The sequence below is a fragment of the Podarcis filfolensis genome, assembly GCF_964270895.1.
Source record: "Podarcis filfolensis genome assembly, chromosome: 17".
In the NCBI taxonomy this organism is placed as follows: Eukaryota; Metazoa; Chordata; class Lepidosauria; order Squamata; family Lacertidae; genus Podarcis; species Podarcis filfolensis.
In genome coordinates, this window is record NC_139621.1 from 34,244,567 (window position 1) to 34,366,493 (window position 121,927).

The following is a 121,927-nucleotide window of genomic DNA, read 5'->3' on the forward strand; positions in this document are numbered from 1 at the left end:
ATAGATACCACTGCAGAAACGGCGTTTCCGTGCACTGTGGTTTCCGTCACGGTGTTCTGTTGCACCAGAAGCGGTTTAGTCATGCTGGCCACAGGACCCGGAAAGCTGTCTGTGGACAAACACCGGCTCCCTCAGCCTGAAAAGCGAGATGAGCGCCACAACCCCATCGTCGCATTTGACTGGACTTAACCGTCCAGGGGTCCTTTACCTTTACCTTTTACCTCAAAACTAAAATGGTGACCGAGTGCAATCAAAGCACAGGTTAGTTTTACTTCAGCCTTTTAATGGGACATATTTGGTTTTCAATATTGTATTTGCACTGCAATATCATAATTAAAATGTAAGGTAAAGGTAAAGGGACCCCTGACCATTTGGTCCAGTCGTGGCCGACTCTGGGGTTGTGGCGCTCATCTCGCTTTATTGGCCGAGGGAGCCGGCGTACATCTTCTGGGTCATGTGGCCAGCATGACTAAGCCGCTTCTGGTGAACCAGAGCAGCACACGGAAACGCCGTTTACCTTCCTGCCAGAGTGGTACCTATTTATCTACTTGCACTTTGACGTGCTTTCGAACTGCTAGGTGGGCAGGAGCAGGGACCGAGCGACGGGAGCTTACCCTGTCACAGGGATTCGAACCGCCGACCTTCTGATCGGCCAGTTCTAGGCTCTGTGGTTTAACCCACAGCGCCACCCGCGTCCCTAGTTAAAATGTATATAATCATATTTTGTATTTGTGGTATATATAAACATTGCATAATAGCCCACCCTTTCATCACACATCGAAGGCTTACATTGCCGGCACTGAAGAGCCTTGGGACATCCACACCTAAATGAGAGAAGGAGCCAAAACATTCCTAAGAGTAGAAACTATCAAGCCAGGATTTACTTACTCTGAGGTTCAAGTTTATTGAGGACAGGCTGCGCACCGCTCACTGCCGAGGAGGCAATCTTCTTTAGTCCAACTTCTGCCATATCACAGACTGCATGGATAGCTGGATGGGATCCCTTCGCAGAGTTATAAGTAGTGGAAAGGATCTCGCAGGTAATACTGACCAGGGCCAGATCAGTTAGCCTTTGTATGACACACTGGGAAGAGATACTGCATTGAGTCACCACCTTCTTAGACCCTAGAGAAGATGCTAAACTGTTGCTTTCTTGGCACTGTAAGAGTTATTGTCCAAAAGGATCCTCACAAAGGCCAGCGGGAGTGAAGGTCTCCTGTGTGCCTTGAGCACCTCTAGCTTAGGGTGGGTGAATCGTAAAGCTTAGCACTCTTCCTCTCATCAGTTCTGTGTTTTGACTGCCAGCGTAATTACTGTATTTTTCGCTCCATAGGATGCACTTTCCCCCTCTTAAAAACTAAGGGGAAAAGTCTGTGCATCTTATGGAGCGAATGCAGGGGGGAGGCAGGCAGGAAAAGCCCCCAAGAGCTGCACACAAGCTTCACGCGGCTCTTGCGGGCTTTTCCCCAGGAGGGAGAAGGGACTGACGCAGCCAGTCAGTTCCTTCTCCCTCCTCGTAGAAAAGCCCACAGGAGCCGCACGCTCCTTAAAGGATGGAGAGGTTGTGCAAGGCTAAAGAGGAAGCCAAGGCAGCGGATCATGCTCGCTGCCTTGGCTTCTTTAGCCACGCTGGAGAGGTTTAGCTCCCGGCTGGAGAGGTTGCGCGGCTATGGCAGAAGCCAAGACAGCCAGCGGGATGGATCCCGCTGGCTGTCTTGGGTTCTTTGCTCTTTGGGGCTGGGGGGGGGGAACCCGGGCTTCCCCCGCAGCCCCGAGAAGCTCTGAGAGAATATTTTTTTCCTTGATTTCTCCCTCTAAAAACTAGGTGCGTCTTGTGGTCCGGTGCGTCCTATAGAGTGAAAAATATGGTATACTAGGCAGCTTCTACTGTAGGTGGAATATTTTGCTCTGCAGAATGACCTGGGCTGGGCTCCTTTAAGAGTTCGTAACAGAGGCACGGAAGCCTCCATGTTTTTGTTTTTAAAAAGGCATTGTAGCTCTAGTCAGATTTGGAGTACAGCTGCCTGCAGTTACTGTCAAGTAAGAATACAAAACACCAGAAAATCCTTCCTTGTGTGGTGTCACTCTTTGGGGAGGAAGTAGTTAGACTAACTTTTAATGTTTGATGCATTACTGTATTTTAATATTTTGTTGGAAGCTGCCCAGGGTGGCTGGGGAAACCCAGCCAAGATGGGTGGGGTATAAATAAATAAATAATAATAATAATAATGATTATTATTATGGCTAATGAAATAAATAAATAAATAAATAAATAAATAAATAAATAAATTATTATTATTATTATTATTAACTTGCTGTTTGAGTCTAAAGCTTAAATGGTGCAGCAAGGGCCACGTTACCTGTTGTCCCTTTTCGGTGACCTCATGGCTCTCAGCTTTTCCATTTCCTTCGTTATTAGACATGGCGATGATGAAATGTCACTGCAGAAAGCTAAAGAGAAGCGTCAGCTATCATAAGAAGGTCCCATTTGCATTGCACACAGTGGAGAAAGTACTCAGAAACCTACTTGAGAACTGCAACTTAAGGTGGTCTGTTTTGCAGGGAGCATTAAGAGTCAATGCAAGCTTTCTACATAGATTCCTTCAAGCATCCCCACACTGCTCTCTCACAATCCCTCCTGAGCACAGCCTTCCCCATGATGACCCTTTTAACCACCACACAGAGTACCCAAGAGGTCAAACGAAATAAAGGTAAAGGATACTACAGGTGTGTTAGTTATCTTCTGGTGGTTCCCTCACTGCGAGAAGCCAAGTTACAGGGAACCAGGCAGAGGGCCTTCTCGGTGGTGGCGCCCTCCCTGTGGAACGCCCTCCCACCAGATGTCAAAGAGAACAACCACCACCAGACTTTTAGAAGACATCTGAAGGCAGCGCTGTTTAGGGAAGCTTTTAATGTTTGATGTATTGCAGTATTTTAATATTTTTTTGGAAGCCGCCCAGAGTGGCTGGGGAAGCCCAGCCAGGTGGGCGGGGTATAAATAATAAATAATAATTATTAATTATTATTATTATTATTATTATTATTATTATTATTATTATTATTATCTTTACTCTAAATGAAGCCAACAGGTCTACTCCTTCCCTTTCTGGCATACCCAAGGTTTCCAGCTGTTTTGGACCACAATTCCCATCATCCCTGACCACTGGTCCTGTTAGATAGGGATGATGGGAGTTGTAGTCCAACAACAGCTGGAGACCTGAGAAAAATAATGTTGCTTTTTTATTGCCTTTTCAGAACAAATGTAGCTCTTATTAATTGCTTTTTTATAAAGGTCATGAGAAGGCCAGAAGGCTATAATGGTTAGGGGATTTTTATCTGGGGATCTTCTAATATAGTCGTACCTTGGAAGTCAAACAGAATCTGCCCGACTTCCAAAATGTTCGAAAACCAAAGCACGGCTTCTGATTGGCTGCAGGAAGCCAACTGACGCTTCGCAGGTAAGATTCACCTTCTGTTGTGTGGGCAGGGCGGTCCCTCCCCCTACCTGGCCAATGCCCTGGCAACGCCTCCCCAGGCGGGATTGGGTGATTGGCTGAGGTAGGCGGAGACCTCCAGGTATCCAGCCTGGGGAGGGCAAAGCCAGCCGGAACTACGGGGAGCCACACTGGGATCCAGGGGGGGCTGCGCGCGACCACGCAAAAAGCGCCCCCCATCTGATGTGGGGAGCAGTCATTACAGATTGGAGCCAAAGCAGACACACATTTGCCCAAAGGCCATCCAGGAAGTTGATAGCAGAAGTTTGGATCTGACACTTCCTATCTCCTAGCTCAGTCACAGACAGCATTAGTTAGGAGAAATGCAATATTCCTGCACTACAAGCCTAGGACACGAAGCATTACAATCTGATTAGAGGAGGCTTTTACCCATGACATATGGGTTTCAGCACCGCCACCTTGTGATAGGAATTTTGAGTTCTTAGATATATGGTAATGTTCATAAGTTACCAACCAAGCACATACATAGATCAGCACAGGAAGACCGTACTGGAACCATTTTGATTCCTAAACTGACCAAATGTTTTCCCTGCAAGGAGGGGAGGGGGTCAGGGAGCCTTCCCATTGTCTCAGGAATTGAGTAATCAGCATTTTGATGGGTGACAGACTATCAGGAAAGGCAATCAGATAAGCTGGCAAACAGGAAAAAACGACATTCAGATTTCTGTTTTAGACTGCCTTTTTTGTGACGTATGTATGATGTTTCTGGGGGTGGTCTTGATCTACAGGGTGGCAATTCCAAAAGTCTTTATAAGGCCTTGCGCTCCATTTTTCTGGGTTCCTCCTCCTTTCCTGCGAGTGAGGGGAGCACCCTGTTGCAACAGATCAATAAAGATCAAGCTTACTAGCTGCTTTGCTTCTCAATATTCTCTGGTTGGCCTCTGTTATTCTCTCCTACCAATAGGGAACCTATGTAAGGACTCTATATAGGCTCTTGGATACCCCATAAGGGAAAAGGGCAATTTTTGTTTACAACAACCTTGAGGTAAGGCAGGCTGCAAGATGCCCTCCATTGCTTACTCCAAAGAAGTGCTGCTACCATCTGAAATTTTAATCCTTTGTCTGAACATGCAGAAGGTTCAGGCTGACAGTTTGCACTTCTGGAGAACAAGAGGCCTTAAAGAAAGCCAAAGCGTTCCAAAACCAAGGCACACTTTCCCATAGAAAGTAATGCAAAATGGATTAATCCGTTCCAGACTTTAAAAAACAACAACGCCTAAAACAGCAATTTAACATGAATTTTACTAACGAGACCATTGATCCATAAAATGAAAGCAATAAAGAATGTACTGCAGTCACACCATCAATGCATCAGTAGCTGGACTGGGTTCCACACCGTCACAAAAACAAAACGAAAAAGAGCCGCAAAAACAAACACAAAATAAATAGCAAAAGCAGACAGACCTCAGTGTAACACTCAAAATGGAAGTGTGGCACTCAAAATGGAAACATAACCCTCAAAATAGAGCACGTTCGGCTTCTGAAAAACCAGAACACTTACTTCCGGGTTTGCAGTGTTTGGGTTCCAAGTTGTTTGAGTACCAAGGCGTTTGAGAACCCAGGTATCACTGTATATTTAGCAATCAAGAGAGATTCAAAAATGGAAATCTGCTTTTGCAAAACAAAACCTAGAATTAACTAGCCAAGTCCTAAAATATGACAACTCACATTTTGAAGTAGATTACAGATGAGAGGGACCACCTGGGTTTCTGCGGTTGCTGAGTCAGCCCCCTGAATGAAGGAAAAAGAGAATTGGGCAATGGAAAACTCCCCAAGAGGAGGGGAGAAAACACAAATGGTCCTATCAGATGGCCGGGGTGGGGGCTAGGCCTTCAAGTGAGCCTTACAGATAGTTAACACCTTGCTGAGTCATGCAGAGATACAGGAACCCACCTCTGGATGTAGAATGATGTGGATTTGGTGTCTATAGCGGCATGTTTATTTGGTTAGAGGCTTACTATAACGGGTTGTCAAAGGTTTTTCCATCTAACATCACTGAGACAATATTTGGGAATACAGTGGTACCTCAGGTTACATATGCTTCAGGTTACATACACTTCAGGTTACAGACTCCGCTAACCCAGAAATAGTGCTTCAGGTTAAGAACTTTGCTTCAGGATGAGAACAGAAATTGTGCTCCAGCGGCGTGGCAACAGCAGGAGGCCCCATTAGCTAAAGTGGTGCTTCAGGTTAAGAACAGTTTCAGGTTAAGAACGGACCTCCGGAACGAATTAAGTACTTAACCTGAGGTACCACTGTAGTCTCTGCAGTGTTGCCACTGAAAGTACTACAATCAAGAGTTTGCAGCGTGTTTCTCCTTGCATAACACAGAAAGTCAGGACGCAGCCCCTGCCATGCATAAACTTGCATTCACCTGGACAGTTCATTTTCATTCATGCAAAGCCGGGGCAGAAAAGCCAACAGCCCTCCCCTCATTTGTCTCCAGGTATACTGCGACTAAATATGGGAGCTCCACCCAGCTACCATGTTACATGTTTCCACCCAGAAGGAGCAGCTACTCCTTAAGCAACACCCTCAAAGTCTAAAACAAAGTTTGTTTAAAAGGGTAATAAATGGAGCCACAATAAAGCGCATTCCAGGCAAAACAAAATTTCAAAGTCCAACAGCTTTAAGCTACCTAAAATCAGTCTCCTACTTACTTCAGCCTCTAAGGTCACTTGCAAACACAACCTTTCAAATCCACTGTGGTCTTATATACCAATGGAGAGATTGTTAAAAGGCGGGCCATCCCTGACAGAACATTTAGAAAAGCAACCAGAAACAATCTATAGTGCTCCTTGGAGAAGGCTCCTGTACCTACTTACTGAGGAGCAACACTCATTGAACTCAGAGGGATTTACTTCTGAGTAAACATACAATCATAGAGTGGAAGGGACCATGAGGGTCATCTAGCCCAACCCTCTGGGATGCCGGAATCTTTGGCCCAATGTGGGGCTCGAACCCAGGGCCTTAGAATAAGAGTCTCGTGCTCTACCGACTGAGCTATTCCCTGTATTGAATCATGTACAGTTGTACCTTGGAAGTCAAAGGGAATCTGTTCTGGAAGTCCGTTCGACATCCAAAACATCTGCAAACCAAAGCATGGCTTTTGATTGGCTGCAGGAAGCAGCCAATCAGAAGCTGCAGAAGCCATGTCGGATGTTCGGGTTCCAAAGAATGTTCGCAAACCGGAACAATCACTTCCGGGTTTGTGGTGTTTGGGAGCCAAAACGTCCGAGTACCAAGGCCAGTGATTTTTTTCTGGGGGATGCAGGGGTACATATACCCCTAAACATTTTGTGAATCTAAGTTTGGCCTCATTGAGGGGCAGTATTTCAATACAGTGGTACCTCGGGTTACATATGCTTCAGGTTACATACACTTCAGGTTACAGATTCCGCTAACCCAGAAATAGTACCTCAGGTTAAGAACTTTGCTTCAGGATGAGAACAGAAATCATGTGGCGGCGGCACAGCGGCAGCAGGAGGCCTCATTAGCTAAAGTGGTGCTTCAGGTTAAGAACAGTTTCAGGTTAAGAATGGACCTCCGGAACGAATTAAGTACTTAACCCAAGGTACCACTGTATGAGTAGGAAAATGAGAGTACCCCTAAAAAAATGTAAAGAAAAAAAGCACTGTTCAGGATCCAAGGTACGACTATACAGTGGTACCTCGGGTTACATACGCTTCAGGTTACATATGCTTCAGGTTACAGACTGCTAACCCAGAAATAGTACCTCGGGTTAAGTACTTAACCCAAGGTACCACTGTACACAATCATGCTGTAAACTAAGAAATCTTTGGCTGGTAGTTTTCCCTCTTCATGTTTTCACAGCCTACTCGGGCAGGAGTTAGGTGGAGTTACTTATTATACTTGCAGAATGGATCCTGACAGGGGAGCAATATTCACACTTCCTTTCAACCATATGGCTGATTTGTAGCACAGGAAATCATTGCCAGACATCACTGCTATTGTGTAGTTTTTGTGCAGTAACCTCAATATGCGTAAAATCAATGGATGGTTATTGAGACCTATCAAGAGTGTCAGAAAAGTGTAACAAACCTCTGAGTTCTCTGAGGTGTAACACAAAGGGTTGTGGGGCAGAAATAAAAAAACTGAGCCACCCACATCCCATCCCTTCATCTTGTACCTGCATAAAAGGTAAAGGGACCCCTGACCATTAGGTCCAGTTGTGGCCGACTCTGGGGTTGCGGCGCTCATCTCGCTTTATTGGCTGAGGGAGCCAGCGTAAAGTTTCCGGGTCATGTGGCCAGCATGACTAAGCCGCTTCTGGCAAACCAAAGCACACGGAAACGCCGTTTACCTTCCCGCCAGAGCGGTACCTACTTGCACTTCATGCTTTCAAACTGCTAGGTTGGCAGGAGCAGGGACCGAGCGATGGGAGCTCACCCTGTCGTGGGGATTCGAACCGCCGACCTTCTGATCGGCAAGCCCTAGGAGGTTCAAACTCCAAGACTGCCACAAACATATGGAAACCTTACTAGAGTGAGGGTTTCGTGCTACACGGCCTGCTCCTCTGTAATTCATGGTGACTGTAGTCAATCTTTGTGGAACCACAGCTGTGTTATATTTTGTTAAGTTTGCTTATTAAGTTTTAAAAAGTGTAATAAAGTAATTTTCTTTTAATGAAGCCACTGGGTAAGGTCATCTGGCAACTTGGCAGCAAGCACAATCAATTACACTCACTCAGTTTTTTTCACTCTGGCGGCGCAGCAGCAGCGGGAGGCCCCATTAGCTAAAGTGGTGTTTCAGGTTAAGAACAGTTTCAGCTTAAGAATGGACCTCCGGAACGAATTAAGTACTTAACCCGAGGTACCACTGTAATTTGTAAATTTCTCCCATTCCTTATTAAAGTTTCTCTCTTCCTGGTTTCTGATTTTCCCGGTCATTTTCGCCATTTCGGTGTAGTCCATCATCTTCATCAGCCATTCGTATCTGGTCGGGACTTTATCTTCTTTCCATCTCTGGGCCAGAAGTATCCGCGCTGCTGTCGTCAAGTGCATAAATAGTCGTTTCTGCTCCTTTGGTATTTACATGCGACTGCTTTTGATTCAGAATGCAGGAGCCAAACTCTTGTCTGGTGTGATATGCTTACACCAGGTTAGCAGCCAGTCTTATTTCATCTTCATTTAGGGTAAAGGTAAAGGTAAAGGGACCCCTGACCATTAGGTCCAGTTGTTGATGACTCTGGGCTTGCGGTGCTCATCTCACTTTACTGGCCAAGGGAGCCAGCGTACAGCTTCTGGGTCATGTGGCCAGCATGACTAAGCCGCTTCTGGCGAACCAGAGCAGCGTACGGAAACGCCGTTTACCTTCCCGCCAGAGCGATACCTATTTATCTACTTGCTCTTTGACGTGCTTTCGAACTGCTAGGTTGGCAGGAGCAGGGACTGAGCAACGGGAGCTCACCCCGTCACGGGGATTCGAACCGCCAACCTTCTGGTTGGCAAGCCCTAGGCTCTGTGGTTTAACCCACAGCGCCATCCGCATTTAGGGTAGACAGGTGCTAAAACAGGGTTTCCCAAACTTGGGTCTCCTGCTGTTGGGACTACAATACCCATCATCCCTGACCACTGGTCCTGCCATCTAGGGATGATGGGAGTTGTAGTCCAACAACAACTGGAGACCAAAGTTTGGGGAACACTGTGCTAAAAAGAGGATAGGGCTCATTCCCCTTTAAGAGTTGTGCAGAAGATGCCATTTCAGCAGGTGTAGCTTGTCATGCAAATTACAGTGCCGAAATTCCCTCTTGTGCACTATTAAAGGTACAGGAGCCCTGTCCTCTCTCTAGCACCCAGACAGCAGACTGATCCTCTCAGCCTGATGGAAAGGACTTGGGGAAATTTAAAATGGTTTTGTTTAAGGGGCGGCATCTCCATTGAGAATAGCTTCAGAGTGGAGAAAAGGAAATATTTCTTCCCTCAGTACGTAACGAAGATATGGAATTCAGGGATTGTGGCATGCACTGTAGTTATGGGCACTAGTTTTCATGTTGTAATTTTTAAAAAGTGGCTTGGCCCATATAAAAGGAAGAGATGGATGGAAGGAGGAAATCAAAATATATTCAGCAATTTTACTGCTACATACTGCCAACCCACCCCCTGCAGCCAACCTGCCAGCTAGATGTGTATATTTGGGAACTTTTGTCTAGCGTGCCCATCCTTTGTCAATAAATAATAAGAGAGATGTTTGTCGCCCCCCCCCCCAATTCTGGGAGATGTATGTCTACTGCTTAGCTTACTTTAGTAGGAAAACAATGTGAAACCCTGGACTCTTAGAGGGGCACCATTTATTTTTGAATCAGAATTTTGCAACATCAGAAAGTTAGGCAAAACAGCTTACAAAATTGTGAGAGTATTCTTAAAGCAGTTGAATTACTTATCTCCTGTACAAGTAGTCTATGGAAACATAACCCCCCCCCCATTTTTAAAAATACAATAACACTGCTAGGGCAGAGACAGAGAGAGGCTGGCTTAAGGACAAACAAACATCTTTTCAGGGGCAAACTTCATGCAGATGGGCAGCCAGTGCAGATGTTTTAACAATGGTTTTCTATTGTCGGCCATGTGCCCCAGTCAGCACTCTGGCTACTGCATTCGTTCTGCCCGGACGCTGAGGTCCAGCGCCGAAGGCCTTCTGGCAGTTCCCTCATTGCGAGAAGCTAAGCTACAGGGGACCAGGCAGAGGGCCTTCTTGGTTGTGGCACCCGCCCTGTGGAACGCCCTCCCATCAGATGTCAAAGAGATAAACAACTACCTGACATTCGGAAGACATCTTAAGGCAGCCCTGTTCAGGGAAGCTTTTAATGTATGACATATTAGTGTATTTTTTGTATTTGTGGAAGCTGCCCTGAGTGGCTGGGGAAACCCAGCCAGATGGGCGGGGTACAAATAAATTCTTCTCCTTCTCCTTCTCCTTCTCCTTCTCCTTCTCCTTCTCCTTCTCCTTCTCCTTCACCTACAGGAACTTCCAAACCACGTCCAAGGGCAGCCCCACAAAGAGTGCATTGTAGTAATCCAGCCCCGAGGACCCCAAAGCATCAACTACAGGGGTCAGACTACTAATATGAACGATCATTTCTGACCAGAAAGAAGGCACTCAACTTCCTTCAGTTCAGCAGTTCAATTAAGAGTCAGGGAGGTGGTGGTGTTTTTTTGTTGCTCCTGTTATTGAAGGATTGGGAGTTAGGAATGCTTACTGTTAAATCACCCAGCAATCTCTCAGTGAATCCAGATGTGCCTTCTGTCCACCCCGGCCTAACCCAACTATTTGAGAAATTCAGGTCTGAGCCAAAGACTTTGAGGGAAAAGTTGGATTTTGATAAGGGGTTTGAAGGACTAATGTTATCCTTCCAGCTCACTTGTTTGAATGAAGATTTCAGATAAATATTCAGTTCTATGCAGAGTTTTGTGCAAATGTAAAAGCAAACACTCTGAGCTGCTCACAGAACTGTAGGCATTAATCCTAACCTGAAACCATCATAATCTTAGTTCATTTTGACTCTGGAAAACCATTTTCCCAGGTTTTTTGTTTGTTTGGGCAGGACTAAAATAATATGTGTACACTGTGATGATGAATAATATCTCTCTTAAACTACATTCAACTCTGTCTAAAACTAATGTCTCTTTCCAGCTGCACAGAGTCATCTATTTCTTTTCTTTTTTTCGATGCAAGAGAATCTTGTGGTCATGGGCTAAGTGACATGTAAAACCTTCCATTATTTCTTTTTCATGCTATAGAATTAGATAAATACCCATTCGGCCGTGCATTATACTGCCCTGCAGGTAAATGGAGGGGGACTTAATTCCACCTGGGCAGCTGAGCATAATTTCTCTGGGACTGTGCCGTAAATCACCCGCCCCTATTGTTACTGGCTTAAGAGAAACCAGAGAAGCCTAAACCAGACCTTCACCATTCAAGATGAAATGTAGACAGAAAGACAAAAATATTAAGTCACCCTCTTTGTCCCATTCTATTGTTGTTGTTTAGTCGTTTAGTCATGTCCGACTCTTCGTGACCCCATGGACCAGAGCATGTCTTCCACTGCCTCCCGCAGTTTGGTCAAACTCATGCTGGGAGCTTCGAGAACACTGTCCAACCATCTCATCCTCTGTCGTCCCCTTCTCCCAACATCAGGGTCTTTTCCAGGGAGTCTTCTCTTCTCATGAGGTGGCCAAAGTATTGGAGCCTCAGCTTCAGGATCTGTCCTTCCAGTGAGCACTCAGGGCTGATTTCCTTAAGAATGGAGAGGTTTGATCTTCTTGCAGTCCATGGGACTCTCAAGAGTCTCCTCAAAATAAAAATGTAGCCAACTGCAATCCCTAATTCTGCCCTCTTCCTGTTACAACCAGCTCTTAAACCTGCCCTATAGGATGATGTATGGAAGTGAGAGCTGGACCATAAAGAAGGCTGATCGCCGAAGAATTGATGCTTTGGAATTATGGTGCTGAAGGAGACTCTTGAGAGTCCCATGGACTGCAAGAAGATCCAACCTCTCCATTCTTCAGGAAATCAGCCCTGAGTGCTCACTGGAAGGACAGATCCTGAAGCTGAGGCTCCAATACTTTGGCCACCTCATGAGAAGAGAAGACTCCCTGGAAAAGACCCTGATGTTGGGAAAGAGGAGAAGGGGAAGACAGAGGACGAGATGGCTGGACAGTATTCTCGAAGCTACCAGCATGAGTTTGACCAAACTGCGGGAGGCAGTGGAAGACAGGAGTGCCTGGCATGCTCTGGTCCATGGGGTCACGAAGAGTCGGACACGACTAAACGACTAAACAACAACAATTTTGACAAATAATTTGCTGGCGTAAATCCTCTCCCATTATCTTATATTGTTGGGTGTTTATTCATCTTGCTCACGTGGCATTGCAGTGATCTGGGTTTATGGATCCGGTCTGAAGCCTGGGCGTGGGCATGGGATATGGTCCAGTTTCACCCAATGCCTAAGCCAAACTGCTCACATCTGTAACCAATAAAATTGTGACCTATTTTATCCCATTAACCTAAACATTTGTGTCCGTGTGTTTATTATCTAAGGGAACTGTGGGGCCCGGGGCCTTGCCACGCAGTGAGTATTCTGTGACATCGACTGCTTCCTGCTTTTGTGCTGCTCTGTTGGTTTTGAGAGAGTCAAAACCACTCCCTTGATGCGAATGAATTTACCAGCTGCAGAAGTAAAGCCCATAGCCAAAACCAACAACAAAGGAACAACAACAGCAGAGAAAATACCCCTCCTACATTTTTGTGAAGCACAGAGCAGGCCACCAAGGGAAAGCGTTATTTTTAATAAAAAGCAATCTGGAAATTAAAAGCAAGGTGTTCCCTGAAATAACACAAGCAGCACAGCAACACAAGTGTACGTTAAATCAAGTCCCCCATTTTTAATTGACTGCTCATTGAGACATTAATATAAACTAGGGAAATGGGGACCCACCTCCAGTGGCGTAGCGTGGGTTGTCAGCACCCGGGGCAAGGCAAGTAATTTGCGCCCCCTAACCCGTGGATTTGCACCCCCTAACCCATGGATTTGCGCCCCCTAACCCGTGGATTTGCCCTAACCCCAGATGTTGTGCCCGGTGCGGCCGGCCCCCCCTGCACCCCCCACGCTACGCCACTGCCCACCTCCCATAATTATGGGAACTACAGTTTATCCGCAAAGGGCTACATTTCCCAGCACCCTTAAACTACAGTTCCCGTGATTTTGGGGGTCTGTGTAGGCAGTGGCATAGTGTGGGTTTTTGGCACCCATAAGTGGGTGTACGTTAGTAAGCAGGGGGTGGGGCGTGGAGGGTGAACAGAGCCCTCCAGGGCCAATGACACCGGATTCTGGGAGGGCGCAAGAGGGTGCCCCCAGGCGCCCCCATGACAGGCACCCTGTGGGGAAGCAAGCTGTACTGGGGCCGGGCTTTTCGGGCTGGAGTGGGGCCTCTGTCTCATACAGAGAGAGGAGACAGACCATGATCCAACAGTTTCAGGCTAAGAATGGACCTCCAGAACGAATTAAGTTCTTAACGACTTAATTTGTTCCGCAGGTCTGTTCTTAACCTGAAACTCTTCTTAACCTGAAGTACCACTTTAGCTAATGGGGCCTCCTGCTGCCGCTGCGCCGCCGCTGCATGATTTCTGTTCTCATCCTGAAGCAAAGTTCTTAACCTGAAGCACTATTTCTGGGTTAGCGGAGTCTGTAACCTGAAGCATATGTAACCTGACGTACCACTGTAATAACAATAGCCATTGCATTTTCCTTCTATGCTAGAAAACATACCAGTGGCTACAATGGGTGCCTTTTGCAGAGTGGGGATCTGAACCCAAACTTCCTAGTCTGGTTTAACACTCTTATGCAGTTGTAAATTTGTCTATTTCTGAAGAGCGGCTTCACTCTATTTCTGCAGGTACCACAAGTGTGTTGCTCTCCAGCACATAGCTGTCAAGTGTCCCTTATTTGAAGGGACAGTCCCTTATTCCAGCGCCATGTCCCGCTGCTGTCCCTTATTGATGGATGTCCCTTAAATGTCCCTTAAATGATGTCCCTTAAATTTCAAAGGAAGCAGCTCCTCTCCCTCCCTCCCTGCCGGCCAGGGAGGAGGAAGGATCCAACTGTGTTGCTTGGCTGTGTTGCTCACCCAATAAGAAGTCTAAGAATGACTGGGGGGGTGGAGCTTGAATGCCTTGTGTGTGGCTAGTTAATGCAAGCTGAGGGGGTTTTTGAATGCTGGACGCCATTTTGTTGCACATGCTGCTGCAAACTTTGCAGTGCAAAGCCAGGCCGGGGAGCCATCTTAAGTTGAGGCTGCATAGGCCTTGTGGTGCATGTAATTCAGATTCTATTCAGTTGAACCTCTGGTTACAAAGTTGGTTGGACAGTGTTCTCGAAGCTACCAGCATGAGTTTGACCAGAGTGCAGGAGGACAGGAAGACTGGAGTGCCTGGAACAGGTGAGGCTGCAGGTCCCTTATTTTGGCTGCTGGTCCCTTATTTTCAAGGCTGCCGGTCCCTTATTTTCAAATCTGTAAGTTGACAGCTATGCTCCAGCATTCCTCTTGACTTTTCTGGTCCACTGTAACTCTAGCTGCTTCTTTACATTAGATGATATTTCCGTGACATTTATACAAACCTTCCTGCTGGGTGTGTTCTGCTTTTTTGTTCTGTCCTATTGAAAGGAAGAAAAGAAAGGTTGTCCTGCTGGTTGTGGGGTAGCTGGGTAACCACCTTAGGAGTATAGAAACTCCAGTGGCTAATTCATACTCTATTACGCTTTAAAATCACTTTTTGCCTCTGACTCAGTCCGGTCAGCTGGTCTGTCTGTGCTATTATGTGGGCAAAATGAATTGCCGTTGGAAATAATAGAGAAGAGTCTTTGGATGAAATATTTGTTTGTTTGTTTGTTTGTTTATTAGATTTCTTATCCGCTCTTTACCATAACATCCCAGGGGTGGGTTACAACAGCAAAATACACAATTGTAAAATAAATAAAACAGTTACAACCACAAAGCACGGAAAGTGTAAAAACAATTAGAAACCGTTTCATATACAGATTCCAAAAACAATACAAGCATTTAAATTTAGATCCAATGTTGACAGGAATCCACAGGGACCTTTAATGAGGTCTAAAACAGGGAAGAAGATAAAGTCCCGACCAGAGAAGAATATTGATGGATTATGGCGAAATGGCTAAAATGACCGGAAGAATCAGAAATCAGGAAGACCTAAATTTTAATAAGGAATGGGGAAAATTTATAACTTATCTTAAAGAACATTGTAAACAGTTGAAACCATTAGTAGGGTTGGAACATCACTTGTAGTTTAATGGTGAATTTTGGATACAGTGGAGAGATAAAAGATTTGGATTATTATGAAAGATGCAGGAGGAAATGATTAATAATAGGACCCACAAAGGGGAGGAGGGAAGAGATTCCATGGAATCTTGTTTTTATGTTGCGTGTTGGATATGTGACTGTAAAATTTCAGTCTGAATACACACACAAACACACACACACACACACACACACAGTGGTACCTCGGGTTAAGTACTTAATTCGTTCCGGAGGTCCGTACTTAACTTGAAACTGTTCTTAACCCGAAGCACCACTTTAGCTAATGGGGCCTCCTGCTGCCGCCGCACCGCTGGAGCACAATTTCTGTTCTCATCCTGAAGCAAAGTTCTTAATCTGAAGCACTATTTCTGGGTTAGCGGAGTCTGTAACCTGAAGCGTATGTAACCTGAGGTACCACTGTATATATATACCAGGGACTTTCAGGCTCAGATAATGGCCCCACTGTGAAAGCCACCAAGCAACACAATCTAAATAATGACCCTTTAACAGAGAACTACACAAAAACACCCTGCCATGAGGGGAACGAAAGGGGAACCTGAGACGCAATATGAAACAAACCAACAACTCTCAGCCCACGAACGACATAGCACACAGTCAAGAAAGCCAAAATGGCGATGAGCAAGGAGAAGGCGGAAATAAATAAAACCACTACGACCTCACAAAGCGAGCGAGTACCATCCCAACCAGACCTGAAGGAACTCAAACAGAGAGTAACAGAAACTATCTAAGGCTCCCTAATGGACTCGCTGCACCAAGCTTGGAAGGACTTAAAGACTCCCTTGGAGCAACAGGTCAAGGTTGAGACTCTTACTGGCACCCTGGAGAAGAGGAAACAGATACAGTGGTACCTCGGGTTAAGAACTTAATTCGTTCTGGAGGTCCGTTCTTAACCAGAAACTGTTCTAAACCAGAGGTACCACTTTAGCTAATGGGGCCTCCAGCTGCTGCCGTGCCGCCAAAGCACGATTTCTGTTCTCATCCTGAATCAAAGTTCTTAACCTGAGGTACTATTTCTGGGTTAGTGGAGTCTGTATCCTGAAGCGTATGTAACCTGAAGCGTATGTAACCCGAGGTACCACTGTACTGACGCTGAAAATCTGTGTTGTGAAATTATAGCAATAGTTTGAACACTTCCGAAATCTATTCCACGACAAGGAGTACTTCTTTTCATACGGAAAAACGTAAAAGGCGGATCTACACGGATCCTCGTGAATTCATATGATTTTTTCATTCAAATTAAATAAAACCACCATGATACTGTAGACCATGTCTTACTCTGTAGAAAGCATCAAAAAAATCACGCATCCACTGTTTCGGGGGGGCGCAGGGGCGCAAAAACATGGTTAAAAAACACGGATCCTCATGGATCCTCATGATTTTTCCACTAGATCAGCCCAAACTCACCATCAGATCAAAGATCATGGCCATGGGCACAGCATCCACCACAAAAATCACGGATCCACGGCTTCCTGGCGAAACCGTGGCCCAAAAACGTGGTTTTGAAGCACGGATCTTCATGGATCCACACGCTTTTTGAATTGGGCCAACCCAAACTCACCGTCAAATCACACATCATTCCCAGGGGCACAGCATCCACCACAAAAATCACGGATCCACGGCTTCCTGGCCATACCGTGGCCCAAAAACGTGGTTCCGGACCACGGATCCTCATGGATCTTCATGCTTTTTGCATTGGGCCACCCCAAACACACTGTCAAATCACACATCATAGCCAGGAGCACAGCCTGCACCACAAAAATCACGGACCCACGGCTTCCTGGCCACTCCATGGCCCAAAAACGTGGTTTTCAAGCACGGATCCTCATGGATCCTCACGCTTTTTGCACTAGATCAGCCCAAAGTCACCGTCAAATCACACATGATTTGCAGGGGCACAGCATCCACCACAAAAATCACAGATCCACGGCTTCCTGGCCACTCCATGGCCCAAAAACGTGGTTTTCAAGCACGGATCCTCATGGATCCTCACGCTTTTTGCATTGGGACAATCCAAACTCACTGTCAAATCACACATCGTGTCCAGGGGCACAGCATCCACCACAAAAAACTGAGATCCACGGTTATCTGGCAACGGCATGGCCCAAAAACGTGGTTTCGAAGCATGGATCCTCATGGATCCTCATGATTTTTGCATTGGGCCAACCCAAACTCACCGTCAAATCACACATGATTTCCAGGGGCATAGCCTGCACCACAAAAATCACGGATCCACGGCTTCCTGGCCACTCCATGGCCCAAAAACGTGGTTTTCAAGCACGGATCCTCATGGATCCTCACGCTTTTTGCATTGGGCCAACCCAAACTCACCGTCAAATCACACATCATTCCCAGGGGCACAGCATCCACCACAAAAATCACGGATCCACGGCTTCCTGGCCATACCGTGGCCCAAAAACGTGGTTTTGAAGCACGGATCCTCATGGATCCTCACGCTTTTGCATTGGGCCAACACAAACTCAATATCAAATCACACATCATGGCCAGGGGCACAGCCTGCACTACAAAAAACTGAGATCCACGGCTTCCTGGCCATACCGTGGCCCAAAAACGTGGTTTTCAAGCACGGATCCTCATGGATCCTCACACTTTTTGCATTGGGCCAACCAAAACTCACTGTCAAATCACACATCATGGCCACGGGCACAGCCTGCACCACAAAAATCACGGATCCACGGCTTCCTGGCCACTCCGTGGCCCAAAAACGTGGTTTTCAAGCACGGATCCTCATGGATCCTCACGCTTTTTGCATTGGGCCAACCCAAACTCACTGTCAAATCACACATCATGGCCACGGGCACAGCCTGCACCACAAAAATCATGGATCCACAGCTTCCTGGCCACTCCGTGGCCCAAAAACGTGGTTTTCAAGCACGGATCCTCATGGATCCTCACGCTTTTTGCATTGGGCCAACCCAAACTCACTGTCAAATCACACATCATTCCCAGGGGCACAGCTTACACCACAAAAAACTCAGATCCACGGCTTCCTGGACACTCCATGGCCCAAAAACGTGGTTTTCAAGCACGGATCCTCATGGATCCTCACGCTTTTTGCATTGGGACAACCCAAACTCACTGTCAAATCACACATCATTCCCAGGGGCACAGCTTACACCACAAAAAACTCAGATCCACGGCTTCCTGGACACTCCATGGCCCAAAAACGTGGTTTTGAAGCACGGATCCTCATGGATCCTCACGCTTTTTGCATTGGGACAACCCAAACTCACTGTCAAATCACACATCATTCCCAGGGGCACAGCTTACACCACAAAAAACTCAGATCCACGGCTTCCTGGACACTCCATGGCCCAAAAACGTGGTTTTCAAGCATGGATCCTCATGGATCCTCACGCTTTTTGCATTGGGACAACCCAAACTCACTGTCAAATCACACATCATTCCCAGGGGCACAGCTTACACCACAAAAAACTCAGATCCACGGCTTCCTGGACACTCCATGGCCCAAAAACGTGGTTTTCAAGCACGGATCCTCATGGATCCTCACGCTTTTTGCATTGGGCCAACCCAAACTCACCGTCAAATCACACATCATGGCCAGGGGCACAGCATCCACCACAAAAAACTGAGATCCACGGTTATCTGGCAGTGGCATGGCCCAAAAACGTGGTTTTCAAGCACGGATCCTCATGGATCCTCACACTTTTTGCACAAGACCAGCCCAAAGTCACCATCAGATCAAACATCATGGCCATGGGCACAGCATCCACCAGAAAAATAACGGATCCACGGCTTCCTGGCCATACCGTGGCCCAAAAACGTGGTTTTGAAGCATGGATCCTCATGGATCCTCATGATTTTTGCACAAGACCAGCCCAAAGTCACCATCAGATCAAATATCATGGCCAGGGGCACAGCATCCACCACAAAAATCACGGATCCACGGCTTCCTGGCCATACCGTGGCCCAAAAACGTGGTTCCGGACCACAGATCCTCATGGATCTTCATGCTTTTTGCATCGGGCCACCCCAAACACACTGTCAAATCACACATCATAGCCAGGAGCACAGCCTGCACCACAAAAATCATGGACCCACGACTTCCTGGTAAATCCATGGCCCGAAAACGTGGTTTTGAAGCACGGATCCTCATGGATCCTCACGCTTTTTGCATAGAGCTACCCTAAACTCACTGTCATGTCACACATCATGTCCAGGGGCACAGCCTGCACCACAGAAAACTCAGATCCACGGTCATCTGGCAACGGCATGGCCCAAAAACGTGGTTTCGAAGCATGGATCCTCATGGATCCTCATGATTTTTGCACTAGATCAGCCCAAAGTCAGCATCAGATCAAACATCATGGCCAGGGGCACAACATCCACCACAAAAATCACGGATCCACGGCTTCCTGGTCAGACCACAGCCCAAAAACGTGGTTTTGAAGCATGGATCCTCATGGATCCTCACACTTTTCGTATTGGGCGAACCGAAACTCGCTGTCAAATCACACAACATGTCCAGGGGCACAGCCTGCACCACAGAAAACTCAGATCCATCGCTTCCTGGCAACACCATGGACCAAAAACGTGGTTTTGAAGCACAGATCCTCATGGATCCTCACGCTTTTTGCACTAGATCAGCCCAAACTCACCATCAAATCACACATCATGGCCAGGGGCACAGCCTGCACCACCAAAATCACGGATCCATGGCTTCCTGGCCACTCCATGGCTCAAAAACATGGTTTTGAAGCACGGATCCTCATGGATCCTCACGCTTTTTGCATTGGGGAACCCCAAATTCACCCTTTATTAACATATCTTGTACATAACCACAGATCTGACCACAAACATCATGGATCTACTGCTTCATGGCCCTGGCCAGATGCTACCCTGGATATATTGGCCAATTTTTAGGTGGGTGTGCTGGGATGGAGGAAACGTAGTCGGCTGAATCTCTATCCTTTAAAGATGGGCGTCCAATGGCTGGGCCAGAATAATTTCAGTTTGGTTTGCCAGCTCCCAGCTCTTCATGGGGCGCAATAGTCACCTGTAGCTGCCATCAGGAGTCCCTGTGTGATCCTGGATGCTTCTGTCTCTATGGAGGCATTGGTCACAAATGTAGCCAAACTTGAATTTTCGAATCTATGTCAGGTTAGGCAATCGGTACCGTACCTGTCCCTTTCCAACCTAGCCATGGTGATCCATGCAGTAGTCACCTGCATACAGTGGTACCTCGCAAGACGAATGCCTCGCAAGACGGAAAACTCGGAAGACGAAAGGGTTTTTGGTTTTTTGAGCTGCTTTGCAAGACAATTTTCCCTATGGTCTTGCTTTGCAAGACGGAAACGTCTTGCAAGTTTGTTTCCTTTTTCTTAACACCGTTAATACAGTTGCGACTTGACTTCGAGGAGCAACTCGTAGCACGCGGTGTGGTAGCCTTTTTTGAGGTTTTTGAAGACTTTGGTGATTTTTGAAGCTTTTCCAAAACTTTTCCGACACCGTGCTTCGCAAGACGAAAAAAATCGCAAGACGACAAAACTCGCGGAACAAATTAATTTCATCTTGCGAGGCACCACTCTACTAGACTACTTTAACTTGCTGTACACCTGAGCCGGGGAGTGCAGGGTATAAATGTGTGAGAGAGAGAATGAGAGAGAGAGAGAGAGAGAGAGAGAGAGAGAGAGAGAGAGAGATATGCAGGGCTACCCTTGAGACTGCTCCAGAAACTCCAAATGGTCTAAAATGCAGATGCATGAGTTCTTACTTGGACTTTGTGGAGAGCCCACATTCAGTTGGTTGTTCATCAGCTGGATTGGCTCCAGGTGGAGTATCAAATCAGGTTCAATGTTTTGGTGCTAATCTTTAAAGCCCTAAACAGTCTGTGACCTTTCTTATCTGTGGGAATTATCTTCCAATACACCCCCATGAGTGTGACGCTCATCTAACAACAACCTACTGGTGGTCCCTGGCCCAAAACATATCCAGCTGTCCTCAACCAGAGCCAGAGCCTTTTTGGTGGAACACTTTGTCTAATGAGACCAGGGCTCAGTGCAATCTATCTCAGTTCTCTCACTTGTCATGGTGAGTGGGCTTGCACATTCCTATGACCCTTGTGAGCGAAGCCGTTGGGAATCTCGTACTCCCAGCAGGGTCACCCAAGGTGGTAAGGTCAAAGAAAATTAAATATGCTCAGAGTCCTGTAGTGATTTCATGCTCTTTATTGCAGCTTGTAAAACAGTGACTGAATTTCCCCCAAAACCTCAGGCTTTTATATACATTATTTACACAATGAGTCCCGTCTGACTGGCTGATTCTGCTTCCCTCCTGGAGCCTGATTGGTCTTTTCATGCAAGCCAGTCAGTTCTTGCATTCTAGGATCCTACTTGCCTATTGTTCTAGGATCCAAGCTTAGTACATAACAGGGAAGGAGCTAGACAAAGAATGATCCAAGAAGTCCTCAACGGCAGAACAGACGGGTGATAACAAGCAGTGTGTTACAACGGCTGTGAAGGCAGATGAAGGCTGCAGCAGATAGGATCCACCAGTTCGTCGTGACTACTCATGCCATCAGAACAGAGCCCTACTGCGAAGACTGTGCGTTGGTCAGTGTGCACTGATCTACACACATAAAACAAATTCACGCACAGGCATCTTCCAAAAACCCAACCCAACCCCCCAAAACCCTCCCCCCATGGCGATCACTAAATGGCTACGGGGGCAGGAATGTGAAGCCCCTAGTCATGAACCGACACATGGGCGTTCAGTCGTTCTGACTCAAGGAATGAGGCAGTTGAGCAGCTCAGCAGCTGTATCCATGACTGAGCAGCCGCTTTTAGGATCCACTATGCTCACCCCGAAAAGGGGAAGGGGCTGGAAACAGTGCCCTAAACATAGTATGCCTCCCTTTTTCCCTGACTGGATTACCGCGCCCAGGTGGAATCTCTTTTCCCGTAGTTTGAATCCATTATTCTGCATCCTAGTCTCTAGAACAGCAGAAAACAATCTTGCTCCCTCTTCAACATGACATCCCTTCAAATATTTAAACATGGCTATCATATCACTCCTTAATCTTCTCTTCTCTAGATTAAACAAATCCAGCTCCCTAATTCTCTCCTCATAGGGCTTGGATTCCAGACCTTTTACATTTTGGTCACCCTCCTCTGGACATGTTCCAGCTTGACAATATCCTTCTTCAACTGGACACAGTATTTCAGGTGTGGTCTGACCAACCAGAATAGTGTGGTAGCATTCCTTCACTTGATCTAGACACTATACTCCTATTGATGCAGCCCAGAATTGCATTGGCGTTCTTAGCTGCCACATCACACTGTTGACTCATATTCAGCTTGTGGTGGACTAAGACTCCCAGATCCCTTTCACTGGTACTGTTGTCAAGCCAAGTGTCCCCCACCTGTGCATTTCATTTTTTCTATCCAGGTGTAGTACCTTACATTTCTCCCTATTGAACTCCATATTGTTGGTTTTGGCCCAGCTCTCTAGGCTATTCAGGTCATTTTGAATTCTGACCCTGTCCTCTGGTGTATTAGCAACTCCTCCCAGTTTGCAGTCATTTGCAAATTTGATTAGCACGCCCTCTGTTCCATCATCCAAATCATTTATAAAAATATTGAATAGCACCAGGCCCAGGACAGAACCTTGTGGAACCCCAATAGTCATTTTTTTCTAGGATGAAGGTGAGCCACTGATGAGCAATCTTTGGGTTCAGCCCGTCAACCGATTACAAATCCACCTAACAGTAGCTTTGTCTGGCCCACATTTTACTGGTTGTTTTGCAATAATATCATGGGGGACCTTTTCAAAGGCCTTACCAAAGTCAAGGTAAGCTGGTACAAGGGAAAGCAGGATTGTAATTACCGTAAAAATTACTGATCACTTTGGATCAGCAGTCTCAACCTAACCCGCTATGTGGGGAGAGCCACATGTTCCTTTGGAAGGCAAGTGGAATACAGTGTGATATACTGACAGCTGTTTTAAAAGATGTATCTGTAACTTAAAATCCAGTATCAGAAAAAAACAAAAATAGATGGTCCCTGTGTGGATAGTCATGTTTGCATGATGGGGCCACCTCCAGTGACCATGTGGCCTGATATAAGAGGGTTCTAAAATCAGTCCTGAAAGTAGACTGATTGAGAATGACACACTCATAGCTTTTGCTCTGCCATTAACAAGGTGAGCTGAAGCAAATTATTGCCTCCCTTTGGGCTTAGCAATATTTCCTACAGCATTCTTGTTGAAGGGCATTGGAGAGTTAGGTGAGGGTCACTTTTCTGTTTTTCCATCAAGCCCCCAGACAAGAATGCTACGGCATCAGCCCCAAACACTCAGTCTCATAACAAAAAATACTCAACGGAGTTAGGGCTGAGGGTAGGGGAAGTACAATCATGATCTTTCCAGTCCTCTAGAAGCTGACCCTTTTGGTCATTGTGGTCATGGAGCCAAATATCTGTTCCCAAGTTTAAAGATCTAAACAAGTAAAGAACAAGCTTGCCCTTTACATGCAAAAGCCCTGAAATTCAGCCCATTGGGCAACGGATCATGGGGCTGGGAGGAGGGAGGTAAGGACTAGCACCTTCTCTGCCCTCCACCTCCAACAGCTACACCTGAAAGATTCATGATGGGGTTCGATTTGAGAAGCTGAATGTTTATAAAGGCACTTAGCCAATTTCTGCCACAGAAATTCTGAACAGAAACACTCTGCAGGATCAGCCCCCAAAAGAAACTGCTCTATGGTCTCTGTGTTGGGAAATGGGAACAGATCTTGCTCATCACCAACCTTCCCTCCACAAATCAGTATCACTACGAGGCTGAACTGAACAGCTTGCTCCAGAGTTTTAAGAGATACGTTTCTGTGGTGTAGTGGTTAAGAGGGGTGGACTCTAATCTGGTGAGCTGGGTTCGCTTCCCTGCTCCTCCACATACAGCTGCTGGGTGACCTTGGGCCAGTCACACTTCTCTCTGAACTCTCTCAGCCCCACCTACCTCACAAGGTGTCTGTTGTGCGGGTGGAAGGGAAAGGAGATTTTTAGCCACTTTGAGACTTCTTAAACTAGAGAAAAGCAGGATATAAAAACTAACTCCATAAATAAGAATTCTATGGAAAAGGACCATCCCTGCCATGATGATGAAAACTATATGCTTGGATTTTGCTGTATTATACCAACCTGTGGAATATGACAGTTCACAGTTTCAAAATCTATTTGGCCACAGTGGATTGACAGTCTGGACACATGAAAACCTCTGGAAGATCTTTTGAATCAATGGCTATGCGAAAGCAGTGGTACCAGTCCTTGCAGTTTCCTTCACAGTAAACCAACGTTAGGTCACCACTGGGCCTCCTGCACCCTTCCTTCAAGAAACATAGTGACCAGCAGCCTTCGAACAAGGAAGGTAAAATATCTGAGCAATAGGTTAGTGTATCCTTCCATCCCTCTGGGCATGATCGAGACACAGTAATGTAACTCTCGTTCAAGATTTGTCTCTTTGGGAGGAACAGCATCAATTTCCACTTGAAAATATTTGTCTTGTCTTTCGAAATAGGTTTTCCCACAGGAACGGGGTGTCAGAGACAGAAATAATGGGAGAGGTTCATTGACTGTGAATGGAATATTTTGACAGATAACTAAAGAAGAGAAATAAACTGATTCCAATGTTGCCTTTTGCATTCTAATGAAACAAAATATCTGAAAAATGAAAGTAATTTTCCTTTGCTGGACTTGCCTTAAAGAAATGGATACAAATAGAAATTGCTTCCTCTAGAGGGAGCCTGTTAAATTGTTGCTACAGTCTACTTGAGGACTCAACAACTGTCAGATTAAGATCGTGGGACCAGACTTGTTTGACTTTGATAAAGTATGAGCAGGAAGGAAGTTTGGGTGCTTGCTTTATGCAAGACAAATGCCTTGCTGGAACAGATGCATGAAAAGATGGATTTGATGAATGAGAAAATGGACTTGGTGACTGTTGTGGTTAATAACTGTGGACAAGCAGGGAATATTGAGACAGAAACCATTCAAGGACCAACCTATGAACCTGTATTGACTGGGCAAGTGCAGAAGATAATGGAGGAGGATGTGGCCGCATCTCAAACATTACAAATGGAGAGACCCGAGTCCCTACAGAAGCATAAACCGCTGTCATTGAAGATTGAAGTTGGAGTGGGCCAGGGGGAGTCTGGAGCTGAGGAGGTTCTTAACTTTGGAGAGACTTTGAAATATGCTTTTAAATATCTTTTGGAGTACACTGATGACTGTGGAGAGTGGAACTGTGGGGAATGGGCGGCTTTGATGAAGGGAGATGGAGACAATTTTGGATTTGAATCCCCCAGAGATCTGCTCCCCAATGAGAAAGGGAAGAAATTAAGAAAGAGACCAACAATCGACAAGGAAAAGGGCAAGTATAAACAAAAAGAAGAAGATTTGCAGAAGGGGCATGGAAGAGACTTAAGAGCCTCGGACATATGACTTCCAGGTTGATGGACTAGATGGAATGGACAGTAAGGACTGACACGACCCGGGACCAGGAAGAAGAGACGCTGGATGAAGATTGGAAGAAAATTTATAAAGAAAACTTTTTATTGGGGGAATTAGCCTAAAATGAATGAATATTAGGGAAAATGTTAGAAGGAAACTATATGACTCTAGCAGAATATATCAGGAGTTATGGATAACTGAGCATTAAGTTTTAAGCCTTAAGGCGTTTTATGGTAAGACAAGGTTAAATAAATTAAGGTAATTAGAATAACAGAATATGGGGAAAGATGGAAAGGATCTGTTGAGTTAAATAATAGGTTAAATTGATAAGATAAATTATTTAACAAAAATTGAGAAAGATGGAAAGAATTTGCTGAAATAATTAACTAAACTAGAATACAAAAAGGGAGGTGTGAGGAGGTCAATGAAACAAGCAAATGGAAGTTGGAGATATGTAACCCGGGATTTGTGTTTTTTGTTTTATTTCCTTTTTTGCCGTATTGTTGTATTGGTTTTTATGTTTTTGCGTTTTTCTCTCTTTTTTTTCTCTTTTCATGTACTGTAGTTGTTCTCTATTTTCTTTTTTTTTGTAATTTTGAAATTATTAATAAATATTACTTTTTTTAAAAAAAAGGTTTCCTCACAGTACTGTATTATTTCTTTTGCAATCCAGGGTCTAATGGCAGCCATATCCTTTTGTATGAACTGTAATTGGATGTTATTGCATCAATCACAGAGTGGTTCAATCCATGTTTGGAATCTAGATAGAACATGGTCTTCCTTTTAAAAATGATTACTATCAGTATCCAGTGGACTTCTCTGTCATTTACTGGAATAATCAAAACATCTTTCTTTAGCACTCCAAATCTCAAACAGTTCTTCAGAGCTTACACTGGCAATCTTTGACATATCTGCATGAAGTGGCAAGTATGGTAAGTGGGAAAATTGTTCCATCATGACCTAGCTCTTTGGCCATTATCACCCTGGAGGCAAGAAAGGCATCTATTATGCGATCATTTATCCAGTTTGATCCTTTCAGTGTGGTTATGTCATAGTCATACACACGGATGTTGCCAACTGAACCCACAAGTCCCATGGTTTGTAGACTGAGTGTGGGGAAGGTACAGTTGTGCCATGGGGAAACTGATGTACAAATCAGTGATTTGTCCAAACACTTCTCACTTTGTGTTGAGAATATGGGGCTGCTATCAAAAGAATCAATATTGGTCACTGTTAAATCCTCTTTCCCACTTTTTGGAGTGGAGGTCATCTGAGGCTGAGTGCTTTCCAGGTGTCTCATAGTCAGTTGGTGATCTTAAGGAGTCAAACCCCTCAGCAGCCTGCACTGAGTCAGCTGCTGGAGCTACTGTTATCTTTTTCTGCAGCCTGGGGAACTTTCTTCCCGATCTACTCTTCTGTCTTTTATTTCGCTTCAACTGTGTGAGCTGCAACTGGCAAGGCTTCCCTGGTTCTGGTGGCATGCTGATAGATTTTGTGGCAGCTATAATATGGTAACAAGTCCTGGCTGATGGGTGCGCACACAATGTCCTGTACGGACTGTGCATGCATGGCAGCCCGTATGGCCGCTGTGCGTGTGGCAGCCCGTATGGTCGCCAGGAGAGCGGCTGCCCATACAGCCTGTATGACCGCCGTGAGAGGGGCTGCCTGTATGGACGCTACGCGAGCAGCAGCCTGTACAGTCACCGCGAGAGCAGCTGCCCATATGGCCCATACGGTCGCTGCGAGAGGGGCTGCCTGTACAGTTGCCGCAAGAGCGGCAGCCCACATGGACGCCGCACAAGTGGCAGCCGGTACAGCGACCGTACTGTCACTCTCCCCCCAGCATGGCACCCCGGGGCACCATCACCCCGCTGCCCCTTCATAAGTCCCTGCAGTCAATCAAATGTACTATGAACAATCTGAAGTCATGCTGGGCACAATTCACCACTAATCCTGTTCTTTTTCTAAAAACACGTGGTGGACTCCAGGAAAGCTGTCAGCAGGCACCATGATGCCCATGGGCACCACGTTGGAAACCCCCTATTTCAAAGTTTGCACTGACAAAATCTGTTGGCAAGAAAACTTGCAGTTAAACCTCCATTTATAATTACCACCCCCGCAAAGCAACCAACTTTTGTCCCAGAACCATTTGTAGCTGAATTGACGCGAGACAGGTGATTGTTTTTCATGGTTACTTTGGTGGTCTCCATCTAGTTGGTTTGATAATTTACATTCACAGGTAACATCATCACAATCTCTGCCTTGGATATTCTTGAGGTTTAGCAGCGTCAAAAATTTCCAGGTGCTGTTCTTCACAGTGGAAGCTATGAATATGAATGTCATTTTAATTCAATGTTCTTGCTAATGCAGAACCATTTCAGATAGTGTTTGTATTTCAGTCATTCCATGGACATTGGTGTGATCTTACAATATAATTTGGTGGAGTCCATTTAACAATCATGCCAATCCATGAGGATTAAAGTATTTAATATAGTGTTTGTTCCTTGGCTGTGCTCTGTGGTTTTTGTGGTTCATTCTGTGGTCATATACATCATGTGTGATTTGATAGTGATTTCAGGGTGACCAAACATAAAAAACCTAAGGATCCATGGGGATCTGTGCTTCATGAGAATCTTTTTACAGCATGGCAGTGCCCCAAAGTGATCTGGCCATGAGCAGCATAGGTGATCGGGTAATGAATATGGGGCGACCAAGAAAACTGTGGAGCCGTAAATTTTAAAAATAAATATATATATTCAATTTTATAAGGATAGGGAAGTACAGAAAGGGAAAAGGGGGAGGGGATAGATATATAGATAGATTAGAAATTTAAAAGACCTATAAAGATTATCAAATCCTACAAAGTACTACTACTACTACTACTACTAATATATTTGTACCCTGCCCATCTGGCTGGGTTTCCCCAGCCACTCTGGGTGGCTTCCCCCCCCAAAAATGAAATAAAAATACATTAAAAAGTCACACATTAAAAACGTCCCTAAACAGGGCTGCCGTCAGATGTCTTCTAAATGTCAGGTAGTTGTTTATCTCTTTGACATCTAATGGGAGGACATTCCACAGGGCAGGCGCCACTACCAAGAAGGCCCTCTGCCTGGTTCCTTGTCGCTTTGCTTCTCACAGTGAGGTAACCACCAAAAGGCCCTTGGTGCTGGACATCAGAGTCTGGGCAGAACAATGGGCGTGGAGATGCTCCAAAAGCATGAGGATCCATGAGGACGCGTGCTTCAAAACCATGTTTTTGGGCTATGGAGTTGCCAGGAAGCCGTGGATCCGAGTTTTTTGTGGTGCAGGCTGTGCCCCTGGACTTGATGTGTGATTTGACAGTGAGTTTGGCCTGGCCCAATGCGAAAAGCGTAAGGATCCATGAGGATCCGTGCTTCAAAACAACGTTTTTGGGCCACGGTATGGCCAGGAAGCCGTGGATCTCAGTTTTTTGTAGTGCAGGCTGTGCCCCTGGCCATGATGTGTGATTTGATGTTGAATTTGGGCTGATCTAGTGCAAAAAGCGTGAGGATCCATGAGGATCCGTGCTTGAAAACCACGTTTTTGGACCACGGTATGACCAGGAAGCCGTGGATCCGTGATTTTTGTGGTGCAGGCTGTGCCCCTGGCCATGATGTGTGATTTGACAGTGAGTTTTGGTTGGCCCAATGCAAAAAGTGTGAGGATCCATGAGGATCCGTGCTTCAAAACCATGTTTTTGGACCACGGTATGAACAGGAAGCCGTGGATCCGTGATTTTTGTGGTGCAGGCTGTGCCCCTGGCCATGATGTGTGATTTGACAGTGAATTTGGGCTGATCTAGTGCAAAAAGCGTGAGGATCCATGAGGATCCGTGCTTGAAAACCACGTTTTTGGGCCACGGTATGACCAGGAAGCTGTGGATCCGTGATTTTTGTGGTGCAGGCTGTGCCCGTGGCTATGATATGTGATTTGACATTGAGTTTGTGTTTGCCCAATGCAAAAGCATGAGGATCCATGAGGATCCGTGCTTCAAAACCACGTTTTTGGGCCACGGTATGGCCAGGAAGCCGTGGATCCGTGATTTTTGTGGTGGATGCTGTGCCCCTGGGAATGATGTGTGATTTGACGGTGAGTTTGGGTTGGCCCAATGCAAAAAGCGTGAGGATCCATGAGGATCCGTGCTTGAAAACCACGTTTTTGGGCCACGGAGTGGCCAGGAAGCTGTGGATCCGTGATTTTTGTGGTGCAGGCTGTGCCCCTGGCCATGATGTGTGATTTGACAGTGAGTTTGGGTTGGCCCAATGCAAAAAGCGTGAGGATCCATGAGGATCCGTGCTTGAAAACCACGTTTTTGGGCCATGGAGTGGCCAGGAAGCCGTGGATCCGTGATTTTTGTGGTGCAGGCTATGCCCCTGGAAATCATGTGTGATTTGACGGTGAGTTTGGGTTGGCCCAATGCAAAAATCATGAGGATCCATGAGGATCCATGCTTCGAAACCACGTTTTTGGGCCATGGAGTGGCCAGAAAGCCGTGGATCCGAGTTTTTTGTGTTGCATGCTGTGCTCCTGGCCATGATGTTTGATCTGATTTTGACTTTGGGCTGATATAGTGCAAAAATCATGAGGATCCATGAGGATCCGTGCTTGAAAACCACGTTTTTTGGGCCACGGAGTGGCCAGGAAGCCGTGGATCCATGATTTTTGTGGTGAATGCTGTGCCCCTGGGAATGATGTGTGATTTGACGGTGAGTTTGGGTTGGCCCAATGCAAAAAGCGTGAGGATCCATGAGGATCCGTGCTTGAAAACCACGTTTTTGGGCCACGGTATGGCCAGGAAGCCATGGACCTGTGATTTCTGTGGTGGATGCTGTGCCCCTGGCCATGATGTGTAATTTGACAGTGAATTTGGGCTGATCTAGTACAGAAATCATTAGGATTCATGAGGATCCGTGTTTTTTAACCATGTTTTTGCGCCATTGCGACACCACGAAACAGTGGATGCGTGATTTCTTTGGTTCCTCCTACAGATTAAGATGTGGTCTACAGTAGCACGGTGTTTTCATTTTGTTTCAATATAAAAATCATATGAATTCATGAGGATCCGTGCCTCGGATCCATGTTTTTGTGGTGCTGCAGGGCGGCAAAGTGTGGGATCCACGTTTTTTATAGTCCAGTTTGTAGGCGTGCCTTCTAGGTGTGATTTGACACTGCATTTGTTGGAATTATTTTTTAAAAAGTGGAGGATCCATGAGGATCCGTGTAGATCCGCCTTTTATGGAGACCCTTTTCATACCACCACAACAAAAAAAACTCATGGATAGTGTGCCCAATGTTTCTGTTGCTCTAAGGATTCTTCTCACACTTACAGGGAAACCACACACAGTGGGGCATGAACACAGTTTCTCAAAGCTCAGACTTGTAAAAATATAGGCTCAAGGCGTTGCAAAAGAGCTCAGTTGGCTTGGCAACAATATCAATGGAAGATGCCAACTTGGCCTCCAGGAATCTGAGACAGAATTTGCAAAGGAAAAGGCATGCAAAGTGAGGTTCTGGTGTACTTGAAATCAAAACTTTTAAGAGGCTGAGACAATTCACAGGATCGTTCAGAACGATTTGTGTGCCAAACATATTCTTTTGTATTTGAAAAAAAGCACTGTACAGTACTCGAAGACTGGTAGCAATGCGAGTGTGTGGTGTGCAAGCGATTAGCCGAGGGCGCAAATAGCCAGGCACCAGCAGGGCGCATACCCTAGAAAACGTCTGTTTCTACGGGATCTTTTCCAATTCTGGCAAACTGAGGTTGAGAAGAAACCGAAGATGTGAGTGATGGCGACCTTTGTCTGGCCTCCAGGGGGCTTTGTGCTCGCTTATTCCGGGAGAGCCTCGCCCTGATTTTGCCCCTGGGGCATAGAAGCGCTTTATAAATAACAAGCCCTGCCAGCGCATGTGAGAAGAAGGCAGTGTCTCGCCCCAAATATGCCCGCGCCCGCCCTTCCTCCTCCCTCTGTCCCGACCTGACCCTCCCTGCGAAAAATGGAAATGAATCGGGAGGAGCCGAGAGGAGAGTAGCGCGCCAGACCCGGGAGTGCGCGCTCCTCGGCTAGACAAGACCATCCCTCTTCTCTCCCAAACTGAGGGAGGGGGGCGGCCTGTGTGCTCCATCATCTTCCCGTTTGGAGATCTCCAAGCAGAGCCATGGAGGACTTCTGGTAAGTCCGAGCAGCCGAGCTGTGGGGCAGGGGATTTGTGCAAGCAGGATGGCGGAAGCTGGGGTGTGTGTGTGTTTGTGTGTGTGTGTGTGTGGATGCCAGCTGCCTCGGTGCCGCTTCTTGGTATAGCGGCGCTTTGCCAGGATCCTGCAAGAAAGCGTAAACATCTGACGCGCGCCAGGCGAAACTCTGGGAAGAAGGCAAGACACGTGTTGCTGCTAAACTACGTGAAGACGGTAAGGCACGTGTTGCCATAGGAGCCGACTCCGAGGGGCCGAGGTCACTTCAGCCTCTCCAGACAAATATATGAGCCCCCCCGCCCAAGTTGCTGGGCATTGCCTTTCAAATGGTGTGTGTGGCATAGGAGCCAACTCCGAGGAGCCGTGGGGGGTCTTCGCTGCCCCCATAAAAGTTGATGGGCATTGCCATTCAAAGGCTGAGTGTTCACATCATCCTGTAATCGATTATGCAGGGCGGGGTTTACCTGCCCCCCTCCCAATTTTGATTCTATTTGACACCCCTACGTGTCGCCTTCCAAACCCCGCCGCGAACAGGTTGCTGTTTAGGCGCGACCCTGCACGTGTCTTACTCAAAAGTAAGCCCCACTAAGGCCAGTGGAGTTTACTCCCAGGAAAAATGGGTAGTGCATCGCTGCCAAGCTGGTCTTGGTGGTGCTGGGGTGAAACCCGTGAGAAGGCTCCGGTTACTTGTCTGGATTTTGTTTTTATTCTTGGCTTTTTTTGAATCTCTTTGAAACTTAATCTTTGATGGAAACAGCAAAGGATGGGGCGCCACGGACAGCCTTCACCCTTTTCTCAGAGCCGGGGTGGGTTGGGGGCTAGCCAGGTTTTTTTGCCGCGGTGAAGCCTCCGGAAGGGCACCATTGAGGCTCCCAGCCTTTGTGTGTACCCAAATGCCCGTGGGTTTTTTGTTTTGGTTTTTTTGCCAAACTGGGTTTTTGACCCAGGTGGAAATGAGCCTCCGTTCTCCCCTGCTAGCTGTGTTTGCAATTGACATTGCCTTCCCCAACTGCTTTTCTTTCCCGAACGAAATCTATTTATAGAAACGTGCGCACATATATGGGGATGTATGGAAAATATATTTCTCTCTCACTCTCCTTCTGTTTAACATGGGGATATATAGGGAAGAGGTAAGGAAAAGGGAGATCTTTAGGTAAGGAACTTTTGTCATTTGGCCAGAATGGAAACATCTTAACAGCCTAATTCTGTGTAGTTACTTCTGTAATTCCACCAGTCAACGAGTGCTTTCCAAAGGAAAGGACAAGAGGCCCCTGTTCTATACCGCCAATAATTTTCAGTCTGAAGTTGAACACAGAAGAATCAAGAGGAAAGAGAGGCAGAAATAAGCAGGAGAGGAGCATGGAAACTCATGGGGCTAGGATTTTTAGCTCCTTTTTCTCAAACTTAAGGCAAGAGAAATCTGATGTCAATCCGTTTTCGATTCTGTCCAGTGAATGAAAATTACCGTATTTTTCGCTCTATAAGACGCACCAGACCACAAGACGCACCTAGTTTTTGGAGGAGGAAAACAAGAAAAGAAATATTCTGAATCTCAGAAGCCAGAACAGCAAGAGGGATCGCTGCGCAGTGAAAGCAGCTATCCCTCTTGCTGTTCTGGCTTCTGGGATAGCTGCGCAGCCTGCATTCGCTCCATAAGATGCACACATATTTCCCCTTACTTTTTAGGAGGGAAAAAGTGAGTCTTATAGAGCAAAAAATACGGTATGTTTTAAAGGTCACACTGGTAGTGGGTTGAGTCATTTATTTTGTTTTGTTCTAAGCTTCTTCTTCTTCTTCTTCTTTTTCTTCTTCTTCTTCTTCTTCTTCTTCTTCTTCTTCTTCTTCTTCTTCGGCAATCACTCGTAGCCGAGTAAGATTGTCTACCATGAACACGGTCTTCACAGTGAGTCCGTAAGTGACCTTGGAGGCCAATTCTGGATCCACACATCCTTCCACATTGGGTACATAGGTTTCTGGGCAGGAGTTGATCACGGTGAGGGTTTGCTAAGCGTGTCATCCTCTTAGCATGTTATTCCTTTCCGTCCTGAGTTCGAGCGTCTTCAAAGCCCATAACACTTTTGGTAAAGGTTGTTATCCAATTGGAGTGCTTGCAGGCCAGGGTTCCCCAGTCGTCAGTGTTTATACTACATTTTAAAATATTTACCTTGAGAAAGTCTTTAAACCTCTTTTGTTGACCACCAGCATGATGCTTTCCATTTTTAAAGTTCGTAATAGAGTAGTTGGGACGCGGGTGGCGCTGTGGGTTAAACCACAGAACCTAGGACTTGCCTATCAGAAGGTCAGCAGTTCAAATCCCCGCGACGGGGTGAGCTCCCATTGCTCGGTCCCTGCTCCTGCCAACCTAGCAGTTCAAAAGGACGTCAAAGTGCAAGTAGATAAATAGGCACTGCTCCGGCGGGAAGGTAAATGGTGTTTCCGTGTGTTGCTCTGGTTCGCCCAGAAACTAATTGGCAGTCAGTGGAGTTTGGCCAGGATCGGTGTAATATGCTCAAACCATCTTGCCCTGGTGAGCAACCTGGCCGTCAAATTCTGCACCAGCTGAAGTTTCCGAACCGTCTTCAGAGGCAAGCCTATGTATATAACATGTAATGTAACCTAGAGATTACCAGAACATAGACAACAGAAGTTAGGCTATCCCTGTCCAGATAGGGACGCAGCTGGGCCACCAGGCAAAGCTGATGGAAGGAACACTGTGTCATTGAGGGCACCTGAGCCTCAAGTGATAGCAAAGGATCTAGAACAGCCTTTCTCAACCTGTGGGTCTCCAGATGTTGTTGAACTACAACTCCCATCACCCCTAGCTAGCAAGGCCAGAGCTCAGGCATGATGGGAGTTGTAGTCCAACAACATCTGGGACCCACAGGTTGAGAACCGCTGATCTAGAAGTACCGCCAAGCTACAGACCTGCTCCTTCAGAGTGAGTGTAACTCCATGAAGAGCAGGCAAACTCCCATCCATCTAATCTAGGGAATCACTCACTAATCGTGCTTCAGTCCTATCTGGATTGTATTAAGTACAGTCATAGTTCGGGATAAATACGCTTCAGGTTGAGCGCTTTCGGGTTGTGCTCTGTGGCGACCCGGAAGTAACGGAGCACGTTACTTCCAGGCTTTGCCGCTCGCGCATGCGTGGAAGCAACAAAACGCGATCCGCGCTGTCGCATCTTACGTTCTGCTTGGGATGTGAACGGGGCTCTGGAACGGATCCTGTTCACATCCTGAGGTATCACTGTAGTGGGTGGACATAGCAAAGAACTTCAATACCTAACAGACTGAGCTTCAGTTTGTTGACTCTCATCTAGTCAAAGTTATTGAGGGAAGACAACGGTCTACCACTGCCATCACCTGCAGAAGAAGAACTGTGTGTCATCAGCATATTGCTGATTGCTGTTTAGTCGTTTAGTCGTGTCCGGCTCTTTGTGACCCCATGGACCAGAGCACGCCAGGCACTCCTGTCTTCCACTGCCTCCCGCAGTTTGGTCAAACTCATGCTGGTAGATTCGAGAACACTGTCCATGCTGATAATGTATTCCAAAACCCCACTCAGCAGTTTCATGTAGATGTTATGGGGGTTTTCAACCAGTGTGCCATGGCACCCTGGGATGCCTTGAGTGATGGTCAGGGGTGCCGCAGGCAACACTGACCTCTGTTCCTCAACCTTCTCTCCATCCATTGATGCCCTCTCGCGTCTCTGCCTCTCAAAGGCTTGCGTGGCTGTTTGTTGCAGCAGCCCTGGCCATAAGCTCCCCAGGCAAGTGGTACCTCTAGGGCTGGCCATGGGGTGCTGGTTTCCAGGAGTTGAGGTGGCTTCAGAATAAGCAAGCAAGTGGGTGAGGAAGCCCAGCCAGCCAGCCAGCGTGGTGTAGTGGTTAAGAGTGGTAGACTCGTAATCTGGGGAACCAGGTTCGCGTCTCCGCTCCTCCACATGCAGCTGCTGGGTGACCTTGGACTAGTCACACTTCTCTGAAGTCTCTCAGCCCCACTCACCTCACAGAGTGTTTGCTGTGGGGGAGAGGAGATTGTAAGCCGCTTTGAGACTCCTTCGGGTAGTGATAAAGCGGGATATCAAATCCAAACTCTTCTTCCTCCTCCAGCCCTTGCTGTTGGGAAAGGACAGACAAGAGGGAGGCCAGACAGCCAGTAAGGCAGGTGTTGTGCTGGCCTTTCTTGCGCTTGCTATGTGTAAGGCCTGCCTGGGAGTTGAGTGCTCGGTGCTGAAGGGGAGACTGTGCCTGCTGCCGCACCTGCTGCCTCCCAAGGTAAGGTGCTGGCCTCATGTTCACCTTTGGCCAGTCTCTGTTGGGCCACTAAGGCTGGTGGGGACATCCTCTCCGCAGGCCCCTGTGGGGCAGTGTGAGGAGGCGCCTCTCTTTGGCATGGGGGGGCAGCACAGAGACCAGGGATGGCAGCAGCAGCTGCCCAGAGGACTCCCAAGGAGAGGGGAGAGGAGGCTGAGGGAACACTCCACAAGGGAGGGTGTTTGAAAAAGGGCGAGAGGCTGCCAGCTCTGCTGGCAAGGGGTGACATAACTGGGCTCCTGAGCCCCACAGGGGTGCCGCAGAAAGAATGTACAGTTGGTCAAGGGAGCTGTGGACTCAAAAACATTGAAAGCCTCAGTTAAGCCTTGAGGATCCCCACACAGAAGGCTCTATGTACTCCCCAAGCACCACCTGCTGGACACACCCATCCAAGTAGTACAGTGGTACCTCAGGTTAAGTACTTAATTCGTTCCGGAGGTCTGTTCTTAACCTGAAACTGTTCTTAACCTGAAGCACCACTTTAGCTAATGGGGCCTCCTGCTGCTGCCGCACTGCCGGAGCACAATTTCTGTTCTCATCCTGAAGCAAAGTTCTTAACCTGAAGCACTATTTCTGGGTTAGCGGAGTCTGTAACCTGAAGCGCATGTGTCAGAGACTGCCTCTAGGTCCCGGCTCACAAAGGACCAACGCTAGCCGGTAGAACGGTATAAAGTCTTTATTGAAGTATAGTTTCCATTTCCAAATCTTAGCGTGCGTCTCTACGTCTATTCCCTAGATCGGCGAAGTCCCATCTGAATCTCCGCCTCCTGTACACCAGTTCAAGACCCTAGCCTTGCTCCACCTTTTGCGTCTCTCCTTTCGCCTCTGGGTCCTACCACCCCCCGGGGTTCCTTCCTTCCTGGATGCCTCGGATGCGGACCCTTCGGATTCCTCCCCCTCCCTTCGGCGGGCTTTAGGACCTGGCTCCCTTTCCGGGCTGCTCATTGCGCCTCCCTCTGTTACATTTGAACTTGGCGCGCGCGCGCTGTCTCCGACCCTCCTCTCTACCGTTTCCTCGCTCTCCGACGCAGGCGTGGCTGCTGCCGGAGAGCTGCCTGTCGCTGGTGCCTGGAACTCCTCCCCCCTGCTGCTCTCTGGTGGCGTAGCTGGTCCGGATTTCCAGCTGCTGCTCTCTGAATCCCCTCTGGTCCCTCCTTCCTGAGGTGCCCCTCTTGGCAACCCCCCAGCTCTGCCCACGGGAGCCCCTTTCTGTGAATCCTCCGATTCGCTGGAGAGACTTAGGGACCTTGGTCGGCTCTCGTCGCTAACTTCTCCCTCCGATTCCTCTCCATCCGTCCCTTCTGCTCCTGAACCCCTGACATCCATCCCCCCCTCGAAGCCCCCCCTTCCCCCCTCCCCTCCTTCCGGTGTGGGTTCTGGGTGCTCCGTCGTGGCGGGGGTGAGTGCCGGATACAGTTCTTCCCCCGTGTCGTACATCACATCGGGCAGGTCTGGCTCGTCCTCCGTGCGCTCGTCGACGTCGATCTCCTCTGCTTCCATCTCCCTGCCTTCGTGTTCAAATCCCACGTCCTCCCCCAACACGTCCATGTCCATCTCTCCCCCGTTCCCCTCTGAGGGTGATGCCTGCCAGGGACCCCCCAGCCACTTCCTGCGCCACTGCTCCTCTGGTTGAGTATCCCACCAATAGGAGCGGTCTGAGGCAGAACCCGAGGTTGAACCCTCCGGAGAGCGTATGTGTGGTGCCGTCTCCTCGTCCGAGTCGAACCCCTGGAACGTGCTGCCTGAAAGTGTGGGTGTGAAGAGCCAGTCGTCGAAATACTCGGCTGGCATGGGCCTGTGTGGGAAAATGGCATGGAACTCTTCCTTGAGAAGGGGCTCGTCCAAGGCATAGCCCGGCACCCAACTGTTGGCGCTGGCCGGGGTATCCTCTCTGGCAAGAAGGTATTCTACTCCCTCTTCCCCCCATCTCGAGTCTAAAATCTCTGTGGCTTCGTTGATGCGCTCCCCTCTTGGCGACCCCCCTTCCCTGGGTCCTTCTCTGGGCGGATCTGGTGCTGTGCCTGGCTCCTGAAATCTATGCGGTGCTTTGTAGGGCGTGAGCACCGATCTATGGAACACCGGATGCATTCTGGAACCCTCCGGAAGCGCTAACCGGAAGGCCACTGGATTGACCTGTGCCTGGACTTGGTAAGGCCCTAGCTGCTTATGCCCTAGCTTCTTCTTGGCCAACGATTTGGTCGGCACTGCTTGCGCTGCTAACCAGACCCAATCTCCCACCTGTATGTCTTCCCCTACTCTCCTGTGTCTGTCAGCCTGCAGTTTGTACGCGTGCTTGGCCAGTTCCAACTGCCTCCTAAGCTGTTCGTGGACTTCCTGCAACTCTGACGCTAAGTCTTCCGCTGCCTGCGGCTCCCCCTCCCCCACGCTCTCTAAACCTGGGAAGGTTCTGGGATGCCTCCCGTTGTTGGCGAAGAACGGCGTCACCCCCGTCGACACGTGCTTCGTATTGTTGTAAGCGAACTCTGCGAGGGGCAGGTAGTCCACCCACGTGTTAGGCTGCTGATTGGCGTAGCATCTCAGGTACTGCTGCATGATGGCGTTGACCCTCTCCGCTTGTCCGTTGGTCTGCGGGTGTCTCGCCGACGCTAGATTGATCTTGACGTTCAGGATGCCCATCAACTTTTGCCAGAAGTTCGAGATGAACTGCCGCCCCCGGTCGGATAGAATAGATCGTGGCAGACCGTGGACCTTAAACACGTGGTCTATGAACAGCCTGGCGGTCTGTTCTGCCGTGGCCACCTTCGCACACGGGATGAAGTGTGCCATCTTGGTAAACATGTCCACCACCACAAGCACTGCCGTCTTTCCCCTCGAACTGGGCAGATCCGTGACAAAGTCCAGGGCCACCCGTTCCCACGGCTCAGACGGCGTCTGCAACGGTTCCAGCAATCCCGCCGGCGGTTTGTGCACTGACTTGGCTCTTTGGCAGGTGTCGCATCTCGAGACGTAATCCGCTACTTCCCCCCGCATCTTGGGCCACCAAAAGTCTCTGGTCACTAGTTCTACAGTCTTTTCTCTGCCAAAGTGCCCGGCAGTGGGGGCGTCGTGTAGCTGCTGCAGCACCCTCGCGCGGAGGTCATTCCCCGGCACGTAGAGTGCTCCCTTGCGGATGAGCAACCCGTCTCTGATCTGGAACTCGTCGTCCTTCACCGTGCCCTTGTGCACCTCCTCCATCTTGGCTTGCGCGAAGGGGTCCTCCTGCAACGCTCGACGTACGGCGTCCAGATCCACGGTCGCCGAAGCGCAAGCCCACGCTTCCGGTGCGAAAATGTGCTTGGCTGCCGACGGTGCCTCCTCCTCGAGGTATTGCGGCTTTCTGGACAAGGCATCCGCCATGATGTTGTTGTCACCCGGGATGTACTCTATCCTGAAGTCGAAGTCCGCGAAGAACTCTGCCCATCTAATGTGCCTCTGATTCAGGAACCTCGCCGTGCGCCAGTACTCTAGATTCTTGTGGTCCGTGCGGACCTGCACTGTGTGTCTGGCTCCGATAAGGAAGTGCCGCCACGCCTTGAACGCTGCATGGATGGCTAGCAACTCCCTGTCCCAGATGGTGTAATTCTGCTCCGACTTGCTGAGCTTCCTTGAGTAGAAGGCGCACGGCCTCCAGTCCCCCTGCTGGTCTTGTTGCAACAGTACAGCTCCCACGGCTCTGTCTGAGGCGTCTGTCTCCACCCTCATTGGTCTGCTGGGATTCACATGCAGCAGCTGCTCCTCGGACGCGAAGAGACGCTTGAGTTTCTGAAAGGACTGCTCCGCTTCCTCCGTCCAGAGAAACTTCTTCTTCTTGGAGCTGAGCGTGTCGGTGATGGCCGCCGTTTGCATAGCGAACCCCTTGATGAACTTGCGATAAAAGTTGGCAAAGCCGACAAACCGCTGGACTTCCTTCCGATTGCGCGGGCTTTTCCAGTCCAATACTGAGCGAACCTTGGCGCTGTCCATGGCGAGCCCCTTGTCCGACAGTTTATAGCCCAGGAAATCCACCTCCGTCACGTCGAACTGGCACTTCTCCAGCTTGGCGTACAGCCTGTGCTCCTTTAGTCTCTGCAGAACTTCCCTGACATCCCTCTCGTGCGCCTCTCGCGACTCAGAAAATATCAGGATGTCGTCCAGGAAGCATACGCACTTCTTGTAAAGGAGTCCCGCCAACACGTGATGCATAAAGGCTTGAAAACAGTGAGAGCCATTTTGTAATCCGAAGGGCATAACTCTGTATTCGTAGGTGCCCAGTGGTGTGAACATGGCCGTCTTCCACTCGTCGCCCTCCCGCACACGAATCAGGTTGTACGCGCCTCGCAGATCCAACTTGGTGAAAACGCGTCCTTTCCTTACCGTCGCGAGCAGGTCGTCTATTTTGGGCATGGGGAAGGACGAGGGCTTGGTTTTCGAGTTCAAAATTCGAAAGTCCACTACAAGCCTCTTCTGGGGCGTGTCTCGCTTCTTCACAAAGAATACTGGGCTGCCCCCTACAGCTTTCGACTCCCGGATGAACCCGCGCTTCAAATTGTGGTCTATGAACTCCCTAAGTTCCTGCAGTTCATCCTCAGACATGGAATACAGTTTCCCTGTTGGCAGCGTCGCCCCCGGCAGGAGATCAATCTTGCAGTCATAGGGTCTGTGGGGGGGTAGCTTGTCCGCTTCCTTCTCGCAGAACACCTCCAAAAATTCAGAATACTTGAGAGGTACTGCTTGCAGCGTGCCCAAATGTAACTGTGGGTCATCCTCCTCCCCTTCTGGTCTAGGCAGAATGCAGTGTTCCGCACAGTAGGAGGAGCCAAAAGTCAGTTGGCGTTGGTACCATGCCAATGCTGGGCTGTGCCTGTGTAGCCAACTCATTCCCAGAACTACTGGCGTGTCCGACAATTGGGTGACGTTGAAGCTGATTACTTCTCGGTGATTCCCAATTTGCATCACCATAGGTGGTGTCTGCTGTACCACCTGCCCCCCTAGCAGTTCCCTGCCATCCACTGTGACAACGTTCAGGGGCAGTGTGGCTGGCAGTAGCGCTATGTTGTGTTGTTGAAGGAATTCCAGTGCGATAAAGTCCGCATTACTGCCAGAGTCAATCGTAATCGGCACTTCTAAAGTGAGACCACTGGGCAGCTGGAGCGATGCGGTGAGCTGCACCACTGGTTTGGGCGGGAGGGGATCCGTGGGCTTCAAAATCTCTGGGGACTTCTTTACTGACTCGCCTGGCTGGCCCCCAGTGCTTCTGTTTCCAGCCAGACTCCTTCGTTTCCCTGCTGTGGTTCACTTTGCTGAGTTGCTCCCATTACTGTCATTGAAGCTGCAGTGTGCTTGTGGAGCCTCTGGGGACACTCTTTCGCCATGTGCTTAGGACTTTCACAGATGTAACACTTCCTGTTCCCTCTAGGCTGCTTTGTTTTGACTGCTCCCGGTGTTAAGGCTCTGGTGGCTGATTGAGCTCTAGCACCGCCGATCTCCATTGGCTCCTCCCCCCCTGCTTGCGGAGGCGTTGATTGCGCACGCGCGACATCCCTGGGCAAGAGGGAGGGCGCTCTGGCTGGTGTGCGTCCCCAACGCCCTTCTTCTCTGTCCCATGGGCGGTCCTCCAGCCTCACCCCCACTGCGAGCGATCTGTCCACCACTTCCTGGGTGCTTTTGGGTCTCTCCCCCCGCGCTATCTCATCCTTGATTTGGGGGTTCAATCCTTCCCAATAAAGATCTCTAACGGGGGGGGAATCCTTGTCCCACCCCAAGGCATTGACCAATGCAAAAAAGCGGGAGTGATACTGCCTCACGCTGGCTTTCCCTTGTCTCAGCCCAAATATGTCCTTACGGGCAATGTCAATGTCTATTTTCGATAGAAAGCAAGAATCCATCGCTTTAATGAATGCAGCTGAACTCTGGAGCGCTGGGTCCATATCTCTCCACAGATTGCGCAGACATGCTTTCGCGTCTCCATGCAAATGAGACAAGATAAACCCCACTTTTTCCTGCTCATCTCTAAACTCTTTTTCCAGCAGTTTCAGCGCAAACTGCACGTCTGCTCGGAAATTGGGGTACTGCTGTAAATTCCCATCGAAGTGAGATACAATGCTGCCTCCTCTCCTCCCCAACCCGATCCCCTCGGATCTGGACCCCGTTTGTGCCTGCTTAGTAAGCACGTCCAACCTGGCTTGGAGATCTCGGCATGCAGCAGCCGCTTCATCCTCTCTTTTCCTGGAGGCGAGTATCTCTGCGCTGAGCTGCGTTACCGCTTCTTGCAGGGAAGCAATTTGCTCTTCAGTAGACATGTCGCTTGACTCTTGTGAGCTCCCAAGGCACCAGTCCTCTTTCCTCCCTGCTTCGCTCCCCACACGCCGCTTGAGTCAAAGAGAACTGATGAAAACTTTGTGAGATGGGACTTACTGTCAGAGACTGCCTCTAGGTCCCGGCTCACAAAGGACCAACGCTAGCCGGTAGAACGGTATAAAGTCTTTATTGAAGTATAGTTTCCATTTCCAAATCTTAGCGTGCGTCTCTACGTCTATTCCCTAGATCGGCGAAGTCCCATCTGAATCTCCGCCTCCTGTACACCAGTTCAAGACCCTAGCCTTGCTCCACCTTTTGCGTCTCTCCTTTCGCCTCTGGGTCCTACCACCCCCCGGGGTTCCTTCCTTCCTGGATGCCTCGGATGCGGACCCTTCGGATTCCTCCCCCTCCCTTCGGCGGGCTTTAGGACCTGGCTCCCTTTCCGGGCTGCTCATTGCGCCTCCCTCTGTTACATTTGAACTTGGCGCGCGCGCGCTGTCTCCGACCCTCCTCTCTACCGTTTCCTCGCTCTCCGACGCAGGCGTGGCTGCTGCCGGAGAGCTGCCTGTCGCTGGTGCCTGGAACTCCTCCCCCCTGCTGCTCTCTGGTGGCGTAGCTGGTCCGGATTTCCAGCTGCTGCTCTCTGAATCCCCTCTGGTCCCTCCTTCCTGAGGTGCCCCTCTTGGCAACCCCCCAGCTCTGCCCACGGGAGCCCCTTTCTGTGAATCCTCCGATTCGCTGGAGAGACTTAGGGACCTTGGTCGGCTCTCGTCGCTAACTTCTCCCTCCGATTCCTCTCCATCCGTCCCTTCTGCTCCTGAACCCCTGACAGCATGTAACCTGAAGCGTATGTAACCTGAGGTACCACTGTACTCGAATCGCCACAAATGTCTAGTTGCCATTTTGGGGCAAGACGGTTCTAAAGTCTTATTTTCCAAAGGATGGACCGACTGTGACTGATTCTCAGTTAAACATCTGGCTAGTTCAGATGACAACCTTGAGCCAAGTTAAGAACCTTGAGAACTTAAAGAAGAAAAGTCATTTTATTGACTAACAGTGCTGCAGACCTATAGGTTGTTTTTTTTTTAAGCAAATAGCTTATGCGGTGGGTTCCCTAGACCATTAACAACCTTAGAAAATGAGTGCCAGAGATACAGTCTGTACCTGCAGGAAGAGGCTGGCCTCACAACTGCATCAGATACTGTTGAATGTGAAATGTGGTTTCCAGGTCTTCAGACGGTTTTTTCCCCTGAGACAGGTCTGGGAGAAAGCTTTTCTGATTAAGCTTGGGGCTCCCATTGGACCACTGCACCACAAAAGACAATCTTAGCTTCAGTGAGCAAAGCCTGTCTTAAACTAATTTACCACTAGCACTCACTCCAGTAAAATTAACCCATCTCTATCACCTGAGTGCTGGAAGGGATGCTCAGAATGAGGACCCTACCTCCACATGTGGTGGTTTTGCCCTGTTTCTCTAGCTTTGATCATATTTCTAAAATACCGTATTTTTCGCTCTATAGGACGCACTTTTTCCCTTCCAAAAATTAAGGGGAAATGTGTGTGCGTCCTATGGAGTGAATGCAGGCTCCTTGGCTTCAGCGATAGCAACGCGAAGCGATCGCTTTCGCTGAAGCCGCCTGAAGCCCCCGGAGCGCAGCAGGAACTCCCGCTGTGCTCCGGGGGCTTCAGGCAGCTATCCACATGCCTTCGGAGCACAGCAGGAGTTCCCGCTGCACTCCAAAGGCTTGCGGATAGCCGTCTGAAGCCTGGAGAGTGAGAGGGGTCGGTGCACACCGATCCCTCTTGCTCTCCAGGCTTCGCTTCGCTGGAGAGGCGCTGCACAGTTTTCCCTCTCTGCGCAGCGCCCCTTCAACAAAGCAGGAGGAGAAATGGAAGGGGCTCGATTTCTCCTGCCGCTTCGCTGAAGGGGCGCTGCGCAGAGAGGGGGATAATTTTTTTTCCTGTTCTCCCCCTCTAAAACAAGGTGCGTCCTATGGTCCTGTGTGTCCTATAGAGCGAAAAATACGGTATGTAACCAGATTATCCTGTAAGCAGCTCCTTTTGCTCTTCCTTGCCCCCAAACTCCTTCTTGGAAATCTCATTAGTTTCCTCTTGGCTGCAGGCAGCGAAAGGTCCTCTGTTTTTCTTTTATTGAAAATTGGCACAAGCAAGTTTGACATCTCAGTTTCATGGAAAAATTACCGCACGATACGTGGAAAATACATCTAATAGATTTAGACATGATATGGTTTTCATTCCTAACTTTCATAACTTTTGAGAATTCACAACCTCCCACCACCCACCCTGGATTTTGGAAGGAGCTGTATTAGATAGTTGTTTTTACTTTTGGCTTGATTTTAATGCTCGTCAATTGTTTCCAGTCATGTATTTTAACAATTATACATTAGAGATCTGAAACTGTGTGTTTTGTTACAGTTCTCCATTGTGCTGCAATTTGCAAAACAGAACAAAAAGTGAGCAATAGTGGGATAAGCTCCCCTGCATATTCTTTTAAGAAAAATAGTTGAGAAAACCAGTCTGGTTCCCGCCTCTTATAAACAGTATTTCTAGCTACATCAGAATCTCATACTAATTCAAAATAAAGTCCCTTTGTGCTAAATATGTGCATTGGGTTGCTGCCCAAAGTTGCGAGTTTTTCATTTTATATTGCGTACAATGACAGTAGTGAATGCCTGATTCCTGTTCTGGATTGATAACAGTTCTTGGTGGGTTTTCTTACCGCAACACAGCGCAGTGCCAGTGAGAGATTTCCTCCCATTAACAATAGCTGGAAGAAGAAGGAAAGTCAGTTCTGACCGGGGTCATGCCAGTAGTGTAGACTTCCTCATTTGGCAGACTTCCTCCATCTGTCTCCAGTCGCCTCCTGCTACAGCAGCTACCTGACAGGAAAAGCCACCACGCAGGACCAAGTATCAGGGCTGGTTTCACCCTCCATGTTCCTGAAGTGAGCGCCAAAATAGCCCACTCAGTATGCCTGAGAATCTAGAACAGAGGTTGCGTGTCGAGGTCCGCAAGCCACCCCAAATAAACTCACACTTCACACATCAATTTTTGTTTAAGGTTTTTAGCATGATTTTGGCCACAACTTTATTTAAATACACACATGTGAGTGGTTGCTTAGGCATTGGTTATGACTATTTGTCCTTGCCCCAGGGACAGAACTGACTTCTAGATTCCAGCGGAAGCCAGTCAGGGAAAACAATATTGGGGAGAAATGAAGCTGGGGATCAGACCCTCACTTCTCACCCGCATGCTCCCCGGGGGCTTGCACGGCCCAAGTCTGATGCCAGGGACTTGGACGAAAGAATGGCAAGCCCCTGGATTCCTTTAACGGAATTCCCTTGCAGCACCACCATTGGAGGGGTAGGCACTTACTCCTCCACCAACCAATTTTAACCAATGCCTAACCGGCAACCTTACAAGTTGTGACGATTTGCTACACAGTAGGCAAAAACCAAATGGCAAAATGGCACCAGCCAATCAGCCAAATGGACAAAATTCCTACCAAGCCCCTGCCCCAAAAGCAGGTGACCCCATGACAGGCATAGCAAGGTCAAAGCAAAAGAATGCCCCCAATTCAGGGAGGGTGGGCGGGTGATCCGGTGCATGCAGCCCAAGAGGACGCCCAAGGCTACGTGTCCAGTATTTAAAACCTTTGACCCCTCCTTCAAATTGGCAACAGCAAAATCTCCCCAGAGACTCGTATTATCCAATCACTGCCTGTGGCCATCCAAACGTATCCCCCAGCAACAGTGGGGTGGCCTGCTGGCCCCCACAGCAACCCGTGCTCTCTGTTAGGGAGAACACGCTTTCCCAAACTTTTTCAGGTCCCCATCTCCTTGGTTCCAAAAACACATCCCCACTGCCCTCTATCCCATAATAAGCATTGTTCAGAACATGACCCACTAAGGAAGAGAGATAAAATTCAAAACAGCAACAATTAATTGCACGTTCATTCAAAATCCCATTAAAACTATCAGTCAAAAATGAGACTTCTGGGTTTCGGCACACACACACATAAAAGAGACTTCCAATCTCAGGGTTGTGGGTTTGAGTTCCAGCACCAGGCAAAAGATTTCTGCATTGCAGAGGGTTGGACTGGATGACCTCTGTGGTCCCTTTAAACTCTAGAATTCTATGATTCTATGAAAACCGATGAACTTGATCTGGTGATGCCAGCTTTTCAGTCACTTATTGTGCTGGTCCCAAGGGTTAACCGTGCGGCGAGGTCCGAGTCCAGTCCAAGGTCGAGGGTGCAGTATGGAGGCTGCCCGTCAAAGCTGAAGCGGGGTCCAAGGCAGGGAGTCGGGTGAGGTCAGGAACTCTGGCAGAAGAGCAGGACAGGGTGCAGGCAGGAACAGGCTAGCAACAACATTGCTCCCACGACCTGGGACTGGGTTGGCTGGCTTTTATCTGCCCCGAGGCATAGGGCGGCCCCGGTCCACAGGTGACTCGCCTCTCCTGGCCTGGAGGCGAGCACTCCTCCTGCAGGAACTTAGTTCCCTCCGCCTCTCTGCCCTGAGCCTCTGCAGCTCAGGAGAGGCTGGAGGGTTACCGGACCCAGAGGCAACCTCAGCTTCCTCTGACGGGGCTGAGAGTGGAGCACCTGCAGGCAATGGGTCCTCCATCACCTCAGGAGCCAGAGCAGACTCAGCTGGTGCCTGCACCTGAGGATCCAGCACAGGTGAGGACCCTTCAGGCTCAGGCCCCAGCCCCGGTTCAGCTGGTTCTGGAGGCGGGGACTCCTGTGCAGGCTGGGATTCCTCAGGTTCGGCCTCCGAGTCCAAATCCCAGGCCATCACACTTATACCTCCAGCACCTCACTGCCCTCCTGCCTACAAGCACCCCCCACTAGGCAATCCCACTGCCCCCCCCCCCGGGCTCAGTACTTTCCACTGGCCTAGAAGCATATGAGGCACTGCCAGATCTCTTTGAGGACATCCGTGTTGGTCCCCATAGAGACACTCCAACATGGAATAACAACACTGCAACAATGGAGTTTGTTTTATATATATATTTAATGTAGACATATATAATCCCCAGCCCTGGATTTCAAAGAGTTCTTATTTGATTTCAAACGGGCAGGACGCCAGGAGGATGAACAGCTGAGTCCACTTGTTTTTGCAGTCTGTCCTGTCTGATACAGTATTGACTGAGACACTAAGAGCCGAGAGAGTTCAAATCTGAAAATAAAGGAAGCCAAGCCAGCAGGAAGGTGCAAAAAGACACACAGGGCCACAGAGACAACCTTTTCTAAGCTAGTGTTTGCTTGTACACAGTGGGTTGGCATGAGTGGTGATTATTAGTCATCACCACCCAGGGTTAGCAAATAAGGCATAGCATCTAATTTCAACAAAGCACGTGATGAGATCTCCCACGATATCCTTGTTGACAACACGGTAAAAATGCGGGCTGGTCAATGTTACTGTTAGGTGGCTCAGAAATAAAAAAGCTTTCGTGTGTGGTGCTGTGGTCTAAACCGATCAGAAGGTTAGTGGTTTGAACCCCCGCGACGGAGGGAGCTCCCATTGCTCTGTCCCAGCTCCTGCCAACCTAGCTGTCCGAAAGTACACCAGTGCAAGTAGATAAATAGGTACCACTGCGGTGGGAAGGTAAAACGGCGTTTCCATGTGCTCTGGTTTCCGTCACGATGTTCCGTTGTGCCAGAAGTGGTTTAGTCATGCTGGCCACATGACCCGGAAAGCTGTCTGTGGACAAATGCCGGCTCCCTTGGCCCGAAAGAGAGATGAGTGCCACATCCTCATAGTTGCCGTTGACTGGACTTAACCATCCAGGGATCCTTTACCTTTTTACCTTTATTACCTTAGGTGGACCCAAAATCCCAATGAGGGAGGCCTTGCCACAAGACTCTGCCTTACAACCTCTGCTTGTTATCATTTTTGCAGGAAGTAGAGGGCAAACTTATCAGATTTGAAGATAACATAGTGGTGCGAGGGACAAGATACAATCAATCAAACACAAACACACACACACACACACTTCCGAATTTTTACAAATTAACTTCAAATTAAATAGTTACATTATTTCATATATTGACTTTCCACTCCCACCTCCACAGTTTTTTAATTCAAACTCTTTTCTACTGCACTATATATAAAATTATCGTCTATTATCAAAATCCCTCTAAGACAATTACTTTATCATTTTTCTTCTGCTGCTCCTATCTCGAATCCAGTCTGTGATTTCATTTGTAGTGCTTTTCCAAATGGTCCAAAAAAAGGTCTCCGTTCTTCTGTAAAAAGTTCATCGTTTTGATCTCTTAACATTGCTGTCAACTTTGCGTAGTCCATAACTTTTAAAAGCCATTCCTCCTTCGTTGGAATCGTCTCTTCTTTCCACTTCTGTGCATATAGAGTTCTAGAATCAGCATTGCCTTGAAAGGCTAGAGCACTAGGCCAAAATAGAACAAGGAGAGATTCAACACAGAGAAAAGCAAAGTCTTGGATTTTCACACACACACACACACACACTCAGAAGCACAAGCATAAGTCTAAGATGGGGAAAATAGGGCTTGGCAGCAGCAGATATGAAATGGTGAATTAGTGGATCACAAGCTGAACATGTGCAACAGTGTGCTCACAATGCTAATGCAGTCTTTGGCTGCTTGTCAAGCTGCATATGTACTACGGCCCCTGGGAGGCACATTTTAAGGACGACATTGATCAATGGGAGGAACATGTCTAGAGGAGATGTCAGGCTTCCGGGAAGGGCTCTTTCGGTGGCAGTAATTAAGCAGATCAAACGAAAGGAGCATTCTTACCAGTTAGTTTCTTTAATAATCACAGCGAGAGACAAAAGAATGCATATCTCTCTACAAATGGCGTTGCTCCCAGTAAAGGTTCACCCCCTCTGTCCCCATTTATCTACATCACTCCTACGTTGGGTAATCCGAACTTGTTTCTGCTGAGCTCTCTGTTCTATCACTCTCAAAGCCTGTCTTAGGTGAAGGGGGGTCAGGAATGCTGTCCAAGGACACTGAACCTGCCAGCTGTCTCTCTCCTGGTGTTTCCTCTTCTAGCTGTTCCTCTCCCAGTATTTCCCAGCTTTCCCCCTCTGGACTATGCCCCTCTGCAAATCACTGTTCTAAGTCAATACTGGCCTCCTGCCCTTGGGAAGGTTCAGGAGAAGGGGCGGTAGCGGCTCCCATCATTCCTCCTCAGTCCAGCCCCTGAGAGGAGAGGAACCAGAATGGTGAGGTGTATGAAAACATTGGGAGAACGTTCCTTACAGTGAAGCAGACTGCCTGGGGAGGTGATGAGCTCTTTGCTAGAGTTTTAAAGGCAGAGGCTGGGTCACTGTCTGTCATAGATATCGTCATCACAGATCCTGCGTTGTAGATCCTACATTAACAAAGGAGTTGCAATATGGGGCTATCTGTTTAGCCCATTTTAGTGTTGGCTAAGTTCTAAAATCTTCCTGGAAGTTTTAACTGTGTATTGACAAATGTACTTTTTTCTGACTGACGGTCGAATAAAAGGTTGATGATGATGATGAAAGGAGTTGCAATAGATGATCTCCAAGATCCCTTCCAACACTATGATTCTATGAGATGAGGAGAAGCAGCTCATCTTGGTAGAACTCATCAGGTGGGGAAGGGAGAAGCATAAGTTGCATCAGCTTCAACCGGTTCACACATTACAGCATTTTTAGGCAGCATTTGCAAGTGGCCAGATGCAAAGGAGAATAAGGCTATTGTATGCACAGGTGGATGTACAGGTAGGAAAGTAATAATTTATTTGTGTAGCTATATATACCTGCGTCAAACAGAAAGCAAAAAGGACCATTCAGAACTTTTTTTAATTACTTTTTTATTCAAAATTATTCCCCCCTTTTTCCTCCCTCCCCCCACAGAACCCCCCCCGACTTCCCTCAGTTCCAGTCTTTGATTTCTCTAAAAATGCTGTTTTCTGCATGTTACACAGTTGTATAGATCCTCAAACTATTTAAGTAATAATTATCAATAAAAGGTTTGCGAATGTTTATTCAAAACCAGCCAAGGAGTCCAGTTCTCTTTGTTGCATCTTCAAATACTTTGTAAAGGGTTCCCATTCATCTTTAAAGTCACAGTTATCCTTGTCCCGTAGCTTATATGCCAGTTTTGCCAGTTCTGCATAGACCATTCAGAACTGAGCCACAAATTTAGCTCTTGACTTCTTGGCAGTGCAGATAAATATGCAAAGGAGCATTGTTTTCATTATCAAACAACAAGAAGCATATAAACTCACCAGGTATAACAGATTTCTTCCTGCAGCTAAAGTTGGGACAAATGTTTTTCACAGGGATCTTTATAAAATGGACATTGAGTAATATAATGGTCAATATAATCTGTGACAGTTTTGCAAAATACGCAAAGACAAGACACCGTTCGAAGGGTAATTTCTTATAACGGCCATCTGAAAAGGCAGAGAGCACGACATTAAGTCTTAATTCTACAAAAGGGTTTCTACGTGGAGCTGAGGTTGTTAGATCCAGATATGAGACACAGAGAATTTCAGCAGCTGTCGTTTCATGTGACTGTGACATGACAAGTCTGTGCATAGTGGCATGTCTTCTACGTGTCTATGCAAAGTACACAAGCCCTGCCCTCGTTTGCATATAACTTCATTTATGTCCTGGCTGAATTGTCAACATTCATCATGGTCTGGAAGATGTCAGGAGCAGGCATTTCCTGGGTCACGGGCATGGGAGTCCAGGTTGGGTGCTTATGAGTCCATCTTGTAGGATGAAGAGCAGTTGCTGGCTCTCAACCCCATAGGGAGGAGCAGCAGAGATACCATCTACCACCAGGCCTGAAGATCTTGACTATGAGAAGTAGGAACCAGGCATTTCTTTCCCCTAATGCCCCCCCCCCCCCGCTGCCAGAGCACCTTTAGCAGGCCATGTGACTTTGCCTTTTCAAGAAAACTGCATACCCTCCAACATTCTGCTGAAGAAAATTGGGATGTGAGTCTTTTGGTGCTGTGTTCGCGTGGGAGTCAGCCGACACTTGCAAGAGTGCTGCAAAACACACACTTCTTCTTTGGCAATCACTTGTAGCCAAGTAAGATTGTCTTCCATGAACATAGTTTTAACAGTGAGTCTGTAAGTGACTGTGGAGGCCAATTCTGGATCCACACGTCCTTCCACAGTGGGGACGTAGGTTTCCGGGTGGGAGCTGATCACGGTGTGGATTTGCCAAACGTGCCTTCCTCTTAGCATGTTTCTCCCTTTCTTCCTGAGTTTGAGCATCTTCAAAGCCCATGACACCTTTGGTAAAGGCTGTTCTCCAATTGGAGCGCTCGCAGGCCAAGATTCCACAATTGTCGGTGTTTATACTACCTTTTTTTAGATTTGCCTTGAGAGAGACTTTAAACCTCTTTTGTTGACCACCAGCATGACGCTTTCCATTTTTAAGTTTGGAATAGAATAGTTGCTTTGGAAGACGATAATCAGGCATCCGAGCAACATGGCCAGTCCAACGAAGTTGATGTTGAAGAATCATTGCTTTGACACAGGAGGAACACACACCTGAGCAGGGGCCTGGAGGAACAGTTCCCTCTTTGCCACTGCTCAATGATCCTGCTCCTGATCAATGAGTCAGTTGGGAAAATCACCCCCTTGCAGCCAATTGAGAAACAGCTGAGCTATGGCAAAGAGAGCTCAGCAGTGCTTTTGGGAATCGCTGTTTCAGGGTGCTCCAGGGTCATTGAGGTGGTGGCTCCTGATTAAGCCAGCTTCCCTGACCCTCCTTTTTCCTAATGGGAAAGGCAAGGGAAGTATTTTAAGTTGCTCCAGGGATTTTTGGAAGGGGGCGTAGGTGGAAAGTCTCACGACCCGCTTCTGATGATTCCCGAGTGCTGCAATGTACGCTGAGCACTCTGGAAGGCAAGTGGCAATCTCTGTCAAGCGCTTCCTCCCTTGTGGTGGAGGGTGTGTGTGTGTTGCAGTTGTGTATCTGAAGGGCTGATTTGACACAACTGGGTGGGCCTGAGCCAGCCTATGGGCTGCCAGTTCCCCACCTCTGCTCCAGAGAAGTAATTCCCAACACTTGTGCCAACGCTAGCATGCTTGTTGTTGTTTAGTCATTTAGTTGTGTCCGACTCTTCATGACCCCCTGGACCAGAGCACGCCAGGCACTTCTGTCTTCCACTGCCTTCCGCAGTTTGGTCAAACTCATGCTGGTAGCTTCGAGAACACTATCCCACCATCTCATCCTCTGTCGTCCCCTTCTCCTTGTGCCCTCCATCTTTCCCAGCATCAGGGTCTTTTCCAGAGAGTCTTCTCTTCTCATGAGGTGGCCAAAGTATTGGAGCCTTAGCTTCAGGACCTGTTCTTCCAGTGAGCACTCAGGGCTGATTTCCTTCAGAATGGAGAGGTTTGATCTTCTTGCAGTCCATGGGACTCTCAAGAGTCTCCTCCAGCACCATAATTCAAAAGCATCAATTCTTCGGCGATCAGCCTTCTTTATGGTCCAGCTCTCACTTCCATACAAGGGAACTAAGTGTCTGCTGTGGGAAACAAATGCAGAAGAGACTGCCCACTGCTTTGCTTTCACCTCTGCTGTGGTCAGAATATTCTGACTCATCTTTGTGTGGTTTAAACATGTCGCTTCTGTCCTCATGCAGAGAAGCACTAGAATTCCCTATTCCTCAGAGGATGGTGCCCTCCATATTTCTGTTCGAGCTGATATGGGCATATTTAGAAGAGTGACACATGTAGGAGCATAGTGGGGCGGGGGGAGGTGGTACTCTGAAGGTGAGAAATTTTTATTCATATACATCCCCCAAATTAAACGCTTTTGATTGTAAGCATTGGCATGCTTCCAGTTTTATTTTATTTTTAAATTATTTTTAAAAAATGTATCTTGGCTATCAAACTTTGGGGGATATGGCTGTAGACATTGCCAGCATATAGAAGACCAAAGTTTTGCAAGCAGACTTAAGATGCTGAACTCTGTAGATCATCTAACATATCTGCTATTTACCATTGTGTTTCTTGTACAGGAGAACAGGTTTCCTAAATGATTCTTCTGAAGATATGGACAACTCAAATTCCTCTTGTGAGGATTCAGTAGAAACGGAGGCATTTATACATTTGTCTCTTCCTCCAGCAGTAAGTAGGCCAATTATTTTACTTTCTTGCGTTATGACTGATGAAATACAGAGCTACTCTCCTTCCTCAGATACTGAGGCTGGCATCAGACAGGAAGGAGAGTGGCTGTGTATAATACTGAAAAATGCACAAAATGGAATACTGATCTCATATATTACTCTTGGATTCTATACTGGACACTAGCGTGCACATGCAGACATAATTACTGGTTGCTTAATTTGATACCCTTGCTTAATTTGGGGAATTTGGCAGAGGCTGATCTTAAGTGCGCTTGCTGCAGAGAGCCAGAACTAAAAACATAGGGAGAGCTCTGCAGGATAAAGAGCTTACAACCCACCTACTCTCAGCTGCCGGACAGGGGCCTGTCAGGAGTGAACATGAACCACTGGTACCAAATTGGATGGGAAACAGCCTTACTAGAAAAGCTAACTGTCAGGGAACTGCCATCGGCTCAGGAGGGAGAGGGGAAAAGCCGGATGGATTACAGAGAGCCCCCAAAGATCGTGGGAAGCAGCTCCTCCTCAGCGGAGGACAGTAACCACACCTCCAGTGGAGAGGAGCTGCAGGGCTTGGAGAAGGCAAGGCCGTGCCAGGACACCTTGCCTGGGCAAAGCGGGGAGGAGAGAGGTCCTCTGTTACCCACGTCCTCCTTGCGCAGTAAGCTTCCACGCCGAGAGGGGAGGCGCAGATTGGGCGTCAAGAAACTACTCTGCTGTGGAAGGTTTAAGGACCGCCCACTCACGGATTCTGCCAGTGAATGAGCCAGCCACGGGAGAGTGGCGCTCTGGACAGATCAAGTTTATTTTGGCATCAAAAGCAAGGCTTCGCAGCCGAGCACGGGGGCATTTGCCTGCTTGCTCTCGAGCAAGCCCTTGGAACCGTAACACTAACTAACAAACTGAAAGCAACACGGGGACAAATACAGTATTGGCCTGAATATAAGCCGCACCTTTAAAATTTGGGGGGGGGGGGAGAAAAAAGTCAATACCCGAATATAAGCTGCTCACTTAAATTTCTGCAGCCACTCGCATCCGTTCCATTTTATTGTATGTCTGTTTCAGCAGCGATATCATAAAAGCCAATTTTTGTAAGGTTGAGAATTTAAGCCGCACTTTAATTTGGGGGAGGGGGGAAATGAGGCTTATACTGTAAAAGGCCAATACTGTAAAAGAGGACGCCTTCACCCCAGTCTGGCTCCCTTTTATTACACACACAGCCCAACAAGACAACAACAAGAACCCACCGGCAGCGTACGAATCAATATGGCTAACTTGACCCAACAGTCACACACTTCCAAGACATGGATGGGAAAATTCATCAGGAACATCCTGACTTGGTTTAATTAACTGACAGGTTAACTGAGCTGATAGGTTGAGCGTCCATCTTTAGGGATAATAACTCAATTGTAATTCTTTATTAGTTTCTCAAAGATCAAAGGATGCCTTCACTCCCTCATGACTGTTCTTCTGTATCGGCAGGTCTTCATCATTATAGTGCTGTCCTGTCTTGAAAAAAGAATAAAAAGATGTTGTATAGATGAAAAAATTCCTCTACATGGACACTGTGGGATTATGGCGTAAGTTGAAGAATAACTTTCCTCCTGTGGCTACAAGTGTCTTCTAAAAAGACAAATACGCCAGTACAACAAATGCCATTCCTTCATGAAAGCAGGTCGCCTTTCTGAATTGGTCTTGCAGGAGGCATAAATTCAAGTATTTACCGTATTTTTCGCTCCACAAGGCGCACTTTTTTCTTCCTAAAAAGTAAGGGGAAATGTCTGTGTGTCTTATGGAGCGAATGTGTGGTCCCTGGAGCCGATTTGCCCAGGGGCAAAAAGCAGATCATGCTTTTTTTTTTTGAAAGAGGGAAGTGGGTGTTGAAACAAAGCCGCTGATCGTTTGCTGATCGGGGAGAGATATAAGGGACGCTAGAGCTAAAGGAGGCTGCCTGGGAGGGGGGAGGTAAAGACACCGAACTTGCAAAGGGGGGAAACAGGAAGACTAAATCCAATAAGGAGAGAAATTAGAAGAAAAGGAGGAGCAAAAAACTGCTCCAGCTAAGGAAAAGACACTAAGGCAAACAAGAGGGAAGGGAGTGTTGAAAAGAAACAGCTGATCAGTGGGATCGGAAGAGAGATGAGAGATGCTAGTGGAGGCTGCCTGGGAGGGGGGAGGTAAAAGCCCATGGATCCTCAGGATTTTTACATTGGGTCACCCCAAATTCACCCCAAATTCACCATCAGATCACATAGCATGTCCATGGCTATAGCCTGCACCCAAAAAATCACGCACCCACTGTTGCCTGGGGCCGCAATGGTGCAAAAACGTGGTTACAAAGCACGGATCCACATGGATCCTCAGGATTTTTGCATTGGGCTACCCCAAACTCACCGTCAAATCACATGTCTGTGGACACAGCATACATCCACTGTTTCGTTCAGAATATTTTTTTCTTGTTTTCCTGCTCTAAAAACTAGGTGCGTCTTATGGAGCGAAAAATTCGGTACATCTGGGATAAAAAAAGAGGATAAATTACTCCTCTTGTATTGGGCAAGGAAGATCTTCCATGTTGGCACTAGATGGAGCTTTTCATAGGTCACAACCACAACATACATTTATAGCTCTCTCCAAATCAGGCAATACTTTTATGTATTAAGACCAACCAAACTGTCACAAGATGGTGAACTGAACAGTCACTGTTGTTATTTTTCTCTAAGCTGAAGTAGATGGGTGGTTGATTTCACACCTAAGTTTTATGACTCTTTGAAAGCGGGAGCTGCAGCCCATAAGGTTTCAGCTCTGTAAGGCTTCCCAGATGCTTCCCAGAATCCTAAGAATTATTTCTTTTCTTCTTCTTTCCACACCTCACAGACCCTTTGATATCCTTGCCTTCAGCAACCGATGGTCACTTGGATTTGCATTTGGAATTATTGCTGATAAAGTGATGTACCTGTTTACCTCAGACCACTTCATTTCGTTATTTCCGAGGTGGGCTAAAGGTAAAACACGTGGGAAAGAAGCAACAGGGAGGCCTGGGGATGGAACAATACCATGAGCCTCTGACGTTTTTCAGTTTATCCATACTAATCTGCTCATTGCCCTGATACTAGCCAGAACCTGAGCTTTTGGGCTCATCTGTGAGTTCAGTTTTGTATTCAGGATTCTGATCTCAGTCTTGCATTTGTTAACATAAGTGGAATAAAGAGGGAAGATCGGAAGGTGAGGTGAGGTGAGGTGTTTTTAACTTCCCTTGCATATGCCAAATTCTTCTTGCTGATGTCTTCCTTCCACCAAGATCATTTTTCTTTCCTGCTGATCTCTCTTCCAGGTTTAGAGCTCTGTTTATTGGGACTAGGGATCTTAAAAAATAATTGGGGGGGGGGAATTGGCTGTGTGGAAGAGTTAAGCACTCTCTTTCCTACCTGCTGATTTCCTTCTGCAAATGCTGCCTCAGCTCAGCTCCACTGACAATTCAAGTGGAATGTAGGGACTGGGAATGCCATATTTACCTTGTAAGGTCTAGTCTTCTCCCAAACTCAGGTCCCCAGATAATCTTGGACTCAGTTTCAGGGGCCTTGCGCCCTTTGCCAGCACCTAGTGTCAGGAACGTGGCTCAACCGAGTGGAGGGGAAGAGTCAGACTCAGAATTTGAGCCAAGTGAGAGAGAAGCCGGCTCTGCAGACAAAAGCTGGTTGACAGAGCCAGGAAGGGGGAGCTCCACCCCCTTTCACAAAGAAGTCACAGACATTAGCTCTCAAGTGGGGGGAGAGCTAGTCAGAGGGTTGCTAGGCAACCAGCAGAGAGGCAGAGGACGGAGAGTGTGTCTAGTGGAAGCGGGGAGGGGGAAGTCCAACCTCTCAGTCCCCGTTCTCAGAGACCGGACAACAGAAGGGCAAGAGGGGAAGGGCGGGAATCTGGCGTCCTTCCTGCTGTGAGAGGGGCGGAGATTCAGACTGACCAACTCCTTCAATGAGAGCAGGCTAGAAGCCGCGCTCTGGATGTGTTTTTTGTAAATAAAAGTACCACAAACTGCCAGGGAGTCATTAATTCTTATCAAGGCTTGCTTGCCTGTCTGCGATCATTACACCTGGGGCGGGTGCGGAACATGCGCAACCAGCCCTCCCTGCCGAGCGGGCGCTTATGGGTGCAGAGTGGGAAGTGCAGAGGGTGATGATCACCCCTCCATGCTTCCCTGCCCCCGTGGCCGATGGGCTTGTGTGTCAGGCGGGGGCAGGGTGCAATGGGTGATCTTCACCCTTTGTGCTTTCGAACCCCTGCCACTGTCAGGGCATGATGTGGATCTCAGTGTTTGTGTGTGCCTGGTTCTCCCCCCTGATTGTGCACCCTGGGCAACGCCTCCCTGGTACCACCTACGCTACACCACAGGTCAGTTCCCATTATCCCTACCCACTGCTCTATGCTAGTTGGGGCTGTTGGGAGTTGGATACGGCTGGATAAAAAAACGCAGAAAAAGCCCTGCTGAATAAGGTCAATCACCTGTTTAATTATCACAGCAGGGCTGGCCCACCTATGAGGAAGTCCAAGAGGCGGTGCCCCTACAGGTGCCCTGCTCACCTCACTAGCAGCAAAGAAGCAGTGGTGGTGGCAGCAGTGGTAGCTCCTGATGAAATCTCATGAGAACTGGCTGAAATTTCACCAAAGTTTCTATTAAGGTTTATTAAGGGTGGTGGTGTGGTCTAAACCACTGAGCCTAGGGCTTGCCGATCGAAAGGCTGGCGTTTTGAATCCCCGTGATGGGGTGAGCTCCCGTTGTTCGGTCCCAGTTCCTGCCAACCTAGCAGTTCGAAAGCACCTCAAAGTGCAAGTAGATAAATAGGTACCGCTCTGGTGGGAAGGTAATCGGCGTTTCCATGCGCTGCTCTGGTTCGTCAGAAGCTTTGTCATGCTGGCCACATGACCCGGGAAAACTGTCTGTGGACAAACGCCGCTCCCTCGGCCAGTAAAGCGAGATGAGCGCCGCAACCCCAGAGTCGTTTGCGACTGGACTTAACGGTCGGGGGTCCCTTACCTTTTATAGAGAAAAGTACAAAACCTAATATATTGTCCCTTTTATGTCCAAACTGAGACTTGGATTGAGATGCAATAAAAACATAAAAAGGGGTGGGGAGAGAAAGGAATACAGAAAAAGAAAGAAAGAAAGAAAGAAAGAAAGAAAGAAAGAAAGAAAGAAAGAGGTTAAAAGAGAAAGAGAGACCAATAAGCTGTGTTAAAGATTGGAAACCTCTCATAGACTTTTTGCTTGAAAAATAAAAAGAAATAATGTTATTTGGATGTGAGGATTCAAGGTCATGTTGGTTTATAGAAAGTGGCTTTGTTGTGTGTTATTGGACTGGACAAAGTGAATTTTTATATAACAGATAGATGAAGAATCGGAAGTTCTTTACTTTCTGGATCTTATTGTTCTAAATGTCATAGAAATCCCTTGAAACCTCGCCAGATATCGTTTGCTCCGTGAGAGCTCTCAAGAGCTCACCGGAACTCACTGTCTCCATATTTCAGGCATCTCAAGGCCAAGTCTGACTCCTAAGACACAATAAATGCATCAGACTCCCATTCACAGCCATCCTAAATATTCCTCCAACCTAGCAACTGTGAGAATACATCCTTGAAAGTGGGCCAACTTTTACCAGTGATTAGGGTACCCCCCCAAGTGACCGAGAGCAGCTGTGAGAAATGCTAGACCTCCATTTGGAGTAACTATGGTTTCTAAAACGATCCTATCTTTCTGCAGTTTTTGTGGTTCTAATCCATGCCGTCGAAGTGGGCATCTCTATGTACCCCTTCTTTGCCTGCCTTTCAACAAGTTACGCGATTACCGGAGCTATACTGGGATTCCTTTACACTGCAGCTTGGTGAGCAGAGCCTTATATAATAATAATAATAATAATAATAATAATAATAATAATAATAATAATTTTTTATTTATACCCTGCCCTCCCCAGCTCAGAGCGGCTTACAAGCAATAATAAAAACAAGATGAATGATTACAACTTAAAAACAAAAATAAAATACAACATTAAAATAATGGAACATTAAAATATTAAAATGTAGCCTCATCGCAGGAGGAGAAGGAAAAGAAAAAAGAAAGAGAGGGAGGGAGGGAATCAAATTGGCTCCAAGCCAAAGGCCAGGCGGAACAACTCTGTCTTACAGGCCCTGCGGAAGGAAATCAGATCCTGCAGGGCCCTGGTCTCATGAGGCAGAGCGTTCCACCAGGCCGGAGCCAGTGTTGAAAAGGCCCTGGCTCTGGTTGAAGCCAATCTAACTTCCTTAGGGCCTGGGACCTCTAGGGTGTTGCTATTTATGGACCTTGAGGCTCTCCGTGGGGCATACCAGGAGAGGCGGTCCCGTAGGTACGATATACTTGTCTGAGCGCTATTGCTGGGGGTGTTGGGGCGAGAGACAACTTGCCATTAGAGAACCTCGTGAAGGGTATTTGTGGAAGCTTGCGATGACCATTGCTAGAGAGCAAATAGATTTAAATGATCCAGGGTTCCTAATATTGTCTAGATCAGGGATAGCCATCATGGTGCACTCTAGACATTGTTGGATTCAACTCCCATCTGCTGCATCCACCATGGCTCAATGGTCAGGAATGGTAGGGTAAACAAAGCTCATCTTGCAACAACTTGTTCAGCTGGTTATAGAATCATAGGAATATAGAACTGCAGAGTTGGAAGGGACCATGCGGTCATCTAGTCCAACCCCCTTCCAATGCAGGAATCTTTTGCCCATTGTGGGGCTCGCACCCACAAGAAGAAGAAGAAGAGGAGTTTGGATTTGATATCCCGCCTTTCACTCCCCTTAAGGAGTCTCAAAGCGGCTAACATTCTCCTTTCCCTTCCTCCCCCACAACAAGCACTCTGTGGGGTGAGTGGGGCTGAGAGACTTCAAAGAAGGTCTCAGCAGCTGCAGGTGGAGGAGCAGAGACGCGAACCCGGTTCCCCAGATTACGTGACTACCGCTCTTAACCACTACACCACACTGGCTCTCAAGAGTCTGAGATCAAGAGTCTCATGCTCTGCCACCTGCTTATGACTTTACTTTTTGTATGTTAATTTTGTCAGTAACGCTGCCTCCCATTCCCCCCCCTCAACCAGTTTGTTCTGGCTGGGGAGTTTTATTCAGTCCCTAATTTTGTGACTTTCGCGTCGCTGGTGAAGACCTTCCTTGTAAAACATAGACAGTATACCGCATTTTCGCTCTATAAGACGCACTTTCCCCCCTTCAAAAATTAAGGGGAAATGTGTGTGCGTCTTATGGAGCGAATGCAGGCCCCTTGGCTTCAGCGATAGCAACGCGAAGCCTCCGAAGTGCAGAGGGAGAGCTCCCCCCGCGCTCCGAAGGCTTCGCGTTGCTTTCGCTGAAGCCGCCTGAAGCCCCGGAGCGCAGCGGGAACTCCTGCTGCGCTCTGGGGGCTTCAGGCAGCTACCCGCACGCCTTCGGAGCACAGCAGGAGTTCCCGCTGGGCTCCGAAGGCTTGCGGATAGCCGCCTGGAGAGTGAGAGGGGTCGGTGCACACTGATCCCACTTGCTCTCCAGGCTTCGCTTCGCTGGAGAGGCGCTGCACAGTTTTCCCTCTCTGCACAGCGCCCCTTCAGTGAAGCAGGAGGAGAAATGGAAGGGGCTCCATTTCTCCTGCCTCTTCGCTAAAGGGGCGGTGAACAGAGAGGGGGAGAATTCCCCCCCCCCGTTCTCCCCCTCCTATGGTCTGGTGCGTCCTATAGAGCAAAAAATACGGTACTTTCTGTATGGATGGGTGGCCCATGCAAATCCAATATGAGGACTGTGGTAGATGGGAGTTTGACTCAGAAGTTTGGCTGAACAAACAGTACATATATTTTGACTACAGACAGTATCTTAGGATCCCTGTAACTCCAGTGTTGTTTTTTTTAAAGGATGTTCATCTCGGTGGTAGACTATTTCTTGTGCCCTGACAACAACGTAAGTGCTCTCTTATCTGTCTACCTGCTGGGGCCAGAGCCTGAATGGGATAGCCTCCTCTGCTATAGCCAGCATGATGCTGTGGAACTTCCATCCCAAAATCAGCATAGCTGAAGTGTTGGTGCTGACCTTTAAAGCCCAGTATACCTGAAGGAGCATCTCCACCCCCATTGTTCAGACTGAGGTCCAGCTCCAAGGGCCTTCTGGTGGTTCCCTCACTGTGAGAAGTGATGCTCCAGAGAACCAGGCAGAGGGCCTTCTCGGTAGTGGCACCCACTCTGTGGAACACCCTCCCACCAGATGTCAAGGAAATAAACAACTATCTGACTTTTAGAAGACATCTGAAGGCAGCTCTGTTTAGGGAAGTTTTTAATGTTTGAGATTTTTTTTTTTTAATATTTTGCTGGAAGCCACCTAGAGTGGCTGGGAAAACCCAGCCAGATGAGCAGAGTATAAATAAATTACCGTATTTTTCGCTCTATAAGACACACTTTCCCCCTCCTAAAAAGTAAGGGGAAATGTGTGTGCGTCTTATGGAGTGAATGCAGGCTTCAGCAAAAGCAACGCGAAGCCTCCGGAGCGCAGGGGGCGCTCTCGCTGCGCTCCGGAGGCTTTGCGTTGCTTTCGCTGAAGCCAGAAGAGCAAGAGGGGTCGGTGCACACTGATCCCTCTTGCTCTGCAGGTTTCGCTTTGCTGGAGAGGCGCTGCGCAGCTTTCCCTCTCTGTGCAACGCCCCTTCAGCAAAGCGGGAGAAGAAATGGAAGGGGCTCCGTTTCTCCTGCCGCTTCGCTGAAGGGGCGCTGAGCAGAGAGGGAGAGAATATTTTTTTTCCTTGTTCTCCTCCTCTAAAACTAGGTGCGTCTTATGGTCGGGTGAGAAAAATACGTTATTATTAATATTATTGCCTGGATGGGGATTGGTCAGGATAAGACAGCAGTGAGACTGGGGGCTGCACAGGTGTACCAGCAGAGTCAAAACAGTTGTCCTGCTGGAGCAGCTATAGAGCCCTCACCTTGCTACTCCCTCACCCAGATCAGCTTAGTGACACTGCTGTATGGTGAGGGCATCTCTGCCCTAGCACACAGGCTGCCACAGAGCCACCTGCGATCTGCGTACATGGCCTTTCGGCCTACAGAGGAAAGCTGTGGTAGAAATCTAAGGCCTGTGAAAGAACCACCACTGTGTGTGAGAGGACAAGCGCCATGGATGATTCCTTCAGTCCAGGAATTAGATGCCTCCAAAACCTTTGGGAAGGAAGAAGAATGGAGACACGATTCAGGTCCTCAGAACCATGGACAGGGCACAAGAAAGCAGGGCCCAAACTAGAGGGCTTTCAACAGAGGACACCCTGCCCTGAAGTCACCGAGAAGGAATGGAAATGCTTATGGCCCTCAGAGTTTTCTCAGGCTTCTCTGGAGCTACCAGGGAGCTTTTGCATCCAAGCCATCTGGCTTTGCTGCTGAACTGCAGCCCTGCCTGAAAAGAATTCAGAAATCAAGGCCCATGTCTGCCCTCTTGGCAGTAGATGAAGCACAAAATCCAGTAAGCCTGGGACCGTTGATTCCTAGACTGAAGATACTTGACAAAAGACTTAGCTGTTGGTTTAGAAAGGATAAAGGTAAAGGGACCCCTGACCATTAGGTTCAGTCGTGACCGACTCTGGGGTTGCGGCGCTCATCTCGTTTTATTGGCCGAGGGAGCCGGCGTACAGCTTCCAGGTCATGTGGCCAGCATGACTAAGTCGCTTCTGGCGAACCAGAGCAGCGCACGGAAATGCCGTTTACCTTCCCGCCAGAGTGGTACCTATTTATCTACTTGCACTTTGACGTGCTTTCGAACTGCTAGGTGGGCAGGAGCAGGGACCGAGCAACGGGAGCTCACCCCATCACGGGGATTTGAACTGCTGACCTTCTGATCGGCAAGTCCTAGGCTCTGTGGTTTAACCCACAGCGCCACCCGCGTCCCTTTTTTATATAGGATACATGGCTGTGAAATAGGCAGAAGGGGGCATGGTTTAATTTGGGACTGGCTCACTGTACAGGACCTATAAGGGGCATCTGCAACAAAATGTTGCAGTGTGTTCTGCTTGTCAGGATTCCAGCCCTGCTTTCTTCTAGTACATGCCATTCCATTTCTGCTCCTCCTGACCTCATGGCTACTGAAAATACGCAGTTCGTATTGGGCCTGGTGGGTTGCCCCCTTAAAACGTCCTCCATAGCAACTTACACTTCTGCAAGCATTGTGGCTTTCCTGTGCACCCTCCTATCTTCTCCTTCTTCCTAATACCATTTTGGCAATAATAATAATAATAATAATAATAATAATAATAATAATAATAATAATTTATTATTTATACCCCACCCATCTGGCGGGGTTTCCCCAGCCACTCTGGGCGGCTTCCAACAAAGACCAAAAATACACTAAAATGTCACACATTAAAAACTACCCTGAACAGGGCTGCCTTCAGATGTCTTCTGAATGTTAGGTAGTTGTTGTTCTCTTTGACATCTGGTGGGAGGGCGTTCCACAGGGCGGGTGCCACTACTGAGAAGGCCCTCTGCCTGGTTCCCTGTAACTTGGCTTCTTGCAGCGAGGGAACCGCCAGAAGGCCCTCGGCGCTGGACCTCAGTGTCCGGGCAGAATGATGGAGGTGGAGACACTTCTTCAGGTATACTGGACCAAAGCCGTTTAGGGCTTTAAAGGTCAGCACCAACACTTTGAATTGTGCTCAGAAACGTACTCGGTTGTGCTCGGAATTGGTTGATGCCGTGAGCAGGAGATAGTTAGCGGTGTTAGTGCATGTGATGTGTGGCTGTGTCAAGGGCGAATGCTGATTGGATGCTGTCGGCGAGCGTTGAGACTATTGGTTGCTTCTGAGTCACGTGCGATAGGAAGCGTATGTCGTGCAGTCCCCCCTAAAAGCTAAACAATTATTGGCACCCCCCTGAAAAAGGTCAACAACTCTGGGCAACCTCCCCTCATTATCTTTCAGTATATTTATTTGTATGTGCGCATGCAGACAATCATTATTATCCTACTTTAAGTTTCCGCGTCGGCACTTTGTGATAAATTAGTGGGTTTTTGGGGTTGCGGTTTGGGCACTTGATTTCTAAAAGGTTCGCCACCACTGCCTTAGGGGCTAGGGCCCGGGTCTCAGGAGGTTTTAGTCTCTCACAGAAGGATTCACTAACAAGGGTAGGGTGCAGGTGAAACAAACTAAGCCCATACTCAACCCCTGTGTGTGTGTGTGTGTGTGTGTGTGTGTGTGTGTGTGTGTGTATAGATAGATAGATAGATAGATAGATAGATAGGGATGTGGGTGGCGCTGTGGGTTAAACCACAGAGCCTAGGACTTGCCGATCAGAAGGTTGGCGGTTTGAATCGCTGCGAGGGAGTGAGCTCCCGTTGTTTGGTCCCTGCTCCTGCCAACCTAGCAGTTCGAAAGCACGTCAAAGTGCAAGTAGATAAATAGGTACCACTCTGGCGGGAAGGTAAACAGTATTTCCGTGTGCTGCTCTGGTTCGCCAGAAGCGGCTTAGTCATGCTGGCCACATGACCCGGAAGCTGTCTGCGGACAAACGTCGGCTCCCTCAGCCAATAAAGCGATACACACACACACACACACACATATACACACAGGCTCCAGTATTTAGGAAATCAACCCAAATGGCAGAGTGCGTTGATCTTAGTTATGATCTTGATTCTGCCCTTCAGGACAAGACAGGCTTAATAACTTAAGCTGAGCTTTCAGGGTATATGACAGTTGGTGTAATGTTTGCCTTTGGTAATTCTGCTTTTTTTTTTTTGCCTAGTTTTTGGGTGAATATGACAACCTCATAAAAGGCTGGCCTTCCTTGCTGTGCTATCTTTTCCTTCTAGGCCAATTTGTTCGCATTTTTGTGAAAGCCATAATAGTCCGTTGTCGGCGTGACTCCGTAAATGTGAGTATTTTGTGATAATCACATTTTCCTATTGCAATTATTTTGAAAACAAAAGCATTTCTCCTGCCTTCTGAATTCTGTACATTGCTGAAAATGGCAGTTAACTGTGCCATGAAATAAGTACAGCTCTATCAATGCTTTACATTTTTCATTTGTTTATTTTGACCATTCTCTGTTTAAATTCAGCATTATTGGTACAATGGTAACTCGGGTTACATGACCCGGAAGTTGTACGCTGGCTCCCTCAGCCAATAAAGCGAGATGAGCGCCGCAACCCCAGAGTCGGTCACGACTGGACCTAATGGTCAGGGGTCCCTTTACCTTTACCTAACTCGGGTTACAGACGCTTCAGGTTACAGACGCTTTGGGTTACAAACTCCGTTAACCAGGAAGTGGTTGCTCCAGGTTAAGAACTTTGTCCCAGGATAAGAACGGAAATCACGTGCTAGCGGCAGCAGGAGGCCCCATTAGCGAAAGCACGCCTCAGGTTAAGAACAGTTTCAGGTTAAGAACGGACCTCTGGAACGAATTAAGTTCTTAACTCAAGGTACTACTGTATTATTATTGATATTTGTTAGTAGTTTTTTTGTCTATTTTACAAAGAAGGCCTCAAAAGTGACTTAACAAGATAGAACACAAGAGCTAAAAAACACAACACTAAACAAGAAAACTAAAACAATGTATAATATAAAATACCAAAAATGCTCATCCAATAACATCATAATAATACAGCTGTACCTTGGAAGTCGAATGGAATCCATTCCTGAAGTCTGTTTGACTTCCAAAACATTTGAAAACCAAAGCGCGGCTTCCGATTGGCTGCAGGAAGCTCCTGCAGCCAATCGGAAACCACGGAAGCCACGTCGGATGTCCAACTTCCAAAACAGTGTTCAAAAACCGGAATAGTCACTTCCGGGTTTTGATCGTTCAGGACCCAAAACGTTTGAGAACTAGGCTATTCGACTTCCAAGGTATGACTGTAATGACAAATCCTAGCCCCACCCCAATAGATGAGCATCATCATGGAGGCCAGCTTAGTCCCCAAAGGCCTGAGTGAATAAAAAGATCTTAGCTTAGCATCTTAAAAATGGATAATGATGGTCGCAGGCATGCTTCCTTGTAGAGAACATTCCTCAGATGGGGTGCCTTGGTCCTTGTGTCACGACCCTCTGCACCTCCCTCCAATGAAGCACACAGAGAATGGCCTCTGATGAAGATTACTGTGTTGGACCCATATGGACTGTTTTTTAGGAGCAAAACTGTAACGTTCCAAATATTTTGGGAAGACTTGTCAGTCAGCTCTTGAAATCCTGTGTCACCAACCCTACCTCTCCAGTCGTAAACCCCTCTGTGGTCTCTTAGTTCTCCACAGCCTTCCTAATTACACAGTGAACTAAAACGGCTGTTGAAAAACCACCATTTTGTAGCTATCGCTTATAAAGAGGTGGATCCATTTGTTGCTTCCTTGTTTGCAAAGTGTGGAATCCTGATGAATCCTCATTTGGCTGGCTTTTGCTTCTTTTGGGCCAGATTCTTGGGCTCTGAGCAAGAAAACACCCCAGACATATTGCAGAGCCTGCTCTGTTCCTGAACAACAAGCCGGGTGGGATGTGCCCTATGTGCTTGCCCTGTGGACATAGGATGTCCTCACATAGTTTGGTCCCCCCCCCCAAAGTAAACACAGATTAACACATCAAATAAATAGGCTTAAGCATTCCTATGTATGTATTACAAGTATGGGGACCATTGGTGAGGTGTAGGTGGGATCCCACGAGGCAAGACACAGTGATAACAGCAAGAACCTTTATTGAACTAACAGAACTGGACATCAGGGGCAAAGCAACTGCTTATACAGTGGTACCTCTGGTTACAAACTTAATTCGTTCCGGAGGTCCGTTCTTAAGCTGAAACCATTCTTAACCTGAGGTACCACTTTAGCTAATGGGGCCTCCTGCTTCCACCGCACCGCCAGCACGCGATTTCTGTTCTCAACCTGAGGTAAACTTCTTAACCCGAGGTACTACTTCTGGGTTAGTGGAGTCTGTAACCCGAAGTGTTTGTAACCCAAGGTGTTTGTAACCCGAGGTACCACTGTATACATTTCTGAAGGTCTGGGCCACTCCCACCGTGATTGGCTGTCTAAACTTACAAGCTGCGAATCGTAACTCAGAGTTTAAGGGCCAATGGCAGAGGCCCAAATCCTGAAATGTTCTGTGATTGGATATCGTGCATCGAATCAGAACACAGGGGCTCAGAATCCTTAGTCCACGCTCAAGCTCAGGCAAACAAAGACCACTGAATACATAACAATTGGTATTGCTAAATTACAATACCCATAAGCCCCAGCGAACATGGCCACTGGCTAAGGATGGTGGCTAAGGATTAGCAACCTTTGGTGGGCCAGAGCTCTGGCACACCTGCTGTATTGGATTCAGCCCAAGAATAGCACATCTGTAATTACAGAATCCCACAACTATTAAATGAAATTCTTGGAATCATACATAACTCTTTCCTTCTGCTTCCTACCCAGGAGGAGACTTCTTTTGTGGAAACGCATCAGATACTGTATGTCCAGCAATTGCTGAGGAAACCGCTACCGGAGTGAGGAATCGTTCTGTTTCTGGGTCATTTCCCCTTTTGAACTAAAGGAAAGTGTTCACGCCAGATTTGATGATAATCCCCATCTGAGCAAACTCTCTCTCCAGCTGGGAGGAGTGATCAAACTCCTTCAAAAATTAAGAAGTTGAGTGAAGGAGTTGCCATGGCTTTTCAATAACGGGCCAGTTCCACATGCTCTGAAGAAGCAATGCAGGAAAAGTTGGGTAGAAACAAACTCAAACCTATTGTTTCCCCACGCCCCTCTCACTGTCACTCATTCTCAGATTTATGTTTGCTGACTTATGGCTACCCTTATATCTGCCACCTACCTATACAGGAGACACTCAGCACCAGTAAGGCCCAGATCACACACACTGAAAAAACATATGGAAGAGAGTCTTCCTCTGGGTGTTTGAACTTTTGCCAAGTGTCAGGGACTGGACAGAGGAGGAATGGTGGAGACCGCCTCCCCACCCTGACCCTTCCAGGGAGGAGGGAGAGGAAGACAGTTCAGAATTATAACAGGGGTTTGAGGGAAGTCACGGCTCAGAGGCAGATGAGGGGAAAAGTTGGGAAATACAGTGGTACCTTGGGTTACATATGCTTCAGGTTACATAGGCTTCAGGTTACAGACTCCGCTAACCCAGAAATAGTACCTCGGGTTAAGAACTTTGCTTCAGGATGAGAACAGAAATCGTGTGATGGAGGCACGGCAGCAGTTGGAGGTCCCATTAGCTAAAGTGGTGCTTCAGGTTAAGAACAGTTTCAGGTTAAGAACGGACCTTCGGAACGAATTAAGTACATAACCAGAGGTACCACTGTAATGGGAGAGGAGGAGGAAGCAGTAGCAGCAGGGGGGCAGGCGACAATTGACACAGTGTCTTTAGAAAGCATTCCAGACCCCCCCTCCTAGAACCCGGCGAACCTTGAAAGTAGGAGAGCAAAGAGCTCAAAAGCAGAGGGCACATAGCAGCACATACAGAAGTGACCAATGAGGAGGTGGGAGAGACAGGGGGTGGAGAGTCACTTGGGACAATGCCATTATCCAAGAGGCTGGGTTCTATAGCTTCTCTCTGTAAATATTGAATAAAAAGAGGATGGTAAGAAACTGTGCTGGTCCCGCGGGTTACCCGAGAGGTGAGGTCCAAGTCTGGTCTGTGGTCAAAGGTACAAGGTGGAGGCAGTCCGTAGTAGCTGAAGCTGAGTGCAGGGCAGGGAGTTGGGTGAAGTCAGGAACAGGCATGCAAGCAGGGAGCCAGGGCGGGTCAGGAGCTCTGGCAGAAAAGCAAGACAGGGTTCAGGCAGGAACTAGCAACCAACAATGTTGCTCCCGCAACTTGGGACTGGGGCTGGCCGGCTTTTATCTGCCCCGAGGCATAGGGCGGCCCCGATCCTCTGGTGCCTTGGCTCTCCTGGCCTGGAGGCAAGCACTCCTCCTGTGGGAACTTAGTTCCCTCCGCCTCTCTTCCCTGAGCCTCTGCAGCTCAGGAGAGGCTGGAGGGTTACCGGACCCAGAGGCAACCTCAGCTTCCCCTGACGGGGCTGAGAGTGGAGCACCTGCAGGCAATGGGTCCTCCATCACCTCAGGGGTCAGAGCAGCCTCAGCTGGTGCCTGCACCTGAGGATCCAGCACAGGTGAGGACCCTTCAGGCTCATGCCCCAGCCCTGGCTCAGCTGGTTCTGGAGGTGGGGAATCCTGTGCAGGCTGGGATTCCTCAGGTTCAGCATCCGAGTCTGAATCCCAGGCCACCACACCAACATTCCCTTGTCTTTGTACATTCTTGGCAACCAGCCGGGAGTCGCTGAGTAAGCCGCCTGACACTAAGAGAGGAGAGGGACTCCCACTAGCATTCAGAACATTCTGCAAGGCAGAGGAGGCTGATCATCCTTTTGCCTTTTCTAAGTCATCACTCATTTCATAAAATATATATTCAGTAAGGATTTGTCAGCAGGGTGGCTGTGTGCCTCTGGCCTCTTGCAGTGATCATGTACCAGACAGAGAGAGAGGTTTGGGGAGTAAAGCAACAATACTTGAAATACGTTATGCAAACCGGGGGTGCGGGTGGCGATAGACAAAAAGGAAAGCCTCTTTCCCCTCACTGAGGAGTGTCCTTTTAGTAACTGCATGTTGGTAAAGTACACTGATCCCTGCTTCTTCTCCAAGTTGAATATCAGTATGAGCTAGCATGCATGTTTTCTTCTTGGCCCCATGGAAAACAAATACAGTGGTCCCTCGGTTTCCAAACGTAATCCATTCCGGAATACCGTTTGACTTCCGAAATGTTCGAAAACCGAAGCAGCTACTTCTGGAAGCATTTACTTCTGGAAAACTCAATACGGAAGCCGTGTGGCACATTCGACTTCCGAAAAGCGTTCGAAAACCGAAGCAGCTACCGTATTTTTCGCTCTATAAGACGCACCAGACCACAAGACACGCCTAGTTTTTGGAGGAGGAAAACAAGAAAAAAAATATTCTGAATCTCAGAAGCCAGAACAGCAAGAGGGATCACTGTGCAGTGAAAGCAGCAATCCCTCTTGCTGTTCTGGCTTCTGGGATAGCTGCTGAGCCTGCATCTGCTCCATAAGATGCACACACATTTCCCTTTACTTTTTAGGAGGAAAAAGTGAGTCTTATAGAGCAAAAGATACGGTACTTCCGGGTTTTCGGCGTTTGAAAACCAAAACGTTTGACTTCTGAGGCGTTCGAAAACCGAGGTACCACTGTACGTACAACCATTTTGTTTGCCATGCGTAATAAACCATGCATTTTCCTTACTCTTCCAACCAGCAGTCTTGCCAGACTACTTATTTCTGCAGTAAGTTTACCAAACTCCAACAAGGGGGACACGGTGGGCAGTTTGGTCCGAACACACCAGTGAACCCATTCTGGCAACCCTGCAAATTTCCCTGCGCAGCACAAACCTTGTCCCTCGCACTTCTGGTACACAGCAGTGTTGTCAGGGTGTGTGTGTGTGTGTGTGTGTGTGCTCACCTCTGCTCCTCCTCACCGCCCACACCTGCATTTTGTGTACTAACAGGCCAACTCAGAAATCCTGGATTAGGAGGAAGATGTATCAATGGGACCCTTACTTTCGATTCCCAAGCAGAATGATTGCCACTGCTGTTCTTCTCTTTGTCTCCCTTTATACAGTAAGTAAAGGAGCTGCATGACCTCATTCCCTGAGCTGGCAAAGCGTAGCTGCTTCTCTTAAATTCTTCAGTAGCTGTGCTAGAGCCTAGTCTCCATGTGTTGGAGACCAGATTAAATAATGGATGTCTGCAGGGCCGGATTTAGGTTTGATGAGGCCCTAAGCTACTGAAGGTAATGGGGCCCTTTATATGTCCAGCTGTTTTTTGTCTACAACAAATTGTCACTGTTTTTTGTGTTGAATATATGCTATATGGTAATTTACGGACCTAATAGGTATCTAAAGCCATTTGCACAAAAAAATAGGAGCCTACAGAGCCTACACAACACAAAACACTGTTGCTGTATGTAGGTTTTATTCTGTTTGGTTTTTTAAATCTTATATTCTGGAAATGTGCATCCAGGTTTTTTTCCCTTTAAATTTTTTGGAGGCCCTAATCTATAGCTTGTTTAAGGGGGAGCAGGTGGTGCTGTGGGTTAAACCACAGAGCCTAGGACTTGCCGATCAGAAGGTTGGTGGTTTGAATCCCCGCGACAGGGTGAGCTCCCATTGCTCTGTCCCAGCTCCTGCCAACCTAGCAGTTCAAAAGCACGTCAAAGTGCAAGTAGATAAATAGGTACCGCTCCAGCGGGAAGGTAAATGGTGTTTCCGTGCGCTGCTCTGGTTCGCCAGAAGCGGTCCTTTTAAGCTATAGCTTGTTTAGCTTATACATAAATCTGGCACTGAAGCTAAGGGTGGCGGCGACGATGTGCTTGGTGCCAGTCTAGTCTTTTTAAAAAAATAAAGTTGATTGGCATAAACACATACAGAATACAATAAAAATGATGGATATTGTGAATAAAAATAAAAGTGAAAGTAGAAAAATTAAAACAGAGGAGGGCTAAAAAACCGCCCAAGAAACTACTGAAAAGACAGTGCTGTATTCAATTGTTGCATATGAGAAGAAAGGTAAAAGGTAAAGGGACCCCTGACCATTAGGTCCAGTCATGACCAACTCTGGGGTTGCAGCGCTCATCTCGCTTTATTGGCCAAGGGAGCCGGCGTACAGATTCCGGGTCATGTGGCCAGCATGACTAAGCCGCTTCTGGCGAACCAGAGCAGCGCACGGAAACACCATTTACCTTCCCACCGCAGCGGTACCTATTTATCTACTTGCACTTTGACGTGCTTTCGAACTGCTGGGTTGGCAGGAGCAGGGACCAAGCAACGGGAGCTCACCCCGTCGCGGGGATTCAAACCGCCGACCTTCTGATCGGCAAGTCCTAGGCTCTGTGGTTTAACCCACAGCACCACCCGTGTCCCAATGAGAAGAAAAGGGTGGGTCAATTCTAAGGGCAGGGGTGTGTGCCTGGTGCCAGTCTAGTCTTCAACTTACTCTAGATTCCTAACAATGGCTGCATTTGCACATAACCAGAAGCCACGGTTTTTAGTGTTATGTGGCTGAGCTGCAGTGATTCTGAGCAAAGTGTTGGGCTCGCATGCTCCTCCCACCCTCTCCTCGTCGCATTTGGATGGAAGGAAGACTTCTGCAATATTTTGCTTCCCTTTCAAAGAATATCAGTCTGTTGTGATGTACCAACCAGGGAGCCTGGCTTGAAACAGGCTCTGGTTTGTTAAACAAACCAGCTGTGTAATTCCATAGTTTGATGTTGGTCTGTTTTGAAACAAGTTGTGAGAATGTGTCCATGTAGCACCAAAGCATGGTTTGACATTATAAGCAAATGCAGTAGGTGCATCCAAAATACCGTATTTTTGCTCTATAGGACGCACCAGATGATAAGACGCACCTAGTTTTGGGGGGAGGAAAAAAAAAATTCTGAATCCCAGAAGCCAGAACATTAAGAGGGATCTGACTTCTGGGATAGCCTCTTGCTGTTCTGGCTTCTGGGATAGCCGCTGAAGCCTCTCCCGGGCAGCGGGATGAAGGCTCCCCCTGCCTGGAAGAGGCTGCGTGCAGATAAGCTGCACTCTGTCCCTTCCCCCACCTCCTGCAAAAGCCAGCCAAGAGCCGTGCACTTTTTAAAGGGAGCACAGCTCTTGGGGGCTTTTCTAGGAGGTGGGGGAAGGGACAGAGCCGCATGCTCTGTCCCTTTTCCATCTCCCACAAGAGCCGCATGAAGCCTCCGCAGGGCAGTGGGGAGCCTTCATCTCCATGGCCTGCGGAGGCTTTGCGGGGCTATCCCAAAGCCAGAACAGCTAGAGGGAGCGCTGCACAGCACTCCCTCTCCCTGTTCTGGCTTCTGGCTTAGCCGCGCAGCCTGCATTCGCTCCATAAGATGCACACACATTTCCCCTTACTTTTAGGAGGGAAAAAGTGCGTCTTATAGAGCGAAAAATACGGTAAATAAATCATTGTTTTAATAGTTCCTTTTCCTTTCCTTCTCAAGTCAGTTGAGAAACACTAAATCACGGTCTTAGGCTGGATCTAGACACATCAAAAAATGTTTCAGGAAAACGTGTTGTAAAGCTCATAATGGGAAATCACGTTGCTGAAGGATGCCATCTGGTGTCAGTGTTATAACGCATTTAAGACACCTTTCCCCCGCTATTTTCTTCACTAATGTAGCTGAGTCCCTAGTGACATTAATTGTACAAGTTAAAGACCACCCTATATCTTCCTTTATATCATTCAGCAGAGAGACATAATGATTTCTGAATAGTTTCTTGGTCCTTTGTCATTTCTAGGTACAGTTGTACCTTGGAAGTTGAATGGAATCCGTTCTGGAAGTCCATTTGACTTCCAAAACGTTCAGGAACCAAAGCATGGCTTCTGATTGGCTGCAGGAAGCTCCTGCAGCCAATCGGAAGCTGCGGAATCCCCGTCGGATGTTTGGCTTCCAAAGAATGTTCACAAACCAGAACGCTCACTTCTGGGTTTGCGGCGTTCGGGAGCCAAAACGTTCAACTCACAAGGCGTTCTGGATGCAAGGTATGACTGTATATTAATAACTAGTTACAGTGGTACCTTGGGTTACAGACGCTTCAGGTTACAGACGCTTCAGGTTACAGACTCCGCTAACCCAGAAATAGTACCTCGGGTTAAGAACTTTGCTTCAGGATGAGAACAGAAATCGTGTGGCGGCGGTGCGGCAGCAGCAGCGGGAGGCCCCATTAGCTAAAGTGGTGCTTCAGGTTAAGAACAGTTTCAGGTTAAGAATGGACCTCCAGAACGAATTAAGTTCTTAACCTGAGGTACAACTGTATTATTTTTATTTCAAAAAAGCATAATATGTTGTTTTATCCTATCATTTTTCTTTTGAGATAGCCACTGTTGTTATCTTCATCTTCTGTGTATCCTCCAGTTTGTTGTAGGTGAATTTATTTTATCCAAGTTTATTTTCGACATGCTAAAAAATCTTAAAATGTTGCTAGACCATCTGCTTCAATCTTCTCCTGGCGAATCAGAAGAAACCATGGCCTTTTCCAAGTCTTTTGGAGAATTTAATACCGTTGCAGAAGGTAGGGGGAAAGTTTTGCATCCTAAATCTAACTATTGTATTATTTGGACGGGGACCTGCTGGAGCTAGATGGACAGAGGGTATTATATGAATCAGAAGAATCTTTATTTGCATCAGCCACTAGCCATAACAACAAAACAAAAAACAAAACAAAACAAAACAAAACAAACAAAACAAAACAAAACAAAACAAAATGTACTGAAGATAGAGGTAAAAACTTAACTATACAAAATACCGTATTTTTCGCTCTATAAGACGCACCAGACCACAAGACGCACCTAGTTTTTGGAGGAGGAAAACAAGAAAAAAAATATTCTGAATCTCAGAAGCCAGAACAGCAAGAGGGATCGCTGCGCAGTGAAAGCAGCAATCCCTCTTGCTGTTCTGGCTTCTGGGATAGCTGCGCAGCCTGCATTCGCTCCATAAGACGCACACACATTTCCCCTTACTTTTTAGGAGGGAAAAAGTGAGTCTTATAGAGCCAAAAATACGGTACATTTTGGAGGTTTCAATCAATAACCAAATAATAGATCTTATTCTAATTGACCCTGCTAAAAACCTTGCCGTTTTTGCTGTCGCCTGATCATCTTGATCTGCTAAAAAAAAGGTCACAGTAGCTGAGCGACCCAGCATGGACAATAGTAGAGGGGTAATAACCTCAGCCATGATTTGGCTCATGGCTCTGAGTTTCTCATCTCTGCTCATGAGCATCGTGGTGCTCTGCTCTGGGAGGGGTGTTCCATGTTCAGAAGTTCAGGTTTCTTCTCTGGATGTTGACAAACCCAGCACTTTAGCACGGCCAGATCTCGACGTAAAAAGTTTTCATGCGGTGTATCCATTTAAGTTTTGCCCTTCTAAATCCACCCTGAGCAGTTCACAAGCGAAGAACCAAGCAGAGGTTTAAAGCAAGGATACATGTTTATCCCTGTATGATTAAAAGGCAGATGTTGTAGCACATCAGAGTTTCAGTACAGTACAGATGTTTAGAAGATCGGTGACAAGCACATGTTTTGCATTGTTTGTTTTTAAACTGAAAGTGTTTCTGGCATGGCTAAGTCAGTTCATATTTTCCACTGTGTTCAAAGACAGAATATTGTATGGATTGTGTCTTTTTGCTTATTTCACAGGTGTTTGGATTTGCACAACTGCTGCTTCCTCTGCCATGAGTGTTGCTTACGTACTGTTAATGTTAGCCTGCTACAGGTATGAATAAGCTGTGGATATCCTAGGGCAAAAATAATGCTGGCAATTGCCTTATCAGGATTTGGGAACGTCCACTGGGCTTGCCCACTTGCACAGACATTCCCTCTTCCCTTTCAGGTTTGATGATAACTGTGGCTAGCATGGTTTTCATATGGGCATTTTCGCTGGCGACAAACCACAGTTGACAGTGTGGGGTAATAGTGAGATACTGTGGTCTGGGCAAACTGTGGTTAACGAAAATGCCAATGGAGACATAATACAGTGGTGCCCCGCAAGACGAACGCCTCGCAAGACGAAAAACCCGCTAGACGAAAGGGTTTTCCGTTTTTCGATGTGCTTCGCAAGACGAATTTCCCTATGGGCTTCCTTTGCAAGACGAAAGCCCATAGGGAAATCTCCAGGACAGCGGGGAAGCGCAGCGCATCTTCCCCACTGTCCTCGGACCCCCTCCGAAGGCTGGCGGTGGGGCGTAGAGACCTCCTCCCGCCGCCAACCTTCGGAAGGCTCCTCCAAAGGCTGGCGGTGGGGCGGAGAGACCTCCTCCCGCCGCCAGCCTTCGGAAGGCTGCTCCGAAGGCTGGCGGCGGGAGGAGGTCTCTCCGCCCCACCGGCAGCCTTCAGAAGGCTGCTCCGAAGGCTGGCGGCGGGAGGAGGTCTCTCCGCCCCACCGGCAGCCTTCAGAAGGCTGCTCCGAAGGCTGGCGGCGGGAGGAGGTCTCTCCGCCCCACCGGCAGCCTTCGGAAGGCTCCTCCGAAGGCTGGCGGTGGGGCGGAGGGACCTTCTCACCACGCCAGCCTTCGGATGGCTGTCCTGAAGACTTGCGGTGGGAGGACGGTTTTCCTTCCCACCGCCAACATTCAGAATGCTGTTCTGAATGTTGGCGGTGGGGAGGAAAAACCCTCCTCCCACCGCAAGCCCCGGGAACAGAGGAGAAGCGCTGCGCACCTTCCCCTCTGTTCCCGTACCTGTCCTGAAGGCTTGCGGTGGGGAGAAAAGCCCTTCTCCGCACCGCCAGCCTGGCAAGCGGTCTCCATAGGAACGCATTAATTGATTTTCAATGCATTCCTATGGGAAACCGTGCTTCGCAAGACGAAAAACTCGTAAGAAGAAAAAACTTGCGGAACGAATTAATTTCGTCTTGCGAGGCACCACTGTACTAACTGAAGTCATCTGTGGCACTGCTGCACTGCTGCATCAGCACTCAGTGAAACCGGGTGTTTTCTGCAACCCTGTGGGCCAAGACCCTTGCTAGATCCACAAATGGAGAATGCTTTTTCATGTGGTCTTCCCGTGAAACTGCTCCAGCTATTTCCCTGACAAAGCAGCAGCAATAATAATAATAATAATAATAATAATAATAATAATAATAATAATTTATTTATACCCTGCCCATCTGGCTGGGTTTCCCCAGCCACTCTGGGCGGCTCCCAATCAAGTGTTAAAAATAGCAAGACAAGTGTTTAAAAAAGCAAGACTTCGTGGTACAGTCATACCTTGGGATGAATACGCTTCAGCTTAAATATTTTTGGGTTGCGCTCCGCTCAGGTTTCGCTGCTCGCGCATGCGCTCAAAATTATGTCACGTGCATGCGAACAAGCGGGGAAACGCGACCCGCGCACACGCAGACGCGCAGTCACATCTTACGTTCGCTTCAGGATGCGAACGGGGCTCCGGAACGGATCACGTTCGCATCCAGATGTACCACTGTACTGTCATAAGCTGATGAAGTTGGAGGGAAACTGTGGAGGGTTTTTATATGCAACAATAAATAACGTTTTTTAAGGTGAACTTGAACTGATTACTCCTGGGGAGTCTGCAACTGAGCTTCTCTTTTGGTGGTGGCATAGATGCCAACTCCCTGGGGTCCTAGGTGCCCGAGCACCCACAAAATTGCCCATGAAGGGGCTAGGCACCCACAGATTTTGGTGCCAGGGCCATGCACGCTGCATGGCACCCTTGGCCCCGGGCACCCACGGTTGCGGGGGCAAGTTGGCACTTCTGGCTGGTGGTGGCGACACACAAATTTCCTTCTTCTGTGTGATAGATTCTTAGGGGAGAAGTAGCCAATGTGGTGCCCTACAGATGCCGTGGGACTACAATTCCCATCAGTCTAAACCAGCATGTCCAATGGTCAGGGATGATGGGTATTGTAGTCTAGCAATATCAGGAGGGCACCACGCTGCTCCTGATTTTAGGTATCTGGCTACTGATGCTAAAATCGAAACTTTCCCCTTCTTGTGTCGTACAGATGTTAGAGGAGGTGTGAAGGTAGCCTTCCCTAACCTGGTTGCTTCCAGATGTTGTCGAACTACAATTCCTATCATCCCTGACCACTGGGCATGCTGGCTGGGGATGATGGGACCTGCCTTTCAAAAGATCCAGATGTCACCTACTAGAGCAATGTCTCCAAACATTTTTAAAAACTCTTTCCTCACTAGAAAACACATAAAGAAGCTGCGGGCAGGCAAGAAGTGCTACTTTCTGACGGACTCGGAATCGGAAACTGTGCCATCTACTCAATGTGTGGTGAGTTTTTACTCCTAACCTCCTATTTTCACCCCTATATAGGAGTTTTCACTCATATACCTGAAGGAGCATCTCCACACCCATTATTCAGCCTGGACACTGAGGTCCAGCTCCGAGGGCCTTTTGGCGGTTCCCTCACTGTGAGAAGTGAGGTTTCAGGGAACCAGGCAGAGGGCCTTTTCAGTGGTGGTGCTCACCCTGTGGAATGCCCTCCCATCAGATGTCAAGGAAATAAACAACTACCTATATGACTTTTAGTAGACATCTGAAGGCAGCTTTGTATTGGGAAATTTTTAATGTTTGATGTTTTACAATTTTAATGTGCTGTAAGCTGCCCAGAGTGGCTGGGGAAACCTAGCCAGATATGCGAGGTATAAATATAATAATAATAATAATAATAATAATAATAATAATAATAATAATAAAAAACCGCTTAAAAATCCCAGCATGGATGTGGTGGACCCAGACACTCTTTCAGTCAAAAGTGGAGGTGGAGACGCTCCTTCAGGTATAGGGCTTTAAAGATCAGCACCAACACTTGGAACTGTGCTCAGAAACACAATTTATATATTTATATTATTTATAATTTTTGCTTCCAAATTGTGTTTGTGGCATGCCTGCATAAACGAACCGTCCTTTCCTTTTGTCTTTACATCAACAGCTAGCACTGGGAAGATTCACCGCTTACCAAATCGCATACATAATATGGGGTATGTGATAACTTGTCTCTCGGGCCTTTGGCATAAGTTCATAGGGGGCTGGTGTTACCACGCCTCTCCCCCGATTCCATGTTGACAACTTTTATCTTCCATCCAGGTTACCTGATCATGCATCTGATGCAGTTTGTAGCTGGCATGATTCTTGTGTATGTGATTATTTTGCCCATGGTACATGGTGAATGGGCCAAACTTCTGGACAAGTGGGGAACTGTGATGTAAGTGTCAGTTTTCAGAAGAATAGCTCTCTTTTCTTAAAAATAATAACGGCTTTTTATAATTTGTAAACGAAAAAAAGAAAAAGGCTAACTTCTTTTGTTAATGATTACGTTATAGTATATATTACAGTCATACCTCGGAAGTCAAATGCCTTGTGAGTCGAATGTTTTGGCGCCTGAATGCCTCAAACCCGGAAGTGAGTGCTCTGGTTTGCAAATGTTCTTTGTAACCTGAACGTCTGACGTGGGTTCCGTGGGTTCCTGCAGCCAATCAGAAGCCGCAATTTGGTTTTCGAATGTTTTGGAAGTCGAGCGGACTTCCGGAACATATTCCGTTCGACTTCTGAGGTACGATTGTATTTTATATAAAGCGCTTGAAGGTTTTAACAGCTAAGCACTGTATAGATTCCACTAAACAAATAAATATATTCTTTTTTAATTCACTGATGAGGGATTGAGGATTGGAGCGATTGTCCTGTGGCATAGGAGCCAGTTCCTAGGGTCTGAGGTCCCTTTGCTTCCCTCCCATAAAATATTTGAGGGAGTCGGGTCCCCCAAAGTTGATGGGCATGTGTTGCGTCTTGTGATCAATTGGGGGGGCATGCAGCAAACCCATTGAAGTTAATGGGCATGCGTATCTTAGGTCAGGCAGGTCCAAAGTCCATCTCAGGGGCCTAATCCAGCCCGCTGGTCGGTTAAATCTGCCCCCTGTGGCAGTTTACTTCCAGGGGTAAAATCCTAAAAAAACCCTCAGCAACTTCAATCCTAAAAAAAAAAGGTCAACAACCCTGGCTCTTTGGTTGGCCCTCACAGCCTTTCACTTCATCAGATCTGGCCCTCTTTGAAAAAAGTTTGTACACCACTATCTTAGGTTCATTCATTTCAAGTAGGGAGCGGGTGGAGCTGTGGTCTAAACCACTGAGCTCTTGGCCTTGCCAATCAGAAGGTCGGCAGTTCGAATCTGCGATGGAGTGAGCTCCCATTGCTCTGTCCCAGCTCCTGCCAACCTAGCAGTTCTAAAGCATGCCAGTGCAAGTAGATAAATAGGTACCGCTGCGGCGGGAAGGTAAATGGTGTTTCTGTACGCTCTGGTTTTCATCACGGTGTCCCATTGTGCCAGAAGCAGTTTAGTCATGCTGGCCACATGACCTGGAAAGCTATCTGTGGACAAACGCTGGCTCCTTTGGCCTGAAAAGCAACCCCAGAGTCGCCTTTGACTGGACTTAACTGTCCAGGGGGTCCTTTTACATTCATTTCAGCTGGTCTGAGTAGAACTTACCTGAAAACAACTCTTTATCTCCACTTCCTTGCAGTGGTTATAATATTCTTAAAATAGTTTCATCTTCCTTTTCTGCCTCACAGTCTTTCATTTGTCCTCGTCATGCTTTTGAGGAGGCTGGAGATGTTTGCAGGTTCTCGAGTCTTTCTTCAGCCGAAGATTTCACCAAAAGACGATCAGAGACCTCTGGCACTTGACAACAGGTTGGTATCAGGGAGTGAGACTATTCCTGGTCTTCAATTCCTTGAATAAAGGTATTCCATTAGGGCACCTAGGAAAATCACGCAAGATGGGAAGATGGGAAGTCTCCCTGAGGAGGGTTTTAATCAGAGGTTGGATGGTCATCATGGATGCTTTTTTTTTTGAGATTCCTGCATTGTAGGGGGTTGGACTAGATGACCCCTGGGTCCCTTCCAACTCTACAATTCTATGAGCTATCCCTGCAGCATGTTATATTTATAAAAAGGCCACCACTGATTATCTGTTACTTCATTCATTTTTTTTAATGGTGATGAAACTCTTGCTTTCTCCCTTCCTGCAGTCTGAAATCCTCCCTCTGCCACAAGATTCTTCTGAACATGTCGATCAGCTCCAAGTTGCAAATCTTTCGAGTCCCTAAACAAACCTTCTATGACACCCGCAGTCCATAGTCTTTTTCAGAACCAGAATTTACCTTTAAACCCATGTTGCAAAATGGCGCCCACGTTTAATTTTTTAAATCATATATGACTCTCTGTCTCCTCCCTGTTTCCTGTCTCTGCTTGTCTTTTCATATTCTGGTCTGCCTATATTCCTTATTAAAAACCAATAAACCAGGCATAATGAACTTAGTGCTCTTCAGATGCTGTTGTACTACAATTCCCATCATCTCTGAGCACTGACTATGCTGACGGGATTTGCAAGTCCAATAATGCCTACTTTGACTCCCTCTGCTGCAAACAAAGGGAATGGCAATGGTGGTGCTTGTGTAATTGAAGTCAAAGTGCTACCCTCTTGTATTCCAAGAGAGGTGATTAATGGGGTGAAATCACTTGTGTCTATTTCCCGTTATTTACATGCATTCGTATATCTGTATTTTCTTGGAAGCAACAAGCTATTTCTGACACCTTCTTTTTGTCCAGGGTTAATGCAGTAAAGCTTTTTCAACCGTTCAGCAAGTACAAACAAAATTTTTTTTCCTTCCAGTAGCACCTTAAAGACCAACTAAGTTAGTTCTTGGTATGAGCTTTCGTGTGCATGCACACTTCTTCAGATACATGCACACGAAAGCTCATACCAAGAACTAACTTAGTTGGTCTTTAAGGTGCTACTGGAAGGAAAATTTTTTTTGTTTTGACTATGGCAGACCAACACGGCTACCTATCTGTATCAGCAAGTACAGTTATTCAAATTCAACAACTTTAATTATATAGTACTGTATGACCTTTATTTCCTTAAGCTACGTGCAGGAACAATCACTAAGCATTTCTGAATATCGTAGCAAACTCAGTGCAACAGCACTGTCTTCACATTCAGACTTGGAGAATATTTATGCTTTGGTCTGAGCTATGTTTGCTGTAGTTTGAAAGCGAATACACCTGGTCCTGCCTCCAGTTTTTTTCTGGGGGGGGGGTGACTGTGGAACTGCTCAGCGGAGACATCTCTTCCTTTTCAGGAAAGCCTTTGTAAACTTCAGCTACTTTTTATTCTTCCACTCGGTGGTGGTGGGTTTGTTTTCCTGCCTCATGAGAGTGTTACGCAGCTCTGTCCTGGGAGCCTTCCTGATTGGACGATTGGACAGGCCAGTGATGCCAAAGGGCTTTGAAGGCTGTGATAAAGGTAAGCACCCCAAGAGAGGGATGCTCTGTATGCTGGGAAGTTCTCAAAATACGGAACTGATCTACACTTCCAATGCATCGTGGCTTCATTCTTGTGGGGATGGAAGGGTGCGTTTGGCATCAACAGGTGAATGGTGTTTATTTCACCGTAGCACACAAGTCTTGGGTTGCAATGCTCCTGATGGACCACTACCACTCAAACCCCATCCTTGTCTGCTTCTGCCACATCCTGGATACCAAAATCAGACAGAGGCAATGGCAAAAAGTCAATGGACCCACCGAAAACACGGACATGCGGGAAATAGGTAAACTATCAGAAATGCTGGGAGTCAATTTAACAAAGCTTATATGTTTGTGTGTCTCTAACTGTTCATTTGATATACTGCCCTTCACCCAAGGATGACAGGGCAGTGTACAGTACAGACAAACCTTGGTTTCTGAATGCCTCTGTTATTTTACGTTTCGGCTCCCGAATGCCAAACACCCGGAAGTAAATGCTCTGGTTTTCGAATGATTTTCGGAAGCCGAATGTGCTACACGGCTTCCATTTTGAGTTTCCCTGTTGTATCTAGGCTTCCCCTTTCAGTTTTTGGTTGTCAAACATTTCGGAAGTCGAACAGCCTTCCAGGACAGATTACATTTGACGACCAAGGTTTGACTGTATTAAAAATATGTAACATAGTAACAAGCAAAACAATAACACACACACACACACTCCATAGTTTAAAAGGCCACAGATTAATTAGCCAAAGGCCTGGGAGATGAGAATGCTTTTGCCTGGCACCTAAAGATATATTTTGAAAATCGTAACTCTGCAGTTCTGAGGATGGCTCCAAATATCGCTACCACCAAGGAACTGAAAAAATGTACACATTAAAAACTGTTTGTCCTGGATGTTTTCTAATTCTTAAAAACCCAAACCCTTCTTCCCAAGAACAGGAAGTTCAGAAACTCAAAATTTGTTCTGGGCTAGCAAGGGCCAATGGGATGCAGGTGGCGCTGTGGGTTAAACCACAGAGCCTAGGACTGGCCGATCAGAAGGTCGGCCGTTCGAATCCCCGCGACGGGGTGAGCTCCCTGCTCCTGCCAACCTAGCAGTTCGAAAGCACGTCAAAGAGCAAGTAGATAAATAGGTACCGCTCCAGCGAGAAGGTAAACGGCGTTTCCATGCGCTGCTCTGGTTTGCCAGAAGCAGCTTAGTCATGCTGGCCACATGACCCGGAAGCTGTACGCCGGCTCCCTCGGCCAATAAAGCCAGATGAGCGCCGCAACCCCAGAGTCTGCCACGACTGGAACTAATGGTCAGGGGTCCCTTTACCTTTACCTAGCAAGGGACAAACAAAAAAGACATGTGCCCCACTTATTCTTAGGATTGCTAACGTTTTCATCAGCCCGCTGCTCCTGGGCCTTGTAAGAGCAGTTGGATGTTGAGGACATTATCAGCGTCTATGCCATGAAAAGCTTCTGCTACTGATTTCTGCTGAGCAAGCAGCTTTTAAGTGCATAAGAGCCGGCCAGTCCCACCCCCCACCCCCCTGGCCAGTTGGCAACACTACATATTCTTTGAAAACTCCATTCACTCACAGCAGCACTGGTCACATTCCATTCTAGGGTTTTGTTTTGTTTTGAAAGTCTCTGCTATCCCAGCTGTACAATTCGCTGTCCAAACACTGAATGTTATAAGTACTGTATGTGATTGAGTTTGACAGGTTGGCTAGTTGGTCCAACCAGGGCCAACTCATCCATGAGGCAGCAGATCCCAGTTATTCTTCCCTTGTTCCGGATGTAGATCTCCACTCATCTCTTGTTCCCTGACAGGGAGGGAGGCACCATTTTGTGGTTTGCTTCAGGAGCTGGCCCTAGGTCCAACCTAGGTAAAGGTAAAGGGGTAAAGGGACCCCTGACCATTAGGTCCAGTTGTGACCGACTGGGGTTGGGGCGCTCATCTCGCTTTCTTGGCTGAGGGAGCCGGCGTACAGCTTCCTGGTCATGTGGCCAGCATGACTAAGCCGCTTCTGGCGAACCAGAGCAGCGCACGGAAACACCGTTTTCCTTCCTGTTGGAGCGGTACCTATTTATCTACTTGCACTTTGACGTGCTTTCAAACTGCTAGGTTGGCAGGAGCAGGGACTGAGCAACGGGAGCTCACCCCGTTGCGGGGATTCGAACTGCCGACCTTCTGATCAGCAAGTCCTAGGCTCTGTGGTTTAACCCACAGCGCCACCCGCGTCCCAGGTCCAACCTACCTGACACCAATTTCAAATGTCTTTTGTGGTTGTACTGAAAGGCCATTAAAATGTTGTTCTCTATATGATCCCAAAAACTCTGAGGCATTTTCTCCTCTCTCATATGTTATCCCAAAACCCCTACCTTTAAAGGGGGGGGGGAGGTTTTTACACCATCCAGAAGGACAAGGCTTTTTCTTGTTGCTTAGATGTCACAGTGAAAATAGGCCTCTCTCAGGAATGTCTGGCAGAAATAAAGAACAAGGTTGAATGGATGTTATTGTAACGCCAGAGGGAGGGAGGCTGAAACAGGAGGAAGGAGGGGCTGGAAATTTGTGAAATAAGGAAGTTGATCCAAATATGGAGAAACGAAAGCTAAATTCTATACCATTTCCCGTAAATCACGTGACGTGTTTTCTGGGAAATCAAAAGGAAAGGTCTTTCAGTACAGTCATTAGTCTGCCCCAGGGTGGGTTACGACAATTAAAAGCCTAATTTTTAAAAAGGATTAACATTCAAGAGAATAGGGTTGGTCCCAAGATATGTTTTTCAGGTATCAAAGGCCAGGGTAAAGAGGTGCGTTTTCAGCCTCTGATGAGAGTGGCTTAATGAAAGTGCCAGACACGCATCTGTGGGAAGGGAATTCTACAACTTTGGGGCTGCTACAGTGAATGCCTTCTCTAGGGCTGCCATCCCATAAACAGCTGAGAGTGATGGAACTACCAGGAGGGTCCCCTCCACTGATTTTGACCTCCACGATGTTCTGGGGGGAAGGAGGTGGTCTTGCAGATATTTGGGGCCTAAGTTACTTTGAGCTTTAAACACTAATGTGAGCGCCTAGAATTGTACCTACAGCTGCAAAGCTACAGGGAACCAGGCAGAGGGCCTTATCGGTAGTGGCACCCGCCCTGTGGAACGCCCTCCCATCAGATGTCAAAGCGATAAACAACTACCTGACATTCAGAAGACATCTTAAGGCAGCCCTGTTCAGGGAAGTTTTTAATGTGTGACATTTTAGTGTCTTTTTGGTCTCTGTGGAAGCTGCCCAGAGTGGCAGGGGAAACCCAGCCAGATGGGCGGGGTACAAATAATAAATTATTACTATTATTATTACCCGGAAACAAAATGGAAGCCTCATAAATAAGGTATAGAGGTTGTGGTGCATGCATGTTGCTGATGTTTGAAAATTTAATTGTCAGTCTTGTTTTTAGCTCCCAGGGTATCAGGCAGAGCCAGGAAAAGATGGCTGTTGCTTTACACACTTTTGAACAACCCCAGTCTCCTGAAATTCCGGAAGCGAAGACTAGGATCTAATCCTGTGGATTTTCCACAGCCCTGTGCTGTCCCTCCAGGCGATCATTCTACAGACCAATTGGTGCGTTGGGATCAGCATGTTTAATATATGGACTCTACGTGGACTGTAGAGATGCCGTTCCTGATGTTGCAACGACAAAAGCGGCGCAAGTTATACTTGCTGAGATATTTGCATTTATTGACTGCTTGTTCCATAGGGCTTTCTAAAAAGATAACCTGTTGTATTTCCACCACATCATGTGTCATGCCTTCCCTCCACATGAACGCCTGGTTTGCCTGCCTGCTGCAATCGTTAATAAACTATACACAAGCCATTGGCTCTAGGAAGATTTAGGTAATCTCTCTGAAGACCACACAAGCATGCACTTTTTTGTGTGTGCTGTCCCTACAGTTATTTGACACTTTCCCCCCTGGCTAGACCCAGGGCTGTGCAAAGCTGGTAATGGGCCCAGGCTGGACAGAAAATGTAGGCCCCATTTCAAACTGCTCGTGCCGTGCATAAAAAGGTAAAGGTAAAGGGACCCCTGACCATTAGGTCCAGTCGTGACCGACTCTGGGGTTGCGGTGCTCATCTCGCTCTATAGGCCACGGGAGCTGGCGTTTGTCCGCAGACAGCTTCCGGGTCATGTGGCCGGCATGACTAAGCCACTTCTGGAGAACCAGAGCAGCGCACGGAAACGCTGTTTACCTTCCCGCCGGAGCAGTACCTATTTATCTACTTGCACTTTGACGTGCTTTCGAACTGCTAGGTTGGCAGGAACTGGGACCGAGGAACGGGAGCTCACCCCGTCGCAGGGATTCGAACCGCCGACCTTCTGATCAGCAAGTCCTAGGCTCTGTGGTTTAACCCACAGCGCCAACAAGTAACAGAACAGAACAAATACTCAAAGTCGGCCTCCTCAGAATCATAGGCCTGTGCCAATTACTCCCCGTCCCAGCATCTTGCTCTGTTCTGCCCTGCCCTGCCCAGACCAGACCAGGGGATCTAGAATGAAAGCACATCTGAGGTTGGAAATCAAAGCAGAGTCAGTGACACTGGTTTAATAACAACGAGTTTTTGAAGAAGAAGAAGAGTTTGGATTTGATATCCCGCTTTATCACTACCCGAAGGAGTCTCAAAGCGGCTAACAATCTCCTTTCCCTTCCTCCCCCACAACAAACACTCTGTGAGGTGAGTGGGGCTGAGAGACTTCAGAGAAGTGTGACTGCCCCAAGGTCACCCAGCAGCTGCATGTGGAGGAGCGGAGACGCGAACCCGGTTCCCCAGATTTCGAGACTACCGCTCTTAACCACTACACCACACTGGCTCTCCTTTTGTTTTTTTCCAAGTTGCCAAATTGGAATCCTGAGTTTCCAAACCAGTGACTTGAGCTGGTGTGTGCATGATTCCAAAACTGCTTTCAGATGATTTGTTCTTGAGGTTCCTTCATTAGTTCTACTCTCTGAAAGTTTTCTTTAAAAATGTTTGACGTTTTACTATGTTTTTATATGTGTTGTAAGCTGCCCGGAGTGACTGGGGAAACCCAGCCAGATGGGCTGGGTATAAATAATAAAATTATTATTATTATTATTATTATTATTATTATTATTATTATTATTATTATTGAGCAGCTGCTTCCAAAGCTGGTTGTACTGTACACTTACTGGTGTGGCTGAGCCTACATAACGAAAACCTTGACTTTTCTTGCTGTGTCTTCCATTGAAATTGATTTTGAGTTCATGTTGCTATGTTTACTGCTGACAGGTGGGGAAATAATTTGGGGTGTTCCATTAGGACTTTCTTATTCTGCGTTCTCGACGTTGTTGGACTACAACTCCCATAGCTCTGACCACCAGCCATTCTGGCTGGGGCTGATGGGAAATGGAGTCCAACAACACCTATAGGGGCAGAGGTTCCCCATCCTTCACATCACATGTATGCACTTTTATCAGTGTGTTATTCTTATGTATGGTAGGGGAACTCATGGTCCTTCAGATGTTGGTGGACCACAGCCAGTGCCAGATTTATGTACAGGCTAAGTAGGCTGAAGCCTAGGGCCTCTAAATCTAGGGGGCCTCGCCAGCCCTCCCACTCCCAAAATTGCAAACCCAATACTTCATGTGAGGGCAGGACAACTTGGGCCTCTAAATCTAGGGGGCCTCACCAGCCTGCCCGCTCCCCAGTGCCGTAGTCTTCCCTCTCCCAAAATTGCAAAATCCAAGACTTCATGCAAGGACAGGGCAACTCAGGCCCTGCAACTATTAATCTCATGGCTAGCCAGTGGGGCCCAATTTGAAGCAGTGGGGTGCAACTTGAATTTTTTTTTTGTAGGGCCCCAGTTCACAGCCAAAGTCTGCAAAATCTTATAGATATAAATAAAATCCATCTAGATTGCCCTAGTGCAGGGCCCCCCTTAGGAGCGGCCCGTGGGGCCCAATTTGGCCCAGTTGCTCCAATTGCCTTAAGGTCAGCCCAGATGAGACTGTGCAGGGGTTGGACTGACAAGCCCTGCAGCTTCTAGGTCCCTGGTGTCACCATTCAGAGTACAAACTCAAGGGCTTGTTATGGAAATAAAGGGGGGCACTTATTGGAAATCAGTTTTGTCACCTCTTCCCCTGCAAACGCCAAGACAATGAGCCCAGCCACCTTTTATTCACAGTCGCATAAGCACTACACTACAGCATGGCCATAAACGTGTACGTTCAACTGCTGAAATATACACTCCCTTCCTGAGTCTGAGCTTCCTTCCTGAGCCTCTGAGTGGTTGCAGCATCTCTGAACCCCTGTTCCACCTCTACTGTCCATTGCTTCTCCGAATCATCCCTGACATCTCCCTTCTGGCATCCTAGTCAACTCATTTACGCTGGTGTAAACCCTGGTGCACCAGAAGCACAGAACAGAAGCAAATAAAATCCGCTCATATGTCAGCAACTGATAAGACTTGTTCTTCCAAAGTCTTCCTAAATTATAAAGCTCCAAAATGCAGGCCAAAAGGTCTGGGAAGAGTGAGGCATACAATGGGCACCACCAGTGAAAAGGCCCTGTTCCGTGTAGCTCCTGCCCTGTCATTTGATAGAGTGCCCACTTGCCCTCCTTCTTGACATGGAATGCTCTCTGTTGGAGTCTCCAGGTCCAGTATAAAGACCATAAGAAGGGAGAGCAGGGACCTTGAAGTTCCCAACAGCTGTTAATCAAGCAAGCAAGCAAGCACACAGGTCACCTTTGTTACAGTCAAGATGCCTATGTCCTGGCCAGGCCTGCACCCAACCTTGTTTTTGTACAATCTTGTTTGTCCTCTGTAACCAAAATTATATTATCAACATATACAACAACAAGAAGAAGAAGAAGAAGAAGAAGAAGAAGAAGAAGAAGAAGAGGAGGAGGAGGAGTTTGGATTTGATATCCCGCCTTTCACTCCCTTTAAGGAGTCTCAAAGCGGCTAACAATCTCCTTTCCCTTCCTCCCCCACAACACTCTGTGAGAGACTTCAAAGACGTGTGACTAGCCCAAGGTCACCCAGCAGCTGCATGTGGAGGAGCGGGGACACGAACACGGTTCCCCAGATTACGTGACTACCGCTCTTAACCACTACACCACACTGGCTCTCAGAAAAGTTGTTTTCCTTCATTTGCAAGGAATCGTACAAAACAAAGTGGCACTAATAAAGAAAAGTTCCAGGGTGGCAACAGAAAGCAAACTAAACATGCATTTGCAGTTCATCAAAATTATCCAGCAATATCAAGTTATAAGAAAACTGGTGCTATTAACAGTAATCCTTCTAGTTTGTTAATTGGTTTGGCTATGAGTTGGCTATGAGTTGGTTAATTGGTGAGCTATGAGATTCAGGTGAGGGTCAGATGCCTTGTCAATCCCAGCAGGTATATAAGAGGACGACCCAGCCTTTTGGAGGAAGGGGAAATAGGAGTGTTACACATGTTTCCTGCAGCACACATGTTATTGATAGCCATGATATATGGTAAATGTAAAGACTATGGGGTTGCGGTGCTCATCTCGCTTTTGGGCCGAGGGAGCCAGCATTTGTCCACAGACAGCTTTCCAGGTCATGTGGCCAGCATGACTAAACCACTTCTGGTGCACGGAACACCGTGACGGAAGCCAGAGCGCACAGGAACGCCGTTTACCTTCCCGCCACACCAGTACCTATTTATCTACTTGCACTGGTGTGCTTTCGAACTGCTAGGTTGGCAGGAGCAGGGACAGAGCAACAGAAGCTCACCCCATTACGGGAATTCGAACCACCAACCTTCTGATTGGCAAGCCCAAGAGGCTCGGTGGATTAGACCACAGCACCACCCTGATCCTATGATATATGGATGCAGATGCAACACCAGTGAATACCTGTCTTGGCAATTTGGGCTGGACATTTTAGGTGTAAAAGGGAAGTGTGCCTCCAATTTGTTTTGGGGTTTGTGGAGAGGGACAATGAAAAAGTATTGTTGCACCTGAAAGCACTTAAGAAAGCTATTATGGCATAAACTATCATGGATTAAAATCCCAGATAGACTGAAAATTTAAAACAACTTCAAAGCTTCATTTATACTATCAGTAACCTTGATACCCAGCCAAAATGTCCTTAGCAGCTGCTTAGCGACCGCATATCAGAAAGGATACGTTTGTGTGGACCTTTTCTCCTACACAGGCTAAGAACAAAAAAGCAGGATAGGAGCGAGGTGTGACGATCATGCTGGAACCATGATGCAAGCCGTTTGGACTTTGCTACTTAACACTGGGCCTACATAATGGATCTTCTCATGCATGTGAAGAGGGCATTATGGAGAACAACCTGGATTTTGGCAATGGGTGCTGCTGCTTTGCGATCTCTATAAAAGCATTTATTTCTCTGTCCCAATCCAGATAAGGCAACACTCCAAAACACATGTCTGTAGCACCGTTTTCTCTTCTGCCTGGCCTTTTCCCTATTTCGGATGTCTAGCCAGGCTCCTTTGCATTTGTGACTATCAGGCTTCATTAATGCGTGGCTCAAAAATTCCGGATCCACCCCCCCCCAAAAAAATCTGACACAAAGGTTTTGTGCTAGTCTTGTGCCATTTTGTTCTGCAAAACCTACATTTTGTGCCATAGGGATACCCCCAAACTCAACCTTGTCCGATTGCCAACATGGAGTGTTATTTGGTGCCATTTTGTGCGACATATCCTGCTTTCCGCACTGCCCCCAAACTGTCTTTTCTTGACACACAGAGCATGTCTTGACACACAAAAGCATGTCGTGACGCACAAGGCATGTCACAACATAAGGCACAACATGTATGTCATGACATGCCTTGTCTATCATGACATGGTGGACATGTAATGACATGTCTTGTATGTTATGATATGACCTTCACTGTTGTGCGCTGTCATTTTGTTGACACTGTTCAAGTGGGCTGCGTGATCACCTCTGTTAATTGCTGCAACGGTGTCAGTAATTCAGGAAACTTCTCAACAGGCAGGCTGCAGGATATGCAACATTTTCTTTATGCTTGTATGAAGTAAATATTTAACCCGATGTTTGCTTTCTGTCCATGGCAAGCTCAGTGGGTGTTGCAAACTGACACAGGCTTCCCTTCGGAATCCCAGGGAAAATCAAAGACTGCACTGCAGAATTCTTGCTGGAAGAGAAGGAAGGCAGAGAGAAACACACCCGGATCCCTGGCACGTGAATAGTTGTGCTTAGATGTGCCTCTGGAATTGAGTGCAGAATTGCTCAGCATGGCGGCTGAGGAATGGTAAGTTTGAGTGGGGTGCTTGGGCTGCATTTTCCTGCCCTTAGTAATTCTGGGTTCTAGATAACTCCAATATTGAATCAACCACAACCCATGAGCTGTTGTTGTTTAGTCGTTTAGTCGTGTCCGACTCTTGGTGACCCCCTATACCAGAGCACACCAGGCACTCCTGTCTTCCACTGCCTCCCGCAGTTTGGTCAAACTCCTGCTGGTAGCTTCAAGAACACTATCCAATCATCTCGTCCTCTGTTGTCGCCTTTTCTTTGTGCCCTCCATCTTTCCCAACATCAGGGTCTTTTCCAGGGAGTCTTCTCTTCTCATGAGGTGGCCAAAGTCTTGGAGCCTCAGCTTCAGGATCTGTCCTTCCAGTGAGCACTCAGGGCTGATTTTCTTCAGAATGGATAGGTTTGTTCTTCTTGCAGTCCATGGGACTCTCAAGAGTCTCCTCCAGCACCATAATTCAAAGGCATCCATTCTTCGGCGATCAGCCTTCTTTATGATCCAGCTCTCACTTCCATACATCACTACTGGGAAAACCATAGCTTTTACTATACGGACCTTTGTTGGCAAGGTGATGTCTCTACTTTTTAAGATGCTGTCTAGGTTTGTCATTCCTTTTCTCCCAAGAAGCAGGCATCCTTTAATTTCGTGGCTGCTGTCACCATCTGCAGTGATCATGGAGCCCAAGAAAGTATGCCATGAGCTATGCATTCCCAAATAAGAATAGGATCCTCTGCCTCATGGTTGCCTGTTAATGCTGTTAACGGAGAAATCTGAGGGCTCCTTTGGACAAAAAACAAGGACACCAGCCAGGAATACCAGAGCAAAACAGCAGCCAGTAGGCTTGGTCTTTACTGAAGACTGTCGCGACAGGACTCCCACCTGCCACCAGGTGGAACAAGATGGAAGCCCCTAACAAAAGAGCCCCCAAAATTTTATTAGCTGCTAATCCCCATGTCACCCCCCCCAAACTACATCACTTATACATTACGGTTACATCATGAAAGGGGAGGTCTGGTGGCAGGAATCTGAGCATCCTGGACCCTGCCCCATGGTTCCCCTTGCCCTCCACCAAACACCCATCAAATGTAACAAAAAGGATATTTACATTTCCCTGTTTCCCAGCCAAGTTCATCACACCCTTTTGTCTTCATCTAGGTTTGTTATTTCTGGAATGGCTACCTGTCTGGCACTCAGGTATCAGGATGCCAGGGATTATCACTCAGGCAGAGGGGCTGCTGAGTAGCTGAGCTCACATGTCTATATGAATTTCTGAAGTTTTCCATTGAGCCAGTACATAGATACATTGATCAGTTAATTGTTACATTTGGTATCGTGCAGCAAAGGCCCTTGGAATAGATAGGAAGAAACTGTGATGAAGTGTTTTGTAGGGACAAATCATAAAAGTCACAAAAGCGATTGTGCTGGTTTTGGTAGTGGGCTGCAGGTGCATGATATCTGCTGGAGGGGGGAACCCTCCCCCAACCTATACATAAATTCCTGCAATAATGCTAAAGTGGGGGGAATTGAGGTCAGTTGCAGAGTATCATCAGTCAATGGGAGAAGGGACATACAGTGGTACCTCAGGTTAAGTACTTAATTCGTTCCGGAGGTCCATACTTAACCTGAAACTGTTCTTAACCTGAAGCACCACTTTAGCTAATGGGGCCTCTTGCTGCTGCCGCGCCGCCGGAGCACGATTTCTGTTCTCATCCTGAAGCAAAGTTCTTAACCTGAAGCACTGTTTCTGGGTTAGTGGAGTCTGTAACCTGAAGCGTATGTAAACCTGAAGCGTATGTAACCTGAGGTACCACTGTAACTACCATCTCCTACCCTCTGAGTGTCCCTATTTTCCAGGGTGAGTCCTGGAATTACAGAAGCCATCCCAGCTTCCAATCTGATCTCAGAACGTTCCCTGTTTCCCCCACCAGTGCCACCACCACCAAGCTCAGAGAGGAGGATGAATTGGCGCTTGTCTTAAATGGTGACAGCGGCAGCTGTGAGGGAGCACCCTGTTGCCTCTCCACGGCCACCGTAGCTGGCCTCCTCCTTTAGGCAGCTGGTAGTGGTTGCTGGAGAGCAGGCAAGGAGGAAGAGAGGCTGTCACTGATGTTAACGGAAAAAATCCGAGGGCTCCCTTGGACAAAAACAAAGACACCAACCAGGATAACTTGGAGCAAAACAGCAGCCTGTAGGCTTGGCCTTTATTGGATACTGTCGCGACAGGACTCCCACCCACAACAAGATGAAGCAAAATGGAAGCTCAGAACAAAAGAAGACCCCAACTTTTATTAGTTACTAACCCCCCAAACTACACCCCTAAGACTACATCACAAAAAGGAGGGGTTGAGGGAGGAGTTGTGGAGGTAACCTGAGTGTCCTGTCACCTGGCTGGTTCCTCCTTTCCCCCTCCCCATGAGTCATTTCCAGAGGACAAAAAGGGAGTTGGCAGTTTCCTGCCCCCAGAGGGAAGATCTGATCATTGTCCTTTGTTCCAGTCCATGTTGAATCCACTCCCATATGCAAGTCCTTTGTGACCTGGATGGTCTTCTGTCTGGGACCATCAAGGTTGTCATGCCAACTGGGTAGGGCTCCTGTGTATGTGCTGGTATGGTTAAGGGATTATGGCCGCCCTGTATCAAACCATCCCCCTTTGATAGTCCTTCCTTCATGGAGTAAACTAAAAGTGGACCAGTGTAAATCCGATGTATGGTTGATTTACTATGAATTTATAACAGAAACGTTGCGTATGTTGTGTGTGTTGTGTTTGTACAAACTGAATGATGGGGGGGGGGTCCACTGACATGGCCCACCCTTGCCAGATGTGCCACCTCTGAGATGCAGGGAGAGGGCAGGAAAAGGGGAGAGGAGAGGAGCACAAGGAGTTTTGAATATATATTTTTAAAAACACTTTGCGCACCTGCGTCTAATCTTGCCCCTTTCTAAAATTCATTTAATAATAATAATAATAATAATTTTTATTTATACTCCGCCCTCCCCAGCCAAGGCCGGGCTCAGGGCTCAGGGCAGATTAAAATACAACATTAAAATATTGAAACATTAAAATATTAAAATGCAGCCTCATCACAGGAGGAGAAAGGAAAAAGAAAGGAAAAAGCAAGAGGGGGAGGGAATCAAATTTATTGGTGTGCAGTGTTCTTTTTTTAAATCTACCAAAGACTAAAATTAAATTAAATTGGGGCGTTTCTCAGGATGGTGGAGCGCACGTGTGCTGCGTCCTGTGGGTGAAGTGGTGGCGGCTCTTCTTCTGATAGGAAATGCTCTGTGGGGAGGGGGGACGGCGACAAAAAATGGGGGGTCAAAATAAGTGTCAGTTGCTGGATGTATGTGTGTGGAAAATGTCCCTATTTTCATCTGAGGAATGTTGGAGGGTATGCAAATCTATTTCTCCCCTGCAAATGCTCTCCAGGAATTAGCCAGACTGGGGGAGAAATAGATGAGTTGGGGGCATTTGTTAGGACGAATCAGTGGATGAGCTTAAACAGTTACCTCCCACTGATGATTGTAACAGGGAGAGCTGGAGGCAGGTTTGAGAGTCCCTGCTTTTCAAAGCAACGCTTTACGTCCCTCCTGTCCTCTTATTTAAAGGGAACCCTGACCATTAGGTCCAGTCGTGGCCGACTCTGGGGTTGTGGCGCTCATCTCGCTTTATTGGCCAAGGGAGCCGGCATACAGCTTCCGGGTCATGGAGCCAGCATGATTAAGACAGAGCAAACCAGAGCAGCGCACGGAAACGCCGTTTACCTTCCCGCTGGAGTGGTAGCTATTTATCTACTTGTACTTTGACATGCTTTCGAACTGCTAGGTTGGCAGGAGCAGGGACCGAGCAACAGGAGCTCATACCGTTGTGGGGATTTGAACCGCCAACCTTCTGATCGGCAAGTCCTAGGCTCCAAATCTGTCTCCTAGTTTGTTGGGGGGGGGTGGCAGCATCAAATTGTGTGGTTCGTTGGGAAAAGAACTGTGTGCTTTTGGTGGTGATTTGCTTGTTTGCTGGCGACACACATTTTCTTCCCTTGAAATCTCCTACCTTGCAACTGTGGAGCTGCATGGTCTTCGATGGGTTATTCTTCAAATGGGACCGCCTCTCCTGGTATGCCCCGCGGAGGACCTTAAGGTCCACAAATGACAACACCTTGGAGGTCCCAAGTCGCAAGGTGGTTAGATTGGTCTCAACTAGTGCCAGAGCCTTTTCAGTACTGGCCCCAACTTGGTGGAACGCTCTGTCACAAGAGACCAGGGCCCTGCGGGACTTGACATCTTTCCGCAGGGCCTGCAAGACAGAGCTGTTCCCCCTGGCCTTCGGTTTGGACTCAGTCTGACCCTTATGTTTCCCTCCCCTTATGGTTTTGATCTATGGGCTACTAATAAAATGAGGCTGCATTTTAAATTATATTTTAACCTGTATTTTAAATTGGCTTTTTTAAATTGTAATTTTACTGGTGTTAGCCACCCTGAGCCTGGCTCTGGCCAGGGAGGGCGGGATATAAATAAATAAATAAATAATAAATAAATAAATATAATAATAATTAGCGTCATTCAGGACTAACCCATGTTTGGGAGTGTTATTTCTTCCTCCTTTGCCAGCCCTGCAATGCTGCCTATCATAATATCAAGTTGAAATGGCTCTGGTTGGTTTACAGAGCTTTGAAGAGGGTTCTGACTGGAGAAAACGAAAAAAGGTACCAGGTTCCTCCGAACACTGTCAATAAGATTAGCGTCTCATTATCTTGACCTTTGCCTGTCTCTCCATGGCACTTTGCAGATGTTTAACTTCAAGGAATGTTTTCTCCTGTCAGTAGAAGCAGAAAGAGAGAGAGAATCAGAAACGGCTGTTTATTGCAGAAAGGGGAAACATGAAAACAGTCTGTTTCTTCATATATACATAAAAAGGCAAAGCTGTCATTGTGCAGCCTCCCCCCCCCCATTTGTAGTGCTGCATCACAATCCTGGATTTGCATGAAGTCAGGGGAGGGGAGAGGAGGAAAAGAGAAGGCAGGTTGCACAACTGCAGTGAGGAGGGAGAGCAGCTGAGAGAAAAGCAGTGTTTTCCAACAACAGCAGTGTTAAGTTGTGGGCGAACATATCAGACGACACAGCGATTCTTCCAAAGCAGCTCTTTATTTGTAAGCTGGAACTGAACTGAACTGAGGAGCTCAGTCAGCCAGAACAATCGCAACTGTTGCAACGTTCTAAACTATCCAATCACTGAACGTCACTTTCGATCCTTCATTTGCATAACTTATCTACAGTATCCCCCCTCCTGGCCCAGGGTGAGAACTTCAGTACATAACAAGCAGAGGTTTGAGTAAAGCAGGGATGGAGAGATACTGAGGGGGCATGGAAGTTTGAATACAGTGAGACGGGAGTTGGGAAAGGCCCTGTTATGTCAGCATTTTGGTGTTAGCTCCTGTGTTTTACCCATCTGTGCTATTTCTCCTTGTTAAATGAAAACAAAAACCCCTCAGTGTCCCTCAATCCCTTGAAATAAAAAAATTAAGGTCTTATTTGTTGTTGTTTAGTCGTGTCCAACTCTTCGTGACCCCATGGACCAGACCATGCCAGGCCCTCCTGTCTTCCACTGCCTCCTGCAGTTTGGTCAAACTCATGTTCGTAGCTTCAAGAACACTGCCCAACCATCTTGTCCTCTGTCATCCCCTACTCCTAGTGGCTTTCATCTTACCCAACATCAGGGTCTTTTCCAGGGAGTCTTCTCTTCTCATGAGGTGGCCAAAGTATTGGAGCCTCAGCTTCAGGATCTGTCCTTCCAGTGAGCACTTGGGGCTGATTTCCTTCAGAATGGAGAGGTTTGATCTTCTTGCAGTCCATGGGACTCTCAAGAGTCTCCTCCAGCACCATAATTCAAAAGCATCAATTCTTCGGCGATCAGCCTTCTTTATGGTCCAGCTCTCACTTCCATACATCACTACTGGGAAAACCATAGCTTTAACTATACAGACCTTTATATATATAATAAATGTACCAAGCAAACACATACATAAATATATACACCACATGTCTGAAGCAGCACAGGAAAAATAGCCCTGTAACCATTTTTGACTCTCTTTTTTTTTAAGTAATATTTATTGAAGTTTCAAAAAATTACAAAAATAAGAAAAAATAATAAAACAAAAAATACAAAATACTGAAAAATAAAAACAATTAAAAGCAAATCAATTTTTCCATATCGTATCTTTCATTTACTTGTTTCCTTGACCTCCTCACACCTCCCTTTTTTGTATTCTAGTTCAATTAGTTAATTCAGCAAATCCTTTCCATCTTTGTTTTTATCTTAATCATTTATCTTAATATGTTATAACTTTACATTATCACCTGTTAACAACCCATTTTTACATACTCCTTTATAACATTACTGCTAAAACCACATAACTTCATTCCAGCATCCTTCTAACATTCCTTAATTTTACAATGTTTCTGTAGATAGTCTTTAAATTTCTTCCAACCTTCTTCTACCGATTCTTCTCCCTGGTCTCGGATTCTGCCAGTCATTTCCGCCAGTTCCATGTAATCCATCATCTTCATCTGCCATTCTTCCCGGGTGGGTAGATCTTGTGTCTTCCAATACTTTGCGATCAGTATTCTTGCTGCTGCTGTAGCATACATAAAAAAAATTCTATCCTTCTTTAACACCATTTTTGACTCTCAAACTGACCAAATGTTTGCTCTGCAAAGTCAAATGGAAAAGCCTCCCCATTGTCTTTTCCTTCACAAATCCTGTCTTAAGGGTATGTCTGTGTATGAATAGGGTGAGTCTATGACCTGGCTCGGGACGCGGGTGGCGCTGTGGGTAAAACCTCAGCACCTAGGGCTTGCCGATCGCATGGTCGGTGGTTCGAATCCCCATGGCGGGGTGAGCTCCCGTCTTTCGGTCCCAGCTCCTGCCCACCTAGCAGTTCGAAAGCACCCCTAAGTGCAAGTAGATAAATAGGTACTGCTTTATAGCGGGAAGGTAAATGGCGTTTCCGTGTGCTGTGCTGGTGCTGGCTCGCCAGAGCAGCTTCGTCACGCTGGCCACGTGACCTGGAAGTGTCTTCGGATGGCGCCGGCTCCCGGCCTCTTGAGCGAGATGGGCGCACAACCCCAGAGTCGGACACGACTGGCCCGTACGGGCAGGGGTACCTTTACCTTTACCTTTATGACCTGGCTCAGGAACTAAGTATTTATCATTACAAAAGACTGGCCAGGCTCCCCAGGGTATCCAATCAAGTAAGCATTAACAGGTAACTTGCCAGACAGGAGGTAAATAACCCACTCAGATTATGAGGTAAACAACCCACTCAGATTTCTGCTGTAGTCCACCCTTCTGTGATGTAGGTATGATGTTTCTGGGGGTGGTCTTGGACTCCAAGGTGGGCGATTTAAAATGTCTATATAAGGGCAGACACACCTTTGTTCTGGGTCCTCCTCCTTCTCCTGTGTGTGAAGGGGGCACCCTGTTTCAACAGTTCAATAAAGATCAGGCTTACTAGCTGCTTTGCTTCTCAATATTCTCTGGTTGGCCTCTGTTCTTATCTCCGACCGATGGAGAACCTGCAAAGGACTCTATGAGTGCTCTTGTGTCCCCCATAAGGGAATAAGGGCAGATTTTCGTTTATTTCACCCTTCATTACTCAAACCTGCACATGCAGATTGGATACATCTGTGCATTACCTATCTTTTGACAGCCAAGTAGCTTCACCTGCTATCCTCATTTTTTCTATGTAGTCTACACACAATCTGCCATATTTTTTGCTCTATAGGACGCACTTTTCCCCCTCCAAAAATTAAGGGGAAATGTGTGTGCATCCTATAGAGCAAATGCAGGCTGTGCGGCTAAGCCCAAAGCCAGAACAGGGAGAGGGAGCGCTGCGCAGCGCACCGTCTCGCTGCGCAGTGCTCCGTCTCGCTGTTCTAGCTTGGGGTTAGCTGCGCAAAGCCTCCGCAGGGCAGCGGGGTGAAGGCACCCTGCTATTCTGCGGAGGCTTCAAAGGCTGCGCTCCGGGGGCTTCAGGCAGCTATCCGCAAGCCTTCGGAGCGCAGCAGGAGTTCCCGCTGCACTCCGAAGGCTTGCGGATAGCCGCCTGAAGCCTGGAGAGCGAGAGGGGTCAGTGCACACCGATCCCTCTTGCTCTCCAGGCTTCGCTTCGCTGGAGAGGCGCTGCACAGTTTTCCCTCTCTGTGCAGTGCCCCTTCAGTGAAGCGGGAGGAGAAATGGAAGGGGTTCCGTTTCTCCTACCGCTTTGCTTAAGGGGCGCTGAGCAGAGAGGCGGAGAATTTCCCCCCCCCTGTTCTCCCCCTCCTATGGTCCGGTGCGTCCTATAAAGCGAAAAATACGCTAGATCTATTGCCTATTTGTTGCCCCTGAAAATGGCTTCTCAAGCAATTTCTTTCCAAAAGCATAAGCTCATTGTTAGCTGTTGTCGAGATTTTCTCCAGCTCCAGAGCTTATGAAACGATCTTAAGGGAAATGGAATCTTCATCTAGCTTTCAGATAATTTTTTAATCTACATTTGTGTTTCCTGAGCAGGCAATTGAAAAATGAAACCTGCACAAGTTCAGTGGACATGGAACTCTTCCTGCATTGTTCACTTCTTCCATCAGTAAGTTGAGTAATCTGGCTACCAACTCGCAATTGGCTGATAGTCTATCGCTTGACATGTCTGCATTCATTTCCCCCCTTCTTGTAGATTGTCATCATTGTGGTGCTGTCCTGTCTTGAAAAAAGAGCTAGGAGAAGCTGGCTAGATGAAAAATGGCCTCTTCTCAACAGGAGATGCGGAATGGTCATGTGAGTCTCCCTGAAAGGCACTTTGCTGCAGTAAACATAAACCGGTCACAATGAGAACATTGCCTCAGAGCGCCTTTGGCCACTGGTTCACAGAAAGAGGGTTTAGGCTGGAGAAAGAGGAGTGCAGAAGACTTGGCAGAAGAACTGATGTGTGTGTCCTGTATAACGTATTTTTTGCTCTCTAAGACTCACTTTTTCCCTCCTCAAAAGTAAGGGGAAATGTGTGTGCATCTTATGGAACGAATGCAGGCTGCGCAGCTATCCCAGAAGCCAGAACAGCAAGAGGGATTGCTGCTTTCACTGCGCAGCGATCCCTCTTGCTGTTCTGGCTTCTGAGATTCAGAATATTTTTTCTTGTTTTCCTCCTCCAAAAACTAGGTGCGTCTTGTGGTCTGGTGCATCTTATAGAGCAAAAAATATGGTAATTGCTTTATTTCCCACTGGTTAATTCTTTTACCAACACTAGTTGTATACCTAATAATAATAATAATTTTATTTCTTTATACCCCACCCATGTGCCTGGGTTTCCCCAGCCACTCTGGGTCGCTCCCAACAGAATATTATTATTAATAATAATAAAGCGATAAAACATCAAACATTAAAAGCTTCCCTAAACAGGACTGCCTTCAGATGTCTTCTAAAAGTCAGATAGGTGTTTATTTCTTTGACATCTGATGGGAGGGCATTCCACAGGGCGGGCGCCACCACCGAAAAGGCCCTGTGCAAACCAGAACACTTACTTCCGGGTTTGTGGCATTCGGGAGCCAAAACGTGCAAGTACCAAGGCGTTTGAGATCCAAGGCACGATTGTAAATGGAAATACATTGTAGCTGAAGATAACCATGATAATAGTTGTTTGTTATTTTAACCACCCTGAAGAGGCCATCCACCTGCTAGTGGGTTGCTGTTACTTTCCCATGGAGCATGAATGTCTTTTTGTTCACAGACCCTTGGATTTTACGGGGGCATTCAGCAATCGGTGGTCCCTGGGCTTTGCCTTTGGAGCTACAGCCAACAAAGTCATGATTCTGTTTTCGGAAGGCTACCTCCCACTGCCCAGCAAGTTCAGATGGGCAAAAGGTAAGAGGCCCCTGCTGAGAAATGCTAGCCTGGTACATACATCAGTTGGGTTCTTCATCGAGTCCCTGGTTGAGGAAGCTGTGTGTCCCCAAGCTGCTGCCCTTCAGATATGTTCGACTACAGCAGGGGTCAGCAAGGTTTATCTTACTTGGGCTGGATTGGTCCCATGGAGATCCCTCTGTGGGCCGGATCGTGCATGCGCATGAGCACACCTGCCCACGATTTTCAGCTTCTGCGCAGACACGATTTTCAGCGCTGCGGAAGTGAGTGCCTGTGCCGCGCCGGTTTAGCACAGCACGTGAGCAGGCCACTCAGTTCAGGGGCGTCTCGTGGGCTGGTCAAATGACCTTCGTGGACCGCTTCTGGCCCATGGGCCTTAGGTTGCTGACCCCTGGATTACAGCTTCCATCTGTGCTCCACCCCCAAGCTATGAACCTCCCTAATATGAAACTCCTTTGGAGGGTGACAACACAAGGATAGGCCTTTTCTGCAGTGGCTCCCTGTTTGTAGAATGCTCTCCCCAGTGAGCTTTGGCTGGTGCCTTCATTATGCAACTTTCTTCTTCTTTGGCGATCACTCGTAGCCGAGTAAGATTGTCTTCCGTGAACACAGTCTTAACAGTGAGTCTGTAAGTGACTGTGGAGGCAAATTATGGATCCACATGTCCTTCCACAGTGGGGACATTGGTTTCCGGACAGGAGCTGATCACGGTGTGGATTTGCCAAACATGCCTTCCTCTTAGCACATTTCTCCCCTTCCTCCTGCATTTGAGAGTCTTCAAAGCCCATGACATCTTTGGAAAATGATGTTCTCCAATTGGAGCACTCCCAGGCCAGTGTTTCCCAGTTGTCAGTGTATATACTACATTTTTTTTTTTAGATTTGCCTTGAGACAGTCTTTAAACCTCTTTTGCTGACACCAGCAAAAGCCGTGACAGATACAGACGGAGAGATAACACGCTGCAAAGTTTCCCAGTTGTCTGTGTTTATATTATTACCTTTAGGCAACAGGCAAACACGTTCCTCTTTAACCAGGCCTTTGGCTGATTGACATCTAATGCCTTTTTAAAATGTATTGTGGAAGGGTGTGTGTGTGGGGGGGATTATTAGGTTGTTCTTGTTCTAATTTTTATTAAGTATTTTGTGTTTTTAGATTGGGATTTTATGTTGTGAATAGCCCAGAGACCTGCGGGTATAGGGCGGTATACATATTTAATAAATGATAAAATAATCATCATTTGTTTACGCCCACTGCAGTTTCCTAATATGAGGATCGAATTATCTGTTTTCATCTTCTTACAGCCTTTGTTCTTCTCACTGGGGCTCTAGAAGTGGGCCTTTCCTCCTATCCTTTCTTCGCTTGCCTGTCTACACATTTCTCCATCATGGGGGCCACGCTTGGATTCCTTTACACAGGAAGTTGGTGAGCAGCTTGAGATACCGTATTTTTCGCTCCATAAGGTGCACCTGACCATAAGGCGCACCTAGTTTTTAGAGGGGGAAATCAAGAAAAAAAACATATCCCCCCCAGCCCCAAAGAGCTTCTCGGGGCTGCAGGGGGAAGCCCGGGTTCCCCCCCCCAGTCCCAAAGAGCAAAGCCAGCGGGATCCCACTCACTGTCCTGGCTTCCTCTTTAGCCGCGTGCAACCTCTCCAGCCAGGAGAGGCTGCGCGCAGCTATGGCAATTCCCCCACCTCCCGCAAAAGCCCACAGGAGCTGCGCACCCTTTAAGGAGCACGCGGCTCCTGCGGGCTTTTCTATGAGGAGGGAGAAGGGACTGATGCGGCCAGTCAGCCCCTTCTCCCCCCTCAGGGAAGCTGTGCACCCTTTAAAGGGTGCGCGGCTCCTGCAGGCTTTTCTACGAGGAGGGAGAAGGGAAAAGCCCGTAGAAAAGCCAGCAGAAGCCGCGCACCTTTTAAAGGGTGCACAGCTTTTGCTCAAAAGCCCACAGGAGCCGCGCACCCTTTAAGAAGCGTGCAGCTCCTGCGGGCTTTTCTATGAGGAGGGAGAAGGGACTGACTGGCCACGTCAGTCCCTTCTCCCTCCTGGGGAAAAGCCCGCAAGAGCCGCACAGAGCTTGTGTGCGGCTCTTGGAGGCTTTTGCTGCCTGCCTCCCCCCTGCATTCGCTCCATAGGATGCACAGACTTTCCCCCTTAGTTTTTAAGAGAGAAAAAGTGCGTCTTATAGAGCGAAAAATACGGTAACTGGCCAGAATGGCACTCATGGGTGTGATGGGCACGTGGGGAAGCTGGAGAGAAGCATCATATAATGTTATGCCTGCGTCCAGGGGGTTAATGCATTGCCAGCGTTGCCAATGCAGTGCTCACAGACACCTTTGTTTCTCCTGTGGCACCTGTGAATTGTCTCAGTTAATATCTCCTGTAAGATCCACAAAGCACAAGGTTGGGGGAGACCAACACATGCCATCGTATCTCTCCTTTTTAATTTTATTTTACAGGTTTGCCATCATAGCCATGAACATTGTGCAGTGCCCACATGGACAAGTGAGTGTCGGGCTAGGCAATAATACTAAGATGTTTGACATCACAACTACTTATCAAGGACATTGTTTTTAGCCTTTTTCAGGAGTTTAGTCATATACTATGAATGAGAGAGCTTCCAGAGTACAGATTGTTACCTGGGATTCAGTTATATACTGGCAAATTCAGGCTGCACAATCATAGTGTTTTTTATCAGACAAACCAACACCACTGGCCAACTTGAAGGCTTAGTGTGGGCAGAATGCCAGGCATGGTGACACTCTTGTAGCTTCTCATTGGCTCTGTGAGCCGGTAGCCTAACACATTAAAGCACACTCAATACTTTGTTGGGCACTTTGTTGAACACTGTTGAAAACAGACCACCATGGGCTGACGAGATAGCATTGTGGTTTTAAGATCTGAGTGGGGAATATTTGGGACTCTACTTGGGGCATACAACTGAATATTTGCAGCACCAACAGATAACCCTTTTAATCCACATTTTTTTCTGCACAGATCATCGGGGAATATGAAAATATTATTTTTTACTGGCCTTCCTTGCTCTGCCATGTTTTCCTGCTAGGCAGATTTGTCCATATGTTTGTGAAAGCGTCACGGGACCGACTCCGGCTGCCTCCTCTAAGTGTGAGTATTTCAGCATCAAAGGGAACCCTCCAATTTCTCCCTTTTTATTCTTTACACTTATATAATGAACTCTGGAAGAGACTAGCATAGCATTCTTAACTGGGCCAGTAGGTTTGTCTTACACATGTACCACTGGTCTTTTTCATTTTTCCTTTGGGAAGAGTAATCTGCTGCCAGTCACTGAAATAATAATAATAATAATAATAATAATAATAATAATAATAATAATAATAATAATAATGCATTAGGAGTGGATTTGTACTGAACTGTCCGCGCACCATTCTGCTTTATTGGTTGTTCTGCAATGCTGCCTCAATGTTACCTCAGTATTGCTGCTTTCACTCCTGCACTAAAGGGAAAAAGCAGGACAAAAAGATAACCTGGAACATTTCTGATGTAAAAGTTGGGATTTGATTAGATTCTAGGAGGGAACATCTTTATTAGATATTACCCTTCCTCCCTCACAGTGATCTCAGCAGAGTGCTATTCCTTTGCAGCGTAAGAGGGAGCTTGGATAGGCTAGTTTTAGCCTTTTAATACAGTGGTACCTTCATTCTCAAACTTAATCCGTTCCGGAAGTCCGTTCCAAAACCAAAGCGTTCCAAAACCAAGGTGCGCTTTCCCATAGAAAGTACCGTATTTTTCGCTCCATAAGACGCACCTAGTTTTTAGAGGAGGAAAACAAGAAAAAAATATTCTGCACAGAGCATGTAAGCGGCTCTCACTTTTCTTGCTTTAAAGCAAGCAAAGCAAGAGTCGCTTACATGGCTTCTGTCCCGCTTTGTGCAGCTCTCACTTTGCTTGCCCATCCCTCCTCCCGCCTCGCTGTAAAGCGATGCGACACTGGAGGTTTTTTCAGCCGAAATATTCCACAGGAACGCAGAAGTTGCCATTCAGTTGCCAGTAATTTAATAAATAAGAAACAATAATTTTGTAAATATGTGATTAGTCCCCAGACACTTTAGCGTGTTCTTAATTTCAAGGTGTCCTCTCCTTTGGACTCTTCCAGCTGAAAGATGTGCTCCCTGGAATAATGAAGCATCTCTTTGCTTCTCCCTGCAGGAGGAGAAGGCCTCCGTCATGGAACCACACCAGGCTCAATATGTCCAGCAGCTCATGAGGAAGCCTCCACTGATGTGAGCAGGGTCATTCTGTCCCAGGGGCATTTGCCTTTTTAGCCTAGAAAAATAATAACAGTGGAATCTGCATCGAGGGTTTTATAAGCTCCAGCTGCCCCTGCTAGGGACAGCCCCTATTTTCAGTCTCCCCCCTTGCCTTTCCTAGGTTAGCTGATGCCTTACCCACCATCCCTGGGCAGGAGAAAATAGCATCTGTTGACCGAGGTCTCTTCCTGGGAACCTTTTTCCTGATTTGTTTGCATGGGGTTTATATGACTTTCTGTCAATCAATCATTATACCACCCTGGTAGTGCCTCTCACCATCACACACCCACACCCCTACCGTATTTTTCTGTGTATAAGGCTAGGTTTTCCCCCTAAAAAATAATGTCAAAAGTTAGGGGGCACTGTGGGTTAAACCACAGAGCCCAGGACTTGCTGATCGGAAGGTCGGCGGTTCGAATCCCCGTGACTGGGTGAGCTCCCGTTGCTCGGTCCCAGCTCCTGCCAACCTAGCAGTTCGAAAGCACGTCAAAGTGCAAGTAGATAAATAGGTACCGCTCCGGCGGGAAGGTAAACAGCTCTGGTTTGGCAGAAGCGGCTTTGTCATGCTGGCCACATGACCTGGAAGCTGTACACCGGCTCCCTCGGCCAGTAAAGCGAGATGAGCGCTGCAACCCCAGAGTTGGTCACGACTGGACCTAATGGTCAGGGGTCCCTTTACCTTTACCTTTAAATTTCCACTATGCAGTTGAATCCCATCTGCAGTTTGGAGGCGACCTGAGAGTTAACATAGTAAGGAGGCCCCATGAGATTAGAATGGTACCCAGGGATGCTGGATCACAGTGGTGAACAGGCAACTGCTGATTTTTTAATTTTTTTTTCTTCTAGGCTTTATTTCACCCGGGTCAAAGAGCCAATTTGGCACAACCCCCCATAGCTACAGCTCTGCTTTAGGTGCCCACATTCTGTGGTAGGGGTGAAATTAGGAGGAGGGTAGACCACTTTCTGAGAGCAGTTTCCACACACAGACCACCTTCCCTTGTCACTTCAGTGCTCTTTACACGTTCTTTCCCACCAACAGGCAGCCTCAGAAATCCTGGATCCGGCGGAATGTATATGAATGGGACCCTTATTTTCAGTTCCCCAGCAGGATGATCTCCATGGCTGTGCTTGCCCTCATCTGCCTCTACATGGTGAATAAAATATTCCCTGTTTCTTTCTGGGTGGGTGGAGAGATATTTTGGAGTAACAACATGGCTTTCCGGAGTAGGTAAGAGCAGCTCAATTTATTGATTTCCAATGGGGCAGATGTGTTAATCTCTCTCTCTCTCTCTGTGTGTGTGTGTAAGATCCAGCTTCCTCTTCTCAGATGAACGGCCCTTTGTTCATGGGGATATCTGTAATAATAATAATAATAATAATAATAATAATAATAATAATAATAATAAAAAATACCCCACCCATCTGGCTGGGTTTCCCCAGCCACTCTGGGTGGCTTCCAACAGAATATTAAGAACATGATAAAACATCAAACATTAAAAACAGGGCTGCCTTCAGATAGTTGTTTATTTCCTTGACATCTGATGGGAGGGTGTTCCACAGGGCGGGCGCCACTACTGAGAAGGCCCTCTGCCTGGTTCCTTGTAGCTTCACTTCTCGCAGTGAGGGAAGTGCCAGAAGGCTCTCGGAGCTGGACCTCGGTGTCCGGGCTGAATGATGGGGGTGGAGATGCTCCTTCAGGTATACTGGGCTGAGGCAGTTTAAGGCTTTAAAGGTCAGTACCAACACTTTGATCTGTGCTCAGAAATGTACTGGGAGCCAATGTAGGTTTTTTGGGACTGGTGTTATATGGTCTGCGTGGCCACTCCCAGACACCAGTCTAGCTGCCGCATTCTGGATTAAATGTAGTTTCTGGGTCAGCTTCAAAGCCCCATGTAGAGCGCATTGCAGTAGTCCAAGCGGTAGATAACCAGAGCATGCACCACTCTGGCAAGACAGTCCACGGGCAGGTAGGGTCTCAGCCTGCGTACCAGATGGAGCTGGTAGACAGCTGCCCTGGACACAGAATTGACCTGCACTTCCATGGACAGCTGTGAGTCCAGAATGACTCACATTAATGAGCATTGATTCTTTAATTGTTCATATTTGGGCTGCAGATCTTTAAAGGAGTTCACTAGTGAAGGTTAGCAGCATGAAATATTGTCTGGGAATAACTGCTGCAAGTTAACTGCTGCTTTTTATCCATTTCTCTCCTCCAGTTTGTTGTGAATGAGTTTTATGTCTTCAAGATGGTCTCACAAGCGCTGCAAGCTCTGAAGTCCACCTTTGATGTGGTTATTGTTTCCAGCAATACAACAGAAGTAGTTGCCCAGGTTGAGCATTTGAAAGACTTTATTGACATCACAGAAGGTATGGGCACAGTCTGTGACTTATTTTGCATGTGTGTGTTGATGACAAAATGATGTTGGTGGTTGCATTTCACCAGCTTTTCACATCTGCCAATGCTGACATCAATATCTTGGGCAGCCCGTGTCTGCTGTTCGAATATGGATGTTACACGGACTATAATGTACCTTCGATTTAAACTGGGCTCTTTTCCCACAGACAGCGTGGGGAATGCTGATTAGGTGGAAACTCTCAGAGTGATTAAATGCAAACAACGCGTTTCAGTGGTGAGGTGGGAGTGGGGATCGGATCTGGAATTCAACACCTTCACACACCAATCAGGAGGACCCAAACTATTCTTTGGGGTGACAGTTTTTTGGGGGGCACTTATCAGATTCTGGATTATAATGGGCAAGTTCCTGTCATCAGGAGATCTCTCAGTCCTCTTATTTCTCAATTAGTTTTTTTTTAATCAAAGATTTTCTTGTGTTCCAAAACAAACAAACAAACAAACAAACGTATTTATATTTAATTTTGCTACAGTAATCTATGTTTACTCCTGCTGGGTCCTTCCAGTGTCCAGTTACGATGTTTCTTGCTGCCTCTCAGTCCTCTTGATGTTGGGGTTCAGGCGGAGGCTTCTTCCAAGGGCATCACAGAGTGGCTGGAGAGATCTTCATCCCAACCCAAAACACTTTTACCGTATTTTTCGCACCATAGGGCGCACCGGACCATAGGGCTCACTTAGTTTTGGGAGGCGGAAAACAAGAAAAAATTATTCTGAGCCCCAGAAGCCAGAACAGCAAGAGGGATCTGGCTTCTGGGATACCGTGTGGCTGTTCTGGCTTCTGGGATAACCGCGCCAAGCCTCTTCAGGGCAGCGGGATGAAGGCTCCCCCTGCCCAAAGAGGCTGCGCAGGGCTAAAGCAGAAGCCAGGACAGGTGCGTCGCTGAAGGGGCACTGCGCCTTCTCTCTCTCTGCGCAGCACCCCTCCTTCACAGGAGAGGCGCTGCGCAGAGAGGGAGAAGGCACAGCGCCCTTCAGCGAAGCTGGAGAATGAACAGAAGAAGACCCTTCTGTTCCTCCTCCGGCTTCACTGGACAGGCGCGTTGCTCAAGGGGAGCTGCGCTTTCTCTCTCTCCTCCGTCACAGGAGAGGCACTACGCAGAGAGGGAGAAGGTGCAGCGCCCCTTCAGCGAAGCTGGAGAAGCTCCAGCTTCCAGGTCAGGTGCATCGCTGCGAAGCCAAGGAGCCTGCATTCACTCCATAGGACGCACACACATTTCCCCTTCATTTTTGGAGGGGGAAAGGTGCATCCTATAGAGCGAAAAATACGGTACTTTTCTTTTAGAACACAGGTGGCCCTAGAGTCTAGATGTTTCTTGGACTCCAACTACCTTCAGCCCCAGGTGTTATGGTACCAAGGGGTTGCTCGAGAGCAAGTAGGCAAATGCCTCCCTGCTCGGCTGTGAAGCCTTGCTTTTGATGCCAAAATAAACTTTCTCTGTGCAGAGCGCCACTCTCCCATGGCTGGCTCATTCCCTGCAGAATCTGTGAGTGGGCGGTCCTTAAACCTTCCCCAGCAGAGTAGTTTCTTGACGCCCAGTCTGCGCCTCCCCTCTCGGCGCGGAAGCCTACTGCGCAGGGAGGGCGTGGGTAACGGAGGACCTCTCTCCTCCCCACTTTGCCCAGGCAAGGTATCCTGGCACCGCCTCACCTCCTCCAAGCCCTGAAGCTCCTCTCCGCTGGAGGCGTGGTTACTCTCCTCCGCTGAGGAGGTGCTGCTTCCCACGATCTTTGGGGGATCTCTTTAATCCATCTGGCTTTGCCCCTCTCGCCCCTGAGCCGATGGCAGTTCCCTGACACCAGCTGATGTGGCTAATAGCTGCGGATGAGAGGGAGTGAGTCCAGAAACATCTAGAGATACCCAGGCTGGTCCCTCTTCCCTTAGAGCTACTTAGGTTTGCCAGGAGGCAGGAATCTCTTCCTGCTGAGAAGGCAGCATGAATGACTGCCAGGAATGTGTACGTGCTGAGAGACACACGCAGGGTATGTGAGCCTGGTAGAGGAGACTGCTTTCATATTCCCTTGCATGTCTTCAGTTTCACCTCCAGTTCGGAAAATTAACTGTCTTGCCAAAGGCAAGGTGGTTCTTTTAAACGGAGATTCAGAAGCAATACAAAATGCACAAATGAGTGAGAAGATTAAAGATTTTATTCTAAAACAGCAAAGCACTTCAATCTGCCACTTGCAAGCCCCCATGAAACAGCAAAGCGACTCCCCCAGGAAAGGCTGGATTTAGGTTTGATGAGGCCCTCAGCTACTGAAGGGACGTGGGTGGCGCTGTGGGTTAAACCACTGAGCCTAGGGCTTGCCGATCAGAAGGTTCGGCAGTTCGAATCCCCGCGACGGGGTGAGCTCCCGTTGCTCGGTCCCTGCTCCTGCCAACCTAGCAGTTCGAAAGCACATCAAAGTGCAAGTACATAAATAGGTACCGCTCCAGCGGGAAGGTAAATGGCATTTCCGTGCGCTGCTCTGGTTCGCCAGAAGCGGCGTAGTCATGCTGGCCACATGACCCGGAAGCTGTAAGCTGGCTCCCTTGGCCAGTAAAGTGAGATGAGCGCCGCAACCCCAGAGTCGGCCACAACTGGACCTAATGGTCAGGGGTCCCTTTACCTTTTAAGCTACTGAAGGCAATGGGGCCCTTTATATGTCCAGCTGTCCTTTGTCAAGAACAAATTGTAGCTGTTTTTTGTGTGTTGAATATATGATATATGGTAATTTATGGACCTAATAGGTATCTAAAGCCATTTGCACTTAACAAATAGGAGCCTATGTTGTAAACAAAAATCTGCCCTTTTTCCCTTCTGGGGTATCCAAGAGCCCTTATAGAGTCCTTATGTAGGTTCCCTATCGGTAGGAGAAAATAACAGAGGCCAACCAGAGAATATTGAGAAGCAAAGCAGCTAGTAAGCTTGATCTTTATTGATCTGTTGCAACAGGGTCCTCACTCACCACACGCAGGAGGGAGGAGGAACCCAGAACAATGGTGTGCAAGCCCTTATATAGACTTTTGAAATTGCCCACTGTAGCTCAAGACCACCCCCAGAAACATCATACCTACATCACAGAAAGGGCGGTCTGCAGTAGAAATCTGAGTGCTTTGTTTACCTCCTGTTTGCTAGGTTACCTGTTTAATGGTCAGGATTGGATTGCCTGGGGAGCCTGGCCTGTCTTTTGTAAGGATAAATTCTTAGTAATGATAAATACTTAGTTCCTGGGCCAGGTCACAGGCTCACCCTATTCAAACACAGACATACCCTTAAGACAGGGTTTGTGAAGGAAAGAACAATGGGGAGGCTTTTCCATTTTCCTTTGACCTTGCAGAGAAAACATTTGGTCAATTTGGGACAGTTTGGGAATGAAAAATGATTTCAGGTCGGTCCTCCGGTGCTGATCTATGTACGTGCTTGGTTGGTACATTTATTATATATCTAAGACCTTAAAATTTGTATCACACCTACACAACACAAAACAAAACAAAACAAAACACTGTTGCTGTATGTAGGTTTTATTTTATTTTATTTTTTATCTTATATTTTGGAAATATACATCCAGGTTTTTTTTCCTTTAATTTTTTTGCCCCCCCCCCCCCAACAGAGTGGGGCCATAAGCTATAGCTTGTTTAGCTTATACATAAATCTGGCACTGGGACATGGGTGGCGCTGTGGGTTAAACCACTGAGCCTAGGGCTTGCTGATCAGAAGGTCGGCAGTTCGAATCCCCGCGACGGGGTGAGCTCCCGTTGCTCGGTCCCTGCTCCTGCCAACCTAGCAGTTCGGAAGCATGTCAAAGTGCAAGTAGATAAATAGGTACCGCTCCAGTGGGAAGGTAAATGGCATTTCCGTGCGCTGCTCTGGTTTGCCAGAAGTGGCTTAGTCATGCTGGCCACATGACCCGGAAGATGTACACCGGCTCCCTCGGCCAATAAAGCAAGATGAGTGCCGCAACCCCAGAGCCGGCCATGACTGGACCTAATGGTCAGGGGTCCCTTTACCTTTACCTAAATCTGGCACTGCCCCCAGGTCGCCTCAGTTTGCACGGCCCTGCGGCCGATCAGTCGTCACATGAGCTTCAAAGAAACTCTGCCCATACTGTCCGATTTTATAGATAACCTGTGTAACTTTCCAGAGTGGCTACGTGCAGATAATCCATCAACCGCCCCCTCCCAATGCCTCACTTTCTCAAAACAATCTCCAACATGAAAGCAGGTACCCAGCACTATCCTCCCAAACAGATTAAGGCAGCTGTGGGGGGGTCTTCACCTCCTCCCAATCTTCTCAGGACATCAAAGACTGTTCTCACACCATCAAAAAACTTAACAAGAGCGAGGGAGAGGGAAGGAACAGAGGCAGGAAGGGCTCTGTGTCAGATCACTAACTCCTCAATACGTTTTGTTTTCCGGATGCATTTCCCATACATTGACTCACAAGTAAAAAGAGGGTGGTGAGTAACGGTTCTGAAGCTTGCAAGCGTCTTGGTACCTTCCATGCCTGTGAAAGCAGAGCAGTTTTGAGGTTGTGTTGACTGAGGATATGACCTCACAGAGAGGATGAGGTCACACAGGTGATGGTTCTTTGTCCCACAGGTGTGTGGCTTTTCACCACCGTCACTGCCTGCCTCACGAGTGTCAGCTACGTGTTCCACATCCTGGCCTGCTACAGGTATGGAGATGCTTTTGTGCCTTGTATCTTATTCCGCGAGGATTTCGGGACCCCGGGGGGAGTGGAGGAAAAGAAAGAGCAGCTTGTCCAAGCAGATCTAGGCAGCCAATTTAAGTCCTGGCAAAGTCAAGTCTAGTCCAAATTGTATTTGTATTTTGGGGGCACAGCTGACTCTGGCAGCATATAAATAAACTCGACTACCCTATTTTCCTAGAAAGCACATGAAACGGTTGTGGGCTGGCCAGAAGCAATTCCTTCCATTGGTGTTTGTCAGGCTGTCATCTTCTCAAAATGTGGTGAGTTCTCACTTCTCTTCCCCTTCAAGTCTACCCGCAGCAGTAACCTATCTTGCAAAAACCTGAATCTCTGCTACGTCACCCAGACGTTGTCTGGAAAGCTCTGCCCTGGCTGCTCGTTCCATGTTCAGCCCAATTCAAGATGCAAGTGTTGGTCTATACAGCCCTAAATAGTCAGGGTCCCAGTTATATAATGGAGTACCTCCCCTTGTCCTATCCTGCCTATGAATCGAGATCTGCTGGTGAGTCCCTTTTGGCTGTACCATTGCTTAGTGAAAGCTGGAGGGTCAGAATTCAGAACAGGGTCTTCTCAGTGGTGGCACCCTAATTGTAAAACACTCATCCTGTAGAGATTAGGCAGGTGCTGACACTGAGGAACATTTGGTGCCAGGAAAAAATATGTTTTTGCCCAGTCTTTTGAAGTTTAGTCTGTTTTAAGATGGCTGTTGTGGCAAATGAAGGAATATGTGAATAGGTTTTTAATTCAATTTTGATGTGTTGATTTTCTGTAGTTGATTTGTTGCTCTGTTACCATTGCATGATGAAGGCTGGAATACAGATCCCATAACTAACCAACCAACCAACCAACCAAACACATACATACATACATACATACATACATACATAGGTAAAGGTAAAGGGACCCCTGACCATTAGGTCCAGTCGTGGCCAACTCTGGGGTTGCGGCGCTCATCTAGCTTTACTGGCCGAGGGAGCTGGCGTACAGCTTCCGGGTCATGTGGCCAGCATGACTAAGCCGCTTCTGGCAAACCAGAGCAGCACACGGAAACGCTGTTTACCTTCCCACTGGAGCGGTACCTATTTATCTACTTGCACTTTGACGTGCTTTCGAACTGCTAGGTTGGCAGGAGCAGGGACTGAGCAATGGGAGCTCACCCCGTCGCGGGGATTCGAACCGCCGACCTTCTGATTGGCAAGTCCTAGGCTCTGTGGTTTAACCCACAGTGCCACATACATACATACAAAAAATAATGGCATGCTGGGGTCAGTTTCTTCGTCACATGGAATGTTGGGAGAATGAGACAGAATGTTTATGACTGGTCCCAATTGTTAGTCTTTTATCACTGCTTAGCTTTGGTATCAATGGCTTCAGCAAGGAAGATGGTCCATAGTAGAAGTCCTAGTGGAGATTTATTATATATCAGGCCATGTGTATATTCTTATTTTCTATTATACATTTGAGAGTTTATTGTATATAAACGTCTCTCCATTTTTTATTTTATTTTAACATTAACAGGCCGCAATAGCAAGATACTCTGGTTGGCAAATTGCATACATACTATGGGGTACGTGACTGTCTTTTTTGTGAAATGATGATTGTGTATGCCCCTTTCTTCCCTTGTTAATTGTTCATTTGTGCTTTTTCCCTCTAGGGTACCTGATCATCCACACAGTTCAGTGCCTCTTTGGGGTGATGTTCATGTATGGTTTCGTTTTGCCCATCAAGCATGGTCAGGGGATCGAAATGCTTAAAAGTCTGGGAACTGGGATGTAAGTGCCCTGCATTTTTTGTACAGTCTACTAGGGTACTGACTGAGAAGGAGGTTGTGAGCCAGGACATTGGTCAGGCAGGCATTCGCTGGGTAGTCTTGGGTGAGTGATCATCTCTCAGTTTTGCCCACCGCTTCCTACATTCACAAAACATTTATTTCATTCTCAGGTGTTCATTGTGCTTTATCAAAGGCACAGAAAACATAAATAGAAGTGCCCTTTGCAAGCTGTGCTTGTGAACCTGATGACTCTCATTTTGGGGGGTCAAACATTTGGTTTTCAACCTTCTGGTCCTCGCAATCCAGACATTTACCATTTCCCCATCTGGCTGAGCTGCTTCTAGGTGGGCGACTCCTACTGCTACCCGAACACAGAGGTGTACCTAGAGGTTGATGAAACTGGCTCCCTCTGGGGGCACAGGCCCGAGAAGGGCGTAAATATCAGCTGCCAGACTATGAAGTGTATGGTGCTTATGTACGCGATGATGTGCTGCTGCTGTCGTGGTGAGATCAAACATGGGAGATGCTTCCTATTCTTCTTACACCACGGCACAAAGTTGATTTTTTCAGGGGGTGGGTGGGCTCCAACACAGTTCCTTGCCAGGGGTGCAAAGTGTTATGTACTGAAGTTCTCACCCTGGGCCAGCAGGGGGATACTGTAGATAGTTTTCACTCAGGTCCACATATGCAAATAAGGGATTGAAAGTGACGTTCAGTGATTGGATAGTTACAGAAAATGGTTACTGTTGCGTTCTAGTGGAGCTCTATATAAGCAGGCTGGCTGAACCCTTGAGTTCAGTTCTGTTCTGGCCTGTGAATAAACAAGAGCTGTTTGAAGAATCGCTGTGACGTCTGATATGTTCACCCACAACTTAACACAAAGGACTCTAGGTGTGCATTTGCCCAAAGATTGCAAGTTACAACAAGTGGAATTGCAATTGACTCACCCTCCTATTGGGAATACAGTGGTACCTCGGGTTACAGACGCTTCAGGTTACAGATGCTTCAGGTTACAGACTCCACTAACCCAGATATAGTACCTCGGGTTAAGAACTTTGCTTCAGGATGAGAACAGAAATTGTGGTCCAGCGGCGTGGTGGCAGCAACAGGAGGCCCCATTAGCTAAAGTGGTGCTTCAGGTTAAGAACAGTTTCAGGTTAAGAATGGACCTCCAGAACGAATTAAGTACTTAACCCGAGGTACCACTGTATTGCCGATTTCCTATGTGTACATCCTGGTATTTTCCAGCCACCCCAGTGGGTGTGGCATAGCAGTTGTTGTTGTGTTGTTGTTGTTTAGTCGTTTAGTCATGTCCGACTCTTTGTGACCCCATGGACCAGAGCACGCCAGGCACTCCTGTCTTCCACTGCCTCCCGCAGTTTGGTCAAACTCATGCTGGTAGCTTCGAAAACACTGTCCAACCATCTCGTCCTCTGTCGTCCCCTTCTCCTTGTGCCCTCCATCTTTCCCAACATCAGGGTCTTTTCCAGGGAGTCTTCTCTTCTCATGAGGTGGCCAAAGTATTGGAGCCTCAGCTTCAGGATCTGTCCTTCCAGTGAGCACTCAGGGTTGATTTCCTTAAGAATGGATAGGTTTGATCTTCTTGCCGTCCATGGGACTCTCAAGAGTCTCCTCCATGCACCATAATTCAAAAGCATCCATTCTTCGGCGACCAGCCTTCTTTATGGTCCAATAGCAGTTGTAGGAGAGCCCATTTGCAGCTCAGCACAGATTTCCCTTAATAACCCTTGTAGATCCATGGCATTTTTTGACTTTGCTGGTTTTTTAAATCAGTCTTTCAATTATTACTAGCGGTCTGTTGTCGGTGATAGCTGGGAAAGAAATGTACTGATGCATACCTGACCTTGGCATTCAGCTCCTTATATTTGTGTTACAATCTCATAAAACTGTCACTTTTCTCTGCCTTTTCTGCCTCAGCCTCACACTTGCAGTTGTCATAGGGCTCATGCAACTGCAGATTGCAACAGCTACTGCCTTCTTTCTTCAGCCGAAGATTTTGCTGACTGACAAGGAAAAGCCTTTGGCTCTTGATAACAGGTCAGGGCAAGGAAGTTGGGTTGCCAACGGGGTTTGTTTTTTGTCCAGGGGAGGGCTCTTAATATTTTATCCAACTTGCACAACAGACACATCTACTGGTCCTGCCAATGAGTTTCTGCTTATCATGCAGTTGTTAAAGGCGTTGGAGCCGTGCTAGAAAAAAGCTGGCCTTTCTACTTCCCATTGTTCAAGTTCATGATAGAAAAATCTGTTGCAGTCGAAGCTGTGCAAGGCAAGAAATGTTTGCTGCTTCTGTCTGATGGAGGAAAAGTGTAACCATAGTGTTTGCCGGGAGAACATACTAGTCAGGATTCTTGCAAGGACATTGTTCTCTGTCTTGAACAAGAACACAACAGCAACAGGAAAGTCCTGTGACCACCCAGAAATGTTAAATCTGGTGCTAGTAAAGGTAAAGGGACCCCTGACCATTAGGTCCAGTTGTGGCCGACTCTGGGGTTGCGGTGCTCATCTCGCTTTATTGGCCGAGAGAGCCGGCGTACAGCTTCCGGGTCATGTGGCCAGCATGACTAAGCTGCTTCTGGCGAACCAGAGCAGTGCACGGAAATGCCGTTTACCTTCCCGCCGGAGCGGTACCTATTTATCTACTTGCACTTTGATGTGTTTTCAAACTGCTAGGTTGGCAGGAACAGGGACCGAGAACCGGGAGCTCACCCCGTCGCGGGGATTCGAACCGCCGACCTTCTGATCGGCAAGTCCTAGGCTCTGTGGTTTAACCCACAGCGCCACCCACATCCCCTGGTGGTGCTACCTGTTGGTATCTGGTGCTACTTAGTGGTTAAACTTTCTAATAGGTAAAAAAAGGTAAAGGTCCCCTGTATGGTTAAGTCCAGTCAAAGGCAACTACGGAGTGTGGCACTCATTTCGCTTTCAGGCCGAGGGAGTCAGCGTTTGTCCACAGACAGCTTTCCGGGTCATGTGGCCAGCATGACTAAACCGCTTCTGGCGCAACAGAACACTGTGACGGAAACCAGAGCGCACAGAAACACCATTTACCTTTCCACCACAGCAGTACCTATTTATCAACTTGCACTGGCATGCTTTAGAACTGCTAGGCTGGCAGGAGCTGGTAGCTCACCCCGTCGCGGGGATTTGAACCGCCGACCAAGAGGCTCATTGGTTTAGACCACACCGCCACCCGTGTCCCTTATACTTTATAATAGTGCCATCCTCACAAGGGAGTTTGCACAAGAGAAGGTCTTGAAAACAAACATGGCGCCACAAGTATGACGTAGTGAATTGGGAAGAACCGAAGGCGAGCTGCGAGGGGGTGTCCAATTTTGGCCCCCACACAGGGTGCTGCTGAAATTTGAAAGGCCAAAGTCTGGCCCTGTGTCCAGCTAACCTCCCCTCAGAGTGGAGCAACTGAAAGTAATGGACTATAATGGGCTTACTCTGAGTATGACTGGACTCGGAGCCCATCTGTACAATCCTGTGACTTGCTTTTGATTCCCACGTGTACCTTTAGCTGGAAGCCTGAAAGCTAGAAGCAGTTTGATTCATTTTGCACTTGATGCTGCCTCCTTGAGTGCGTCTGCTATTGTGACTCTCCTGTGGCGATTTGTCCTTATTTCCAGGAAAGCTTTCCACAATTTCAACTACTTCTTGTTCTTCTACAACGTGGTGCTGGGCCTGGGGGCCTGCCTGTTCCGTCTGCTGTGCAGCGTCATCGTGGGAGCCTGGCTGATTGCTCGGATAGACAGGACAATTATGCCCAAAGGCTATGAAGCAGCTGACCTGGGTAAGGCCTGGGCTACTCTCTCTCTCTCTCTCTCTCTCCTTCTAGGGCCATAAGGCTGGAAGGTTCTCAAACATCTCTGACTTTCAAAAAAGAAGCAAGTGAGCAAACCCAAAGAGCAAGGGAAAGCCCACAATGAAGGCTGCATGATTTTATCAGCTTAATAGCAAACTTAATCAACTCAAACTTCAGTTGATTAAAAAATGTTGACTAGGTTTAAGCAGTCAGGCGTGCAGGTTACCTATTGATGGACAGTACCAGTTTTCTGCAGCTGTCCCATGGTAACTGCCCTTTAGCTTGTTCACACGTTCTGCTTGTTCACACATTCGTGGCTTGTTTTTGTATTTATTTATGTTGTGAACTGCCCTGAGATCTATGGATAAAGGGTTTACAAATTCCCATGTGCTCAGCAGGGATGTCCAAATCTCTCAATTTTAGTTTTTATTGTCAGTTTTTCAGTTTTCCCTTCTTCAGTTCATTTTTTGTGTGCGTATAATTTTTATTAAATTTTCTGTTTTACAGTTTAAAATACTCATTTAAACAACCTTAAAATGTCAATGGCTTCCCTTTTTCTCTTTCGATGGTTCGTTTTGCATATCATGAATCCCTGCATATTTCACATAAACTATACCGTTCAGTATTCCATTATTACATCCATCAAAACTTGTTTACACTGTTGAATTTATCTTAGTGCTGCCCACATTTTCAAGTGTACACAATTCCCCCCCATATATTCAATAAACATTTTCCAATCTTCTTTACACGTATGTTCTTCTTGTTCTCTTATTCTATATGTGAGGTCTGCAAACTGCGCATATTCCATCAGTTTAAGTTGCCAATTTTCTTTAGTTGGGACCTTTTCCATTTTGGGGCTAACAGAACATGGGTCACAGTAGTGGCATACATAAATAACCTTTTTTGACACGAACTGAATTTTCCCCTCACTGTGATTCGACTGCAGGATTCAGGACATGGATTGGGATGCTCTTTATGGACCACCACCACACAAATCCCACCCTCGTCTGTTTTTGCCACCTTCTCGTGGTCCGAACGAGAGAGAGACAACAGCAGAGAACCACCGACTATCATCATTTCACCAATGCAACAGTAACAGGTAGACTCTGGTTGGCTGCCACAGATTTATACACGTTACAGTAAATATTAGGAATATAGTTGCCGTTTATCCATACTTGCTATTGTTTTAGGATGCCAGTAAGAAGTGTAAGCGGACACAGGTGGCACTGTAGGTTAAACCACAGAGCCTAGGACTTGCCAATCAGAAGGTCGGCGGTTCGAATCCCCGCGACGGGGTGAGCTCCCGTTGCTCGGTCCCTGCTCCTGCCAACCTAGCAGTTCGAAAGCACGTCAAAGTGCAAGTAGATAAATAGGTATCGCTCTGGCGGGAAGGTAAACGGTGCTTCCGTGCACTGCTCTGGTTTGCCAGAAGCGGCTTAGTCATGCTGGCCATATGACCCGGAAACTGTACGCCGGCTCCCTCGGCCAATAAAGAGAGATGAGCGCCGCAACCCCAGAGTCGGTCATGACTGGACCTAATGGTCAGGGGTCCCTTTACCTTTACCTAAGAAGTGTAAGCAACTTCTGACATTTACTAGCAAAATCTCAAAACTCCGCAAGTGCCTTAGGATCAAATTTCACTGTCTTTCCTGCTCTCTGCTGGCAGATATGGGCACTGCAGTGATATGGCCAGTCTATGAAATGTTCAGGTTAGGAAATATTGCATTATCACAAGTGTGTAGACCAGAGGTAGGCAAACTAAGGCCCGGGGGGCGGATACAGCCCAATCGCCTTCTCAATCCGGCCCACGGACAGTCCGGGAATCAGCATGTTTTTACATGAGTAGAATGTGTCTTTTTATTTAAAATTGCATCTCTGGGTTATTTGTGGGGCATAGGAATTCGTTCATTCTCCCCTGCCCCCCCCCCAAATATAGTTTGGCCCACCACATGGCCTGAGGGACGGTGGATTGGCCCAGGGCTGAAAAAGGTTGCTGACCCCTGATGTAACAGCAGTGTGCATGTCTGTGTATGTGTGTGGATGCTTGGCTCATCCCACAGGTGAAACCAGTATACTGGGTGTTTTTTGAAGTGGCAACCTCGTTAATGAAGCTTGTTCCACCTGCTGTCCGTGCCTTGAAGGAGAAAGGATATTAGGCAGCATATTAGAAATTAAGCACTGATGCCTTGTTTTCTTTTAGATTTCAGGGTTTCCAACAAAGCCAGGACAAGGTGGCTGCTGTCGTACACTCTTCTAAATAACCCCAGCCTCTCAGCACTCAGGAAGCCAAAATGAGGGTCCTCTCCTACAAATGTGTTGCTAATTCCCCCCACTACAGATGCAACGGGACTGAAATGAACCTCACTGAGACTGCACTGCCATATTCCTCATATGCAACTTCCCAATACTGCATCAGACCATTGGTTCATCAAACTGAGTCTATGTACTAAGATTGGCTGCCGGTCTACTCCAGTTCTGCCACCTGAGACCCTCTTAACTGAAGAGACTCTAGCGATCAAATCTGGGACCTTCTGCTTGCCAAGGAAAAACTGCTATTGAGCTCTAACCATTCATCCCCTGAACGTGAGCTTGCTATTTGAGATGGTCTGGAGAACTGCTAGCTCAGATGTCTTTATGCCTGTATGATGTGGAAGATATCTGAATAGTACCTCATTTGCTGGTTTTCATCATGCTTCCGGCATTTTCCTGCTATTTCATTGGTAGGTCTCCAGTGAAACCCGTCTCTGGGTGATTTTTGGCATAGATAATAATAATAATAATAATAATAATAATAATAATAATAATAATAATAATTTATTATTTATACCCCGCCCATCTGGCTGGGCCTCCCCAGCCACTCTGGGCGGCTTCCATAGAAACCAAAAATACAGTAAAATATCACACGTAAAAAACTTCCCTGAACAGGGCTGCCTTAAGATGTCTTCTGAATGTCAGGTAGTTGTTTATCGCTTTGACATCTGCTGCAAGGGCGTTCCACAGGGCGGGCGCCACTACCGAGAAGGCCCTCTGCCTGGTTCCCTGTAGATGAATCGAACTGCTGGAATTATAGACAAAAGGCCTTTGATATGTCCATCCTTCCCCAGTGGAAAATGTACTACAGCT

General features: G+C 47.4%; 3 protein-coding genes across 7 annotated transcripts in view; 2 read left to right on the plus strand and 1 right to left on the minus strand.

Moving 5' to 3' along the window:
* The window catches only part of LOC310753011 (perilipin-3-like), a 12,260-nt gene extending 9,822 nt beyond the window's left edge, over positions 1-2,438 (minus strand). Inside the window, exons 1-2 of the mRNA XM_083594226.1 lie at positions 2,361-2,438; positions 889-1,084 (exon numbers count right to left, since the gene is read on the minus strand). Coding sequence (XP_083450352.1) covers positions 889-1,084; positions 2,361-2,423 — 259 coding nt within the window. The 5' untranslated portion in view covers positions 2,424-2,438. The remainder of the gene's footprint in view (positions 1-888; positions 1,085-2,360) is intronic.
* Positions 2,439-31,755: 29,317 nt separating this feature from the next.
* Positions 31,756-87,253, plus strand: LOC310752603 (stimulated by retinoic acid gene 6 protein-like). Of its 3 annotated transcripts, none has more exons than XM_083593368.1 (18): positions 31,761-32,045; positions 53,684-53,792; positions 55,271-55,368; positions 56,663-56,790; positions 59,544-59,664; positions 61,711-61,756; positions 65,569-65,697; positions 68,228-68,298; positions 71,334-71,445; positions 74,747-74,903; positions 76,030-76,105; positions 78,543-78,630; positions 79,292-79,340; positions 79,447-79,564; positions 80,927-81,046; positions 82,498-82,661; positions 82,813-82,965; positions 86,085-87,253. In XM_083593368.1, the coding sequence occupies exons 1-18, from the start codon at positions 32,032-32,034 to the stop codon at positions 86,282-86,284; spliced, it is 1,953 nt and encodes a 650-aa protein (XP_083449494.1). In that variant the 5' UTR covers positions 31,761-32,031; the 3' UTR covers positions 86,285-87,253. The 3 variants fall into 3 exon arrangements, with proteins under 3 accessions (XP_083449496.1, XP_083449494.1, XP_083449495.1); XM_083593369.1 differs by having other exon boundaries at positions 31,767-32,045; positions 86,097-87,253; XM_083593370.1 differs by lacking the exon at positions 82,813-82,965 and having other exon boundaries at positions 31,756-32,045; positions 86,097-87,253.
* A 4,396-nt stretch (positions 87,254-91,649) lies between these two features.
* Positions 91,650-121,570, plus strand: LOC310752622 (stimulated by retinoic acid gene 6 protein-like). Of its 3 annotated transcripts, none has more exons than XM_083593427.1 (18): positions 91,725-91,926; positions 100,472-100,544; positions 100,632-100,732; positions 101,679-101,812; positions 103,114-103,234; positions 104,271-104,316; positions 104,809-104,937; positions 106,000-106,073; positions 107,140-107,251; positions 108,317-108,467; positions 113,093-113,168; positions 113,383-113,464; positions 114,723-114,771; positions 114,859-114,976; positions 116,914-117,033; positions 118,629-118,792; positions 119,751-119,903; positions 121,278-121,564. In XM_083593427.1, the coding sequence occupies exons 1-18, from the start codon at positions 91,910-91,912 to the stop codon at positions 121,361-121,363; spliced, it is 1,806 nt and encodes a 601-aa protein (XP_083449553.1). In that variant the 5' UTR covers positions 91,725-91,909; the 3' UTR covers positions 121,364-121,564. The 3 variants fall into 3 exon arrangements, 2 of the variants coding, with proteins under 2 accessions (XP_083449553.1, XP_083449552.1); XM_083593426.1 differs by having other exon boundaries at positions 91,738-91,926; positions 121,005-121,564; XR_014542999.1 differs by lacking the exons at positions 118,629-118,792; positions 119,751-119,903 and having other exon boundaries at positions 91,650-91,926; positions 116,914-117,303; positions 121,459-121,570.
* The last annotated feature ends 357 nt before the right edge of the window (positions 121,571-121,927 follow it).

Excerpts from the sequence above, each read along its gene's own strand:
- LOC310752622 (XM_083593426.1), top strand. Across the intron at positions 104,938-105,999 it reads TCCGGCTGCCTCCTCTAAGT|GAGGAGAAGGCCTCCGTCAT; the intron begins GTGAGTATTTCA and ends TTCTCCCTGCAG. Across the intron at positions 117,034-118,628 it reads CCTTTGGCTCTTGATAACAG|GAAAGCTTTCCACAATTTCA; the intron begins GTCAGGGCAAGG and ends CCTTATTTCCAG.
- LOC310752603 (XM_083593368.1), top strand. Across the intron at positions 56,791-59,543 it reads ATTTCCGAGGTGGGCTAAAG|TTTTTGTGGTTCTAATCCAT; the intron begins GTAAAACACGTG and ends ATCTTTCTGCAG. Across the intron at positions 79,565-80,926 it reads GACAAGTGGGGAACTGTGAT|TCTTTCATTTGTCCTCGTCA; the intron begins GTAAGTGTCAGT and ends TCTGCCTCACAG.